Source organism: Accipiter gentilis, chromosome 6 (genome assembly GCF_929443795.1).
Source record: "Accipiter gentilis chromosome 6, bAccGen1.1, whole genome shotgun sequence".
Classification (NCBI taxonomy): domain Eukaryota; kingdom Metazoa; phylum Chordata; class Aves; order Accipitriformes; family Accipitridae; genus Astur; species Astur gentilis.
Genome location: NC_064885.1, coordinates 6619037 through 6729265, shown reverse-complemented (window position 1 = coordinate 6729265; position 110229 = coordinate 6619037). Strand labels below are relative to the sequence as shown.

General features: G+C 41.3%; 3 protein-coding genes across 11 annotated transcripts; all 3 read right to left on the bottom strand.

The window, feature by feature from the left end:
* Positions 1-351: 351 nt before the first annotated feature.
* On the bottom strand, positions 352-58700 carry MYO1C (myosin IC). 6 transcript variants are annotated; one of them, XM_049801782.1, is made up of 33 exons: positions 58618-58658; positions 25056-25115; positions 23734-23889; positions 22997-23112; positions 19431-19629; positions 18443-18523; positions 17480-17659; positions 17176-17274; positions 16825-16938; positions 16211-16282; positions 15795-15914; positions 15490-15572; positions 14690-14795; positions 14242-14322; positions 13769-13860; positions 12520-12614; positions 12256-12302; positions 11895-11975; positions 11601-11706; positions 10970-11087; positions 10632-10745; positions 10374-10450; positions 10114-10182; positions 9623-9707; positions 9245-9404; positions 8355-8438; positions 6519-6612; positions 6356-6411; positions 5752-5887; positions 4098-4168; positions 3573-3670; positions 3195-3294; positions 352-2055 (listed from the first exon to the last, which is right to left on the bottom strand). In XM_049801782.1, exons 3-33 carry the CDS (start codon positions 23857-23859, stop codon positions 2029-2031), a joined length of 3087 nt encoding a protein of 1028 aa, XP_049657739.1. In that variant the 5' UTR covers positions 23860-23889; positions 25056-25115; positions 58618-58658; the 3' UTR covers positions 352-2028. The 6 variants fall into 6 exon arrangements, with proteins under 6 accessions (XP_049657739.1, XP_049657737.1, XP_049657733.1 ...); XM_049801780.1 differs by lacking the exon at positions 58618-58658 and adding an exon at positions 39453-39525; XM_049801776.1 differs by lacking the exon at positions 58618-58658 and adding an exon at positions 33074-33400.
* A 5722-nt stretch (positions 58701-64422) lies between these two features.
* On the bottom strand, positions 64423-82668 carry INPP5K (inositol polyphosphate-5-phosphatase K). Of its 4 annotated transcripts, none has more exons than XM_049801785.1 (13): positions 82494-82668; positions 79817-79924; positions 79024-79132; positions 75961-76077; positions 75448-75620; positions 73828-73939; positions 73147-73256; positions 72527-72553; positions 70604-70796; positions 70218-70355; positions 69594-69677; positions 68223-68327; positions 64423-67145 (listed from the first exon to the last, which is right to left on the bottom strand). In XM_049801785.1, exons 1-13 carry the CDS (start codon positions 82538-82540, stop codon positions 67047-67049), a joined length of 1422 nt encoding a protein of 473 aa, XP_049657742.1. In that variant the 5' UTR covers positions 82541-82668; the 3' UTR covers positions 64423-67046. The 4 variants fall into 4 exon arrangements, with proteins under 4 accessions (XP_049657742.1, XP_049657740.1, XP_049657743.1 ...); XM_049801783.1 differs by lacking the exon at positions 82494-82668 and adding an exon at positions 80139-80519; XM_049801786.1 differs by lacking the exon at positions 72527-72553.
* A 201-nt stretch (positions 82669-82869) lies between these two features.
* PITPNA (phosphatidylinositol transfer protein alpha) lies at positions 82870-109675 on the bottom strand. The gene is made up of 11 exons (XM_049802758.1): positions 109541-109675; positions 104243-104273; positions 97849-97994; positions 97158-97257; positions 92537-92611; positions 92074-92157; positions 90599-90676; positions 89557-89667; positions 87797-87919; positions 86990-87059; positions 82870-85669 (listed from the first exon to the last, which is right to left on the bottom strand). The coding sequence occupies exons 1-10, from the start codon at positions 109558-109560 to the stop codon at positions 87012-87014; spliced, it is 816 nt and encodes a 271-aa protein (XP_049658715.1). The 5' UTR covers positions 109561-109675; the 3' UTR covers positions 82870-85669; positions 86990-87011.
* Between the last annotated feature and the right edge of the window lie 554 nt (positions 109676-110229).

Sequence of the window (110229 nt, the reverse complement as noted above, 5' to 3'; positions counted from 1 at the left end):
GTCAGAAGCTCTTCCACACCATTTATTCAGTATTTCCCTACCTGAATGCACAAAAACCTGTGATCTGGTTGGTGCATTCCTCTCACTTGCCCTTACAGCACTCTGCATCCAGTCCAGTTCTGTGGATGGAGGGAATATCTTAATGTCCATCCTGTTTAGCTGATGTCCTAGGACTGATCTGCTCCTCGTACTAGATGGTAGCGGGGCTACCCTCTGTAGATGTATTGGGCCCCAGAACCAAAGAGATTCAGCAGGGATGTGTGACAAGTGAGGGGAAAAAAAAATCATACCCTCCCTCTCAAAAAAATTAAGAAGTGCGATGAAACAGTTTCTACAAGAAAGACAAGGTGTGGGGTTTTTTTTGTAAAAATTTATTGAGCGTAGTCTTGAAGAGGTTATATAATAGCGTATACAGCATTGTATAGTATATACACTCCAGCATATACAGTGATATGGTGTATATGTACTACAGTGTATACAGCATTCCAGGCCTGGGGCAGTGTTTGATAACTGCATGTCAGAAACCAAAAAGTAGGAGACTGAGCTGATTGTATGTGAGTGGCAACTTGTTTGGTTATATTTTATTCAGGGCTTACTTTAACTGTTGTTGCTACTGCGTCAGGGTAGAGGTGGAACGTGAAGGATTTCTAAGGCAAGTGGAGCGCAAAATGCACTGTTTGACGTCTAGAACTTGGAGACGGAAGCTGGAGCTGTGGTTTGCAGTCAGCAGGTATTTGACACATAGCTGTCCACCCTGTAGCCATTTGGGTTCTTTGTTAAATGAAGGTGCTTAGTATTAACCTCTGTGACGCAGTCTGAGACCAGTTAGCATTCCAAACGTGTCCCTTCTAGCTTTGGGTTAGAATTGAAGTGACGCAGCTTGCTTAGGAAGATGCTTCCATGCAAAGGAGCTGTCAGTCTGTAACGCCGGCAGTGCTGAACTAGCCATCTCTTCCTCTTTAAGGCAGTACTGAGAGGCATTTATATAAACATTGTGGAGCTTTATTGTGGGAACTGAAACTTCCAGTTATCGCTAAAAACAAGAGGAAAAGTAATTTTTTTCTGAAGGTGCTGCTCTGAGCCTGATGAGCTGTGGGGGGCAGTGGTGACTCCCAGACAGGTATGAGGTGGGAGGGGAAAGCTCGTGTACATCCTGTGGCCAAGGACTACAGGTTGCATTTCCAGCCTAGAGCAGCATAGAGAAGTGGTAACCTCAGCAGCTTGTATGACTTAGGTTTTGTTTGGCTGTGTGGATATGAAAAAGTTCCTACGGTATAAAAATATCCCTGTAGAGCAAGAAATGGGACAGGTGACTTCAAAAAAAAGGTGAGTCTTGATCCAGGTCAGTGAAGAAGTTACATGATGGATTTCTCAGATTAATACCTTATAATCATAAACTAAAAACAACAAAAATTCCAAATCTAAAACACAAGAAGTTTCCACGTCAACTCCATTTCTTGTAGTGCATCTCTCATACTCAGCTATAAAGTATTTACAGGGTTTTACTCATTTACACAATATGGCTTTAATATATTGTAACACAAAGCATCAAAACGTCTCAGAGTAAAATTCTTCATAAAACATTCTTTCTGAATATAAAGTTTGGCATTTCATTTATTTGGCTGGCGAAGCAGCAGAGTTGTTTTCTGATTGTGCTTTTTTGATGATGACAAGCACAAATTTTGGTCATTTCCATCAGGGCTTAAACTCTTAATAGAGTCAGAGCTACCTCTCCCTCAAAGCCCAGCTGAATGTGTCATGAGCCACAGTTTCACAGACATTGCATTGGACCCATGCATTTGCCACTAAGGTAAGGAAGAGAAGGCCTTTCTTTTGGAACGTTCATATTAAGACAAAGCAAGATGTATTTTGTGGTGTTTTTCTGAAAGTGCAGGTCTTTGGTAATAATAAACAAAATGAGCAAAGCGAGGAAGGAGCGGGGATTTTGCTGGGAACGATGTCCAGCGAATTCTATAGGGTACAATCAGACTGATGGAGGAAAAGGTCCTGTTGTGGTGGCACGTTTTATCATCGAGAATTCAAACGAGGAGCAACCTGCAGGAGAAGAAGGACAAGCTAGAAAGTGTGATGAAAAAGATGCTGCAACAGTTTTAGCTCCTAAACATCTTTAAAGACATCTTTAAAGCACACCAAAGACTGGCTTGTAGGATGCAGCTGTTATGCCACAGTATGTACAGCTGGCTCTGCTGTGAAGTCCTGAAGTTGCAGTCTCGGCAGGAAATAAAAGCGGATATTGACAATTCGGTAAGTTGGAGGAGTCCACGGTGCTCTTACACCCCAGTGCTCTGTGGTTATATAAAAGACTGCTCCCTAGGCTAGCAGTGCAAGAAGACTTTGCTTTGCTTTGCCAAGGAGGGAGGAACAAAGCTGGAAAAATGTTCTAGGGGTGGTTTGAAAAGGCTTGGGAACAAAATTATAGGATGTGTTTCTTCATAGTCTAAGAAGTTATTTGGTTTACTGTTACTGATGGCAAATAAAGCAGCCTAGCCCTCATTTCAGCATGCTTAGGCAAATTGATCTCTTTTTCTGTGTACAGTCTAAAGGCATTCCATAGAGCAAGGAAGTCTTTTGGCAGTGCTACATGTGTGGCTTTTTATAAGATGGACTGTTTTGGTGAAGAGTGAGTGGAAATGTTGATGGCTGTTCTGAGGCGAGTCAGCCTGCAGTAGGACAGTGGAGGAGCTCGCTCTTTCAGCTCTGCTGGAAGGGGAGTGACTGCAGTCCGAGTATGTTCTGGATTTATTTCTTAACAACCTTTAATCTGACAATGCATAAATTGGTTGCATGACTATATTTGACTAGCAGGAAGACTACAAACAATCTGAGAATGGAGGATGATTTTTTTTTTCTTCCTTCCTGTGTTTCTAAATCTTTCTAAAATTTGATTTGCAACAGAGTATAGCATTAAAGCCTGAATCCTGGGGAGGAAAAAAAAAAAAGTGATTGATAGGACAATCTCTTGATAAGTTTGTGAAAGCCTGGCAGTCTCTCAGGACTGCAGGGCAAGGAGTACAATGCACAGCTCCAACTGGGGAAAAGGCTGGTAGACCAGGGCAGTGCATTCAGCAAGAAAGCCACGTGTCCATCTGCTGCAAATACGGTTTAATGCCAAAACCTGGGTTTGGATCCATTGTGTGAACTACTGTTTCTTACCAACCTCAGCCTGTACTCACCACTGTTAGATGGCCATTCTTGGCTTTGGCTATAAGCAGTTCTGATCCCGATATAAAGTCAATTATGCCTTCTTTGCCTTGCCCAACTGTAAATTTTATGCTGCAAAGAGGTAAGAACAGATTTTATGAGTATTTGTGACCTCTCCCTCTGCTAGCTCAGATTTACCCTTTTCCTGTGTAAGAAAGAGGCTGCTTTGTATTAATGCTTAGCAGCAGTAGATCTGCTTGTTTAAGGAAATGGAGCCTTAGTTAAGATGTATTGGGTACATTCTGGTGGTGTACAGTTATGTTTCTGTAGCCCTTGAATGCTGAAGCAGAGCTTCAGAACCAACCCAAGAAAACCAAGGCAGCTCTGGAGAGGGGCTTGGCTTCACTTACCTGCCCTGGTTGATGTTGACATTATTGACTTTGTCTGCCTGCATGGCTGTTTTTGTTAGTGTTTCAATCACATGGTCACTTTGAAGTACAACATCTCCCTGGGGGGGAAAGATGGACAGTGATTTATGATCATGGCTTTACAGTGTCAGTATACCAAAATGATTATGTTGTAATTAACAGGGGCAGAACTATCTCCATAGGTTAGCATGGAAAAACACTTCTCCAAGCGGACCAGGCTCCCTGGAGATCTCTTGGGCCTCTCAACCCTCTCTGTGCTGTGGGTCACACTGTGGCAGTTACTTTATTTACAAGGTATCAGAGCACCAGTCCTGTTGGTGAACAAGTCAGGGGTGAACCCCATGTGTGAGCACAAGTAATACAAGTAAAATGCTACTTAGAGCTGGCACAAAGTTAGTTACACACATGGCACCATGTATGCTCTCCCCCCCGCTGGATCTTCTGCTCTTTGTGCCTTTAAAACTTTTTCTAGAGGTGTTTGGAGAAATGATGGATGAGTCCCACTACCTTCTGTTTGTTATCCTCACAGTGTACGTGCAGCACAAACAAGTTATCGCTCAGGCTGCTGACGGAGATGCCTGCAAAAGAGAATGGCCATTTGACACCCAACGCAACACTGCTAGGATTCTTGCATGTGTTTCAGAACCTCTCCCAGGAACGCAGCAACTTCTGTTCCCACTCCAAGAAACCTGACAGCTGAGAAGCTGCACAGCAGCACTGTGCTAACATGTCAGCAGAGAGGCTGAAGAGCCTGAAAGGTGACAGACAATCAGCTTGAACTGTGCTCTTTAAGATGGAAAAGAAACTTTCAGATGCCTCTGTCTGTCAGAAGTAGGAAGAATGCCTGTTTACAAATTGTCATGGACTTGACAAAAAGCTGCTTTGGCCAGTGAGGGGACCTATGACCAAAATTTTACTTTTCAGCACCCCCTGGACAGATGCTTCATTCTAGCTCAGTAGGTGGATGAGTGGTGTAATTACTGGGGTACTACAATGGAGAGGGACAATTGGAACAACGTGGTCACTGTTGTCTTCCCCCCACTGCCAACACCGGGTAAGAAAGGGCAAGAGCTGCTCTAGGAGCTTGGCTCCAGAAAGCTGTCATCGCTGCAAATTCCTGGCTTGCTCTGTGGCTAGGCCTGGGGACAGGCTGAACCCACACCCGCTCGCTGGCATATTGGTCCTTGCACATCCAGTCCTGAGCTGCTGCAGGTTCTTATTATGTTGCACTGTGACCAACTTGGCCTCCGAGTTTGGCATTTCTATTCAGCCAGCCAGCAGTGCCTTCTGAGCACACAGTAAGCAAGAGGCTTAGCCTCTGCCATGAGTTGCTCCTGTTTGCCAAATGAAAAAAAATCCTCTCCCTGGGGTAGATGGGTAGGGATTAGTTAAGGAGCACTGTGCTCCTTAGAGTCTGTTTCTTCATAGTTTATTTTTGGACTTTAATATCTTGACACTAGATACAAACTGGATTACCCATTTAAACTGAGCTAGCCCAACCCTAGCAGCGATGAACATAACATCTCTGCCATAGTAGTGTCTTATGGGAATCACAGAACCCCAGATTAGCGTTGCCCTTGGAAACCACTTCAAATGGTGACAGTTACAAATGCAGTAGATGGATAGTTGCATCTGAAACACTGAAATGATTAGCACCAAAATGGGCTATAAAGAGGAATTGTAGCTGAGCTGGGTGCTGGAGCTGAGGCTGTGAAGTGAGAGGTTTCAGACAAAGCCCAGTAATGACTACAATGCACCAGACTCAGCAGTTTTCTCCTTCGGACTGTGTTCCCCCCTCTAGAAGTATCAAGTCCGTGTCAAATATTTAGAGGGCTGAAAGCTGTAGCAGTGTCCCAGGCAGCTGCTGTGTAATAATGGTGCAACTCCCTTGTGGTAGGGACGTGCAATTGGGAAATTACTTAGGAGGGGGCTTGGGGGAGATGAATTGAGTAATTTTTGTGACATTTTATGGAGTTTAATTTTAGAAAAACTCAGTTTCAAGATACTACTGATTTTAAAATGCTTGTCAGTATTGGATAATTCCATTCTCGTCCAGGACAAAGACAAGTTGGTTATTTTATTATTACTTATTTAACTGTAGCCAAGGTGAAGTCTGACTTCAGTGAAGTGAGCCAAACCCCATTTATGTTGCCATTCCTACCTGTGAGATTGGCATAGTCAATGCGTTGTTTGATTTTGGATTCTTCAACTATGACGACTGCACTTTGGGTAAGAAGCAGCTGCCGTGCTCTTGCTTTGTATCCTTTCCGGTCATACTTGATCACAGGAACTGCATACTGAAATAAGTGTTAACAGTGCTAAAAATGCAATTTGTTTAGTTGTCAGCTACTGTCCCTCTAGCCTAGAGAGCTTGCAGCAGGTACTGATAATTCTTTTGGGTCCTATTCTCAGTTCTGCCACAGACTTCCTTGTTGACCTGGAGGAGTTCTGAACAATAACTTCATGACTACAGCTGTCTGACTGTGGGATTGAAAAAGCCAGGTTTATTTTCAGTCTATGTACATTTCTCCTTTCCTCTCTAGCCATGCCAGCTGCAACCCTTTCAATTCTTAACTGACATCATTAAACTTGCCCAAATCTCTAAATCCTGTTTCTGAGCCATCACCTCTTTCCATAGACTGTCTTCTAAGGTATTACAAGCTTAATGTAAAATTCTTGCTGTATTTTCTTCAGAAATCTAATCTGCTGATACTTTGCTGAGTAACTCCAGAAGCTTGACAATAGTGTTAGGACACATATCTCACCTTAATTGCTTCATTTTCTAAAGCCTGAAGGACTTTAGCATTTATCTCTTCATTACCTACATTAAAACCAAAGAGCTGGTGTCAGAAAGACATTTTTAGCAAGAAAAGACTAGATGAATGCCCCCCTTTCTTCTTCCTGTTAAACTTCAAAACACCTACTCACCCAGTCGAGTGTTGATGAAGAGTCTAGGAACGCTCTGAGGGTAATTGTCTTTTTTACCCTTAAAAATTTCACTGGCAATTACTTTTTGTTCCAACTGCAAGGACAAAAGATGTATTCTTGTTTAGTATAAAATTTCTCTTTAATAAAAAGATTAAATTTATATTAAAGGAGATCTTCCCTTTTTGTTTTTTTAGCAGTCATCATTCAGTGCTGACCTCCTGAATTACACTCCAAGATTATTATACATTATATTATATAATTATACAAGATATTCCATACATGCCTTCCTTACCTTTTCAACAGCTCTCCTATCCTTAGGGCAGAAAAAACCCAACTTTCCTTTTCTCTTTTCTCACAAAAGTATGTATTGTATTTCCTGTTTGAATTTATTTGGACATGGCATCTTGTCTGTGGATTTTGATAATACCCATGTTTAAAAAGTCTTAGCATTCTCCCACTGTAGTTTCTCTTAACCTCTTCCTCCTCAAGCTAAACAGTTTGTTCTCCTGCTCTACCCCATATGGCTTTTTTCATGTTTCTGTTTATTTCCTCCCCAGTAGCCTTTCAGCTACTCAACATCTTTATTTGAAGTACTGACAAAGTTATGTTCTTACTACCAACTGTGCTCTACTCAGTATTCTCTATCTTATCCTCTGACAAACAGTAGAATTCAATTAGCTACTGTATGGCCCTGGCAGTTCCTGTTTGGATGATTAGTCACTGCAAACCTTTGGGCCCTTTCACAGTGGCAGTATTCTAGGATAGAGCCACCCCACACAGTAAATATGACCTGTGCTCTTGGCTCCTAACTTGTACTCCTTTGGAGTAAGAACAGAACCAGTGAACAAGAAAAACCAGGAAAGAAAGCCCCTTTGCTTTATTTAGGGCAAATGCATGTTATAGGTGCTATTACCTGAAATGATTTACAGGTAAAAATGGGGATAGAAGATACTCACTATTAGTGAGTCTGGTTTGCTGGGGAAAAGAAAGTGTTCTGCTGAGTTTCCACCTCCAGCTCAGTAATGGCTGGTATTAATCCTGTGTCCTTAATCACAGGCTCAGCCACTAACTAATCTACAGCATTTTATTACATGTGCTTAACAGTTTGCAGGCCTTCATAAGCAGTATGATATACTATGCAATGAAAGAAAACTTAATTTAATGGCAACTATTACTATAATCTCCTAACTCTTACTTCTAAATTGTTTAATGTATACATTTCTTATTATGTCTCCTTACTGGCCCTTTTTTAAAAATATTTAAAAAAATTCCCTCCCCCCACCTTTCCATGACTAAGAGGAATCAAATCTCAGTATCATTTTTATTCTTTTTAGCCAGAACAGCAGCTGTAACTGTTCATGTAACTTCTCTGTTTGGAAAATGATTGGTTTTGTGGCTGCAGAATTCTTGCACTCTACTTTATATGGTACAACCAGAATAATGCAGCTTCTTACATTTTTATCTTCCATGGGAAGAATAACAGGGCCTTTCAGTATATAGTAATTATATAGGGGCATGGATACACAATACTGTTTAAATAATATGTATTGAAATATGTATGTAATGTTTTTTCTTTTATTTTATGCACATTCTGATCTTTTAGGTTTTTGTCTCTAACGTAAAAAAATAATCACAATGTTCTTGTGAAACTGTTAACCAACCAGTGAAGAATGCAGTGATTCAAGAGTTCCTGTCCCCCTCACCACCACTTCTGTGACTCCCTCTGTAGTAGTGTCCTCCCCTCCTTCACTTCTGACCGTAAATAATGCTGAGAACCCCCTCCTGTTCTTGGGAACATCAGCATAGTTTGTGGAATGACATAAAGCTGTCTCGTACCTGCTGCTTCCACTCTGGGCTGATTCTCTTGCAGTAGGTCCAGACCATGTTCTGCATACAGAGCTGTCGCAGGAGCTGGGATGCCTGAGAAGAAACCACACAGTAAATGAAAGTAGCTCAAAATTACTGCCAAACCACTTCAAACAGCGAAGACAGATGAGAAGCAACTGCAGAAAATGCATTGCTGAATTAAAATACTGTTTCATTACTCAGAGTCACTTTTAAAATTAAATAATAGGAAGTTTATTTTCCACCTTTCTAAGAGAGTTTGCCCTGCAACATTCTCCAGCTGCTTTAGAAGGGAGAATGAATACCAGGAGCACTCCACTTTACACAGCTCTGCCCTTCCTCGCTTCCAGCTGTACCTGCAATCCAAACAAACAACGACCCTTGGATAAGATAACTGGGACTTTCTGCACTATTTTGTTTTGATCAGATAAAAACCCAATTCTGCCAGATGCAGAATAATAATGGCAATAGAGGAAGTTTAATATGTTCTTCACAGGCAACTACACTGTCATTGCAGCCAATTTAACTGCCCAGAGGGAACTTAACTTAATTTGTTCAGAGAAAAAGGGAAGAGAACTTCAGCAACAGATGAGAAAAACCATAAGAAAATGGTGTTGCAACAGCACCACACTCCCAAGACCTTTCTATACTTATAGCTCTAGCAATTTTACAGATATGCTAATTACACCTATGTGATGATGTTTGGATTAATTCTACTCGTAGAGATGTTAATGTGACATGGAACTTGAGCAAAAACTTGGTTCATTCTTTGACAGCAGGAAGGTCCCCTCAGGCCTTTGGTGGCCTGTGGTCTTCAATACTGCCATTAGTTTCTTCCACCCTGCGTGTCATTCACCTGACCCTGGTGCACTTGTGCCTACCTCACAGAGTGATGGAGGAGGAGTTGGCCACGATTTGTCCAAAACATTTTTTGGTAAATTACGCTTGAGGTTCATCAGGAAGGAGAAGCGGATGTAATCGAGGAAATACTCATTCTCCGGGCACCGAGGATGGTTCCGGTAAATAAAACCTTTAATGAACCTGAGGAAGAAGAAAATTTTATTAGAAAATTAGAAAAGTGATCAAAATCAGTGATATTTAGAGGTCTCTTCCCATCCAACTGTTTTCTGGGCTTAATGTAATAGTTGTAATTTATTAAAAAAAACCTCTAATACTGTAATGACAAGAAAGTTTATTCTTATCATACTGTTGTTAAGAAATAAGCATCCATTTGACGGTTTGGGTTATTCTTTACGCACCTTCTGATAGTCTCTACTGCCCACTTCTTCTTGGCAGCTTTTCGGCGTCCCAAGGTTCCCCGCCACCAGGACTGGATAGCTATCGCTAAAAATAATACGAAGATTTTGGACTAAGTGAGCTCCTTCATACCAATACCGACTCCATACAAAACTGGGAACAGAGGGCTCTGGAAATAAAGAGCCTTCAATGGGGCATATGGAAAAGAATATAATTTAGTTCTTAACAATATGATACAATGGATAAATGTCAATAAAAAGCACCAGCAGATGGGAACTGCTGTGTGAACATGAGTTAAGTCTGCTTCTCTGGCTCAGAGTCTCACAGACTAAAGGTGGAAGGACTGGGTACACCACACCAACATCTTCCATTCTACTTCCAGCAAAGCTTTGGGAATGTTCCTTCCTGCACATCAAACTCAAGTCATCTCTGACAACAGTGGCCACTTCAAACCACACAGTTACCCAGCGCTGCAGTTTCCTCTCTCTCATACCCGAGTGTTTCATGTGCAGGAATTTCTTTCGACGGTAGAAACCTCTCCACGTGGCCTGCATTTTTGTTGCTGAAATTGCAAGAAAAACAGCAATTTGAAATTGTGACCAAGCAGATTTTGGTAGAAAAAGGGACAACTCTTTAAACAAAAATCCCCCCCCACCAGCGCTAAACAAACAGGCAAAAAAACCCAAAACAACCCCAAACAGAAAACAGACAGCTAAATGTCCATGAAGATACTGCAGTGTGTGTGTGACTCACCCAGACTCTGCTTCCTCACTTCCAGAGCATCTTCCGTTGCAAACAAGGTCTTGGGAAAGCGGATAAAAATCTTTGTTCTAGAAATAGAAATGCAGAATTACGTTTAACATGCCAGAGAAGTTTGCTTCCTGCCTTTAGCATCCCCTTTGGGATCTCTAATCTTTCCCTCACCCATTAGATAGAGAAGCCTTATTTAAAAGCAATGACACGGATGTCTAATGATTCACAATCTCAAATTAAGAAAACAGAAGAACTAACCGTCCCATTTTGTATTCTTCCTGTTTGTAGCCAAGATGCTTCACCAGCACAGCCACCCCATCGTGGGGCCGTCCATCCCATGTAGGCCATGTTTCTGGACAAAGTGATTTGTACCTGTAAATTGACAGCAGAAGAAATCTTGGGAAGAGAAGTCCAATCCAAACAGAGCAATGGGAAAGGGAGAGAAGCCATGCTTCGTGCTCCCTCAAGAAAATAAGTCTGTCGGGTATAAGGGCTGCCTCTTTGCTGTTCAGAACAGCTCCTCAGCCTCAAACATCTGTGGGACCAAAACCAAGAGGAGGGAGCAGCAGAGAGAGAGAAGTCCAAGGTAATCCTACCTCTGCAGGAAAACTTCATATTTTCTTCGATACGCAAACCCAGCTCTGCGCACTCTGAGGTTCTCCATCAACCCTAGGTATTTCACTTGATGTCGGATTAGAACTTCATCGAATCGATCTTGAGAGAACATGAAAATAGAGAAACATCATTAATGTGTAGTTGTCCCTTCATCTGGAGAAGGAGAATGCTTAGTTCTTGGTTATATCCTACACAGTCATCTTTAACCTCTAACCCGTCCTCATGGTGCTAGTCCCACACAACTTCATGTCTCCTGTCTTCCTCCCCCGCCACCACCTTTTAATATACATTCAGTTCCAAAAAGAAGTTCTCCTTTAGGATCTTCTATACATACAGGAGGAAGAAATGAGTATAAAGGTCATTAAAAGGAAATTACATAGGTTAGTAATTCTTCACTTTAAACATGACCCTACTCCACCCAAGACCAGTGCTCCCATTTTGACTGCTGGTACTGCCGCCACGTCCCTACAAGAAGCTCTGGCACAGACCCAAAATGAAAAAATCTTGCAGGACTTCTTCATTTGAGCTCCTTTCTGTGCCTCACTGACTGAAATGTAGTGGTCTATATATAGCTGTCATATAAAAAAAGAGGAAGAGTCACCAGGGTCATACCAGCCTGTTTAGCATCGTTAGGTTTAATGCAGCGAATGTAGGAGGGTTCTTTGGACATCAGAATCTCCATCAGTTTGGAGAGGCTGTTTTTAAACTGAGTTGCTGCCTAGGAGAAAAGAAAAAAAACTATGTATGAAGTGATGACTTATATAGCTGGTACTTGTGACTACAGAACAAACCTCAGTCTCCCAGCTTTAAATGTAAGAGGCTTGCATTCAGATTACCATGTTAGACACGACATGTCTTTTAAAAAGAGGAAGTAGTCACACTTCCATCCAGCTCTTGTGTTCTTACCGTTTCAGGTCTTTTTTTGTCTGTCAGCTCCGTCCTGTCAAAACACTGATTTATGATAGGATTCTCAGAGTTACACATGGTCTGCAGAGAGAGACATTTTCAGAGATAAAGTAGAGTATTCTTCAGAGAACTATTAAAGAAACATGGGACAGAACTGTTTGTTTGAGGTTTTTTGTTTTGTTTTGCTTTTTAATAATAAAATGAACTTTGGGCACCTCAATTTGTCTTTTCATAGTGCAGCCCCATGGACACACATTCTCCAAGTGGAATCTAGCAGAATCTTTTCCCTCAGATGCCACCCCATTCTAAACCCAACTCCTTGTTCTGCTGAGTATTGGAAACATCCTCTATCCACACTCACCTCCTTCAGGTTCCGAAAGAGAAGGTCATTGTTTTTATCTAGAAAACCTGGAAGAAAAAGAAACCGCTCAGGCTGCCACCGCTGTTCCACAGGAACTTCACAACAAGGCAGGAGTTTGAGATGGGAAATTAATCTGGTTAATCAAACAATGTGTGGATGTATTCTATGCCCAGACTTTTCTTTATAGTGAAGCTGTTTTAATTCAAAGGGCAGAGGACGGGAGGAAGAGAAAAGAGAGACAGCAGAGAGGACGCACACACTTACCTGCAACACTGTAGGTGACCTCTCCAGCGTAGTGCAAAAGCCGAAACTCCTCCCGCCCCAGTGACTTGCGAGTCTTCTGGTCAGCGAGCTTGTGCCTGGTGAGAAAGTGAAGAAGCTTCATGAGAAACAAACATTTGTTTCACGGAGGGGATTCACTTCAAAAAGCCCTATGGCATTTGATCCCAGAGTGGGACTATGTGAACAGAGAAGTGGGGGGGGGGGGGGGGGGGGGGGGGAATAAATCTGACTTGCTGATGTTCAAGACCAAAAGTGAATAGAGAGGTATCAACCAGCAAATCATAAAAGTGCCATAAAATGTATTTATGTTTATTTCAAATGGATGAACTTTCAGCTTCCTGGCAAGGTTGCAGAGTGGTCCTGCGTGCACATGAAATTAGAGTAGAGGCAGCAGGCAAGAGGGCAGTGAAGATGTTGGCAGCATGCTGGCATACCCATGAGATGCCATACAGATCCTGATCTGAGCATAAGCAGAACACCCAGTAAGAATAAAAAGACATTTGGAGCTCCAAAACTGAAGTAAACAATTTGAAAGGTGAAACATGGGATTCACACCCATTGAACTGGAGTGGCAGCAATATGGATAGGTTACCAAAGTCAGAGAAGGATATCAATATCGTCTGGGAAGGAGATGGGCACAAAGGTGAGTTAGTGCAATACAAATCTCTCAATTGCAAAAGCACTAACACTTCTTCAATCATTCTAATGCATATACACCTCTGAACACTATCTTTACCAGTAAAATTCTGCCCCATGTCCTAGTTATGCCTAGGCCTGACTTGGGTCATCAACGCTGGGGAATGATCTGGCCTAATATTCCAAACCAGAGAGTTTGCCAGACCCGAAGTATTGGACCAGATCTTGGAAAAGCCAAGAAGCTGCAAGCCTGTAAATTCCTTGGACATTATTAGCAGTAGGATGCCAGAAAGAGATCAGTGAAGGAGCAAGTCAGTAACAAAAGTTTTGTTGCTCCTATTGTATTCTGAAGCATAGTCTTGAGAAAAGCAAGGCAGTTAGTGTTGACGACTTATTCTATATTACCTTAACTCACAATCTAATCTCTTTGCAAAAGAAAACACGATCATCTTTTATGTGGGACTCAGTATACCTAGGATGCTACTGCTGGACACACAATGAGTTATAATGTTATCTAGGAATAATTGAAGCTCTAGGCTCTATCACACACGTGGATCCTACCAGCGTAACTGCCCCCAGCTATGCGAACACTCACGTGAGAAAATGAGGGTGGTTCTTCACAGTTTCCTCCAGTTTCTCCAAGAATGTTGTATCTGTGGCATCCCCAGGTCTCAGACACTCTTCATCCTACAAACACACGCATTCTAGTATTGATTTCTTACTGCGCTTGTCAGCACACAGGCTAGCTCTAATTCTGTCTCACTGAAACACTGCCCCAGTTTGACCCTTTGGCCTTTTAACAGGTAAGCCAGCTCTTAGTTCAACAAATGAAGAATTGTTGAGCCAAAAAGGAAAACACTTTCTTCCTTCCAGAGTGCATGGACTGGAAGCTTCTTTCCCAAGAGTAGAGGGAGGTGATACAATATGACCTTTCGTGGTGTCACTGTTCAGTGTATCGTAGCTCTTCCCACCTGCCCAACTAACCTTAATATAAGCTTAGACCTTTTTCTTCCCCTTGTTTTCCACTACACTGCTCCAAATTTTTAATTTAAAAAGGTGTCAACTCACCAGAATAGAAATGATGCCTTTGAATTTCTCTTCCACCAAATCACAAATTATTTTGTTATTGAAATACTGAACCGGTTCCCACTATAAAGACAAGAAATCATGCTTGGGTCAAAACAATTCTAGACTGCAAAAAACCATGAAAATTTCAGAACATTTCAGACAGCATTGTACTTAAACAATCTTTCTGTCAAAATTGAAACAAAGCTTTTTCACTCATCAAATTTGTTTTCCTAAAAAGCATTTTTTTTTCCTATCAAAGACTGGAATGGCATTACTCACTTCTAGCTGTATCAGAGTTACCGAAGTGTTTGGAAAAGAAAGGAAAAAGGAAAGTTCTTTGATTCATTTACTTTGCAGACCGTTATGAGCAGCTCCTTTTCTAATCTGTCCCCTGGCCTGCAGGAGGTGCTACAAAGGAGATAGTGGAAGTGATGATATTGGCTCTTACCGCTATGCCTTCTGACTCGTATTCCTCTTGCTCTGACTTTAATGTGAGCTCTATGAAGAGCTGCTGCAATTTTTCATTACAATAATTAATACAAAATTGCTCAAAGCTGCAAACAAAAATCAGAAAAATAATCACTAACACTGTACCACGAGTAAAAGAAGCTAGAATTAGTGGGCAGCAGCATGAATACCTCTGTGTAAATGAAGAGAAATAGATTTTGTGAAATATTTATTTACTGAATGTATAGATTTATTAAGTTTATTATTTAGTGGATCTCATTAAAGAGTTCCAGAAGGAGGGAAAAACGGACATCAAGGGTGCAACACAGAGAAACACAAAAACCTTTAGGAAGGGCCCAATAATACTGCAAATTTGAGAGTCTCAGTTCATTGCTATCTGCCAGAATCAGGTTCCAGATTCTGACACAGTCAGAGATTTATAGCTGTGTTTTCCCATTTGCACCACCACGGAAAGATGCCACAACAGCCACCACTGTGCCAGAGAGCTAGACAAAGGCATAGTTCAAGCTATGGCATGTATACGCCCCCAAAAGACAACAGTCTCTTTAAAAATACCAGGAACATTAACAGCTGTAAATGCTAAAGATTAGCTGGATGTCCCAAGTGTTAGAAGCCCTGGGATTATCAGTTATTCAACTCATTTCCTGAAGTTGAAACATCATCTCTCTCTCTTACTAAGAGATCAGAGATGGAATAATATCTTATTTCACAATGGAGAAAAACCACTATAATGAATGAGGTCATGCAGAGTTTACTCAAAAGACACTGACTGAAACAAACCTGTTGTGCTGGAAAACCTCAAAGCCATAGATATCAAGCAACCCTAGAACTGTTGTACTTCTCCAGCCCGGAAACTCTCCTTCCTGCAATAGGGCAAAAAATAAATGTCAATATGTACACAAAGCTACAATCCATCCCTGGATCTTACCCAGTTACAGCATTTACTCCTTACCCTCTTCTTAATGGAAAACAAATTAGAACTCATTGTACAGCATGGAGCTTACCATTTCTCTGCTTTGCAGCTAAAAGATTCAAAACTTCCTTTCACACTTGGTTGGACATCAACAAACAAAAGGTTCATTTACCTTGTAAGCAAGAGACTTGTTAACCTTGTTCACCAGCCAGGAGAAAGTGCGTCCGTATATTGCCTTAGCAAGTGCATCCCTTGCGTAGGCTGCCTGCTCCAGGTTCAGAGGACTGATTAGCTGCATGCAGGAGACAACAGCCGTTCAACAGTCATTCCACTGAGGGATTAAGTTTCCCTAGTTCATTGTTAATAAACACCCACTCAACAGCATCCTGTCTGGGTTCAGCTCACATCACTGTCTCCCAGCTGTACAGGCTGCAAGTCACCATTAGGGTGTGGGACTCCTGCACTGACAACCTCCTTTGACAAGTGAGAAGTGAACTCTTTAGTCCTGATAAGAGAGCTGACGGTGTATCGCTAGCTTGATTTAATTCCGTGTGCCTCCCCAGTGGGGATCCCGCTTCATGTTCTTACCTCTTCCCCTTTTGCTATGATCTTCTTGTGGATCAATGCATCTCGAAGAACAGAGCCTTCAACTGCTAGAAGCTGCAAAGCAGTAGAATATTAAATTATGAAGCAGTACGTTCAATTTACCAGTAGCAGTTTTAAGACATCAGAAAGGCTAGTCCTCAAAAGCACAGTCCAGTGAAACAACCCTTTATTTTCCCATTTGTGCTGCAAGACTTCTTGCGACGTCAATCCTTCCCTTTCCTCCCACAGACCACCTCCTTTCTGGCAGTGATATGACCTAACAAATAAATTGGCTTGATTGTTCTGGCACAAAGAATTGACTCAGCAAAGCCACCAGGGTTCGTTCTTTAAAACTCTTCTCCGGAGTAGGTCTACTCCTACCCCACTGCCTGAAGGTGAAAGCCTCAAGTCTGTGGTGGATCAAGTGATAAATAGAGACGTTGTCAATTAAAGGGTTTTGATGTTAATATTTCCATTTTATTTAAGTCAAATAAAAGTAAGTTTATTAAAACTTCTAAATCATATTCTAAAATGATACGATGGTACCAAGTTCAAAATAAGGAAAAACCTCTCTATTTCATAGTTAATGTAATACATCTCTAACTGGTGATACTCACCCTAGCCAGGTATTTAATCTGATTCTCTGTAGTGACTTGAGCATTTCCTTGCTCATCAGCAGCAAACTGCACGTTCCCCAGATGCAGAACACTAGCCACAATGCTCAGCAAATCCTAGGATGGAAGCAACAGGCAGAAACCAGGATGATGAAATGAACACACAGTGAGAAAAGGCAGTAAGATTTTTGTGTTAATTAACATTTTATGAAAATGTTTTGGGTTGGGTTTTTTGCAGGATTTTTGCAGAGAATACATTCACTCTGAAGGCTGCCTTTGGTCAGAAATAACAAATCAAAGCAGAAAAATTCCTGAAGAGTAGGAAAATCAGCTGTGATGTTAAACATGTCTTACCTCCACCTCATTGTCATTGAAGCCTATAATGGACAGGGCTCTTCGCACAATCTTCCAATCATTTTTATCATTTATGGAACTGACTCTTGCACAGTGACCCTAAAAAGACACGGTTTGATATAAATAAGTAAATAATTGTCAAAGATATATTACTCATGCTCAATACACTTCTGCCATATGTTTCTTTTTATAGCAGTCATCTCACTGTTATTTTTGAAGTGAGAGAAGGAAACTACAAAGTCAACTCAGAATATATCGGTCCTATAATAGAATGATATTGTAAGAATTACTAGTTAATGCACACCTTTACTAAATAGTGATACTGTTGTGGGTTCTTTTCAAGGCCCAGCCTTCGCAGCAAGTCCTCTTCCCCTCCTTCTAGCAGCTGGTAAAAAATGTGGAAGTTCCTCTCTCCATGATTCTGGTGCACAACTCGGGATTTCTCCAGGAGGTAGTTCAAGATGTGGCCCCCAACAGGAGCCCCCTAAATCAAACCAGATACATTGAAATAGTTCATCAACATAGAGGAAAATATTTCTGCTTCTTGGTGGTCTATTCAAAGACAAATAGGATACAAAATGATAGCCTACGAGAACACAGAAAACGATCTGTCATTTTGTATCACATCTCTATTTCAGCTAAAACATAATGGCAATTTGAGTTTTGACATGTACGCAAAATGAGCAATCAAGTGACAATAACATACCATTATACAGATCGTGGCTATAGCACATACTGAATGGGATCTTGACTTGTGTAGAATTCCTTCTAAGGAGGAATTCAACACAATGGAAAAGCAACAAAACTGTTAGTGTGGAGGGATTACATACTGAGACATGTAAATGACTGCAGTATGCCAAGCTACTTGGTTCTTGCACTATGTTAGTCTTCATAGTATGGGACAATTTGGATCAGAATCGAAACAAATGCTACGCAAAGTTACACAGGATAGAAATTTTCTTCAGATCGCAGCTGGCTTATGTGGATTTAGTTTGGGAGCATTCATTTTCATGGTGCACATATACCCTAGAAGTAAGAGGATTTAATCTATCTCCTTATATAGAGAAATGAGGGAAGGAAGAAAGGAAAAAGCGTGTACTATAAAATCCTCTGGAACCAAAGTTTGCTACCACAGACTCTGCTTACGCCATTGGCAAGGGACTGCAAAACAATCACTCCATGCACGCATCAGTACAAGAAAGCACAGGCAACAGAGACTTGCTATGACCAGGAGCAGTTCTGAAGTACAAACCAGATTTTAAGTTACCCTGTAATCAAACTGCACATCCATGTATTTCCCAAATCGGCTGGAGTTGTCATTCCGAAGGGTTTTCGCATTTCCAAAGGCCTGAAATGAAAACGATTAGAGGAAAATAAATAAGTATCAAATCAGATTATTTATAAACACTCTGGTGAAGCTGCCAATTGTTTCTTTACAGCCATTAAAGGCTACGGTTTTCCTTTTTGCAAGGGAAACCAGGAAGGAAACAGATTGCTACCCAAATTCTAATGCTGATCTTTATACCCAGTGCAAGCACTGCAGATGGAGCATGCCTCTGAAAACATTTCCACCCCCCCTACCAAGCTTATTTTAATGCCAGTTCACTGCTGACAACATATGTCATGTCTGACAGTCTTTTCAAAGCTTCCTCTTTCATCACAGCTATTTGCTTACAGTCACCCGCAGCTCCACTGACAGCAGGCACTATCCTAACAGGCCTAGGCCTGCCAGGCTTTCCTCCCTCATGGGGAGCACACCTTTCCCATGCACGCAGCACGCATCTGAGCACAGTGCAGAAATATCAAAGGGAACTACAAAGACAGCGCAGCACTGGACACTAGAGGACACCACAGCACTAGAAAACACACCCACAAATGCATTTAACAAAGCGCGTCTGCTTCTGGCTTTGCAAACTTATGCAGCGCACCACAACCCTTCCCACGCCAAATGCCTCTCTCTCCCTGCAGCCCCGCCACTCCAGAATTGCTCCTGGTGGACTGGAAAGGGCCAAGTGAGTTCAGCAGCAGACGGCCATTTCCTTGGCTTGGAAGCAGACTGGGATTCCCCTGTGTGCAGTGCAAACGATCTGCCCGTGTGCCGTGAACCAGCGTTCCCGGAATACACCATCCGCTCTGCACAGACAGCTCAGTCATGCCCAGTGGGGTCCAGCTGCCCCCACCCCCTCAGCTGGAAAATGTGAGAGCTGCCGGTATGACTCAATGTCAAGTTTCCACGCTGCGGGCTCTAGAGTTACCTCCAGGACGGGATTGGATTGTAACAGGCGGTCCTTCACGGTTTCAACCTGCTGACTGGCTGGACAGGTCACGGCGTAGTACTGCAGGATCTTCTTGGTGGCCTCCGTTTTGCCAGCCCCGCTCTCCCCAGAGATCAGAATACACTGATCCTTCCTCTCCGTGCGCAGGGAGCGGTACGAATTGTCTGCAATAGCGTAGCTAAGGGACAATGATAATCACGCATTAGTTTGTTTCCACAAGTGAAGGGCAGAGACTCCTCAGCTAAGACTATCCCACGGCGTGAGCTCCTAGCAGAGACACTGCAAAAAGACGTATGTGCCCATGGGCTGGAGCATATTGCTTCTCCACACTGGTGACGACACAGGAGACTGTTGACATTTCTATATACATCTTAACCACTGAGCCAAGTTTCTGCAGGGCGATAGCACAAATCTATCAAATTCCCTTAAAAATTGTTCTTTTTACTCTCTGTGATGAGAAGAGTTTCTGTAGAAGATGACTAAATGGTACAGATAAACTTACTTTTCTAAATACGCATGATCTCTCAACATTGGTACCGCAGGACAAAAAAGCTTTACATTCAAAAAACATCTTGTTTTCCATCAATCTTTATTCTAGCTTATCTTTTAAGTGATGACACACTCAGAAGGTCATAACTGCACTTTGCTATCTGGGTGGCTCCAGAGTAGCCCAACCTCTTGCAGCTTCTCTTTGATTCTAGAAAGAATGGGATAAGCCAGCACAGCATCCTGCAGGTTACTTAAGCTACCATCCAACTTAGGCCAAACGCTACCCAAAATACCAGATGGTTCCTCCTGCCTGCGTACAGCCAGAGTTTATTGCTGCTGGCTCTGGAGCCCTGCTTCTGCCTTTGCTGCTTTTTCCTTCTCTTTTCCTCCCTGTGACAGACCAGACAGGATCTTATACCAAGAATCACGCACACACTTTTACACCACCAGAGAGCAGGAGGACGAGCCTGACAATGGTGGCAACTAGCCCAGATAGGTGCAATGGAAGAGGATAAAAGGAGCGTTAGCCCTTCACGGTGCTCTCATGTAAGACCTCCATAACAATATTTTCAGCTGTCTTACGTGTGGTAATCAAGCAGATATCCTATCTTCATATACCTGACAACCTTTCAGTAGCTTTGCTTTTTCTTTTCCCCCCAACTTTCACGCTGTGAAATTAATTAGAAATAATCACACCAAAATAACAGCCGTGGCCTTCTCAAGTCTATTAATACTTGGTGCTAAGGCAACACCAACGAGCTACCTAGCAACACAACTGCACACTTACCCCACTAAAGTCATCAAGCCCTTCTCTTCCCATCTAAATTCTGTCTCTGGAGTATTTTGAAAACAGCTGAATAAATGTAAATTTCATTTAAATTTTAAGAACTACCTCTAGACTGCGTGCCTTTATTGGGTGCTTTTATAGTACTGTAAGTTCAAGCCGAAAGCTAGCAGTCATGCATACCACATACAGAATCACTTTACTTAAAGATGTTTATGGTCCCATTTGTAGTCACCATCTCTGAGCCCCCAGCAGGCTATAAATAGGACAGGATGTGACAGATCACACTGGGAAGTATGCTGTGTTTCAAGCCCATAGGGATAACTTTTCTCCTTTGAATGACTACATGTGACGCGCTTCCCAGAGAACCCACCGCTCAGGCCTAGTCTTAAACTATTTTGACACTGGAATAGCCATCTTGAAGTATTTTGGCTTTCTAGAATCAGTCTAGAATAAGAGAAAGAGGAAAAAAGACACCTGAAACACTGTAAAAGGAGAAGCACAGAGTACTACACTACAGAGCGTTTCAGTGCTCCTCAGAGTATTTTTAAATGCATAAATAATCAAATAATGTAATGTAAATAATCAAATAATGTAATGTTTTTTAATGGAATGATAAAAACAGTTAGCAAAAAATACTGTTTTCCCAGTTGGAGCAACACTGGTATTCGGTACCGCAGTTCTCAAGGGTTTCCTTATGAGCTGCACATTTTGCATTTCCTATGGGACTCGTAAAAACAAGAAAAGAGAACAGCCTAAGAAATAATCAGCTGCTTTGTGATTTAAGTCACTTTGTGTAGCATGTACAGGAATTAAAGCATATCTGCTTAGAGCTTCATGTGATGTGTGAGCATTGCCATCATGCTCAGTCCTGTACCTACTGCACACAAATAAAAAGGTAGCCACAAAGTCCCAACGATTTTCCAGAGAGTCACAAAATTCTCACCTAAGGACAAAGAAGCCCTTAAGAGTGCCCTGATCACAGGCAAAAGTGGCTGCATCGACGCCAGGTCTCCGCCTGGAAGGCAGGACTGAAGGCAACCCATGCGGCAACAACAATTTGCAAGCAAGCGGTGAAGCGGAGTTAAGGCTGGGGGTAAGGCTGGACAGCCTGCGGCCGGAGCTGCGACCCCTGCACCCTCTCAGGTCCCTCGCCACGAACTGCCCGATGCCGATTTAAGCCACTGCCAGTTGCTTCCTTGGGGCAGATCTCGTAGTTGGGGCACACAGACACCACGTACTGACACATCTAGATCAAGGGGCAAACTCAGCAGGTTTGAATGCAGGTTTTTTCAGGTTTAGTTGTTCCCCATATAGGTCCACATAAAAAGCCTGAAACACTATAAAAATCACATTTTTATCGTAACAAGTACAACTTCAAGCGTTCAGACTTTCCCAAGTAATGGTGTTTCTCCCCCTCTCAGTGCTTGCAGCGCATTCTGGTTTGCTTACTCTCCTGGGCTATGTGCCAGTAATAAGAAACAATCCGAGCAGTTCGCTCAATAATATCATTTACTCTTCCAAGACCTCTTTAAAAAAAAAAGCCAAAAACACACACACCACAAAAAAACCTCCAAGAGGTGCTCAGAATTTGGCCCTTGGTCCTGAAAGAAAACATTTTGGAGCCAAATGTCTTGTGCTCTCAGTCATCTTTCTCTTTCTGTCTGATAAAAAAATTCAAATGCTTTCAAAAATAACTTTAAACCTCAAACTTTTTTTTTTAAATGGGAAATTGGGAATGCTCACCAGGCCAGACCATGTAAATAAATACATTCCTTGTTCCAACAGGCTGATGGTATCTTAGCAACAAGGGAAATACCAGATAAATATTGGTCAGGCAGTAACAGCAGAGGTAGGAAAGAAACCACCACACATATAGACGCACTCTTTCCCCTAGCTAGCCTTATGCTGAATGAGCGATGTAGCAGCAGGGGAAACTCACAGCCCGGATACGCAGACCCCAAGTAACCCTGGAACAATGAACTCCTGTCCTGCCAGGGCTGGGTAAGCAGCTCTGTTCCTCCAGCCAGGAAGGAACCAACTCCCTTTCCAAATACTGCTCTTGCAAAGGCAACTCATCCTCTTTGGAGAGAGGAACAGGAATAGAAAGAGCCATACACCACACCCTCCGAAGGATCCTTTATATCCCTATGATTTTTAGCGCTGCATCTGGGACGAGGAAAAGTCCTATTTGCGTGTTTTCACATGTTATTATTGCACACGCCTGTGTGGGAACGGCACAAACTGCACTGTTTACCCACAGGCCACTCACAGGTGAGGAGAAACTTCATAGAAGCTGACACCACGGTATCGCTCCATGTTCTGTTTACTGTAGATTTCCAGTTCCTTGTATGGATTAACAGACACCAGAACTGAGCCAATGTATGTCTGAAAAAGAGAACACAAAGCAGAGAGGTTACAGAAGGTCTGGCAGCAGATTCTCTGAGAGCCCAGACTGCTCTGAAGGCCATATGTTGTTGACAAGGGCTGCCTGCGGCGCTGCACTGGGGATGCTGCTGAGGACGTCCAAAGAGGCCAAGGGTGCTGAAGAAGCAACCTCTTAGTGCAGTGAGAATGACACTGGGGGAGTTACGCTAGACATGTTATCCTTGCTGGATAAACAGCACCTGCAAACAGTTTTCATGCTTCTAACAAGCAAGAATACTGGATTATTTCTGACATAGGTATTTCTGTATATATACCAATTAGGATCAAATTCAAGCCTGGGGTTGCTGAAAGCCCACCACAGAGTGAAATCATGAGATGGAAGAATGTAGCGTGAGCTGGATTTTCAGTGCTGACAAGACCTGTAAATGCCAGCAGACCTCAACTGGAGCACTGCAATGAGTCCCTACATCTCTTAACATGACAGTATCCCAGACTAGTTCTGACACAAGCAACCATGGCCTATTAAAGTTGATACCACCATCTCCAAATCCAATTGCAGAGCAAAGCTATGGCGTGCCTTCTACAGCAAACACCCAAATTCAAGGTCACTGATGAACTCACATAGATCAGATTCTCCTTGAAGCGCTTACGCAGATTTTCAATAAACGCTGCTTCGCTGGTGAAGTTCTCAAGCAGGACAAAATCCTGCACCCCCACACGGTCGCGGGCTGTCAGAGCGCTCTCCATGGTCAGCCGAATACCGTTAGTCCCCGCTCCCTGCAAGGAAAAGCAGAGGAAGGTTGGGATATCTGTCTGTGGTCTTGTATGCAGCTCACTGAGTCCGCAAGAACCGTTAACCACAATTCCCCATGGACAACCTACAAACAGGAGAGGATGTTAGAATAACCCCACTATTGCTGAAAATGCTAGTCAATGTATACTAACCCTTTATCAACTGGCTTATACTAATTGCTTTGATGGAAGACAAGCCAGCATTAGGGAAAGTTAGTGCTAAATTTCCAATAACTTTAAATCAATCAATCAATCAAACAAGCATTTCATAAAGAGAATAAAACTTGGATTTCCTTTCCCAGGCATCCTTTAGCAGGAGTGAGGCTGAAATGTGTTCTCTCTACTTTCCTCTCTCATCATGGGAAGACATTGAGGTAAGGAATCTTTTATGACTAATGATGATTCATCTCGTGAGCAAAGAGCTTCACATTGCTGACCGATTTAAAAGCCTTAGCAAGATACTCAACGGGGAAATTCTGGGAAGATTCAGAACTAATGAGAAATGGGCATTTCTGCATCCCACGCCACTGAATTTAGACTGTGACACTAACCTCCCATGCATCAAGCAACTTCTATTCCCTGACCCTCTTTTAAAGGTTATGTTTTCAATGTGATGTGGTTCAGACTCGACCATCTTTGGAAAACACAGGTCTGCTGACTTCTTCATTCAACCTCACGTACTAAAACAGGGAGAGGAAATGTGCACCAAGTGACTCAGTCGCTACTTGCGGGGAAAATTTCTACACAACAGACAGACAATGTACAAGGCATAGAAGACGAGAGACACTACAGAAATCAGAGACTGGAGATACAATGTATTAAACCATCTGCCTCACATCTGTCTGCATTTCCTTATCATATTCTTAAATCCTTCTTACTTTGCAAAATCCTTACAGCAAGCACCCTTCTAAATCTTCTCCCTAAAGCACTAATGCACTTCAGAGAATCTGTTTTTATATTTTGGGACGTTGCCATCACTGGCACAAACACCACTGGTGCTTGTTCATAAACAGGCTCACGCAGTAACAGCAATAACCAGCCACCCTCTCCTGTAGCACTGTTACAAACCGGGAATGCCGGATCCCTGCTGCAATACTATTGTCCAGCCCCAAAACCCTGCACAATGATGTAGATGATTTTTGCTGACTCACGTTGTCAGGTAGTTCCTTTCTGCTCCTTCTCAAGATATAATAGTGGTCAGAGCACAGGGACTGATGGCGTGCAGGGAAAAAAAATAAAAACAACCTTGGTCAGAAGAAAATTTACCTTAAGTTTTGTTAAGTAGTAATAAAGGCAAGACCCACTTAAGTATAAATTTGGGCCCAAACGGGTGCAAATCCCCTCAATCTGCAGTTGTTTAGAGTTACCAATCATTTACAAATGCAGTTTTGCCTATTTCTGCAAGTTATAATTGACTTCCTTCCCAAAAGCCCAGTGCCTGGGCATAAGTGATTGCATTAAACTAGCAGCTTTCAGAAAGAAAAATTAGTTTCTCCTGGAAATCTCAAATCCAGACCCACTCTAATGGCTCAAACACCACAAAGAAACATAATTTTAATTTCCCTTTTTATTTTTTCCAATTAGTCTCATGGTCTGGAAGGCTTGATTTCTCAGCTTTGAAAGATCCCGTTTTGGAGGAATTCTGCAGGTACCGTCATTAAGTAATCTTTTTAAAATGCCCAAAACTTTCTAAGCCAATTCCTCCACACCTTCAGCAAAGTGCTTTGTTGTCATCTTCTACCCTCCTTGCCAAGGTGAAGAGGAAAGGCATAAGCCCTAGAGAAGGAAGGTAGTGAGATAAAGGACAACACTGGCAAATGAAATAGAGATCAATCACATACAAATAAACTCTGCCTAGAAATTAGAATCCTTCTACCAGAGCTGTGCAATCCTGGAGCAGGTTTTGGACAAGGTAATGGGAACAAAGACAAAACCAAAAGAAAATAACTAGTTTTCAAGTGGGTAAGTTTATGAATACAGTTTTAAAACACAGCTGCCTCAAAAACGACTGAAGAGAACTTACACCCTTGCACAGTTAATCCAAGTTTATATAATCCTAAAGACTTTCACAGAAAACGTCACTTAGCAGTTTCAGCAGCTCTTTCATCAGCCACTCCCTCCAGCTCAGGACAAACTGATCCCAGCTGTACACATCCAGCCTAAGGAAGAAGCAATCTATCCTACTCATAACACAGAAAATGGCACTTTGGCCGCCTCCTCTGGGACAGGCATTTAAGGCTAAGTAGCTTTCAGTTTCCTCCACGCTTTTTTTCTCCTCATTCAATTCCAAGCTCTCTCCGTGAGAGCAAAATAAGTACCTGAAATTTTCAGTCAGTTTACAAAAAAAGCCTAAATGCATCTTTTCAGCAATAATTAAATGTGACCAGGTTACCTAGTCGACGTGATTCTCCAGAATATAAACTTTAATCACAGTGTTGTACCCTCCCCAAGCCTCAGTTCAATGCAAATGTAAACATCAGTCATAAACCACAGCTGAGCAATATGTGCTTCTCTGTGCCAGCATTTGCTCATTTGCTTTATTGCTTATGTCCAAATCTACCACCAACTTAAAATGTCAACATTAACTATTTGACTACCAAGAACGTCAACAGATGCAATGTAAAAGGAGGTGAATGTAAATTCTTTTTGCAAAATGGAAACAGAGTGGTAATGCAGAAGAAAGTGGGGAAAGAAGACACTATTTAGAAGAAAAAATAATCACAATGATGACGATATGTTCCTACTGAATGATGAGTGTTACAGTAAGGCACTGAATAAATTAAAATAACTAAAATGTTGGTTATTTTGTGTTAGCAGGCAGACATCAAATCTGGTGGCTGTAAATTAATGCTAGAAAACCCACTCGGGGAGGGGTAAATATATTACAGTGAAGCTAATTAACCGTTAAAGCAGTTTGCCTATGGACAGGACTGGCTCCCTTAGCATCTTTGCAGAGGATAGATTTATCCCTGCTAAAATGCCTCCGGCTGACATACAGTTCATTTACAACATCCTCTGCTCTGTGCTAACCAAGAGATCAGCTTGGACAACTCTGAAAGCCCTGTGGCAGGGAGTATGTATTCCAGATAATTATAAGTATATAGGCTGTAAGGGTCTGTTTAGACCCTTCCTTGTGAAAATCAGTATTTCTTGAAGCTGTTAAGAGAGCACAGTGGTAGACGAGCTGTTCTGACAGTGAGAACACAGACAAAAGCACCGTCCCACCTGCCCTCTGTGCAGTTGCACCCTTTGGCTTGCACTGGCTCTGGTACTTGTGCAATGAACTAGACTGAAAATCTGACACGGATTAAAACTAACTCCGAATTTTTTTTATTATTTCAATCCAGGTCTTTCTCCCACACATCATCACTCACAATGGGTAACAGATACAGCGGTACAAGATTGGGAACCACAGCGGAGACAGGGAGGAGCAAGCATTTCAGCAGCAGGGCCAGTTCCTGCCATTTTTAAGTGCTTGTGAAACTATCACCTAAAAGGCAAGTCTAAGGTTCAACACCACCAAACGGGAACACATCTCCTCCTTTGGACTTTGTCTCCCTGGCATGTGCTCACACAAGCAATTACCTGTCTCTAGGTTGAACCAATGCAACTCACTAAGCCAGCAAAACAACGACCAGGAAAAAAGAAGCTGGTAGTTTCTGTCAATATAGTGAGCTGAATCACCTTACCATGGGATCAAGGGGAGTGTCAGACCCAGGGCAAGGAGGAAAGGGAGCACAGTGCCCTTCTGACAGCAACAGGTAGTTAGGTTAGCTCCACCATGTGCAACTTCACCCTGCCGATAGGAATCAAAAGGAGGACCAGGCTAAGGATCCCAACCTTTGTAGGATATACTGTGCCAATGCCACCACACCCAGCACAGGCTGCGAACAGGGAATTACAAAAATCTGTGCAAACTCCATCTGATCTTGGTGGTGTGGGTTTAGGAGTGTCTGTGCCCTCTCTCAAACTTGCCTTTCATCCCATACTAAAATCACTGTCTTATTGGTCGCTCCTGCTTAACAGAGTACAAGCTGACTTTTGCCACTCCATTTCTCAAACCCACCCGGCAGTAAAGTTCCAAGGGACTCATTCCCACACTATTTTAACCCACTCTTGGCTTTTAATCTCTTCTCCAGAGCCGTCAGCACAACAGTGGCTCACTGCCAGGAAAGGAAAGGCTGTCACTCCTGAATGGTGGGGACCAAGCCAGTGCAATTACCAAAGCGGTACTACTTCCACATGCCTTTTTCTTCCGTGTGATTAAATTTTGGGAAAGACTTTCAGCTGGTGTAAATTGGTGCTGCTGAACGCAGCCTGCAGAGCCAGGTTTATGTTGGCTGAGGTTCTAGCCTTTCTTTGTGTTCATACAACAGAGTCAACAAGACCAGAAAATACCCTTCACAAACAGCCCCTGGGAGTACAAAAGCATTCAAGACTATACCAAAGAGTTTCCTAAACTGAACTAGTAAGCCTCTGACCTATTATTGTGAAGGTGTAAACAAATATTTTTCTTTTAAATGACGCTAAATGCCAAAGTATGATAAAGACTTTCCTCTGCTTCAGACCTGGAGATCTAATACACCCCAAAAAATGAAAACCAAGACGTTTTGCTCTGCACAACAAAAACCAAAGTACTTGAGTCAGTCAGTCTGAGCACATCGGGGAAATTTTCTTTTGTAATGCAAGATGGAGGGCAACTCTGCCACAAGCACAGGAGTTCAGGGCTGATGTGAACTGAGCAAGAAACTCCCACCACTGCTTTGCCCATCAGCTGATCTGTGGCTATGCAATACCCAGTAGCCCAACATGCATGTAGGGAAGGAGACCTGTACACCAAAATTTCCCAGCCTTGATTTTCCCAGAGGGATACCTGAGCAGTCAGTGTCGGCACAGCAATTCCAGACACACAAGCGCTGCTGCCTGCTGAGAGAACAGGCAGCACCTGGCAGCGCAGGCAACCCTCACTCCTTCCTGGAGCATCCATGAGTGATACATGTGAAAATACCTGGAGCTCTCAAAGTGAATGGTATCATATGGAGCAGGGAACCTTTATAATCATCTGATGTAGAAGAAAAGTCACACAACGTAAACAAGGTTTCTGCTTCTACCTCTAAGATGTATGTTTTAACATTTTTCTCTGACAGTGCATTTTTACAAATTAGCTAGTATCCATTCAGTAAACCAGGAGACTTACGCTAAAACGACCGCAGGAAGCAGGTGCTGTATAGAAAGAAGCAAGCATCTTTATCTCAATATCAAGCAATAGATGATTGATCTGTGGGTTCCAGAAATAGTTACAAAGCCGGGAACGGAAGAACAGGCAAGAACCAAATGTAAGTGGGAAGGGAAATTCAGATTAGATTCTGGAAGACAATGAGAAGTCTAAACCAAGAATGAACTTCTTGTGGGGAGGTGGCAGTTAAAACACATTTGTCTCCTGGATAGCATGACATTCTTCACTGCCATGCCAAAGCTGCAGGAAGGCAAAAAAAATTCCTCTGATTTCTACTCCACTCTACAGCCTGGGAAAGGGTTTGGACACAGCATGGGCTAGACAGCAGAGCAGACAAAAATCAACTATTTTATCCAGGGCCTCAATTCCTGAGGTGCAGAATGGGATAGCTCCTCTTCCCTTTTACACAGAGAAAGCAATAATGAAAACAACTGTGGTGGACCGGGACCAAGGGATCTTAGTCAAGCACTTGCCACCTGCCAGCAAATCCCTGACACGTTGAAGGGCAACCACTTAGGATCCTCCTCCCTTTCGCCACACTGAAAAGTTAGCTGCACTTTTTGGACACAGAAAACTCTTGTCAGTCAACAGCTGGGCTGGAAAGAGGGTTCCCCAAGAGGCAGTTCCATATCTCACGTAAAAATCCTCTGCAGCCAACCACATGGATTTATCTGCACTTTCTGAAGCCATCTGAGCTCAGACAATCATTTATAGGACCCAAACCTCATGTATTGGACTTGTTTAATGAAAAAATGTAACAACTAAATGAAACATTGTATTTTGCTTTTAATTACATAAGCCCAATGAAGAGTGCAGGATTTCCCACAAGGTGATAAGCTGTTCTGAGCAGACAACTTGAGAAAAATCAGAACTGTCAAATTAAATGGTATCAAAACCAGTTAACAACTCTGATGACACAGACTAGTAGAGTTAAAGGCAACAACTTCAACTTGCAAAAAAAGTTACCGTGTCAGCAGCTGCCACTCAAGGACCATTTATAACAGAATAGTTTTTTATTCTTGCTTCTTTTAGAGCAATACATTGCCAACAAAAGAATGTCTAGAGTTGGGGAGCAGTTGCCCATGCTCAGAATCTGGTTCTCCCTCTCTGATACCTCCCTCCTGATGCTAAAACACATGTTAAATGGATTTATCTATAGAACACACTATTAAAAAAAAATACATTAAGGAGAAAGAATTGCCACTTCCTTGACTAATTTCTGTAAACAATTTATTAAGTCTTCCATGATTTAAGTAGAGACAAACTGGAATACATTAATACATAAAATAATCAGAAATATAGGGTAAGCAAGCTTATTCTGCTCTCACAAAGATTTTTATGTCCCCACTAGCAAATTGCCTACAAGTTGAAGTTCGGCCTCCCTTGCTTTCCAAGCTACAAACCATTTAATCTCCCACCCTAAAATACAAAGCAGAATGGGAAACATGAGCAATGTATCACTCCGTGTGCATTATTTTAAGTATCCATTAATGCACGTAGGTTGTGGGGAGTTAGAACTGTGAAAGCAAAATTTTAATCTTTTGAAAAACAATAATGCAGGGTGTGGATGTTGCTGCAACTAATGACGACTCTGTAATATATTATCAATGACATCTGACACTTGCAACATTTAGAACAGTAAGAATCCATTCTAAGGAGCTCAAATCTAAATTAGAAGTACAAATTATGATGGCCCAGAAACCAAAGAAAGCCATGGATTTGCACGGCAAGCAGGTAATGTAATTTGTTCAATGTTTATAACATAATTATATTTTCTAGACTTTACTTTTTTGGGGGGTGGGAGGGTAGTAAGTTAGGGGAAAAAAAAGAGAAGCAATTGGTAGTGAAAAGAAAAAAGTAGTTATAAGAACTGATTTAAGGAGAAGAAAAATGTTTAGCCCTAAGAGGGGATGCAGATATTTCCATCAACAAGCTAAATATAAAACAGCAGTAAGAAAAATGAACTAGGCAAACCAGAAAGATCACCAAGGCTGGAAAAATAAATACACTGAATTTCTATATTTAGGGAGCTGACATTTTTGCTCCTGAGCAGATGACACAAGCTGTTGCTAGTTAAAAGATGTTGCTGATCACAGTATACATAGCAGTACTACTACCTGTGACCTCAGGTCACAGGCTTGTGCATCCCACAGTAGCTTCAGAAGCCAAACAGATGGCATAAAAAGCAAAAACTCAGTTCACTGCCCTTCCAAATAAGTTTTGCCATTGACTTCCAGATCAGATGGAGCAGGTGAGAGGGGAGCAGAAACTCAGACACTGGCCTACAGATAAGAATCACGGCATGCACTTGCTCCTCCTGCCTCCCTGCTTGCAGCAACGGGGTGCTGACCCTGCGCCCTTATTCACTGCTCTTTGATAACTGCTGTTGTATTCCCCTCTAAATGCACACATCCTTCTGCCTCTCTCACTACCAACACTGCAGGTCTCACACTCTTACTCTTGCAGGACTCTGCCCTTCCCCACACCAGATGTTCCCACCTTCTCCACTGGATTCCACACACCCCACACAACCATTTCAGACCATTATGTCTTTCAAAGACAGTAAAACTTTCCAAACAGAACAAGCACTGCAGTGCATTCCCAGGGCACGTGAAGGGCACTTCACACCCACGTGTTCTCTTGGGGAATATCAAGCACCACCCTAGACAACATCACTGCTTATCACACTCTCGTGTATCACATTTAAAAACCTCTCTCTATATCCACTGCTGTACAGAGGTTTGCTGGCCCCACCGTCCTCCATGCCAGTAGAAATCCAAGCACAAGCCTTTCGAGCACTATCATCTCTACCTTCAAATCTGCTGCTGCAGGGAGGGACTAGGCAGGTCCTCCAGAAGCTCTGCGCTTCCCTTCATCACTAAGACCCTTTCTCAGACAGTGGTCAACACTAGACTATTTGGGAAAACACACAAGGATCTCTAGATTGAGCAGGTATGGGATACCCCAAGCCCCATGCTAACTCTTCTTCAACAGTCACAGAATTGCTTCAATCTACATACATAATGTTTTCAATCCTTCTCTTCTGAAACTTGGTAAGTTTACCAATTAAAGCCTTGAACATCCTTATCCAGTCAAAAGCCCACATACACTTTTTTATAATGTTCCCTCATTCCCGACATCCAGATCTTCCAGTGTCAATGTATTCCATGGCCCAATTACACACCATATTAAAATAATCATTGCAGTTCTTTGGCAACTTTTAAGTTAACTGAATGTCCCTCTTCCTATGTTACAACACAGAAAAAGGGAGCTCACAATCTGCCTTCTCTATGGCACTGTTGTATATATTATTTTCAATCCTCCTCTCTTACTCATCTCTTTTTCCAGGTAACAACCCTAGTCCTCTCAATCTTTTGCCACATACTCATTTTTCTAAGCTCCTCGTGGTTGTCCTGCAATGCCGTACAGAGACCCAGGCTTTCTGGTTGTCGCTAAAACGTGGACAATGTTTTGCTAAAGTAAATACACCCCGGAGGAGCCGAGTAGCAGTGAGTCCTTAAGCAGGTATTTCCTGCCATTCCTTAGTATGGTAGTCACAGAAAAAGAAGCCCATGTCCCTGGGAAGGAGACAAGTAGATCCCAGTACCAGTAGGGTACATTCACATCCTCATGCCCCTTCCACCCAAGCAAAAGCTCCATCCTTTCTTCTCCCCTAACACAGAGCATGGCTTTCCCCCTCTCTTCCCACTTTCTCAACTCTCACCTTGGCTTCGTCCTCAAAACATGTATCTCCTGGGTTTTTTATCCTATTTAAACCCTTTTCACATAACTTTCCAATGAAGGGGTCTTTCGCAAAGCAGCCTGAAGCATTTCACTTTCCTGCTGAAACCTTGAAAATTTATCTCCCTTCTTCTCAGACTAGATACACATCTGAAAGCTGCAAAAACACCAGAACAGTTGAATAAATCTTACCGCGCCTCTGAACTTCATTTCTGCCTCCTGCCAGCTCCCGCAGCACTTGCAGAGACTTAGTTTACGCTGCTGCAAAAAGCAGGAATCTGAGGACAAGTTCTCTCTTCTGTCAGTTGCCTTTTTTTTTTTTCCACGACATTTTCGGTGCAGTCAGAACTCTCTCCCTCCCACCAGCTCCTACTGGAGCATCCTGGAGAGGGCGTTTTCCAAGAAGAAGGAGAGGAACTCTCCTCCCCTCCCAAAGAGGAGAGACCGACTGCACAGAGCATGAGAGGCAGTCCAAGAGAAAACAAGTCAGCCGTCCTCTGCCTGCAGCCTGGTGCGGAGTCCCTGCTGCCCAATGACAGGGAAAAACGGAAAGAAAAGTAATAATCACAGGCACTGGAAAACCTGGTGCAGAGCCCAACACGCAAAACCACAGCAAACAGGACAGGAAGCGATATGCTCCATTACAGCAAGTTTTTGCACTGAAACAGCAGCAGCATCAAGAGGGCTCCCCAAACCCACTCCCAACTCACCCCACTACAGCAAAATCTCCTGGGTTTACAATTATACTTGTAATCACTCTCTCAGCAAATCAAAAGACCACAAAGAGTCAAGGGGTAAGACGTAGTTTGCCTTGACTGCCCCTGCAAGGACTTAGCGTATTGGCTCAGCAGGATTTTATTGCAGAAACAGTTTGAGACAGCCACCCTAAAAACACCCACTCTATACGGAGGACCCCAAGGTCCTTATCATAAAATAACCTGCACTACTAAGACCCTTCCTAGTAGGACACAGTCAAGCCACTGCTGCCCTTGGTCTCCAGCCCTAGCAAACAGAAGGAGCATGTTTAGCTGTCTCTGAGGCCATCAGGGTTTGGTCTCACACAAAAAAAAATCAATGGCCATAGCTACACCAAGAGTGTGAAAAACCATCATCACCCAGAGATAAGGGCATTCTGACCAAAATCAAAATGTATATGCAGCCTTTGCTAGCATTAGGTGGAAAGTGAAAGGATGAGAGGCAATGGACACAAGCTGGAAGAAGGGAAATTCCAATGAGAGATTAGGAAATTTTTTTTCACAATGAGTGCTGTGAAATACTGGAACAGGGGCCCCAAGAAGTTGTGAAACTCCATCCTTGGAATTATTCAAGACTCAACCAGACAACGCCTGAGCAACCTGATCTAAATTGGCCCTGCTTGGAAGTGGGGTTGGACCAGAGATCTCCACAGGTCCCTTCCAACCTAAAATTATTCTATGATTCTATTAATTATTTTGGTCCTCAATGGTCTAAGCTATATGTCCATCCTAAAATGAATAACAGATATAGCAAATAAAGCTACAGATCTGTTACAGACAGCACGTTGCCCCGGAACAGGGCCCAGCCAAATACCTTCAGGTATTTCGGGTCACAAGTAGTTCACGTTATGAGCATACAAAGCTGCTGTCTGGCAGCTGCACAGGAGGCCAGGCAGACCCCTGAAGGAGATGAGTTCTGCCCTGAGCCAGAGGACCTGCCATTTCCAAGCATCAGTGACTAAAAAATTAGTCAGCCATTTGATCTGACTCGTAGCAGCTAACGAACACGATCGGTTTCTGTCTGCACGTCTCCCAACACAGATAATCACAATCTGCACAAAGCATATTGCCACCCATTTCTCCTTTATACCACCCTCCTAACGGACTCCTCTCCGAGTGATCTGTAATACGCGACTCTACAATTAACCAAGAGCATGGCAAATGACTACAAACTAGATGCAGGTTTATCCACAGCATACAAGGCCCTGCCTACGCATGCAAGGCAAAACTTGCACCTGCAGTTAGGTGGCCTCAAACTTAGTCTAACACTACAAACTCATCAGCTGAATTTTCAGAGCTCATTTACTCTAAAAGCATGCAGCCACATCTGCACTGAGCAAACATCAGCCTGATCCAAACACTACCTAATTTTCCACAAGAACCTTATAAAAATTAATGGGAACATAATCTTTCCTGCTGTGCAGCATCTTCTGAAAAGAGACTACTGCAGACTCTCTCTTGCATCTGTTCAAATACTTCTGAAATTTAGGTATCACACTGAAGTCTCTATCACACCGAGTGTCAGCTATCGTCAACATTTCACTACCATACGCAGGTGAACAGAGGTGGCAAACTGAATAATGCACTTCTGTCATTATGAAACTCTTTTGGAGGACATCATTTTTCTTCTCCTAAGTAGGGAAGGCTTTTCTCATGATCATAGGATAATAGATGAAAGCAGAAATAAACCAGTTCTCTTTCTCGAAGGGCCAAAGAGCCTTTTTAGGTGTATTAGTCTCAGATCAGATATGACTGCAGGACCCCAGGCAGCATGCAGTGCTACTCTACATATCTGCCCCAAACCAACATTTGCAAGCATCTCAGCTGTTGGAATACATTTAAAGTGGTCCCTCATGACAGTCGTCACCCAAGTTTTGCAACACCAAAAGGCAGGTTCTCTAACCATTGAACACACAGAGCCATTAAATCATTCCCAAGCTCAACGGCTGATATTTCATGACTGGCACTACTTGGAGTGAGCTCTGCTTAAAGAGTGTTGTTGCTTTTTGTATTTTTCTTATCAAAATGCATACTTTCCAAATTCTATCACAGAAAGGGTAAAGTCAAGCTTTAAGGTAAAAAGATTTAAAACAAAAAGCTACTACTTGCTTTACTTTAAAGCTTTTTAAAGTAAAACAAGGCTGTGCATGGCCACTACTCAGACAGGAGGCTATTTAAAACCCAAGAAATGTAGCAGATGTTGTCAGTGGTTCAGTGCAGCACTCCTCTCTAATTAGCTCTGACCCAAGGCATTGATCCCAGAGATCCTGCGCTGTGGTGGGTGTCATTCGTCACAGGAAGAAGGTGCCAGCGGTTACAAGGATTTGTGATGAAGCTTGGATAATGCTTCCGAAGAGAGCTGTGGTGCCACCAGCTCTTCTGCCCTCATTAGATTCCATTTTGAAAAATTATTCATACTGCCTCTCAATTCTTGCACAACTATTTGCCATGATTTTTATTCTCTTCTCATCATCAACCAACTGAGGAGTTAGGTGAATTAATAACGGAGGCAGCCTCAGGACACATTTCAGAGGTGGGTTTAACATTGGTCTATTTCAGAGCATTGAAAGAAAGAGACAATACTCCAAAGCCCTGCTCAGCGCAGGAGCACAGGTAAAATCAAAGGTAATCTAAGTTACATTTCCCAAACTGCGCCTCATTAGCCATTACTAAATCACAACAGCAAGCCCTGAGCCAGGAGTTCTCCAAGTATAATTAGAGCTGTAGCCTGGCAGCACTAATTCTTCAGGAGGAGAATGTCAGTTCTCCATCATAATTTCTCAAATCAGTCTAGTTGTAGCCAAACGACAAAGTCAATAAAACTCATGTTACAATTTCAAGTTATGTTATTAGCACAGAGTTACCTTCACATTTACAACTTTACCTTTCCGCTAGTTTACACCTCCCAACACTTCTCAGAACACATCTCATCACCAAAAATGCCACGTAAGAGAAGAATATACAAGAGCCCAATATTCAGGAGTACATTTTTTACATGTTTCCCTTGGCTTTTTTTATGCAGGAGAACCCTTTTATTTATTTATTCACTGGGAAGACCTTTACTCAAGAAGGTGGTTTTTTTCTGAAGTCAAACTACTGCCCAGCTCTTGTTGGCAAGGAAAACACTCCTGTGTGTGCGTTAGCCTAAACTGGAAGGCAAAATAATTGGAAAGCAGAGATAACCAACATGATTTTGATTTAAAAGATCTCGATCCCGGACTACTAAGGTGATATAAAACCAGGCTGTTCCTTTTCAGCCATAGAGCCCAGCCCTTGTCCGTGATTTCTGCTGAGGATGGCTGGCTAGGTCTGTATCACTACTACAGGCAACTACAGGCAGAGGTATGAATCAAGTTTTCCAGGCCTCACCAGTTAGAAGTGACTCATATAAACCCTGGATTAGAGCACTGGGATTGCTCTGCTCGTTGCTGATAAGCAGCTGATTCCCTGCATACAATTTCACATTCAAAGCAAGGCGACTGGAAACCTTTCCTGTCAGCCCTGCTCCAACAGGCTCAAAGAGCAGTGCGTGACTTGCTAAGCTACACCCGCAAGCACTGGCTCTACTGGAAAAAAAAAAGATTTTGGCCCCATGAAACCGGCATCAGCAAACCAGCCTTCCCCTCTGCTGTGCAGATTCCACTGCACAATATAAATCTGGAGGTAAGAGATGCTGGCTTGGGTTTATGCTATTCAAAAATCAACATGGATCACATCTACATTATTCCAAAAGCAAAAGAGGTCAAGTTCACCTATCAATGCCTATCTTTTTTTCTGGATTTTTATAATATTCATTATTTCTGCCTTGCAAAAGAACTACAGAATAACACACATTCCATAATTAGAAAGCACTTGGCAAAGATACCATGGGAAACAAACCACCCTAAACAGGCCAGGAATCTGAGAGCCCTTCCTTTTGCAGGTCAGAGGAACGTCTTAAACAAAAAATAGAAATTTCTTTAACCTATCACATGTGTCCTGCTGTCCAGACTATACTGATCTAAAACTGATTGAAATGCCTCACATTCCTAAGACACCCTATAGCAGAAAACTGGAGGTTCTGAAGGACATTTGGCCCATTGCTTAGGAAGAAGGCCCTGTTCCAGCAGAGGATGAACATTTGACTGCACGATGACTGGATAATCAATGCCCTGCCACAGAACCAACACTAAATATTGCAACAGGCTTGATAACGAGGCAGAACCTCTTCCCCGTACCATTAGCTCTGCTAAGAATTGTCTGTTTTCTACCCTCTTTTTGTTTCTATTAATGCATCTCCTCTTTCCCCACGCAGAGAGTAGCCAGCTGTCCCCCAAACAAGTAGTTAGGAACAGAAGCTTGGACAGAGGACGTTGGTCCCTGAATACACAACATTCCTGGTCAGTTATGAAACTGCAGACCTATAAAGGTTAAATCAAAAGCCCATTATACTCACTCAAAAAGCGCCTCAAGATGGTAAAGTTCCTTAATTTTACTGCAAACTTCATGACCTCATGAGTTCTCTGAATTCTCTGATTCTGTGTGAATGTGTTTGCACGATTATAGACAAAAGCTTAAAAATATGTTAGGTGTGGCCAAAAGGGTTCAAAAACCAGAAGACAAAGAATATTTAAATTATTATTTTGAATTCTGATTTATGCTTTGTAATGCCTAAAACTGTCAATACTGGTTTTGTTTGTTTCAAGAAAGCTTCAACAGTGAGAACACTAACCTTCTTTTCTTCTCAAGCTCAGTCTTTCACAAATAAACAAGAATATTATAAAAAAATGGAATATTACAAAAAACAAAGATGGAGATGCACACCTCTCCTTGGACTCCTACATTTTCTCTGTAAGTGCTATCACTATTTTGGTACCTCTCACGATAGATGTGTTTGAGAAACAGCAGATTAAAAAGCACACATGCGGCGCTTGTATTTAGTTATGGCTCCTGCACGCACACAATAATTCTGGGTTTATGACGTGAGTGAAAACCGAAACTGGGTTAATCTAACAAATTAAGATAAATTTTCCTTGTTGTTGCTCTCTGCTGAACCAGTGAAACAGTATGGATGACTGGCTTTGACAGTGACCATCAGAACAAAGTCCCACTTTATAATTACCAGATGCCCTTAATATGATGCCAGTTTGTCTCATGCATGTGGCTACTCTCACTCTGTTCCACTCACACGCTGCCCTGTGTTATGGCTCTGTTGGTTGTTTTACAGGACTGCAAGACAGTCGCCTTTTCAGCTCTACCCATTCTGAATCCAACAGTAATTGTTGTACTAACTTCAATAGCAAAGAGTTTAAAAACAACAGTTAATTCAGTTTGATTGCTTTGCCCTTACTTTGATACAATCATTTTAAGCAGCTCCCCTGCAGAGTCTGTGGCAAGAACAAGCAGAGCCGATTTGATGGAGCTGTTAATACAAACAGCCTGACTCATTTCAGCTGATGTGCATTCCTCCCAACTGACTTTCTAAACAGTCACTCCCAGTGGCAGGACCTACATCTTCCTTTTAAGGGGAAAAAATGTTTTCACAGGAAAAATTAAGTGTTTAAAGCCTGTGCCTATCTCTGTGCTTTCAGTGACCAATCTCCCCTTTAGAAACACATTCATGTTGCACGTAAAACAAAACCTTCTCCCTCCTTAATATAAAGTTGTTCCTGTTTTTTATCACAGCCATTAGCTTTCTGTCGATACCCTGGCAGACTCAGGTGAAACATCCTGTCATACTATTTTTCATGCAAGCCAACATGAAAAAGAGAATTGGTTTTCCAAAGCGACTAAATTTGAGAGAAAAACATGGCTGAGAAAGAACAGGCAGAACTTACAGGCTGTAGACAACGCTTTACAGCTCACATTGGTGGCTGACAGTTCCTATTCCTCCAAATTTCTTTTCCTGCATTTCTGAAAAGAGGATTAGTGTTAGAAAGGGATTAAGACTGGAAAGCATATCATAACAAAAACTTCTTGTTCTATCGACACTAGATAAGGAAAGAGTGAGCACTGGTGCTTTGCCTGCATGTTAGATGAAGGAAACAGGATTTCCCCCTGCTACTCCCTGAGCAAGATCCCAAGGAAATGTTTCTAATAATAGGAAATTACTATATAAGGCCAGACCAGCACTAAACTGTTTGCAGTCTGGAAAAGAAGAACATAAAAGAGTACTGAGGAGGGACACAACTGGCAGAGCAGGGCTCTTCACACATCAGTATTCTCTGGGAAGGCAGCATGCAGCAACCTAAGGTTCCCCTCCATAGAGACGGACAGCATTTAACCTCTGACTCTTCTCTCCTGAGCAGAGAGGGGCCTCTCCCACAGCCCAAAATAGAAAACTAAATGTACAAATTAGGGCTGCTATGTCCTTTTTCTATCACGCCCTTGCTTTTCTTCATGGGAGGAGGAAAACGACAGACAGAACAGTCTCAAATCTACCAAATAGTGCCTGCAAAGCAAGGGTGAGCACATCTCTGATACGGAAAGGGAAAGACACAGCCACATCCTAAAGCATGACGTGGCCAGTGCTAATGCAGAAGGAAAGCTGACAGCTCCCCTACCTGACCTTCCTGGGCAGCAGATCCATGGAGCACAACAATTTGCTGCTGCATTTTGTGAACTGGACAGCTCTCTCTTACTCATTTTGTTTTAAACTGTAAAGATGTTGGGCACCTGTGGAAGGAGCCATTTAACTTAATTTCCAAAGTGTTCCCACATAATTGTGTGCATTAATGTCTCACAGGCCAACAGTTTCAGCAGCAAACTGTTAACATATAGCTACAAGCAGCTGTGAACATCTCAGCAAAACCGTCAGACTGACTTCTATCTGGAGCTGTAATTGTAACTCAAATGCACAGTTTTTATATCATTTCAGCAGACACAAAACCTGCAAGCCCGGCTGAAGACAGATTTTCCTTCTTACACAAATGAAAGGGAGTTCCGACAACAACGCTCACAAAGACCTCGTTTGGATAAAACTGGAACATTTCCCTGTGATCCCCAGCGAGGAGTATCTTTCCATCTCTGCTTTGTCTTCGGATAAGGCCAGAAGCTCTCAGCTCCCAGTGCAGAGAAGCTTGCTGAGCAAACACTGTCTGACACAGTCCCATAGCTGCCATGGAAATGAGTACAATATAAATTCCTAGACAGGTTTATCACCCAGACTTTTTTCTGACAGCAGTAGATGTTTGTGACAAAATGTACAAATACTTTTTTATCTGTAGCCTGCTACATCCTATCTCTCTCTGTCTACAAATGCAACCCCTGCAGGGTTGCACAGCTTCTAGAGGAACTTGAGGCCAAATCCCAGCCAAGATTTTCCACGTGTTAGCTGGTAAGACCTCTTTGAGCTGAAACGGTCAGTTTGCCCCAGCAAAGTTAGGCTGAGAGCCTTAAAAAAGGCAAGCTAGGCTACCCTTATGAAAGGCTCATTGATGAGACAGTAAGACAGAGTTTTGACAGCAGAAGCACTCTTCTACATCACAGCACCAGGAACTTCACAGTCCCGATGGGAACATGGCTGAGATTTACAATTCCCTATACTGTTCCAGAGGATTGCTCCAGTGTAACCAGGCTCTCAGGTATGTTCTTCACCAGTTGCTCATACCTCACCCTTGTCCCCATACTACCTGGCTAGAAAAGGGTGTGCCCTCAAGGGTGTGTTAAGCTTTCCAGGGCACATAGCAATTCTGTCCCAAGAGGATGTTTTATATTTGACTTATCTTTAGGGACATCTTGATTTCTGAAGATTTTTAAACTGGCCTTTAATTTTTGTCCATTTAAATACTTCACATTCTTGCCTGCACAGCAAGGGGGAAAACAAGTGCAGGCAACAGGCAGGCATTTTTCAGAACCAGTTAAGATAAGTGGTTACGACTCTTAGAGAAAACCAACTACCAAGAAAGCATTTATATTAAATACCCTTATGCTGCTTTTCTCATGTAATAACTGCTCCATAAAAATTATAAAGCAATTCAGAAAGATGGGCTGTGCTGGTATTGCTTGTGGTCAGTGGTATCTGAAAGTTAATTAATTTTGGAAAAAACAAAGTTTTGGGAACTAGCTCCCTGTGCATTTAAGTCAGTATGAGGTCTCAACTTTAAGCTGGACCCTAATGCTGTTGTCTTCTCTACTTGTTTTTCATGCCAACTCAAAAGATGCAGTCAGTAAGTTGTTTGTTCGGTTTCAAAAAGTCTGCTCCAGGAGAAATAAGATATTTGTTTTGGCTCTAAAAGGTGAGAAGAATCACAGGTATGAGAGTAAGAGTCTGGAAGCAGAGATCAACCATCCCTACTAACGTTACATTGACAGGATCCCAAGTTTCCCCCATGCCACCAATGACAATCATAAAATTCTTCTCTAAATATAGGAATTGTCTGTTTAGAACTGCTGACACCAAAACAATAAGTTTAAGCTGCTTTATTTTCTTTAGTGGGTTAAATCTGAAACCTAGGGAAGACTATCTGAATGACATTCTTAATTGTGTCAACACATATAATTTCACAGAAATCCAAATAACATATTTATCTACTATATCAGACTGCTTTATAGGAAACAACTAAACTTGACTGACTTGTCCTATGCTGTCCTTCTTTTCTTTTAATTCACAACTTTCTTCAATGCAGTTTTGCATTAAAACAACCACACCCAAACCCAGACCATTTGGTACTGTGAAAAATAAGTTTTAAAAGGAAATACCTCCCTCCAAAATAGCCAAATGAAATTGTTTCTTTCAGTTAACGTGAAGCTTTTCCTTTTCGTAAAGCCTGAATAGAGCTATTGTTGAACTCCTAGTTGGCTGTCAAAACCATGAAGTCTTCTACTATGTGGAGACTGGAGCACAGGTAATATCTAGATTATATTAGTATATTCAAGCTTCCAGTGTCAGAAAAATAAAGGTCAAATGGCTAAAACTTTCCTGAAAAGCACAGGAAAGAGGATCACATATGGAATATATTTCCTGAAATTCTGGGGGGTTTTCTATAAAATAGCTTGTACATGAGTGATGCCCCAACAACTACTTCTACTCCCTACTCCTGTTAGCGTAATAACAAAATCCCTAGTATGGAAAGTTTATAGTAGCATAAAGATGTATATATCAGTATAATTTGTACTCTAGAGTTAGGGAAATGCTGCTATGAGCAACATTGTATATTGGTACAATGGCATCTGTCACAGGTTTGTTCCATGTAATGTCTCCAAGTTCCTTAAGAAGAAAAGAACACCACACCAATCTGCAAGTATTCTTGCGACATTTCATTCTGATGCCAGAAGCCAGTGATACCTGGGAGAAACAAGTTCTTATTTTCCTTCTGGGTGTGACTCTTTTTTTAATGCAAACTTAGCAATGCTGTAAGCGAACTACGAACTACCAAGTGGAGGCAAATTCTATAAGCCCAGAAAAAGGGCACATTCAATGCTTTAGACATTCAAATAAGCAGAGTAGTTTTTAATGTGATGATTTATAAGTGTAGACTTTACAGGCACAATTTGTACTTCCACCACTTTTTTTCCTCTGTCCCAAACTGACTTTGTTGGCCCAAGGCAGGCAGTTATTTTGGGACAGTGAAAAGTTATAAATATGTTCTAATAAAACTATTGGGAACACATATGGTACTGAACTTCTTTCAAACCCTTCTTTGTAAGGGAACAAAGAGCATTTTACATTTATTGTGATGGCATAAGTCCCCTATGAAAAGTTTAAGGAAAGAGTTTCAACAACAGTCTGGAGTAAAACTAGATCATGAACCCAAAATAAGAATATCCAACGATCTGCAGAAATTCCAGATTATGCTAAAAGAAATGGCCTAAGCAGTTTCCAAAAAGCAGACGAAAGAAAAGTAGACACGCAGTGCAGACTGGCTATCTGGCAGCGTGTCAGACTTGAGGCCTGGCAACCAACAGGAGCACGTGGGCAGATGATATTGCAGCTGGCTTATGTCTGAACTGCTTCCCTTTACCCTGCCTATTCTGTTGCTTCTGAAAAGAAGGGTAAAAGCCACCAGATGAAGGGTATTGTCTGAGGTAATCTCCTTCTGACCAGTCTGACAGTACCCCAAAGATCCCACAGTGAACAAAGTCTTTAATGTTTTTGTGAACTGCAAACATTTTTACCCTAAAATAGATATATCCTCAGTTAACAGTACACAAGGAATGATGAGTTGCCATCATGCTGGCAAAAGTATTCCAGGATGCCTGGAAAATAGAGACATGATTTCAGAAGGACATCCCACATCCACTGGTATAAGCCAACACTCATCAAATGATCCAGAATATTGTTTTCCAACATTTAAAAAAAATTGATACTCCTGTTGAATCAAAACTACATTAAATCAAGATTTTCTTAAAGTAAAAGAAGTAGTAATCACAATGATGTTTAAAAAAAAAAAAAAAATCATTGGCTTGCAACTTATTAAGCACCCTTTGAAGTGTAAGGAATCTCTCATCTCCAAGACATGGTTTCAACTCCCTGCTCACTCAGGAGAACAATACTACCCTGCTCACCGCATTTTCAAGATTTTCTGCATTACCAGGGACATAGATTTAATCAAAAACAAAAACAAAATACACACTAAAGAATAATCAAGGAGCCCATTCCTTTGTGGTTCTCAGGAATGCATGTTCCACATCTGGATAAACATGGGCCTATGCAGTGAATGGAAACATTCATTCCCCAGCTGTGGCTAGGTCCAAATCCTTTCTTTCTCTCCGATTTTACTTATAGTCCCACATTTGGTGGTTGAAAAACTGCATAAATACTGATGAGGCAGACAAAATAGGTAGTCACAGGCAGGCTCAGCAATCTGCCTACTGACCCTTTACGTGTAACATATAAACAAAAACAACTTTTGGACTGTGATCTCCAGCTCAAGATCCTGAAGGAATTCCCACAGCTCCCGTTAGTTGGGTATAACCAGCTGGTTGTGACAGTTGTGACATTAACAGAAATACCAACAGTCCCACAGCATTGTGTTCTGCATCAGAAGATGAGGACCGGCACCCCTAAGAATAAGAGACAAGGGGAAGCCTCCACTGGTGCTGATGCAGATAATGAGCACATCCTCAAAAAAGTAAAAGGTATCCTTCTGCCTTGAGGCTACCAGTGCATAGGTGGGAGCCCTTTCCACATAAGGCCACATCCTGCTAGAAGTGCATGGATTTGGAGATCTCATGGAAATTGGGTATCTTTTGTTCTGATGCTGTTTGAGCAAACCCCACTGTCCATGGCAGCTAGGACAACAACAGGAACTGTCAGAAGAAGTCTCATCCTACTGGGAAGTAAACACTGTCTTTCCTCTGATTTGTCAGGCATAGATTCTCTAAGTCCCCTTGGCAAAAGTGAGAGATCCAGAGCCATGAGGGAATCTGAGCTCCTCCCTGAAAGAAGGGTCCAAGAGTCTCAAGAATAGCTATCTCCCATAGAAAATCAGTACATAATATCAAAGACTATAATGTAAGAAATACATACAAAATGCAAGCAGCAGCTTTGGTTCTTTCGCTTAAATTTTCTGTTCTAACAGCTCTCAGATACTGCCAGAGCAGCATCATTTGCTATTGTAGCAACAACATGAGCCCAGCCTTAGCCACTCTACAATAATGAGAGGAGACTGCAAAAACATGGGAGCTGATAACAGTGTGCATGGCAAGCCCTAGATTAACTATGCTTCATTGAGGTCAGTGGGAGCTCTGCCATCAGCTTCAGATGTGTTGGAGTACACCAGTGGCAGGAAAAAAAGGTTAAGCTCTTTTAAATCACCTAAAGAATAAGAAAAGCATCACAACTTCAGGGTTTGTTTCAGGAGCTATTGTTTGTATGGCCGAACTAGAAAAACAGAGGGACACAGGGAAGTTCATCACTGTAAATTACTGATCCACTGCTTTCTAGACATTGAAACTGGTAATTAAACAAATGGTAAAAAGATACTTCATCAATTATAGAGGTGTCACTTTAAATTACACTTGCTCCAGGATGAATAAAACACAGAGGTTAAACGCTATGGGTACTTCTTCATGCTGGCTTCTTGTTCAAAACCCTCACTACAACTGATTCCAACTCTCTCATATCGCTGCTTCAGAGCTGCATGCTCTTTGCACGTATTAAGCTAGATAAGGGGAAATGAGTTTTTGTTTCACCAATCTTTTTCACACAATGTCCAGAGAGCACAGTCCCGTGGTATGGAGATAAGATTTGGAACTGAGACTAGTGGGATCCCTTTGCTGCTCAACAGGATTAGTTATATGGCCATAAGTCAAGGCCACAGCCCCTATGAAAACAGCCCTCCCTCAAAAATCAGACCAAAAAAAAAAAGTTTTGTCTACTAACAGTCAGTTGTGAAATCTGTGAAGTACTGGGCAGACATTTGATACTGGTAGGTCTTATGGTTTTTAGAAAATATATACATGTACACACCCTCCACAACCTGAAATAACACTGGCAAGCTGCTCCTGAAGCAATATGATGATGACATCAAAGACACCCTTTTAAGCAGAAATCATGTCACAACCATAATGACTACTCAAATTTGATTTATGGTAAATTTTTCTATCAGGGTGCATGCCTTACTGCATCAAGCTTAAAGTTACCTCAATTTCACACGTTAATATTATATGAATGTAAAAATGTATTTGCTCTAATACTCATTTTGAAATAAGAACAACATCCAAAGAACAGCTTGGCCATCTTGCAATTACTGGCACAGATGCTCTCTAGAACCATTATTACATCTCTCAAATAGGTTTCACTCTGGGAAAGCATTTATTGAAGGCTGGGTTCATCAATTGATTGAGATTGGTCAGGGAGTATAAATACTCTAAGTGAAAGACTGCATATGCAGCATAAGCAGACAGCTTAAAAGCACATGCAAAAAAATCCTAACAGGTGGATGCAGTTGGCATCCTTCACTGAGCAGAAGCAGCAGTGAAGCAATAATGCTAGGAGGCAAGATCAGAGAAACAGAAGTTGCTGGTGGAGCAAGAAGAATCCTAGAAGTCAAACAACTTGTGCTTGCCATGGTAAAATGGAGAAGTGAAGAGATATCCAGGTGGGAGTTCAGTTCAGAGAGGAGAGAGAGGCCAAGGTGATGAACCGCAGGAATACGCTGTGGAGGCTGGAGATGAATGCATCATCAGCGGACGGAAATATTCAAAGTGGGAGATGAAGGCTGGACAGTAGAATTTTTGTGAAGGGAAGAATACCAGCTCTTGGTAGAAGGACAAGATAATCAAAAGGCTGAGCTGACTCTCCCTACTGCTCCCCAAATAATGAGGCTGAAGCACAAGGAGAGCAAGCTCTGCTGTGGGCCTGATGCCAATTGGTCTATGAAGTTTTCCTTGCCTATTCTAAGGAGAGTTACACAATGTAAGGCTTTATTCATAAGTGCCTGATGGCATCCTGTGTATACAACAGCTCCTACCAGCAGAACAGTATTTGTGGGAAATGTTAGGAAGAGTGTCTAAGAGAGATAAAGCCTTTGAGTTGCAGACAAAGCTGCCAGCCCTCATTTCCAGCTTGTCAGAGCAAGTCCTTCTTGAAGTCAGCAGCCTGGAATGAAGAGAATCTGGCATTTGTGCATGTATGTATGGTTCAGACAGTCAGGGCGGAGCGGCTGACTTTAATCATACTTTCCACACTGGGGGAGGGGGAGGAGTGGCAAAGTACAGTGAGTGATGGGCGTTATCTCCTATATATTCACCAATTCCTCTTTGACTTTGTATTTCAAGCCTGACCTCTTTTCCTGCTTCCACTAGCCCCTAGAGGAGGGGGGGAAGAGCGAGAACACAGAACTGGAATTTGAGAGTCCTTCACATTCTTGGGATTCCTGGTGTCTGTGATAGGCAGCACAAAGGCAGCACACACTTGTCTGGTGACCTGACAAATTCCACATTCTGGAGAATTACTGGAACAGCTGATGGGTCACAGGAGTAGCTACATGCAGGTACTACTCTTCCCTGCAAAGCTGAACCCCACTATTCCAAAGTTCACTAATCCAAGTGCTAACCCATTACAGCCTCTGCTGCTCCCACTTACCTGCTGGGTGATAACCTTCATGTTTAGTATTCACATTCTAAAGTTGTTTCTTTAATTGTCTTTTGCCAGAATATCTGTTTCTGGGGGAAAACAAAAATACCAATAGAGCATCTAAAAATATGGGCTTGCACTAGCCACTGCCAAGCTTTTTTAGCTTGCTATGAAGCCTCTTTAACAAGAGTGCTAGTATGGTATCAAAAGCTCCAAAATAGTTTAATACAGCTGCCCACCACAGCGTTAGCAACAATAGCCTAAAGAACTCCAGTTCAAACCACTTCTGGTTGCCTTCTATCCTCACAATGAGGCTACAGTCCACTAAGTCACATGGAGCTTCAATTCCATCTAGAAATAGCCTCTTGAAGTTTCTATTGCAGGATGGCATTCCTAAATTTTGTTTACTTGGGTGCCACTACTGGTGGTGACAGCAATAGCAGCTACAAATTGCAGGAACCTGCGTTTATACACAGAAAGGGCACACATCCAGATCCAACCTCTTGCACAAAAGGTTTTGGCAGCCAAATGAATTCCTTCTCCCTTACCCTTTCTGCCTGTGTCGATCACAACGTCACGCTCAGATACCATAACACAGTAACCTTGCCCTACTACCCCACACATATACCTTAAGAGTCCCACAGGGCCCAAAAGTCCTTTGAGCCTTTACACCTGCTGAAAAGCAGTGCAAAAGTGGGCATCCCTGCATCCTCTGCCGGGCAGGGTGTCCTCCCTCCAGGCCCCCAGTGCACTGGCTCTCCCAACCTCCTTCCACAAACAGCAGTGCTCTGGGAAGCAGCAGAGGTATATCTGCTCCAGAAAAAGCAAAACACACCAGATATCAGTGCTCAACTGGACCCCTCTAACCTGGGCTATGCACCCCACTTTGAACCCTGGCCACTCTGTGTGCTGCTTAGGCAAGAGGCAGAACAGATGCCGGTTTCTCTTGACTCAGTGTCTAAGCGTGTTCACTCTGTCTGTATCAGTATTTATCAGTGCCTCTCTATTCCGGACCTGATACCATGTTAATGGGCAGGGCAGCAGTGCAGGCACTCTATGGGCAGATAGTTACTGTACTGCTTAGGAGCTATAATAAGTGTTATAGCTTGGGAATCCCCATTACAAGAAGTGGAGTGGAGATAGCGTATTCTATTTGTAAATCTTAATAAAGTCAACATTTAGAAGACAACTAATTACCATTTATGTTCCAAACAGCTGGCCTAGCTCCACATCCACAGGATGGGAGGTTTTAATGCCAATCAGCCCACACACCAGGGCACAAAAGTCCCCCAGTATGACTGCAGAACCTTCTAGCAAACTCGAACTTCTCTTCACTACCACTGACTTCAAGGATCAAAAAAGAGCAGCATAAGAATAGAACAGCTACACAAGCCATCATTCCCACAGCATTACATTACAGACACTTCTCCAAGGTAAAAAGAGCACAGAAAGTGTCCTCCGAAGTGCCAAAGTACAGTCCCAGGCTGCTCTAAGTTGACCTAGACAGCTGACATTACTGTGATGCAGCCCATCCTCTCTCCCCAGCTGTGCTTGTCCTGGCCCTCTCCCTCCTCTGTACTGGGACCAAGATCTGTTCAGCTCTGTAATGAGACGGTTCAGGGAAATAAACGAACAGAAAACTTTTTTTTTTCTTCATCATTGTTCTCTAAACTTTGTTTCAACTGATTCACCAAAGGGTCAAATGGATGCTAGTGCAGGTACAGGGAGTGGAGAACTACAGCAAAACCAATTTAAATAGAACTTCATGTCAGTATAAGCTGATCTTAGACACTGGCAGAATATATCTTCCTGGCAGACAAGGAAAGAAAAGGCACTTCATTGACAGTGACGTGGATGAAGCTCTAAGACTCTGACTGCTTGCTTCATCCCCTACCCCTTATACATATAGATGCCTCCAAACATTTAAAACCTTGCAAGGTGATGCACGTATATTATCACCACCAGCAGCCTCCAGGACAAGCCCAGGAATGACACTAGAGGCTACAGACTGTCAGCTGTAGTGTTCCATGATCAGGAAATCAGCAATATAAATTACCTAACCTGACGCATGTGGGTATATATGTCACACCAGATTTGCCAGCAGAAACATGTGGAGCTAATACACTGGTCTGCTATTCAACAAGATTGTGAACAACTGACACTTTTTGGCAGGTGCCTTAGAAATGAGGGCTGATGATGGTGGACTCTGCAAGCACGCAGGAGGGGGGAAGCTCACTTCACACACTCATCACTGTGCCAGTTACTGACCCAAATGAACCTTCCCATTCCCTATCAATCCACAAATCTCAATCCAGCCCACACTAAACACTGATTGATTTTCTACTCTAATGAGCACGGTGTCACATTTGTGTTGACTAACCATCAGTTCAGATAAGTGGTTTGCAATTAAGATAATTTGGTTTGGGGCCAATGTGGCCTGAAAAGCACTTCTGAGAGTTCAGCACAGTGCTAGAGAGATTAACTAGAGAAATTTACTGCTCAAAACAGAAGGCCAGGTACCAAGCTAACAGCTACTTTTAGACCTTTATACCAGAATTTACCTTTCCAGCCTATTCAAAATAAAAAGCAAGATTTGTCGCAACAAAACTTTTCCTTGGAAAGCGATAGCTTGCTTGTACAATGCTTGGAAAAGATTTCTTTCCGGACATGTGCACTCAACCTGCAGCAACACTGATTTTCTTCCACTCCTCATTTCCACTCAGGTGGCAATGTGATCCTTTCACAGACGCTACCTATTTCTGATGACAGACAATTAGTATTTCAATAAAAAAGCATTCAATAACAAACAGTCAACTTAACTGAAGCCTCTAGAAAAAAGTAAACAGTTACATAAGCACAGCTCTCGAGTTCCATGGACTTCAGCCTGGACATAATTCACATTCTCATCCTACACACAGCCACTTTGCGGAATTTTCCTCCCATTGCAAGCTGAACTAGGAAAGTGGTTTGGATAGCAGCAGTTGCCAGGTAAATATATTCAAGGCTTACAGTTGGAAGGAGCTTCCCTATGTCCCCACCTAGACACGGAATCATCAGAGCAGAAACAGACAGTTGGCAACTGGTCAGGTTTCAGTTTAAAGAGAGAGATCAAACATCCCTTTTTCACTCTGCAAGTTTTTTTGCATACAGAACTCCACATCTCTTGCAACACTTCCTCTTCACATGGCACCCTCATGACCAAGCTGACAGAGCAGCACAGAAACTCTTACTCCCAACACTCGCTACCTGCCAGGCTCTCAGCACCAGACATCCCCTGCTCTGGTAGCTCTCACCAGCGCAGCAGACAAAAGTTTCAAGATGGTCACCATCTACAGCAATCTCTGGGAAGAGCAGCTTATCTTTGACTCTTTTTTTCTTTTTTTTTGTTTTGTTCTCCTTTCCTTTATACTTCTTCCTTGTATCAGTACATAATTATCTCAGATTAGTTTATACTTGAGACAAATAATGTCTGAAAGCTTACCCAAATATATAAATGGCCCATAACCATCAACCCATGTATTCTTCAATAGTATCAGGCAAAAAGAAAAGACACTGTGGTCATATCGCTATGTTGTCACATGTTTTTCTTAAACGGTCTAAGGACTCTAACACACCTGTTTTAGAAATACCTCACAAAAGTGCATAAATTATCCCTTCTATTATCCCAAATTGCTCCTAGCATTCTCCAATCCCTGCATAAGCAGTCACGAGAGCACTGTTTCTTCTGTGAATTGAGGAAACATCTTTTTGGTGATTTTAGAGGACAGTATTTTAAGGTAGCCAACATCTAACTGACAGGCAGCACTACTGCTCATCTGTACTTCCGTAACAACCAAGATTTCAAACAATTTAAAGAAATGCTTTCTGCTGAAAACCAAAATTGTAAGTGCGGAAACTAAGCACCAACTGAAATAATGAGAGAGCCAAGACAATAGGCCTTTGTCCCTAAGTTATTTCACAAGGCTGAGCTTTAATTTTCTTCAGCTGAATAGTCTGTGGACCCACTACTTCAGGAGGACGCAGAGACAAAAAGGAGAGCAAAATAAGATTAGTCGGATCTACGATACAGGCTTATTTTGGCCTCCCAACCTCTTCTGCCTCCCACACCTTTTTATCCCCCTCAAACTTTTCCAGCATCCCCTTCTTCTTGGCCTCTACCTTTCTCGCTGACCTCCCACACCATTTTGGTCTCCCACCACTTTTCAGCCTCCACTTTTCTTTCTGGCCTCCCACATGTTTTCAGCCTCTAGTTTTCTTTCAGACTCCCACCCCTTCAGCCAGCACATAAAATTAAAATCCCCTTAAGGTTATGAATATGTAAATTCTCTATCCAATCAACAGTGTCTCACCTTGATATGTGCATTCATATTTTGACTTCTCCTTCTACACCCTAGCTGGCCAGAAACAAGCTAGCTTCCATCCAGACATCCTGCGGTCCTAACAGCACAACTTTATGCCCAAGGAAACATAGTGGCTCTCTCAGCAATTCCAAATCCTGCTGGGACTCTCATAGCCCTGTACAGTTAATTATGTTAACGGAAGTACAAAATAAAAAATGAGAAATTCTGAGATGGTAAAAATCATTTATCATGAGTTTCAGAGCAACGCTTTCATAAGGTTTAGGGGCAATGCAAACCCCCACCAAGCTTATTTAAACAAATAATACATGCGCTAGCTTTGCTAACAGCTCCATAAGGTGCTGCTCCCAGTTCCTATTCACCACCTTTCCAGACAGAAGATCAGCAACATTAAAGTCAGAAATCATCTGCATTCCTACAGAGTGCTACAATCAGGCACGCAAAAACACACTCTGTACTTCTCTGCAGAACTTGTTTTGATCCCCTCCCTCAACTTTAAGAGCAACAAATCCATGCACAAATAAAATGGGGATTTTGGAAGTCACATATTTTGTATTTTCCCTCACTTTCACACAAGACCTTAAGTTTTCCTTTCTCTTTTTCAAACAAAATTGTAGCCAAAAGAGCTTGTGACTTTAGGAGAAATCAAAAATACACATTTTGAAAACACTATTCAAAATGCACTGTTTGGTTTCCTTGAGAAATATGATAGGCACTTTTTTTTTGTTTTCAGAAAGGTGCAACAGATGTAAAAACAGTTCTTCATTATACCTTACTATGATTTTCCAGTAATCATACTACTCTGAATCTTCTCGTCCAAGTTGCAATATTTTTTTAATTATGTGTTACTTAGTAGGTCTGAAGGAAAACGAAAGAGAACTGACCACAAAATTCAGAAATGCATAAATTCAAAAGGAAGATGTGAAATATCTTCAAAAGTTACATTTTAACAGCCCAAACACTCTTCCCACACTGTCCCTTCACACGCAAGTCAGGCACGCTTACCTGCCCCCACTTCATTCCCGCATGAACAAACCAATGGAGAAATCCTATTATATTGCATTGTGTGCACTTGGCACTGTTTGTTTGGCACACCAAAAAACAATCAGGTATACAAACCCTGGTTGTTATTATAATCTTAATAGATGTAAAGGGTGGGTAGGAAAGCTACCTGTAACATCCATGAGAAAACAATGTACTAACACAAAACAGCAGATAAACAGTCAAGAAAAGGCAGAAAACTGCTCCCAACCAAACTTCAGTGCTCAGGTAAAATAAGGCAAAAGAAACATCTGTTTTGCTGTCTAAGTTCCAATTCTGTCAGAGAGAGAATTCCTGGCTTCCTGATGCAAAGGTGTGGCTTTCCCTCCCAAGATGAAGAAGAGGCAATTCTGAACAGACTCCAAAAATCCTAAGAGTATAAGACAACCTGTTATTTAAAACAACAAGATCTGTGGACAGGGAACAAGGCTTTCTGGCCTCTAATTTGGAAGGTTCAATAAAACTCTAGAAAACAACAACAATAATTTTGTGCAATAATCTTCCCTCTTCTCAAAACTGTACCATCGGACAAATCAGCCTTTGCTGCACATCAAAACCTGAACTGCAGAAATACTACTTATAATGCAGCATTGTGTAGTGTTGCAAATATGTATCAGTTTTGGGGTTTTAAAAACGTTGATTATAGTGTGCTGCCTTGTAATGCATGGAACTGCATATTTCGGTTATTAAAGTTAGCAAACAAGTCTGGCTGTTCAAAGTCATTTCCCTGAGTAAACAATGACTCAGTATGGACTGTATAATGTAGAAGTTATTAGTTACTGTTAGCAAGTTTAAAAAACCCAACTTGCAACACTATACAAAGACATACTTCAGAATGGAAAATAGTTTTCCTCCTACTTCTATGGTTCCAGTTATAGTGGTTCAGTGGAATTTAATTTTCTAAAAAGCTAAACAGATCACTATCTCCTTATTATATAACTGGACGTTGACTTAACTGGACCCTTCAGCCATGAACAATAAGCACAGTGAGAGAGCTGAGCCTACCCTCTTCTCTGTTCTCCGTTTGTTGTTACAACTCTGAAGTAAAGATGATTCTTTCTTGGACAGGAATATCCCATCTAGACCAGGCAGCAGGTGGTAATGAGAAGAGACATAAAGACAACCATAAAATATTAAGTATATGGTTATGAAGAAAAAAATGCAATTGTAAGCTCACCAAAATCCTCTGACAAACACTGTTCTCTAGTCGAATTACAGCTCCTTCAATAATCCTCCTCTTCATTAGTAAAATGGACAAATACACCTGGTGATAGTCAGCTGGCATAAGGCACCACTGATCACTCTAACTAATGAAATGCAACCTCAGCTGCTAAGATGCAAAGGTTTCCCTGAAGTCTTAAAACACTACAAAGGCTGTTCTCCAGCTACGAGTATGCACTGTCTCAAAGATTAGGACCACATCTCCATGTTACCTTATGTAAGGATGAAACCTCCGGTCAGATATAAGAATACTACAAGGAAATACAGAGTCAAATATCCATGGTAAACTTTTACTAGAAAAATGTCTCCAAAAGAAATGACTGAAATAATTTTAAAGGCACAGCTTTTTAAAGCAACTACAGCTTATAAGGTCCATTCTGCATCCAAACAGCAGGCTGAATGTCATCATAATTGTGGTTTTGTCCACATGCATCTTTTTGCTTAGCAGCGATTTTAGAAAGCTCTTTTATGGAGAAAGAAAGAAAAAAAAAAAAATCTGTTTAGGACAGTGTGGATGGAGGATTTTTTTTTGTCATTCACAGACTATCCATTTCCTGGCAAAAATCAGAACACATTTTGACACAGCATTCTTTGCCACCAACAATGACACTGCCCATTTGGTAACAAAACTTTCCAATAACTGCAGGCTGCTGTATCTGCCAGCTCCAGGACCTTACCGCCTACAAGGCAAACACTGTAGCACTCCAAAGGTATTGCCAAATGCTAAAAATCTATGTACATTTATTATCAGCTGCTGAATAGAATTACAGGAAGGGCAGCGGCCAAGATGGACGAAGGTCAATGTACCAATTAAAGGGCTGCAAGTGTCCCAGTGAAGAACAGCTAGCTGGTCATTCACATGTGACAAAATGCTGTCCTAAAGAAAAAAGCTGCCAGGGAGAGCTATCCATGCATGCATGAATGTCACACGAGTTCTAAACACTAATCTTTATCACCTTCCACTACAGGAATTTAATATAGGACAGACTACACTGAAGATACATATTAACAGAAAAGGTACTGGCCCTGCTGCTCCTTATTGTATTGGAGAGTATTTAAATAATGCAGAAGAAGGCTCTAAAGAATACTAGACCTTCCACCCCCACAGAACACGACTCAGTTGCAAAAAATGACTTGAGATTTGTCCACTCAGAATCTTCTGTCACAACAAACTTTGTTAGCCTTTCACATTTACTTATACTGCTTTCTTACATCTTTATTAATGCTTTCTGGGAAGAGCTGGCCATCTACCCTACTAATGCATCAACAAGGAGTAAAGTACGCAGAGGAGGGCACAAAATACGTAGCAGAATATTTTCCAGCAGAGAGATCATTCAATTCAGACAGAGGCACAGTAAAAGTGGCTCCCTCCAGGCAGAAAAATAACTGTGTTACTGTCTCACAGAAAGACAACCCCTGCAAACCTCATCCACCAGAAAAGATGACAGAAGGTTAGACGTATGGTTTCCATTGAAGTCAGGGATAGTAATCCTAGTCAATGCCAACCACATCACTTACGAGTCGGTTATAAAGCAGAAAAGCAGTACAGAACACAGTAAAACCCCTGATGGAAGACAAACACATGCTATTATTGCAATCACTTTATGCCAGTACAAGGCATTGCTGCTACCGGTAGAGCCGTCCCCACCTGATCCCAATCATTTCTGCCTGTGCCATCGTATTATTTGTGCAGGCAGAGATGTTCATGTGCTCAAACAATGAGCTGACCGGAGAAACTGCTCCAGACAAATTACCTATTTGTTTCGCCTACTCAGTTTTAACTTGGATCAGTTCTGAAAAGTTAACCACATTTGACTGTGATCAATATAGGTAAGCCAAAGCACAACACAAATGGTTTTCCCCACAGCAACAGTTTGGAAACATACAAATATGCCTTTATAAATGGTTCTTTAGCTTGTATGAAAGGATGAGTGATTTAGTTATATTTGCATCACTTAGAAAGGGCAGTAGGACACACCATCCTTAGGAAAATCCACCCTACTTTTAAGTTCTCTCCACCTCCTTTTCAAGTCATTATTTATTTGAAAGCACCCATTACTCCTTCAAACTGGGAGGCAAAGTGCTCTAGCCCAGTGATCCTCAACATTTTGCATGCTGGAACTATTCAAAACTGCCAGGTAAGAGCACTCGGCCGAGGGAGGGGGGCAACGGACTGAAACACACAGGAGCTATAGTTTATATGTTGCTCTGTGACTGCGGCCAGCTGCTGCAGTTTGTTTCTCCTGCATTTGGTGCAGACTGTCCATTTTGGCAGGGGTAGAGGAATTTGTACAGTTCCTAGAAAGCATGCAGTTCCCAACACAATAAGGCTAGGTCCTATAAGTAACACGACACTACAAACAACAGAAAAAATGGCAAATGTCCGAATACTGCTGGAACAAGACTAAGACTATCTTACCTTTGCATAAAGCCATCCACAGAGTTTGAGCTTATTTGTAGAAAGAAACACCATATTTAATCTGTTATTAAGCATTCTTGGCCCCCAGTTTTTTTACTGGCCTTCCTCCAGTGGACTTAGATCAAATAAAAAAAAAAAAATATGTCTTCTACCTGGCTTGAATAATTTTGTCAGGATCTATGAAAATGCTCTTATAGATATTATAAATTCTGAAGATGTATCATAAATCACAAGTTTCTTTGCTATCAGTTATGCAGAAATTGCATGCTTTGGGTCCTGAGTCACATGTATATGTGTATATTAGTATATTATGATTCAGACTCCTTTTCTTTTTAAAAAAAATCCATCCTTTATGTCATGATAAATTAGGATAGCATGCGTACAGTCTAGCACTCCATTGGTCCCTGCCAGGCAGAATAAAAGACAAGATTTGTATTTACACAGCCCCTCCCTAAAACACAGGATTACATCCCGTATCAAAACTGAAAAGCCTTAAGTGTTATGACAGTGGTTGCCATATCAGGGCCTTCCATAAAAATTAAGAACTCATCAGTTCTGTAAGCCCTAGGCAGTTTTTCTAAGAGGGTTTTGAAAAGGTGCTGACAACTAGTAATTGTCTATTGCTCCAAAAGGAGATGAAAGAAAAATGCCTTTCCTCCCAGTTACTCTAAGATGTGGTTCTGCTTTCACGGCTTGTCCCACCAACCAAGCAAATTTTCTCATTTGTCACTTTCTAAAACTAGGCAGCTGCCATCTACAAGTAGTTCCAGAGAAGCCTTCCACCTCGAGCAACTGTCATAGAAAGAATAAATACCAGAATAATCTCTGTATTGTATCTCGGAATCATTTTTCTTCTGTAATCCTCCCAAACACGAGGATGCAGATCAAGCCAGCTTACTGGGAAAGTTCAAGTTACTAGAATGAGACATTCGTTTAGCACAGTCAGATTCCTTCCATAAATCACTGTCACTTAAAGCAACTAACTCCAGGTGTATTCGAAAAGGGATGAATTGGCATAGAAAGTAGCACAACAGATGGAGACCCTTGAATCTTAGGGGGGGGGGGGGGGGGGGCGGGGGTGCAGACCTGTGGTCTAAGCCGGAGAAGTTACAGTGTTTGACAACATCTCCGCTTACACGAGAGAACTAGAAATACCGAGCTTTCTTCGTGACACGCTTTCAGGCACCTGTACAAGGGAAGACTTATTCCAGCGCAAACATGCTACCCACAGCAGGACGTACACACCGCCAGTAAGCGCAGCAACACACGAGAACGTATAGAACAAGTCAGGCGCGTACAGAAAGCCACTCTCCAGCAGAATAAGGCACACCGGCCGTGGCACGGCCACGTTTCGGCTCAGGAGCAGTCTCTCCCTTGCCCCCACGCCCCGCCACACCCGTTCTCACTCCAGCCCGGCTCTCCCCAAGGCGAGCCTCGGCAGGATTCACCCCGTCCCAGGCAGGAGCCCGGCGGGGAGCTGGCTACAATCAGGGAAGCGTTACCGGAGTGCACTGAGTAACGTTACGGAAGGGGAGGGGAGGGACTCCTCCGGGCTGCCGGGGACACGCCGTGCAGCCGCCAGGATGCCGGCTTCTGCGAAAGGGTCATTTGTTTCCACCGCGGAAATTTTAGGAGTTTCCGGGAAGGTCGCCGACTTCGGGGGAACGGCCGAGCCGAGGCTGTCCGCCCTCCCGGGGGCGCCGGCCGGGTGGCGCCCCCGGTTCCCCTCTGCACCCTCCCGAGCCGGCAGCGTGCTCCCGGCAGCCCGCGGCCATGTGGCCGAGCCCCGGCGCCTTTCGGCGAGCGCGGGGCGGCGGATGGCGGCCGCGGTCACCCCTTCCTTCCCACGGGCACCGGCCGGTCCGGTCCGGTCCGGTCCGGCCCGGCCCTCCCACGGGCACGCCGCTCGTCCCGTCCCGTGTGTCCCCCCCCACCCCGCTCACCTGCGCTCCGCGCCCCCACCCAACCCGGGACGCGCGGTTCGGGGCCCTGCGGCGGCTCCGCCAGCGCCTCGGCGGCGACTGCCCACGGGAGCCCGCGCCGCGCCGCTAGTGAGCATGTCCGAGCGCCGGGCATGCGGAGTGCGGGCGGCGAGGCCGCGGCCCTGCCTCCGCCCTCACCTGCCGCCGTCAGCTCCGCGGGGCGGGCCGCGACCGCCGAGCACCGCCAGCTTCTCCCACCACCACCACCATCATCATCATCATCATCATCATCATCCCCGCTGCTCCATCGCCGCGCAGGGTGGGAGCTGGGGAGAGCTGGGCCCCGCAGCACCCTGACCCCTCCTCGGCCCCTCCGGCCGTCCCGGAGCGCAGGGCGCTGGAAAAAGCAGGAACAGGCTCGCGCTGATTACATTGTTCGGGACAACAGCATCCTGCTGATAAGCTTCTCCGCCAAATCGGTTCGCGTTCCTGTTGCTTAGAATTACAGACGCACCTGTCTCCTCCAGGCGCACAACTGATAAACCTCGGACACTGATGATAATTTTACCATCCCCGACGCCTCTTTGTGGGAATCATCACAAAGCCTATCTTTCCGAGAAGGACCCAGGGTGAAGTTCAACTCTGGAGTGATTCCCCCAAGCCAGAGTGAACTCAGGTAACCAGCCACTCTGTGCAGCGACGTGCATCTTGGTTCATCTCACATACGTGTGAAATACGGGAGGCACTCTAGCCGGGATTCGCAGGAAATTCTGCGTACGATTTAATTCTAACAGACTGAAGCACACTGAGCTGAAAGAGTAAAGCTCTGCGCTTTCCATTCCTGCAGCAGTTTAAAGCATCTTCAACTATACGCTTCTGTTTGTATTCAAGCACAGTACATCAGAAACTACTTTTCTCTGGCCATTCCTGCAGCACCAACAGTACTTGACAAATACAAACTGCTGTTCTCAAAGTAGCAAATTACAGTTTTATGGACTGCTAATGAGTATTTAAAACTTCTGAGAAAGCTGAACTAATAGCTTTCCTCTCTGATGTCTCCCCCAGGATCCTGGCACATGCTATTCGGGATAAGGTTTAAAGGAACAGTTCCCTCTGGGAATGACAATTCAGCCCCACCACTGTCCTCTACTGTCACTACAAATAAGTCAGTAACATTCCTGAACCGTTTACTGGAAACCAAAGAATGCCACAATTGCCACTATCTCATCTTCCAACAAGGCAGAGCTCTCGGGTTTTTCTGAAGTAAAATGACTCTCCCGAACAATTGTGTCACCCACACAGCAAATGTCTTAGCTAATTTTCAGATCGCGTTTCAGATTACTTACTAGAAAGACAATGCTAGGAAACTGGAGCAACACGCACAGATGTGTACTTCAGTACAAGATGGCTCTGCCCAGAGCAATCTGCTCCCAGAACTGAACATGTATTAAACAGTTTATACGTACCTACGACAGAGATATAAATTCACAGTTGCATTTAGGTGTATTTAAACATGAGGAGGATTTTTAAAAAGCTCCTTCTCTTTAAACTCTTTTAATTAGCAAGTATACAAAGCCAGTTAGAAAATATTCTGAAGCAAAACACACAGAATGACCATTCATTCCAAGTACTGAAAACTGAAATTATTCTTAGAGAAGTACTGCGTCTTTTAACTACTTACATCCACCATGTCAGACCGGAAATAATCAGCTCATGGATTTTCCATTTGCTTACATACAAACCCAGAACCTAGGTCAATAAAAGTCACAAGTTAACAGAGTACTCAGTTCCTCCACCTATTAGTAACAGTCCGTTAATATGTTTCTCTACCACTGAATTTCTCATGTGTGAACCTTCCTGTAACATTCAGGGCACGAATCCAGTGACAACATGGACAATCAATATTGAAGAGGATCAAAATACTCTCTTCAAAGCTCCTTCCCTTTCTCTGTAGTTTGAAAGTGCTTCCAGAATTCTGATAGAATGAATATGGTCAGGCTAAACACCAACTGCAAGTCATACTAACTTTGGTATATTGAAGTATTTCTACAGGAAATACACTTTCATCATTTTCTAAACTCCCAATCACTTAATATTAATGTTCACCGTTCTAATTTCATCCTAGCAAGAGAAGACTGTTCACAACACAGCTACAGTCACTCCATTGACCAACCAGCCTTGCAGAAGCCTCCTGTTTTTGCACTAGCATTTCTCAGTTCAGAACAATTGTGACGAAGTTGGCTATCGTTTAACTAACACTATAAGAAGGGAAAAGAGAACAATAAAAAACAGGCTTACGGTCTTGCGTTCTCCATTGCGACTAACAACACGGATGATTTCTCCTGTAGGAATACGTTCAATTTGCAGTTCCATTTTTCCAAGGTAAGTTAGTAAATCTCTCTATTCTTTACGGATAGTTCCAATTTCAAAGCACAGCAGCAGAACTCCCTGAGTAGTCTGGGAGAAGACCTTGACTAACTGCAATCTTTGGTTCAGAGCCCTGTTGTGAGAGGAAGAGATGAACCTCTGTATTTATACTAAGCGTAGGTGTGAGCTGAAACAACAATTAAGTTCAAGACTAGTTTCCACTAGTTACAATGTGTCAAGACAGTTCCAAGAAGCCTAAATTTATGTTCGTGTTTATTGCCGCAAACTTTGTTGATGTTCCATTTTAGTCCCAGCGGACTTAGAAAAGTCAAGTTGCTGCGGATGCCGTTTCATAGGTATTGGCACGAAACAATCACACGCTAGACTTTACAAACCTACCAAGAGATTACATGTAGAAAAGATTCTTCATCTTTGCCTCCAAGATACTTGGTTTAGAGACAGAGCAAGAGAAAATACTGATTGCTCCCATGGTAACTACAGGAAGTTCTTCAAACTGCTGCAGAACAAAATCATTATTAATTGAATCCTTGAGTAGCTAACTAATCATGACAAAGGAAATTAACTTGCACGTTACTGCACAAAAATTCCTATTCCTATGAGAAAAATAATCTGGTGAACACTGGTTTAAGTGGAATGACAGAGCTTTACTATAGTCATGTCATCCATGAAGGCAGTATCTAGACCTATCAGCCCCCAACAGATACAGATATCCTACTTGTGACTGGGGAAAAAAAAAAAAAGATCAGTCTAAACATCAGGTATTTTAAGACTTGCTGTTAGGAGACAATTCCTTCTATCTTCTTGGCATAGCCGAATTTGAATTTTCAACTCTACTACAAACCAATTCCAGATAATACTGCTTGTCAAAACAGCCACCTACTTGTTCAGATTAACAAGCACCTGGCCATTCAAGAGCAGATATGGAAAACACCATTCTGTTCAGTAACTGAAAAGAAATGGCCTGTAACTGTTGTGTGTTTCATATCTGGAATTATTCTCATACTTCCCTCAGCTGTTATATACAAGATTGTTACAGTCCAGCAATTGTTTCCTTGACCACTTAGTTCCCAATATACAGTTCTACTGAGAGATTTTAATCACATTTTAAAAAAACATCACTGTCACTTCCCCAAACAAAACCACCCTACTCTCAGTAATATTGAGTAATACCTGGCCTATCTTATCTATCCTTCCTATATTGAGAAATTACAAAGATCAGTAGTCTGGAACACCAAAGCTGTTTAACTGGAAAGATTTCTGGGACGCAGCTACCAGAATTACGTGCAAAAAACCTACTAGAAATGGCTACAAGTCAGTCAGAAAGGAAAAATAGAAAAGGATAAAGAAAGTAGAAAGAGGCTGAAGGAAAAAAGTATATAAAAAAAGAGAGGACAAAATAGAAGAGGGAAGAGAGGAACATAGTGTGGTCTCTTCCAAGACCAAACAGTACGCTTTAAAACCACAGTTATAGTAAAGCTCTCATGTGATAAACAATGCTGACATTCCCTACTAGGGCTGATGTCTGTATTTGATAAGTGTCAGTTTCAAACAAAGTATGGTTAACAGGTTAAAATGTTTGCCATTATATTTTTCTTCATTTTGCGGTGCCAGTAAATTCTTATTTTCTGAATTTTATCTGCACCTCCGCATTTCCTCTCACCACTCTGCATTCCCAGATCTCATACTTCCCCCGACTTCACTGTTTTCCTGCAGTGATTCTTAGAAACTGTGCTTCAAATGCTCCCACGTAGACTTCTCTTGCTCCTTTTTAGATTGCACATATGAGATATGCTTTTAATTGCAGAAACCTTGTAAGGGGAAGACAACAGTTCCACTGTAATACAGGGAGGTGGGATGTACACAGATACATGATCTTTCTTAAGTTGAAGCAATTGAACTGACAAGTTCAGTATAGTTCCTGAGTAGATCAGTTTCCAGAGTAACTAAATGTGTACTGCATAGGTTCATCAGGTGGTGAGTGCCATTGCCTTGGCTGAACAAAGCAACTACACAAAGAATAGCTTACTCTGCACTACTGTGTACTACACAACTCTCTAATGTTTGAGCTTGCAGCTGAAGAGAGTTACAGATAAAAGAAAGCAACCTGTCCACATAGACAACTGGCCTCAAACACTTCCGTCTTTACACAGAAATCTTTTTCTCTATTCTCTTTCAAGATTGGTGTAAAAAAAAAAGGGGGGGGAGGGGCAAGATTGGTGTTTAAAAAAACCACCAGGTATAGGGAAACTAGGACATTATCTGCTTAATGCATGAGTTATGAAGTTAAATAACATCATACAGTGACGAGTACGAGGAACTTTCTGTGATCTCTGTATCTTGTTATTGTAACAGAAATCGCTTCATTTCCATTACTTTCAAATAGCGAATCCCTATATCCAAGGACAGAAAGGGCCATCGGAAATATTCCTGTTAGCAATGCAGAGTTCTCAAAAAAGGTATCGTTTCCTCTCTCAAGGAAAACCTAATTCAAGCTTTGTTCAACTGGCCTTTCCACTGCAGTATATTAATTAAGACAAGTTCATGTGAGTGTCACTTAGTGTCCAAGAGCAGAGAAGGAAGTAGTGGTAGTAGAAACAATAGTCTTTATCAGAACGTATTTTTAGGGTCTAACAAACACGCAAGACATCTTAGAAATATTTCCTGTTTACACAGAGCTGTACTATCTATGTGCAATGATACACTGCACATCCTGAGGTTAGCTAGGAATCAGAAATATATGTAAGTTAAATAAGGGTATACTGGACAACATTCCTTGGTAGACATATTTCCTATTTTAAAATAAATTCTCTAACAGCAGGGAATTTTTGCCAAGAAAGGTTGGACCAGATGATCCTTGAGGTCCCTTCCAACCTGGTATTCTATAATTCTGTGATTCTATGAATTACAAAAAGTTACCTTTAGATGGAAATTATTCGATAGCAAATTTATATTAAAACATACAAAATTTAAAATACAAAGTATAATGTAGCAGTTCTTTCACAAAGACAAAAAGACATCTCAAATCACACTGTGAAAAATTCACTGTGAAAAAGTGCAATTAGAAGAACCTGTTCTTAAAAAATAATAAAGCAACTTAAGCAGCTTGAGCATTTTTACAATGAAAATATCAAAACCTCCTCAATGGGGGAGGAGGAACAGAAAATACAGAAGAGAAGTCCATTTAATACTGGATCCATTTAAATAGAAAAAAAAATAAATTAATCTGCTTTGTCCAAAGGAAAAATAGTATTTGTCCTTGCCCTTCTTTTGCAGTCCAAAGCCCTACCACATTTTATTCCTGACAGATTTCCATTCTAAAATACTTTTGTATCTGTGCATTAAACACGACCAAAGTTTCCTGGAGAAAGGTTACCATGCACGAATTAATCCTCCCCACCCAAACCAATGTCTTCGTTCTTCAAATTAACAGAGGCCATGTAGAACACTTCACTGCCAGGATTTATTTTAGTGGTACATGAAAAGAAAACACATGAGTATAAAAACATTTCCAGTGATTATAACATCCAATTAAAGGTGTTTTAAGAAAGATAAATTTCATCAGAAATTGCATCATTACATGTCATGGAATAGTTTGAAAAGCTACCATAGGTAACAGTAGTAAACAAAAGTGCCACTGTGTGCATAATACTTAAGAAAGAAGTATACAGTTCTGTGCAGCATCCTACTAACACACAAGCGGATTCAATCACAGCTGCTGTGGGCATTTTCAGTGAAGTCCTGTGGTTCAAAGGATTAGTTTACAAAATGCAGCTTCTGTGTCCAGTGATTGAGAGAGCGCGTTATCAGCTCTCATACAACATTAAGGATCTTGAGTTTCTTGCCCATGTAAAGCAGCTGTATGGCTCCCCCTCTGAGCTGCTCATGAACAGCAGATGCACCCCGATTAGAAGAAACTGGATCTTGGTCCACAATAAATCGCCAGCTGTGGTCTGGAATTCAAAGACCACTATTCTTTGAGCTCTCCACAGAATCTCCTTGCATGGAGTACGGTAATACAGTTACACAAGTAAAATCAGAAGCAGAATACAACTCAAGAACTGCAAAAGTTCTTTGCAATTCAGTAGGGATTTGTCTGATGCCCTAATTGCCATGAAAAGTCACATATCTGAAAGATTTAGTGCAAAACAAATTCTTTTAAGACCAGTACAAATGTGAAAACTGTTTCTATTATTGTTCCAAAGTGTAATAGGAATGTACAAACTGTAAACCTCAAGGGAGTTTTAATCCATGCAATGAACACAGTATCCTCTGAACCTGCCCTCACTACTTAAAACTGGAAAGAGTTCCCAACACCAAGCATTAAGCTGAGATATGACTAAAATTTAAAGGCTAAGTGTTCTTAAATCCCACGCTGAACTACCTAACCAGTTAACCTATGTTACAGTTTCCACAGTATACAAAGACATCCAGACCACAGATTCTCTACAGTGAATGATGTAAGCAAGTAATTGCAAAACAAATGTCATACCAAGGTGTTAACCTTCTATCTCAAAAGAATCCTGAAAAAAACTAAGGCTTTGAGAAAAAGAGCCAAAAAGAATCCATTCAGCTTTGAAGCAATATTCCAACATAAACACACCATCATCCTTTGCTTTGCTCTTCCACTTGAACCAAATTTTCTCTTTTCCACCCATAACCAACAGGACAGTGATTATTAACTAACTTTACTTACCACACAATAGTATGTAGCTCGAAGCTGTGTATCTAGAACACGGGAGACTCACAAGTGCTCTTTTCCAGCACTGCAGTCTGAGATTCTGTGGAATGTTGGTGCCTCTTCCAATCCTTTCCAAATATCTCCATTTCCTCATCAAGAAACAAAACCATTTCTGAAGCTAACTACCTTTCAGGTTTTTAAAGGTACATGATTTTTCTTACTCCATCTTCACCCTCAAGTGCACAGGATCCATTAAGGTTTAAGCACCTCTAGAAAAACAGAAATTTTGCAGACCGATTGCTATAAACTGAAGAGGTTTACAATTTTGGTAGCACAGATTATGCCATAAGAAAGAATTTGTTCCACTGAAATTTCCCATTTATAATCCCATTGTCTCTGTAGTCAGTGTAGCAATTATGTGGCAGGATGGTATCAGGGAAGTACTTAAATATGGCTTTAGCTTTTGAAATTCAGTATGACAACAGAAAACAGTCAGGGTTTAGTACCATGATCTTTGCCTGCAAGTGCTTCGTGAACTATGGTCTGCTCACCTATGCTAAAGCATTTCTCAACTTAAGCAATTTCTTTAAAAAATTGTGGGATCCTGGTTAACTCTGACCCAGGGACTAGTATAACAGTGGGTTTATTTTGCTTTTTTAAATCAGAGGGAGAAACGCAACAGGCAAATTGCTGAATTGTTTCATAAAAGAAGAATTAAAAAAAAAAATCAGGAAAAGTGTATTTTGATAAATGTATCTTGATCTGGAAAATCGTACAGTTATCAGTAAGGCATGAAGAAAAGGGATCTATTACCAAAGGAGAATTTAAACACTCCAAAGATTTTGTTTTCATGTGACTCGTTGCCACACGTGTTTCCCAAAAGGTAATTAGCTTACATTTGAAAGGCAAATAAAATTTTTAAACAAGCTAACTAGCTGTATCTAATAAATAATTTTTTAAATAACTTCATTTAAACTCAAAATTTGGAAATCAATGATTAAGTGGTTACAGCATAGTAAATATTATATCGTAAATAAAGTATCCTCTACAAAAAAGGAGCAAGCCTAAAAATCTATTACAGATCACAACTCACTTAGGTTAAATCATTGTATTAGAAATGTCTATCACCTTAAAACATACAGCATTCATTCAGTGCTATTTTTATGTTTCTCATCCAGTGCAAGAGAGTTACTCTCCCTGTAACAATAAAAATATCTGTTTTCACAATAAATTATCTTCTATGAACTTACAAAGTTTCTGAACAATCCTACCTGTCTTACTTGCACTGTCTTACTCCATCTTCTAAGAGTAAAAGCTTATAATCACTAAGACATAAAGAATCATCTGACTCCTGAATCAGGACCACTAAATGCCCTTTCTGCCTTCAGAACTCATCAAGTGATTCTAGATTGTCAGGTTTCTGCATCCAGCTGTTCTCTTCCTGTGTCAGATCCTTTTCTATTAATGTTCTGTTAGGCTGAATCTAGAAGACAGACAGTAGTTATCAAATTAACACATTTAGAAACACTCTGTTGCTCTGTACTATCAATACATTATTATATAAAGATGTCTTACATACTTTCTAGAAACTGAGAAAATTAACAGTGATGCATCTATGCAGCAATTATGAAATTTAAAAAAAACCCCACCAAACAAAAACTAGTAAAAACCCACTAAACTGATACCAAAACATTGTCATGCAAAAAGAAAGGCACATGGTGTGTTACATCCACATATAACTGACAATCATCCTGCAGAGTTTGTGGGAGATCTTAAGCTCAGAGACAATGAAATACTGGACTCTGCAATGCTTCTCACCAACATTGAAAGAAAAATATGAACAGTATCACTGAGATATACCAGCCAGCCCAGTAACTTTCATTACTGTATCCAACCCTTCATCCAACAACAATGCAGATCTTCCATTTTAAATCATTCTATAACACATTATCACAGCCACAACAGCATGGAAAATTATGCACAAACAAAATGAAAATTATGCACAAGCAAAAAATGCTTGTGTAGAAGAAGCAATGCTTGGTCACCTCATCTAGTCTGTGCAGGTTAAGTTACCCTTTCGGAAATTAAACGAAGCAGCTTGTTAAACAAATAACTTGAGTTCCAGCTGCCCCGTCTTTCCCAAATTCAAGTGACTAAATATACAGGAGGCACTTCCATGCAAATCTACCACAGAATGGAACACAAAGAGTTCACTTAGAATCTGTCAGAAAGTTGGCAGCATTTAAGTTGATTTGAGTTCTCATCTTTACAGAAACTAGGGACCTAACTGAAAGAGCCTGAAGTTCCAAAAATGAAAGCTGAGAGAAAGAAACCTGCCTTATTTCATTACAACGTGTTGCCCTAATAGCTACTCAGAGTCTTTTAGCATATCAGCAAATTCTTTTACGGGATGTTAGACAGCATATATCCTCTTTGCAATTACTTCTGCTGCCACCTCCCCCAGGATTAGTACAGCTGCACACACCTATGTTCAGCTGCATATGAAAGCAAAAGAAATACAAATCACATCAGTGTTAATCAAAGCTTCCAAATATATTACCTGAAAAGGCTGGCTGATACCAACTATTGACTGCAAATTATTGCTATAGTAACAAAGCAAAAATTCTCCTCCCATATCAGGTATTTCTGCAGCACTCATGTAAACCTGTCAACAAGAATAAGAATAGGCAATGGGCAATTTCCACACAGAAAGAAGCTTACAAAAAAGCAGTCTCTGCCATTCAGGACACCATAAAAATCAGTATTTACTATTTAGAAGCAAGTTTTTAAATGTAAGCTGAAAAGGATGAGGACAGAAATAACTCCTGAAACCACCTGAAAACTAAGTCTGGGAGGAAAAACGAATATCCTTCACCATGTTAGCAAGCTGACTTGGTTCAGCAAGAAGGGAGAAGAAACCCAGAGCTGTAAGGGAAGGAGCAAGGCCACACAAGCAGCAAGGAGGGAGATGAACTGCCTCCTGGTGGCAATACATGACACAGCAGAGCAGACTCTCCACCTCGATTTTGTACTATCCTGAAGACCCATGGTTCCTGAACTGCAGCCCACAGTATCCTGCTAAACCAGCGTTCATAGTACTTAGATGTCTAAGCTTAGTGCTGGGAAACCATGATATCTGAGAAATTTTGAGATTTGGAATACTGATACGATACAATTGGGCTCTTGTTGTAAACTTGATGCTAACTTACAAAATCTCTAACAAGAAATAAAAGCTTTCCATTGTTGCCTGGAAAATCTCATCCATCCTTGCACTCACTGTGTCTCAAAATTAAATTTGAATTTCTGTTTGTTCAGATAAATACCTCTGGAAACAGATAATTTGTTCAAAATAAGTTTTGTTTGTTGGTTTGTTTGCTTGAAATCACTTTAGGTAATCACTACTAGAAAGCTATGGAACAGACAGTAGTTTTTAAAGAGGGACCAAAACACTCAAGAGCCAAAATGAAGAAAAGTCTAAGAAACCCTAATCTGTAGCTGTATTAGATACCTGGAACTAATTGTGTTAGTAACGTTAGGTACTTAAACCTGTAACAAAAATCACACAATAAATATTTAGGATACACTGAGCAACTTTGTCAATCGGATGCAAAAATGGCCAGTTACTTATTTCAGTAGCAGAAACTGACCAAAATATAAAATGACAGTAGTTTTTAATACAATGAAAAGTCACTACAGGAATAAATTTCTTTTTCATCAATTCCCTTAAGCAATATGATCACACCTGAGAACATACGCTAGACTACCTGAAAATTAGTAAGAATTAAGAAGAAGGACTTTAAACAATAATATCACTCCCAATTAGCTTTGACTGGGAAGGAGGATACAGAACCCATAAGAGGAAGGGGATATGGAACAAATAGACCTTGAATGCTATGGGAAAGTACATTAGAAAGAAATACAACTGGCTTACTTGTTTACTGTCTTTGTTAGAAGAAATTTCATCATCTTCTACCCAAGCATAAGTAACATAGTCATTCACATGCCTGAAAGCCACCTGCAAAGAAAGAATCAAACCATCAGCCTTATGAAGGAAATAAAAAACATACTACATGGAAAACTCAAAAGTTGTGAGAGAGATGTTTACTACTTCACTGAAGTAATTAAACACTTCACTTGTAAGATCAAAACATTCTGGAGGCATGCACAAATCTTTTGTTTCTGAGATGGTGCAAGTGCTCTGTTCTCTCACCCTTCCACTGACTTTCTTTTATTTTTGTTCTTTCTTTGGTGTACAAATCTTTTGAACTGCAGGCATTAGGGGAGGACAATTCCTTTCCACAGCTTCTGCACCATTTTACTTAAATAAAACACCACATTATCTTAGTAGAGAATTTAAAGGGTGCAAAAGAGCTTGCATGCTATGCAACTAAACTGTCAGCATACAGAAACTAACGGCAATCAAATATACACAACTATTTCAGAGTTTTGCACCAGCAAGAATCACAATGTCCCATGACAGAAGACTATCAACTACCTTTTCCAGTCATATTCACCATCTTCATTGGAGTAAAGAGCCATGATGTGGTAACATTACCTTGAAGAGTCCAATCCAGTCCCAAGCACTGCTTGGGAATTCAGGCACTGCAGAATAGCTGATTAGAACATCATGTTCCGCACTCCACTCACCCTCGGGACTCAGTATGATCAAAGGATCTGATAGAAGAGGCTTCAACTAGACAAAAGAACAGAATTTCAAGTCAGTTAAGTCTGTCACTCTTTCAGTTATTCTTTTCAAGTTATTCTCTGGCACATTTGCTGTGGGACTCTCAACTGAATGGAAATAACCTGAAAGCAATTTCCTGCCTTTACTATAATCAGAATGAAACAGAGATTATGACTTAAAAAGTTTAGAAAACCAACTTCTGTAAGGCAACACTTAGTAAAACAAACTTTTTCTTAACAACATAACTGGGACAGCACCTCAAGCCCAAAAGTTCCTGTAACAGGTTTGTGATCGCTGATGCCATAGCTCATGTGGCTGATATAGTTATTCAAAGTAACAGAAATTGTCTGTTCTTCTTCAGAGAATTCGACTTCTTTTGATGCATGCTGGCAGAGATTTTTTACTCTCCAAAGAATCCTATCGGTCCACGCTGGCTTTCTTTTCTTCTCACTGCAAAAGTGTAAGATAAAAATGAAATGAGAAGAAAAACAGTTGCCAAAAGCTGAGACTACTGTGCAAAATCTACTCAAAGTTAAAAGACTGTCAGATACATATTAATAAAAGAAGGCAATCACATCCAAGCTTCATTTTACAGCTCTGTTCAGTATGCTTTACAACCAAGGTTTCCTTAATTTGAGCTCAACTCCATTTACCACAAATAAGTTTCATAGGTTTCCAAAAGAGGAGTAAAATGAAGGGGAGAAGGGCATTTCAATGGGTTAGTCGGCTTCATACAGGAAATGATACTTTCTCCTAAAACACTCCATAAAAACATGCAAGAACATGGAGATAATACAGCAACTGCCCCAAGCTTCAAATGTATAGTTATTCTGAGAAAAGGGGCATAAACTTAAGGAAGATGCAGGAAGAGTCTGAATGACGTTTGATATTATTCAAAACATTTGAGAACAAGTTTCTTTTAACAACAAAAAATGGACAAACAGGTATCTTATACTAATCACAGGTGACACAGCAATGCTTTATTTAAAGTTCCTCTAAATTGTACTAGCCTGCTTTTCAAGTTTGCAAGCTATTTGCTGTCTTGTAACAAACGGCTTTAAAAATTCCATAATCAAGAAAGTTGTGCCTGCAACCTGCAACTGTGCTATACATCAAACTGTAATCATAATTCAGAGTTTCCTTTTATACCATATCAATAACAACAGAAGACATGAGCGTTTCGTGGTTCTCTCTGTAGTGGGAAGAAGACTTAACAGCAACTCTCTGTATGGATGTATCACTTCAAATTGAAATGGAGAAAAGATCATACCCTATGGAAGAGGAATTAGAATGGACTGGATTGAATTATAAACGTTAATGAGCAGGATGTGTAAGGAAAACTGTCAGTTTAATAACTTTGAATATCAAGATCATCATAAACTGGAAATGCCATTTAGTTCCATATTCAACATACTTTTGTTTTACCCCTTCCCATTACAAGTCTGACTCACCTTTAGTAAGGTGAAAAGATTTTAAATGACTAAGGGGCCATATCCCACTTACTCCGGTAATTATATAAACCGACAGAAATCTTATGAGCTGCATATGTCTGCTCTGCTGTGCAAGAAAATATCAGAAGAACAGCTTAAGTTAATACACTCACTATTTTAGAGAAAACGGCATATTAGATGGGAAACAAAACCTGAAAATCCACATTGAAAAAGTATCAAAGATAACAAAATACTGTGTGCTTCATATAAAGCACACTTTCCAAGGGTGCTTGCCTTGAGGTCTACTGATCACCCCCCATATGACCATAATACCTCTGCTAGCTTTAACAACAGCAGAATGCACACAGTATGCGTAAGCATACTTCTTGTTCTTTAAATGAGCCAATACAAACTATTAGGCTATGAATCATTCTTAGAATGCCTAGGTTTGGATTATTACAAGTATTTTTTGTTAAATGGATTTAGTGCTGGTCCCATTATATCTCTTCATGCTCAATTAGGGAGCAAAATGTCTTTGGATCCAAATGAATAAACTTGCAATATTAAGTGCAACAGCAGAGTAGATAACACTACAGCTTTCAGACAGGTTCAGAAAAATCCCTGAAGAAAATCAGCTGTCATCTGATTTTCAAATATTTCACAAAAATCAAATCAAAAGCTCGGGAAGGAGCATTGTTTTGATTCTGAAATATTTACAAATCTATGAAATCCAGAAAGTTCTCTTCTTACTTAAACCAAAACAGGGACTTCTGCTCTCTGGAAGTAAAGAAAAAGATCAGTACAAAACCCCTGTTTGGACAGGAACTTATCCTTCTGTTGAAACACAAGACTAATACTTAACAACAAACTTTAGTGTCAGAGAAAAACTTTGGAAACTTAAACTACTCCATTTCCAACTTAAAATTAATTCATAAAGACACATTTACATTTACTTTCAAATACCAGCAGTATCAAATGAAATGTTTAAACAGAGAATGAAAATTAAAATTGTAGACAATTACTCTTTTCCTGTTGCTTATTTCTGACAACCAATGGGCACTTTTAGTATTAAAGAACAAAAAAGAAGTGGCTTAAACAAGCACTGGTTTATTCTGTTAAACTAGTCTTTCCAAAAAGAAAGCTGGGTTATTTCACTACTTCCCTCCTTCAATCAGCTGACTCAGGCTTCCTCAGCCAGAAATATTCATTTATTCAGGTCTGACCACTGAATGAGCCTAACAGAATAGCCCAATAGCCCCAGTTAACCAGTACATCCAGGAAATTCAGATTTGCTTACTGAAGTGATATTTAGTCAAGCACCACACTCACTCTAATATTCCATGTCTAAACTCATCTTATTACGCTTTTACCTTGTATCATATACATCCGAATAAAGGTCAAACTTGTAGGTGGGTTTAAACTGCAGAGGACCCTCTATGAATTCCTGAAGAAATGCTTCCTTCTTTTTTGCCATATTTAACTGCAGAAATAAAAAGTAACTTTTAAAGATTATGTTTAAAAAAACAGAGCTTAAAGGACAATTGGGAAAGGAGACAAGAAAGCATGTTCCAAGAAGGATTCAACATCTGTCAGTACAATGTATTCGGAAGGATAAATTCAGAAGTTCCTCTTTGTTACTGCCAGAACTCTTGACAGGATCGGTTTAAAAGTTTTGTGGCAGTTTGACTCAAAACAAATTCTAGAATAAGCTTCTCTTAAAAATAATGCTTGGAAGAAGAAAAAAGGAGGAGAAATAAAGGTGAGGAACAATTCACAAGCCATAAAGTTCAAAGAAAGCTTCAGTCAAACATGAGCATTGGAAATGAGTAAAAAACTAAACAAAAGCAGAAAAATTCTGCAATTATTTTGGGGTTATGACTGAGAAGTGAGAGAGAGAACAGCTAGGTCTGTTCCACCTCATGACTACTCTGAATTTGTGTTCTTTAATAGAAATTAAAAACTCAAGAGGTAGTAATGTTAACGACTGTGTTGTGTTTGTATGCATTAAAAACAAAACAAACAAAACCCCCAAACAGATTAAGACAACATACCTGGTCCTTTTCCCACAGCAGATTGTAACGCTTGTTATTTATTGATTCTCGGACAAAATGTATGCCATAATCTGCTATCCGGAAGTTCAGATCTCCAAACCAGAAGAGAACACTTAAAAAAAACGGAAAAGCAAAAACCCAAGGAAGATTTATAGGAATCCATTAACACAAGGGAAGAATTCAATAGAATATAAGCCATTATGCTAATTAGTGCTCTAATCACTTATATTACTTAATCTAAACAGCTTAAACACAAACATGAAGTCGTTATAGATAAGCTTACACAGGGATAACCTGCTGCTAAACAAAAAATTTAAAGGAATTGAAATAGTAAATTAAGTCCCTTGCATTCTTGCCAGTTGCTCATTACTGCCTGGGTATTAACTACTCCCGAGTCTCCTAATGACTTACATCTCTATTAGAGACAGATTTAGAATTAAATTTTAAAAGTAGGTAAAACAATTCACAAAATTCATGACCGATACACAAGCTGGTTATGTTAATCCACTAACTCAGAGCTCTGGTTTAGCGCCTTGGGAAAGCAGGGATACATAGTAGGTGTTCTATAGTTATTAGGAAAGAAAGTTATTATTACGAAGCAGTGCAGCGTATGTTTTAAACAATAGGAAAGCTGTTTCTTCAACTAAATTAATTTCTCCTTGAAAATCCTTACTTTCAATGTTTTGTTCAGGCGTTGATACCCCAAACTTGATCTTATGAAAACAAAATTTTTATTTCAATTTGTAATTTCTTCTTAGAAGACAACAGTAGGTGATTTAGTACATGCCCATGTACATAATCAAGAAAATGAAACACATTAAATTGAAACACATGAAATATCAAACACTTATACTAAGGCAGGAAAAGTAGTAATTTTGAAAGTCGTGTGTCATACATTTTTATCTAATTCTAATGAACTCATTAAGAATTAAAGTGATCTATTCCGGATTTATCTGTCCTGGCAGTTTTAAGGAGATATATATATATATATTTATATATATAAAAAAAATTACCAAACTAAAATGTTTTTCTCAACCCTGTTTTAAATGATTCTATTACCATATTTAGACTCTAGCACATGAAAACAAAGGAACATACAAATAATTCCTGCAGAATTAAGGAACAAGAGCTCAATTAGTGGTGCAAATCAGGTTTATTTTGGTGTTTGGGGGGGGGTTTTGTGAGACACCTGAGGGAAGTGTGATTCATATAGCTACAGAAATCATCAATCAAGGTTTTAAAGGCTGAATATTCCTATTTCAATAGGAATAAAACCAATCCAAAACATAACACAAATCTCCTAAAAAAAATGGAGGAAGATAAACATTTAATAGTGATCTAAAGGGTTTTTGGTATAAACGGGCTTTAGCTTCTAAAGCTCTCCAGCACATGACACATGCAGTACATTTAATGTCATTCAAGACTGGAAGAGAACAGTCTTGCAAAATAGAAGTCCATCTTCCAGGTTATCTTTTCCTCCCAGGATTCAGGGTCAGGGCTGAAAAAACATTTAAAATAAAAATAATGGATGAAAACTCCAAAACCAAAATGCTCTAGTGTACAAGTTTACCCTGTAACAGATAAAAACAACACAGACAGAATAGGGTCTCAACAACTCACTCATGATCCAAAGTACTTGGAATATTCTCTCCTTCAAACTGCATTTCCAGAATTTTCTCAAAGTCATCCAATCGCTGCTCTGTATTCTCCATGTGAGCTGGCAAGTGGCAGTTCATGAAACAAATTGTATGACCATAGAGGGACATGCGGACAGTGACTCCTCCTTTGTTCCCCTGGTATGGAAGATGAATAACGATCTCTGAAACTATAGTCAACACCTGCAAATGTAACTATTAACAACACCTATAGATTTTTAAATCTTGCTATTTGGATTTAAATTAATACAATTTTTTCCAACATAAGTTGTTGTATATCAGCTAATAAACCCGTAAAATTATGTTCTGTGCTGCACGCTTGCATACAAGGTTCAAACAAGTGAGTCTCACTGCTTGTCAGTTTATTAATTTTTAAGTAAACCATAAAACCACTCTCTCCCACCATGAAACCATTCAGAGGCACACACCACCGTAAGCATAAGTAACCAAGGCAATCAAGTCTCAGATACTTCCTTACCCAGTATCCATACAGGCCTGTGCGTGTGTAGTGGGTATGAATGTCTCGTATGAAAGGAAGGTGGACATGCTTCACAAAGACCAGAAGTAGTAATCCCTGCATGCGAACGGAGGAGAGCTGGAAGAGATACAAAAGAGGGAATGGTCACTTCCACGAAGGTATTTGGAATTCCTTGGGTCTACTTCATAGGAGCTTTTAGGCGAAGAATGCCATAGCAGAAGTCATGCAATTCCCATGCCAAGCCAGGCTTCAGTACTATGACACAATAAATGCAGATGCATTTCAGCGCTGTAAAGAATACATTCTTACAGTAGACTTGCTTATAAACAATTTTGATGAATCTCTCAACTAATTAACATTAGTTGTAACAGTATATTACAAATCTGAAGTTGACCTCAAAACATGTATTTGCCCAAACATCTTTAAAGACCTTTCTTCTGCCTCACCAGCCTCTTGTGAGCTTTAAGGAACCTGTTCATGAAGAACCAAATCCTTGATTTTTCACCTATAATCTTAATAGTGCATACCTGGAAGTCCTCCAACAGGAGCAAGTTTTTCAAATTGAAACATCCTTCAGCAGATAACTAATCATTCTAAATGCCATTAAAATGCCTAAAAAGCACAGCAGTTAATTCTAGGCATTTGCAAAAACAATGAACTGCAAGTAGCAGTAACTCTTGCCTGCAATGCCTGTAAAAACTGATTTACCAAACATTTCCAAAGCAAAGATGCTTAGGGAGCACCTAAGACACTGTTTAAGCTTTAAGATACTGGGCATTTTTTGTGGTTTGTGGGGGTTTTTTTGTGTGTGTGGAAATAGTCTAACAAAGATGTTCTTCATTAAAAATCTATGAACTTTACAATGTTGCTGGCATGAGACACAAAATTCATTTTAAGCGTTTGTTTTAGTGATAATGATTCAATTTAAAATACAGCCATTGAAATAAACTAATTATAGTTCAATTTTATGCTGGATGAACTTAGAGAAGGACTACATTAGAAAACCTGATATTAAGAATAACACTGACTATACAACTGCTGTAGAAGTACACAAGCACAGCCCAAAATTTAAAACAGAACTCCTCCTTTCTTTGCCTCCACATCCACATAATTAAATGATTACAGAATATATGCTAATGTTTTCATTGTCCTTGAACCCAACAAAATACTAAACAGGATATTGAACTGATGGATCACAATTACTAGATAAAGCATAAATATTTGTATTTTATCAGACATTCGGTGTAACCAGTATTCTCCTTTCTGTAATTATGTCCATGTGATACCAAGATCTTTCAGTTCCCTTTATTATTTGCTACATTTCATTCTGCTGTGGGCCAGTCCCCAGAATTTCTTAAGATCCATATGAAAACTCTTCTCTCTGTAGTCTTGAATGTCAAAACACAATGGATCCCTCCTCTGCTGGAACTAGCACTAGTCCCACCAGTATGTAATGCCAAATCAAGCAAAGACCTTTCATAGTGGGGACGTGATTCTCTTTATGGTGAAAGAATTGTCTGACTCCAACCAACTTAACACTGAAAATGGACCCAGTTATTCAAGGGACAAGGATGTGTGGGACATGCCCCAAGGACAACAACTACCCCTCTACACCCAACCTTGTCACAAGTCAGCAAAGAAGGGGTAACTGTTCCTCTCCTCAGCCAACTTCCCAGATAAGTCCTAGCATAAGGTGTCCTCACTGCCTGTTTTGATTTTGACCTGGCCTGACAGTGCTCTTATTATTAGCGCTAACCAAGTCCTGCTGAAAACCATTAGGTGGCAGCATCCATTCATTAGTGCATCCAAAGTGTCACATTTATAAATTAGAATTCAAAATCAACCATGCGTACCACTAGGAATTCTTTTTAACTGTCTGTATATAGGGCCTGAATGTCAGCCCACAGCCAGATTTTGAATCTTTATCAGCAATGACTAACACTGGAATGAACAATGGGGTTTTTTTTTTCCTTTTTATAATTCCCAATGGGTCCTTTGTTTTGTTTAATTACAGTTAAAAGAATGGCACAACTACTGAGTCTGATTAGCATGCAGATAATACAATCATCTCAGCAAAATCACCCTGAAATAATGCTTGACTTGGAAAACCAATACAACATTCAAAAGGCTTTTAATATCTTTTTATTAAAGAAATTCAGGATATCCTCCTATGTTTATTGTTTGCATTTTTAAAATAGCTAGTACTTTAGCCGATCTTATGCCCCAGATATTACAAAAAATCTTGTCATTTAAACTACCATACAATGTTCTAGGTCTTCAATCAAAAATAAAGTCCTCAGAAAAATATATATACCCACTAAAATCCTGTTTTACATATATGCAATTTATTTTCACCTGCAAACAAGTTGGAAAAAAAAAGAAAAAGAAACCTTACCAATCTTAACGAAAATCACTGCCATTGCTTGGGATATTTATAGGGAAAGCAGGTACTTAAGCAGACTACATTAGAAGCATCACAATACAGTTCCCCAATATTTCACAGAGCAAAAAAATTTTCTACAAACAAGAGAGAGATAGAGATATTGTGGCCACAAGAAACATGCTATTGAGTGTAAGTTTACATCACATTTAATTTTAAATAACCTTCATTACTCTGTTCCTTGAGAATGCACTTTTACTATGACAGGAGTATTTTTATATTCATCACACAATTCTGCAGCAGTTATACTGGCAATGGTCTGTATATCTGAACAACTTCTTGCTGTTTGTCATCTCAGCTGCAAAAGCATCAAAACTGCCCAATTATTCCAAATGAGAAATGAAAAAAAGTATGTCCAATTTTTACAGCTAAAATTAAGGACATCATTATTAACAGAGAAAATTAAAATTGCCTTTATCAACAAACCAGGAAAACACAAGCATGATGAAGAATCACTTCTAACATATGTGTATCTATGGAAGTGACTGACACCTGCAAAAAACATCATCAACTAACTTATCTTTTATGGAGAGTTTGAGGGGAAAAAAAAAAGTCTGAATGGGGAATGTCTGGGGAAGACATTTTCCTTCATGCTGTGACACTTAAGAAATGTAAACAATTACCTTGATATATCCCAATGGAGACAATACAGTCATGAAAAAGATGCTCCATGGATCATCAAATGCCAAGTCAGACAGAAAATTTGTGATTCTTGAGTTCACCTCCTGTAAGCTGAATACATCAAGATTACTCACACTGTATCATTTGGTTTTGACAGAATTCATATAACCTTTCCAGAACACAGACCACAACATCCTAACAGACCTCTCTCAGATAAGTCAACATTCTTGCTGTTCAGTTTCTCATATACAAGCAGTTTAACCGATCCACAGGTCTAACACATCTAACACTGACAAAAGCAAAGTTAAAGGAGCTTATATACACCTGAAAGCAGAGTTTAGGACAATGTTAGACTCAAGATATGTAATGACAAATAACCTGGCTGTCAGGTCTTTAAAATTTCCAGGAAATTTGGAAAACATGATGGCAGATTGTGCCTAATAAGCTTGCAGTAATTTCTTTAAAACAAGCTGAATTTTGGATAACTTTCACATCAAAATGAGTATGTCTCTACATGCCAGCAAAGAAAACAGCAGCCAAAACCTTTTTGTGTGTTTAGAAAAAAGATATTCTGTATTTTGTCACAAAACAACAGCAGAAAGGAGAAGACTCTCTTGCTATAAATCACCTCTGTTTTAAGTCACTAACTCTAGTCTTTACCTTCTGTTAGCAATAATGTTAAACCGTCTCCTAGGCATTGATTCACATTGCACAGTCCTTCCAAAACAGACAGTAAGCTGTTGAGACTTAGCAGTTTTGCAATAAACAAAAGCAAGTTCTTTAATATATACTTACCCTATAACGTACATATCCATAGTTGGGCCCAGTGAATTGAGCTGAAGTAAACTAGTGACATCAGGAGGTGGAGAAGCTGTGCCCACATTCCAAGTAACTAAGTGTAGTCTACAAACAAACAGACAAAAATCACAAAAAAACAATGCTAAAACTGAAACACAAACAGGTAACCAACCCTAAGAGCGTCTAATTTCCCCACAGAATTTCCATCTACAGAAAACAAAGATCTTCTGTCACTTTTCTTCAATCAGAAGTCTATTTATTAGCTAGCATTAAAAAACCCACCACCATCACAAAAACAATCAGCTAGAGGGAACAAAACCTGAACTCTTGCCACTTATCCTTCAGCTTTTTCCCCCAGATAAGGAAAGCTTCATCTAGAGTGCGAGACACTTCTTCATGAATGTCATCATCCGAGCTGATGTCCTCTACACAAGCCATAAGCTGGGCTACTCGTTGACGGAGCTGCAAACGGCCACTAGACCCTGTGCTGCTGAAACTCGCAGACCGGCTGCGGAAGTTGTGCAGGCTTTCTAAGTCATTTAGGGAGAGGGCTGCTGAATCTTGAAATGCATCTTCACTACTGAAGGATGCCATTTGCTCAAAAGAAAAGAGTAACTATACTCTGAAGGACTAGTCCATTAAAATCCTAAGTATAAAAGAAACAGATGGCTAAGGGTCTTCCAGATCAAGTTTCCACTCATGTGAAATTCAGCATTGCTTCTCAGGCAAAAGGACAAATGTAGATGCAGCAACACTGAAAAAAACTGTAGCATTACCACCACACTCAATGGGTTGTTACAAAAGCTGCAATCACATCCTACCTCCCACAGTGAATTGTTTCTTCATAATAGATTTAATGTGGTTAATTCCATAAGCTCAAGATTGAAAAGAATTTATTGTTGATTTGAATCAATCATGTGCCTCCATCTGCAGGCTAGTAGAAATATAATCTCCAACTCCCAAACATACAAATACACAGTTCTGACCAAAACCAAAGTTACTGCTCCTCCTGAGCACTGTCAGAAGTATTTGCACATCATAGGACTTGTCTGTTGTTTTTTGCAAGATGGTAATTTCAGTATCAGAGCTTCTAAAAAGGGATTCACTTTACCATCAGTCTTGTTACATGTCAGACAGGCTTAAAAAATAACAAGCTGTTAATTTTCCATCCAGCTTAGGGTCCTAGAAGGACCTTATAAACACTGATAGTTAAACAGTGAATCCCACCAATACATCCATTATTAGGTCCATATTTTTATCCCTCAATCAACTGCCTGCTCAAGGTGACACACAATGTATGTGGAAGGGCTGGAAAGTGACCTTGCATACCAGACTAAAATGATCCATAATTTCTCTCACCAATAGTTTCCCTTTGCAGGGCTACACTGAAGTCAGCCAAAACCTATTCTAAAACAGATTTTTTTTGGGGGGAAGGCTGCCGATCTAATTCTGCCATCAGAGATGTATCACTTGGGAACAGTCTCCAGTTACTATTTTATAAGACAATTGTCCGATTAAACAAAACTGAAGTGATATTGAAGTCATCCGTTATTAGTGACAGAAATTAAATTCCTCAAAGTGCCCAGTATCCACACTACTGATAAGAACACAGGAAAGGCTACAGTGCTAGAATGTACACCAAAAGAAAAAATCCTTGTAAAAATTTCAAGAACATCCTTAATTATTCAGTGTCACTGCAGGTTACGACTATGTCTGCAGGAAAAACTTAATAGTGAGGAAGGTGCATGCATCTGCACAGCAAATAACCTACAGCATTATGCTGTCCCAAAGGTCTACTGATGCTCCCAACTACTTCACAAGGCCGTACAAGTACTACCCACAGTAAAGAGGAGAGACTAGAGTGATACCAATTTTCATCCGATGACACAAAACCAGCCTTTACTAAAGGGAAGACAATACTGCTCAAACTATTCTGGAAGCACTCAGTCCCACTAGAGTACAGCCTCAAATATGCCTTCTGCAAACACATTCCTAAATATGAGCAAACTACTGAATATATTATTTAGTATCACTGACTCCTGAAATGATTTAATAGCAGAGAATTTTTTAGGGTCATAGTGTTTGTAATACTGCGTTAAGATGACTTTTAAGATCTTTGAGCAAGCGTTAGTGTTTGCTGGTTGTCTTTGTGTTTGTTTTTTTTTTTAGTTTTCGTGTTATAGACAACCACTCAACTACTCTTTAAGTAGATTTCTCTAGCGAACCAAGCCCACAGTGAGAGACACAGCGTGAAGACACAACGTAAAAACACCGTAAAAGCAGACGCCAAAGATTTAAGCTCCTTCCTCCTCACGAAAAGCAACAGATTTGAGACACTAGATAGATTAACAGCAAGCGCAGTAGATCTTGCCCTCATTAAACGTAAGTAGGTCTCTGCAAAGTCCTGAGGACCCAAACAACACTCAGTAAGCCTCCCTGAAACGACTCCAGTACCGACGCCTCCAAATCAGAAAATCAGCTTTTCTTCTCTATTTCCAATGACTACGCAACATCGCCAATTAGCATAACTCCCTGCTAATAAGCAGAAACACAAGTTTCGCTAATTCCGAGCTAACTGCGTAACGACTTAGCTACTTTTCTCCCGTCCTCGCAAAAGCCGCCCTCAAGCCCCGCGCCCTCACGCCGAGCCGCCCCTCCGCCCCCGACCGCTCACCTCAGCTCCCTGACGGCGCCGCGCCCCTCCGAGCCCGCAGGCTCCATTCCCCCAGGACTTCCAGTCAGGAAGCGATTGCGAAGGGGACAGCAAAGGCCCCGGCCTCCCCCACACGGGCTCGGCCCGGCCCGGCCCGCGGCCTCCTCGTTCCCCTCAGCGGCGACGCGCCCGCGGCCGGCAGCGCGCGGCGCCCATTGGCCCGCGTGACGGAGGGCGGGACGGGGCTGCGGAACGACGGCGGCGCCGCCCGGCGCGCGGGAGGACCGCGGCGGCGCGTGCAGGCGCCCAGGCGGCTTTCGCACCCTTGGGGCTGCACCGCGATCGCCCCCCCCCCCCCCCCCCAACACCCAACACAAAAGGAGGCGGAGGCGTAAAGCTCTGTCTAGTATTTTATTAGATTTCGTTTCCAATATGCCTGTATTGGAAGATTTAGGAGACAAAAAAGGCACAAACTCACATTTAAAGAAACAACGAGATAACCTAACCCATTCTACAAAGTGTGTGTTGCCAAAGGAAAGAGCACGATGAACCCATCAGAACGTGTCGGGGAGGCCCAGCAGGATGAACCCAGCCGGGTGCAGAGCAGGGGTGCGGGGCAAGCGACCCCGCCAGCAAGCCGGCCCGACCCAGGCAGCGGCGAGGCGTCTGCCTCAGGACCCCCGAACCCACCCAGCGTGGGTGGGAGAGAGGGTCGCGGCACAACCGCCGCCCTAGAACAGACAAACAGCCCAGCGATAATCCCTCCGGGAGCCGGCAGGTTGAGGGGTTCTTGCCAAAGCCCACGAGAGACACAGCACGGTAATGCTGTGTGATCTTCGCTATGCTCGCTAGCAGGAACCAAGCATCGAGACTCAAAGATCATTATAGGGTTTGTCTATCCCAAGGCTGAGGGATGCTTCACTTTGGATTAAATTGGGAGGAAAGAAAGCAGGGGGCAGGGAGGGGGGGGGGAAGTATTCAGGCTGGAGTTCCTGCGGGGGTTTTTTCCCCCAGTTTTTCCACTAATCAGGAAAGCTTTGTGTAAAAGCTCTTACTCTGAAATCAGAGGATCAAAAAAGGATTGCATGGTGGAATGTTACAATCTGCTTCCATAGCGATTAGTGTCATCGGACAGAAAGCCTCTTGGATAACACAAATTGAAAGAACAAGAGTGCTATGTGTATTCTCAGTTTGCCCTCAAGTGTAAGAATCCCTCACAATGTAACCAACAAACATGTGAACAGAAGTCAGTGCATAAATTCTCAGTTAAAAATACTTTAAACTGAAAGAACTGTAACTGGGGCCTACACTCCTAGAATACTTCTTGGAACAGCTACAGAAGATGCCACGAAACATCCTGGTCCCAAATAGCCTTACAGATTAAAATTTAGTTTCTTCACCTATTTTACAATAAATTTGATTTACTTCTGCCTGGTGAGATTGCTAAAAATCCCTCAAACCCCACCCCCACCCCGCAAAACCGTCTGAGGTCACTGAGAAGAGCCTGCCAGAGTTACTGGTACAATTCAGAGCTTATTGCACTTAGACATGAGTAAGGCAAAATAACAAACTAAAAATAAAGGGATAAACTGCCCCCTCCCCAGAAACCAAACGCCATCCTCTTCCTCCAGAGCACGCCTCATCTTCCCTCGCACTGAAAACAGTTCAGATCCCAGCACATGCTTGTTCAGCGTGGCATGGGATCATTTCAGGATCTCCTGCTTGCAGGAATGCGAAGGGCTGAAGGAGTCGGATGTGTTACAGAATGCCAAGAAGACTCCTCAAAAGTGGTAATACACCCACGACTGTGTTGGCATTCAGTATTTCGTGTTAGTGCCACCAAACACAGAAGTGGAACATAGAGTGATTACTACTAGGAAAAAAAAAAAAAAAAGAAAAATCAAACATTGGGCCTTAGGCATAAGCAAAGAAATTGGTTTTTTTCTCATATGTATTTAATAAAGCAGCAGTTCTTTGATTCTGTTCTGCTTATTTGATTGTCTAAAGCTGATACCAACATAAGGATAGTTACAGTAAGTATTTGAGTTCATTAAATAACCAGAGCTCTTTACATTGTTTAACAGTATCCTTTGTGATCTGTAACTGACGGATATCCTAGAAAACAACTGCAGTTTTTTATAAGTTGCTTTTTTATAGCACGAAAGGAGATATTTTAGTCAGTCTTGCAATGGGAAGAATATTATTGCTGAGCAGAACCACGACCCAGGCACCTGGAGGTAATCAGATACCAAGACTTCACTTGTACACCAGCTTTTGCTACATCCCAATTTGTCCAGGGAGAATCTCATTATTATTAGTCAAAATAATTTTAGCTTTGTAAGTTATGGGAAGTCTTAGTAAATAAAGAACCAGGAAGTTGCAACATATGTCAAGCAACTTTTCATAATGGTTTTGTAAGACTGACACACACAGCTGAAGGACAACATAGCTACATGGGCCAAAGGGACCATGTACCACTAAATTGAAACTCAATAGTTACGTGCTGAAGGCCCTAGTGTGGGGACACTGAATGCAGCTTCTGTGCAGTCTTTAATTCATGTATACTAAGACAAAATGAAGTAATGCTGTGCAGAAGCCACATATCACGATTCATCGCAGACCAAGAACTATATCTGGCTACTCATGATTATGTATTCAGATTACATGCCATTAAATTTCTTACCCTGGGAGCAAGGGTCAGAGCATAGAATTTTGTGGAATAGTTTTGCACTCTAAAATACTGACAGTTTCCCTCTCCAAATAGACATTCAAAGAATGGTGAAGGGCTGGGCAGGAACAAAGGTGGCAGTTTATCCCACTTGGAAAAAAATTAAAAAAGAAAAAAAAATTCTAAGTCACCACATCACAAGACTATTTTAGCTAAAAATGCCACTTGGAAATCAAACAGGGCCACATGGAAATTGGTCTGAACACAATGAAAAAAAGGAGGGAGGAGTCGTAAATACAGCGATCTCTAAGTCACACGTTTCCAAGGAGCTACCTCCTTTGTATACGTGCTAACATTGGAGTGCTTAGTACCAGACGGTCTATTTGCTCACAATATTAAGGGGCATCTAGAATTAGCTATGGGAGATTTAAAATCGCCTGCCGATTGGATATAGAAAGGCTTGATCCAGAGATGGTCCGTCAGTCAAGAGTGTGGATTCCCCGGGCCTTCCTGACGACTGTCTTGCAAACTAAAATAAACAGACAACAGGAAAACATTTTAGAACGACCTTGGAAGAGCAGTGTGCCAAAAGAAGCGTCAGACTGAACCTTCAGAACACAAATGTGAGAGACACTGTCACCAGTGCAGACAATGGCAATACACCACTGCATCATTACATTTCAGCACTAATCCAGAGCAGAATTTCCAACACAGCCCAAGAATGACAAACAGAAATTGCCATTTAAACAATCTAACAAGTCCAGAGGCTACAATTGAGAAGACCACCAACTCATTTCTCTTCAAAACTAGAGTAAAAGTGAATGAAGAGGAAACTAAAAAGGTTTAACTTGCATTAAAGAATTAAAATATATCTATCAGAAGATACCCCTTCAGACACTCCCTCACCTTATGTTCCCCACTTACCACCAAACAACCAGCAGGTAACAGAGGACAAGCAGAGGTAAACAGTCCTTGAGAAGGCTGTCGTTCTGCCCCACCCCATTCTTTCCAAGGATAGCTAGGATGGCATTTTACTGCCCTAGAAAAGTTGTGGCTAGTAACTTGGACTTCTCTACATTAATGGACAATCTCTTCTTTCTCCTTGCCTTCTTACTTCCTTAATACTATACCACATTTTTGTACAGTGTGTAAGAAAAATTCACCAAAACCAAACCCCAAATTGATTACACAATTTAACAGAATAAGGTTCAACATTCTCAGCACTGTTTATAAGTTATCATCCAGCATGCTGTCTAGAACACAGCTTAGGGATTTGGCCAACAAAGACAAATTCATATATGCTGTCCAGTATGATAGTCCCTCCTCTGCCAAGTTAGCATACTCATAGTGAAAGAGATGAAAACCAAGTCAACAGCTTTAAAATTGTCATTGCTGTTTCTCCTGCAATGTGCAAGTATTGGTCCAGACCTTGGTCCATTAGTAAATACTGTTAACAAACAACGTGAGAAATATATTCCAGTCATATTTGCAAGGAATTTTCAATTTCCAAATGCATTCTAAGTATTTGCAAGTCCAACCTATTCTTTCAGGACTGACAAAAGTTTCTCTGCAAGTCATGGAAAGTAACACATGCATTGCAGAAATAAGAATAGCCGTAAAGTCTACAAAATGTTCTAACACATTTTTCTTAGACTTTTCACTCAGACATTTCTTTAGAATAGTTCTGAAACAAGACACTAAACTCACTTTTCAGCCTGTCAGTGAAACAGGTTCACTTTAAAAACAATTAATACCACAGATTTGCCTGCCAGAAGCTATGAACAAGATAATTTCTTACCCAAATGTATTTTTTCTCCTAAATAGAGCAATACAGAGTTTTGATACCTACAGTGCACAAGGAAGAGGTCATGTTAGTCATCTGCAGCCGTCATTCCTTTCACTGGATCTTTTTCTCTCATCTGAAAAAGGAAACACTATTCAAGTACTGATTCTCACATGATGTCATCTCAAAATTTATTGGTATGGAACACATTAAGCTACCTCCTTTATGCAAGACGCTGATTACACCTGAGCATCCCAAATCAGTGTTTGTGAATATGCACATGCAGGCACCATTTTTGGTTAAGCTGCAGGTCTGCTAGAGATCTGGAACCATTATCCAAAGGGCAGAGTGTACAAGAAACTATAATGAAATATCCTGAGGCATGAAGGAAGAGAAGGGTGCAGTGCAGGACACAAATCATAGAACAATATACTCATTATTACCAAATTTGTGTTTCTAACAGTAAGAACCCTGTTACATATCCCCACTACCTGCTTATAATACTTAGAGGTAAAAATCCTTTTACTGAACTGGTTTTTGGTAACCAACGAGGACAAAAATTCAGCTTCAGGTAAAAGCTAATAGAAGATATTAAAGCAGTAAATGAATCATTGCCACTCATACCCTCATTACCTGTGGTTCAATACATTTATTGGCTCAACAACAAACAGAAGGAGAAGTCCATAATGATTAGGAGGAGATGCCAGCACCACAGAGTCATAGCCAATCATTCAAACCACAAGCAGCATGACCTAAATAGCAGGAGGACAATACACACAATGCTATGACAATGCAGCAGTCTTTCCTCTCTCTACTGTACTGGATAGAAACAGTTCCTCGCATAACCTACACCTGCCCTGCTTTTCCACTGACCTCATCCAGCTGTCTCTTGGTCTCATCCTCCATCCTACGAATGTCCTCCATAGTCAGATCAACCCACTTATCAAGCCAGCAAAAGAGCTGCCGATGGAAGTTTGTGAAGAGACGCTTTTCTTGCTGCAAAAGGAGGAGGAATAAAACATACAAGCAAGCTTACTCATAGGGCAATTAATATGGATCTAACTGGATCATAACAATTTTCAGAGATGTGTACACTGAAGAACCAGCTCCCTCACCCACCTTTCTATATAGCTGCCACAATTGGAAACTGGAGCTAGCTAATTTTTATTCTTCTAACAGAATATCTAGAGCCTTGAATCCCCAGAGAAATGCATTTTTTTTTTCCAAGCCTAGACAGCAGCCTGCACAGAGCATTGAAAGAATTAGTGAATGCTTTAGTAATTTCCTTTGACTTGACAGTATTGTTCTGACTGAATAAAATGCTCCAGGTTGCGTTTACTTAGAGCACGATAGTTGGCCTGAAGGTGCAGAAAAAAGGAGAAACAGAATAAAAGTATTTTAAAAATAATCCTTGACTTGCTAAAAACTGGAGGTTAGCAAGTGTAAAGGGTTGACATGCACCTATCTTGCTTTTTTCTTTTGCAGTGACCTAAAAAAAGCCTAAACTTATTTTCCACAGTTTTTCAGCAGAGGTAACTAATGTGCACAAGCTGCTTCAAGTTAGGAGCAATTTATTTCCATTTTATAGGAGATAAGCTAGACAAAATCATTGTATAAGACAGGGATATACAATGCCTCTTGGAAAGTTCTCATTAAGGAAGGACACTTCAATTTTACCAATTATGATTTCACATCTGATAACTTACTCTCATCAAAAGCAGCTCGACTACTTTGACGCAAATGTGTAGCTGAAGAGACACTCATAAAGAGAAAGGGATTCAAGACACTGCTTTGTTCAGGGCTTTTGTTACAGGTATTTGAAATCCTGCAGCAGCATGGTCATTGCCCCCTAGAGTTCTTTTTAGATTATATCACCAGAGAATTGGTTTTGCAGAAGCAGCACTGTAGTTTATCAATATTAACCACTGAGAAGTCTCCATGATCTGAAGTCATAGGCATTTTACGAACATGGCATTGCCTGGAAAATTGCACGTACTGATTCCCAGGTCTAGCATCCTGCTGCAGTTCAGGGGTATGAACTCTGCCACAGAAAAAGCTCTTTTCGGGATACCGATGACTCATGTTTTAAGTTAATAAAGTTTCCCACCATCTGCTTATTTTTTAACACAGGTTTTTCAAGCATCAGACTAGGAGAAGAAAACATGACTAGAGCTCTACGACTTGCCAGAAAGATCCTCAGCTGATTAGGATCAGATAACTGAAGCTGTAGCTATCTCCCCACAAAAACATGTCTTGCCCTTGACCAAAATAACCCTAGCATACATGCATCATCCCATCATTCACAAATCAACTACCAAATGACCACAATTCTTAGGCTGATCTATTAAACAACACAAAACAGCTAGTTTACTTTTATACATTAGAGTGAAAGTGGTTCAATAGCCAATTCACAGATTAGCCAGCCATGCCCTTGGATTAGCAGCAAATTAAATCCAACTTTAACTGATTGCAGTATATCAGGCAGAGGCCTTGACTGTATTGCCTGAGGTGACATGACTGGACTTAATATCTCCAGGCAGCATACACTATTAGAAGAAGCTGAGGTGCTAAAGCAGATGGGAGATGAAACATGTCTCATTTCCACATCTTTCCCCATCAAAGAGCTCACTTACCTTCTGTATAAAGTTCTCAACTTTATTTTGCAGGCCCCACCACTTGAACTTGACTGTTACCAGTTTGTAAGCACACATGTATGGACAATCTGTCTGTTTCCCCAGCTCCTTCTGCAAAGACACAAAGATATTCACATCAGGACTCAGATCAAATGTCTCCAGGAAAGCAGCTCCTTCAGTTGTAACTGTGAAGTCTTTCCACAATTCCTCACAAACACCTTGCACCATTACACCTTGCCTTTTATTGACAAGTTTTGTCACATCTTTGCTCACCCCTTTTCCAGGATTTTAAAGCACATGATGAAAACAGACTCTAGTTTCCTCCACAGGTGGCCTTCCCTCCATTTTGAGGATGGACCATTCCTTCCTCTCCTCTGTTCTCCATTTTTCTTCCATTAAATTTATGTCTTTCAGTATCTTCACTGTTATGTCATGGCTACTTAGCTTCCTTAAAAGTTTTTTGACAAAGTCCCTATCTAAAACATTTTGGAAATAGATTACATCATCCGACTCATCCACAAAATTATCAAGCCTTAAAGAAAACTCCACAGGGTTTGTAAGGCAGACTTTCCTACTTCCTTTTACAGGCGCCATATCCACTCTTCCCAAATGAATCATATCAATCTCAGCTTCTACTAAATTTGCCTGCTAGACCTCAGATTTGCACACCCCAGATCCCACTCAGGGTCCATTTTAAAGACTGGTATCACATTTGCACTTCTAGAGTCTTCAGATTCCAAGGATTTAAGTGAAAGGTTAAACACTGCTGCTCATAGCTCAGCTATTTCATCCTTCAGTTCTCTTGGCTGAACCCTTGGGCTGAACACCAGACAGCTCTGGTGATTACTTGGAACTCATTCTATCTACGTCTACCAAACTCTTCCATTTCCTTTAACTTCAGAACAGATCACCAGCTGAGTTCTGCGTTTCCTTCTACAGAAACGAATCCAGTGTTTTACATAAGTATCTTTGGCTCCAAACCCCAGTATCTATACTTCAGTCACACAAGCTGATACAGTTCCTGAATTTGTGCAATACATACCTTCCAGTTGGGACCCAGAGGTCCACGTCCAGTCTTGACAGATTTAAATTTTGCTGGATCTTCTTCTGCCTTGTAATCCTATTGGACAGACACACAAGATTAAACACAAATTATCCTACTGCTACCCAGCTGCTCACTGTCACAAAGGATTTATTTTTCTGGTGGGCAAAGACTAACCTCTAACTGCCTTCTCAAGAGCTACTGTTTTCAGACTTCAACATTAGGTCAGGCACTCTTCAAGGAAACATATTTCTCCCCCCTGTGCTGTGTCCTAGACCTATGTGAAGAAGTGGTAACAAACTGATATGACCTTTGTAAGGACCCCTTTGGGGTAAGACTATCAGAAGATCTGTAAACCCCCAGGATAGGTTTCCTGTAACCACTCATTCTTTGGGAGCTAAACACTGCTGCTGCAGAAAATAGCTATGCTCTCTGGAGCTGCCATATCTAGTATTTTTCACAGCACTGTATCAGTATGATGCTCACATATTGCACACTATAGAAGACAAGTACAGTCAAAGTCACAGTACCACCAAAAAGAAAGAGGCATCAGTTTTGCCCCCTATTATACAGGAAATAATTTGCAGCACTCCCCTCCTGCATCTTGGATTAAGACTGGGGTGTGTGCTCTACTCCTACCCCCAATTCAATTAAAATGAAAACAAACTCAAATCATCATCAGTTTAGTGCTAAAAGTGATCAGCTGGTAGCATCTTCTTTGGGAGTCTTCTGCTCCAGGTGAATTTTCCTTGCTCTCTGACAGCATTTAATTCAGAGTTGTTTGTATTTGCAGATACAGCTTAGTAACTGCCTAACCTATCAGAATCAGATGCTACTTGTGTTCTAGCAATTAATCTTTACTGGAAAGAAAAGGTAAAATAAGTACTACTTCTAGTTTAATACCCAAGGCCAAGTTTGAGAGCAGGTAAATTAGCCATATTTGAATGGTATCAGAGATACTAAGTGGGCAAACTCAAACAACATTCCATTTTTATATATTTGGGGTTTTTTCCAGTACAGTACAGAAACATCGCTTAGTTTCTTACTAGAAACTGTAACTGAAACTACATCAACTGTAGTGATTCTTAGAACAAAGTATTAGCTACTTGATTTCAAGATATGCTTGTGAAGGCATGGGTCAGTTTCAAAGAGGAGGCAGTTTAAGTAAGATCCTGTATGGAAGGGGCAGTGTCATTTCTTCCTATTCAAGCATTATAATCAGCTGCAGTGCTGTAGAACTACATATATGCACTGTAAGGCTAAGCAACACATTTTACAGACAGTATTGACATAGCTTTTAAAAAAGAGCTCTTCCTCTAGCTTGCTTAAGCACTTTTAAGGAATGCCTTTCCTCCTCTTTCAATCCTCTCATTTTTCCTGTTATCTGCAACTATCCCTGGGAACACAGTTTGTACATTATCCCTCTTCTAGCACAAGGCCTCCCACACTAGAGAGCTCTTACCCACCTACCATACCTTGGGAAGTACTTGACTCCGATCAGCAATGTCTATATAAATAGCTTCTACATTCTTCCATACATCTGGCTCCAGTTTATGAACCTGCAGTGAAAGTACAAGACTAATGTAACTGATTCAACTACAGAACACTCCCATTCTAAGTTTGTAAAAAAAACGGATGGAGATGCAGACACCCAGTATTCCCCTTCCACGTACAGAGAGGACACCATGGTAAACACACAATACCAGACCTTCTAAAGAAGCAAAGGTGCTCACACAGAACAGGTGTCTAGGGGGACAATTTTATTGAGCATATATGAGAAGCCAACAGGAGAGAGTCTCTGCCTTGCTAGTGCAATAAGCATTTCAAATCCAGGAACACAGTGAATAGACAGTTCCACAAAGCAATTCTCTAATCTAGCATGGAAAGCAGCATTGTGACATTAAAGTGATGAATAAAATCCATGACACAAGTACTTACATTCTCTTGTGTTCCAAGATCTGATTTATGCCAGGTTTCAATTTTGATCAGGAAGTCATCCTTCATATACTCATTCTGTCATCAAAATAAAGCTTCTTATTATTCTTTGGATATACAACTTGTCTTCTTATTAGCTAGATAAGCATTAGGAAAGTCAACTCAAAGAATTATAAATAAACCACAAGTTGTTCACTGAAAAAACAAATTCCATTGTTTTAATGAAACATTTGGAGTTTATAAATAGCTTTTTCTTTAAATGACAATATCTGCCACTCTATTTAGAGTTTAGAAGGAGTAACATAAGTTAACCAGGCAGAAATTGTCTTTTCAAAGAGATTATTGATCTAGCACTGAGTACATATTTGGATGCAACTCTTCAAATGAAGAACAATATTAAACTGATGTTTTGAGAGCTTTTGACACATGAAAGGGAAGAGACAAGAAGCACAGTACTGCCAAGTAGGCATAAAACTTTCCATTTCTCATTATTACAGTGAGTAGAAAAGGACTTCCAAAGGTAACCCTATCCTCCCTCAAGGGAGTAGCAACAAAAGCACAAGCCAGTGCAACACTCAGCATGTAAAAAGGAAATATCAAATTCAGAAGACAGATTACTCAAAGGGACATAATGGTATGAGCTAACTTCCTTTTAATCAGTTTATCTAGGCAATGGTACATTCCCATTTGCAAAGCTGAGCATTGTTGCAGTAAAGAAAGATCTCTATCCCTAGTTGCAAAGTGTGTGTGGATATGCCACAGTTGGTAAGGGGGTTTAATCCACATGATCTTACGATTACAAAGGCTAAAGTGCCTTTAGCTCAGGCTAAAGAGCTGCTTATACCCAGAATGCTTCATTTCAGACATTACACATGCTTCCATAGATCATCAGTAAAAACCATACTTACTGTAATAACTGGTCCAAGAAATCAACACATGAAAAGAAAGAGATACAGTACTTTAGTGAAAAAAGAATGTACAGCAACCATCGCCCTCCTCCCACTATCAGCAAAACAAGGACAACTTCAGCTTCCCAGGGGGCTGCTGATACTACTGAGGAAAAAACCCTAGAAGTCCACAAAAAACAGCTGACTTCACCCCCTTCTCCTCTGGAAATTCCCAGACTTGGAGAAATGCAGAGGAGCAGCTATTAATTATGTACTGCCACTTCTGCTCTCTGGACTCCAGCCAGCTGGATGAGAAGATGGAATAAGCATGTTCAGCTGACAGCATTTTACCAATCCTTTCTCAGCTTGCAGATAAGAAACCTCTCCATAGTTCTGAAGCAAACACATGCTGGATTTCAAGCCGGTGCAGACCTCATTGCTCCTGCCCACAGTAACCAGACCCTCTGCATCTCTACTGCTCATGGTAACTAAACTCCCTGGGTAGTAAGACTCAATTATTCAAGACAGAAAAGCAATTAAAGATCCTGTAACAGTCAGCATCTGTTCTACCTGAGCCATCAAGAGTATGTTAGCAATTCTACTCAAAAATAAGGATGTTTGAAGCTACAGTTGAACTTTGTTGGTTTGTTCTGAAGTTTACCATGAGGGCTTTAATAATAAGCAATTTTGTTTTAAAGGTACTATTACAGTTTGTGAGTTTCCAAGCCAACATCCTGTAGACAGTACCATCCCATATCACCTATCATGCACATCCAGCTACCCTAATTGCCTACTGCTGGGCTTTGGACTGTTCTAAACCCCTAACAATTTGAAAATTGCTTTTTACAGCAATTTACAGAAGGCTAATTATTTAGACTGACATGTTGGGGTGGAGGGAGAGAACAAGCAAGCAGAGCTGAGGCTAATTTTTTAAAGGCTGAACTTCATCTCAAAGAACATTTCATTATTTCTGCAAGAAGGAGTTTTTTTCCTGCTAGTCCAAACAAAATGCTGAATAAACCAGCAGTAATTATAAACCAGAGCCTTCCCACCTTCCAATGACTATACACCATGACTATGCAGCTGCCTTAAAACAGGTTCCTTCACCTTCCTAGTTTCTTCTCTGTGGGCAAGACTCCTCATTTGTAAAGCAAACAAATTAATCTCTTTAGAAATGTCCATTAAAACTTAGATGCTCAGCTTGAGGTGTTACAGCATCAACTCCTACACATTTCAGTTGCAGTTACAACTTCTCAATTTCTTGACATTTGGCCACAGGCCATGCTGACACTCAGAAGAGTGGAACGCACATCGAATTGCTTTTCTAAAAACATTTAAGCAGCATTAAGTCAGACTGCAGAAAAGAACCAAGAACATTGTTCTCCCTAGCACCAGCCCATAGTTATAACTATTAGGCAATCCTCACTTCATTTTTACTGTAGAAGTTGTAAATGCATACAAGAGCAGTCTCATTTACAGTTCATACTCTCAAAGGAGCAAAGCACGGCTTCAATTCAAAGTACATAAAACCAACATATTACAGCACAAATAAGTATGCAGAATTGCAGAAAGGTATAAGCTAGGCATTTAAATTCTCTCAATCTGCAGTACTACTTTGTATATAATATGCATATTAAAGTAATAATTGAGCTTTTCAGAGGAGATATAGGGAAATGTAAGAAGGATGATCTCATATAATCAAAAAAATACCATGAGGCACAATTAACTAAAAGTACTGCTTTATTCAAATTTAAAAGGCTCTGTGTAGTAGCTGATGTGCAAGTAAGCAGTGCTGCAGAGAGCAGCATGCCAATATCACCTTGGTACAGGAGGGCACAAGCAGAAGTACCACTAACTCCTAAAGAGTGAAACCAGGTTTAGTTGTTACTATGTCCCTGGCTCTTAAATTTCAAATTCTAGTGAGAGGGCTTAAGCCAGCATGGCTTTTTATGTTGCACAAAGATTCACGAGGCCATCCAAGTGTTCTCATGCATGACCAAAATACCTGAGTATGTCCCAAAGTAGAATGATTATGCACAAGCCAGTCTGCACTACACACACGGGTTTTTCTCTGCCGCCCAATACTAACAAAAGAAGGTTTCAGCAACTTTTCTGAGCTTTTCTTGATTCATGTCAGGCTGGCAGATTCTCTAAACAGATTTGTCAACCTCCGCATAAAAACTGCCTTCTGCTCCAACCCCCACAACAAACCACTTTCTAACTCACATTATATTGGTGTTTATTACAGTTGAGAATTTTTTTTTTGTTATGTTATCATTTCTAGCATACCAAAATCTGAAATTTCTTCAACTGTGTTGTAAAGTCTTGTACTTGATTTTAGCATCATATTTTTTCCACTTAAGTAGAATTTTAGCAGTGTGTAACTGAAGGATAAGCAGCTAAGAGTGACAAAACAAGCTAACTCCATACCTTTGTTTCAGAAATTGGTAGAGAAGAAAAAGATGATGAGGAGGATATAGCTAGGCATTATGTCTAACAAAAACTACTGGAGTCAACTTAGACCCGTTTCCACAATCTAAAGAATTAATGAAATAACTGTCTGCATTTAAACCAGTTCAGTGTACTTAACATGGAAATAAACTAGACATTTACTAGCTAATTTAAGTAACATGCAGCAAGAAAACTGCATAAAAATGAGAAAAATAGGTTGTAAATAACTGTTTCAGCATCTTGAATTATGTGACACATTGAAAACTTATTCTGCAGCTGATGACAGTATCTGAATTTTGTATTTGAAATACCCATTCCACTAGAGTGCTGCATGTAATTTCACATACTGAAGTAATGTTATCCTCCCCTACTGCAAAGCTTTTTTCTTCTTTTAAAACACTTCATTTAAAATTCTCTTAAGTAAATTGTTGTATTTTCTGTATTGAATTTCAAGAACAGTTGGAATTTTTAAGTTTACAGTTCCCATAGTAACTGTACCACTACCAAATAGCAGAAAATGTATCCTTCAAAGATACAAACAGCATAAAACAGTCAAAATACTACGTAAGTTTGGAGGCAAAGTCAAATTTGTAGTTCCTACAGCAACAAAGACCAGAAAACCAGTAGTGGTTAAACATTGTGGCTGATAACTTCAGTGAGTAAATGCAGAAAATGAGTTTGACGTTATTTCACCACTTTGCATAGCTTCCAGAGCCTTACCCCAGACTTTACAAATGGATTCACTTTATGCTTGTTGGATGAGATTTGGATATCTGTGTCAAGCTCCCAACCCAGAAGCAACTGTAGCATTACCTGTTCAACCTTCACTAACCTCAGATCCTGCAATTGAGCAAATACCTATTGCATAACACTTGCTCCCATCAAACTGCACTAAGCAAGAGGCAACCAAAATCTTTCCTGTTCCCCTCTTGCATTTTACATTTTTTTTCCCACCAGTCTATGCTGCGCTTGAGTACATAAAATCATCCCTCTTATATTCATTTCACTAGTGTTACACATCTGTTCCTTTAGTAGGATTAACATCCGTTTCTTGGTCTGTTCTTTTCCACTGTCATTCATTAGCAGTACATCAGACAAGGGCATTTTTTTAAACTCCGCAGCACTGTATTTTGCTTTTCTGACCACAGAAAGAGCCTAGATAACAAAAATCTAAGATTTAAGAGCTGAAACAGCTTCCTTACTGGTTGCCTCCTTCCTTATTCCCTCCTACCCTTCCCCCCGCCCCCAAGAAACCAAAAAGCCAGCAATCCACAGTCCTTCCACACACACTCACCAGTTCTGCAGTAGGGATAGGCATTCCATGCTTTTTCATGTATATTCAGAGCTCCTTCAGGAGCCAGCATTCTCACAAACGTTGGCACTTTGCTGCAGAATTTGAAAATAGGAAGAAAGGCATCAATAAGGACTACATGTAATGAGAGCTATGGCCCACTCTGAGACAGGCAGAACATCACCTGAAAGGCAGATACTAGAGACTTGCACATGTGCACACTGGTGAAATTGGTGGGGTTCTCCCCACCCCCAGTATGATGATTTCCAGAGACTGCTGAATTGGACAGGTTAATCTGAACCTTCTTTACATAATGAAAGGAAAGAAAAAAAGAAGGGGGAAAAAAAAGGACGCCGAAAACAGGTTGAAATCTAGGAGGCATTTTGCTCTTTAGCCAAATTGAAGTATGAAAATACTGGGTAACAGGATCATATGTGCTTTGAAAAGCTCAGAGCCAGATTTTCTTGGGACAACAGCAATGCTTACAGGAGTGGATAGGTGTACCAGTGATGCTCACTTCCAGCTGTACTATGTGCCAGCTGCTGTTATACTCCTGTCTTACATCCATGTCTTTCAGCCTTTACACAATCTGTGATTTACACAGTCATGCAACCCTGTTGCATCTTCCTCCAGTTCCTCTTGGCCGACGAACCTCCCCAGCTCCAGGAATAAAATGTTTCACATACCTCTGTAAGTGGTAGATCTTGTGTGTGTACTGCCCACGCTCTCCATCTCTTTCGTAGGGTTCGTTTACCAGGACCTCCACTCCTTCTCCTCCACCAGTTTCATTTTTACTGGCTTCTGCCACAGAATACAGCTGTCCCACTTGATACTAAAGAAGTTAAAGACACATTATGATGATAGCTATAATTTAGCAGAAGTAATAACTTTACCAGAAGCAGCCATGGATAAATTTATTATCTGGGGAGAAGGCAGAGAAAAGGACATCCACTTGTGTGTCCAGATAAGCAGCTCTTTTAATGTCATTTTGATATAGAAAGCTTGAGTGGTAGTCAGGGGGAAAGCACTGCCAATAGGATAGTTACCTTTAACCCTTAAATCTTGAGCTCCAAACCAACACAAATTCAGGAGAAAGTAAAACAGATTAAAGGACCATCAGGGCAACATTTAAAGAAAACGCCAATGACCTCAGGCATACTGTAGCAAAATCCATTGGTTTTCCACTCTTTTTGGCCCACGGGTATCCCAATTGCTCAGGTCTAATGGAGAATAATGCACTGCTGTCCTAAATTAATAAGCATACATTACTTTATCCAAAAGAGTCCCAAAGAACTTCACATGAAGGTTTTTTACAAAGTTGAGGGTAGGAGGGAAGGGAGTGAAGAACTGCAGAAGGGAGACAGAAGATAAAGGGTACTTGCATGACCTAATTTAAGTGCTCTGAGAAACATACTTGTTAGATGTGCACAGCTTACCAGCCCATCAGAATCAAAGATGAGCATCCCCCTAGTGCAGTTCAAGAGTCAAAGATGAGCATCCCCCTAGTGCAGTTCAAGACAACTAAATAAGAAACTTGAAGTAAAGAGGGTATTTGCACCCGTGGGCTTTCCAGTGAAATGCTGCTACCTCTTAAGGCTGAATATACTGAAATTATCCTTTTTGGTCTTTATGACAAGGCCTACTAAGGTACTAACATGCTTAAACCTCTCTTGCCAAAATTGACACTATGATCAGATCGGGTTGTTTCTCGTCAGTGAACACCCCTTTCGCTCCTGAACCTACTTCAAAACTCTGTTCTGTCAGGTCCTCTACAACCAAGCCTTTTCTTTCTTCTCAACTATCTTTATCCAACTCCAAATGATGTTTTACCTCCACATAAATAAATCCATTCTGAAAACTTTATCTAATGAAATAACTGAAACAACTAGTGTACCAGATGACCAGTTGATCCATGCTGTCACTGGTCCCCCTATTATTTTTCCTACTACCTTCGTCTTGGGTTGGGTTTTTTCCTGTGTCACACTTCCTCTTAGCCACGAGCATTAAACCACTAACAGGGAGAGTACAGAATATCAACAAACAGTAAAATTCTTACATTAAGATAATTTTTCAGTCACTTGCAGACACTAACTTGGCAGCATTATTTCCCAGGAAATCACTCAAACTACTTGATACTATACAATCTCTTTCATAACAAGCGTGCCCAAACGTTTCACAGGGAACAGCAGAGGAAAAAATCAAGAATACAAGCAAAAGAGAACATTCTTCTCTGCAAAAGATGTAAACACTAATACACTCTTGCCTCTGGTAGCTAAAAAAAGGGGATGCAGAGCTCAGAAGAAACATGATCAAATGAAGAAAATTTACGCAGGTCTCTGAGGCGAAGTTAGGTGAGCAGACAAGGTTTGAGGATGAAGAAGCTAAAGCTTAAAGGAAGTGTTCAAGCTCAACAGAGTTAACTTTTCAGAATAGAAAGCAAGCAAAACAGCAACTGTTGCCAAAGGCAGTAGAGAGAGGCAGCCTGAAAGGGTAATCCACAAAGTGTTAGGCAACAGACGCGCAATGATTCAAAAAATAAAAGTCAAAACCCAAAAAAACTCCAAAAAATAACTACAAAGCAACGGAACACTGTTTAGGCCTTCCTCCTTTTCCCCAGCATAGCACTGTGCATCAGAATCAGGAATAGTGCTTACCACTCCCTACACTGAAACCCAGGCTGGAGAAGTGGATTACTGCTCTCAGCTGACAACCCAGAAATACTTCACTGGGCTGGTACATCTTCAGCAATGAAGGAAGATTTCTACAGTGGTTAAATTCTGTTGTCAGAGCATCCAAAATAAAAACAATACCCAAGCTCCATGGTGTTTTGTACCACCTGGTGCTAACAAAGACCAAGAAAACATTTATTCCTATTGGAAGAGTAGTAGATGGTAAGCCAAAGTAATAAGGCTAGATGTCCTGGCCCCCGTTAATCTGGGGCAGGGCAAAAAGCATACCAGACCACTTTCAAGCTAAGAGCAACAGCTCTGCTAGATCTCTCCAGAAGGTACTGGCCCAGGTTATACAAGCACCCCTCATTTGGCTGGACAGTTCCTGCACTGTCACCAGCAGATTGGGTTTCAGTCTGGATTTTGGGCTGCAGTACAACTCTCTGCCTTCTGACATTTCACACACTACATTGCTTTCCTTATGACTCCCTACAGATGACCCATACAAAACAAAATACTCACCTCCCTCCAGAAGAGCAAAACATGAGAGTTGCGAAATCTTAGAAGCAAGTTGATTTAGTAGAGTAAGAGCCACACGTACACGCATAGAGAAGAGAACTTATCATGAGTTTGGCAACTACAGCATTAGAGGGGAGGACCGAATGGCTTTGACTGCTTTGCAGCAAGTCTCAGGACAGGTCTCCAGGGGCACAAACTAATTCCTCTTAGTAACAGTCTCTCATTCATTCCTTCTCCCTTTTAAATACATGGGTCAAAGTTCAGACACTAAGAAGATAAGCCCTTTGGTTTGGCATCTTCACCATTTAATCTCCCCTGTTATTTCTGATCCTTTAATCACATTGATAAAAGAGGAAAAGGCCCAAATAAAACTCTCCCAACGAACAAATCCCACAGCATCTGCCTGCAAAAGTTAACAGAAAAACAGATTCTGGCTCCATGAAGCCCTAAGTGTCAGACAGATGCACCCTTGCAGACCTGAGAGCTCCAAAAAACCTTCTTCTCTTCTGCAAGAAGTCACTCTCTTGATCTGTGTCACAACACCTCTTATACAGCTGACAGTATATCTTCATTACACCAAATTTCTTTCAGAAGGCCTGATCTCAATACAGCCATCTTCAAGAACAGTTATTTTCCTGAAAGCCGCTTTGAACACAATTAATAAATAAGAGTTCTTTGTGTTTGGCAAGCTCCTTCCCATGTGAGACGAACAAAGAGGCAGCACAGAATGTGTACACACAGCTCTAATCCATACCAGCATTTCAAAGTGGCAGCTGGCAAGACACCCACACAGCCGCTCAAGTCCACGTTCTCAAAGTTGGCACTGTGCAACGCGACGTTGGTCGGAGTACAAGAGTAAAGGTTAGCACCCAAGATACAACAAGTTTTTTTCTTTTTGCTCCCTGCAGTGCGACAATGTATAAAACAACACAGGAGTGCAGCTTGGAGCCTGCACTTAAGCAGGATCACATTTTGGCAGAGTTTCCTAGTAGAAGACAGTCTGCTACAGTCTAACTCCTACATTCCAGCCTTCAAGTTTTAGTCATCACCACGGCTTCTCTTCCACTGTTTTGTTCCCATCTTAGCAGTTACTTGACTAACTATTCAGCATTGATCTCTATTAAGTCACATCTCCCCAGTGCCTTCCTGATCACTGGTGTTCTCTTGAATTCCTTACTATTCGTTAAGCTCTGCCTGCCAGGTGTGAGGGGACTGAATACAGAATCCCTGGCATATCACAGAATGACACAGAAGACTCCCTCAGCCCTACTACAATGCCTCAAAGTCATAATTAATTTAATTCCCTATCTTACACATTGGATCAGACTTTTGGCAACAATTTGCACGAAGGCATGAACTCTTAAGTCTTTTGAGCAAAAATTGTCCTTATTAAAGTGAAATCAGAAGTGCTCTTGCTAGCCAGAGATGCTTAATAAGCAGCTACACAGTCAAGAGCCACAACAAGTCTCCAGAGCCCTATTTAAGGGTTTTGTGCATAAGGAAACCCTTGAAAGCAATGAAGTTTAACAGCTGTTTTATAGTACTGACAGCAGTGTAGTGACCAAATGATGCACAGATCTGTCAGCATCTTTCCACACAGGAAGGGGGATGAAGCAATACACAAACCCAAAGCAGTAGTCATCCTTTGAGTTAATACTGGAAATAGCCTTTCTTCTTAAGCATACCTTTAGAACTACCATATCATGTAAGTACATATGCAAAGCTAAGCAAACTTTAGAACTCTTTCCACTTAGGGTTCCTGAAATCTGGCCTGTCACATGAGAACCACCAGACCTTCAAAAGGGGCATCACTCGGGGGACATGGTGACAATATGCAAGTTTGGGGAGAAATTAAGCTTGGTCAAGTTGGCGGTCTATCTACAATCCAAGCACATTAAGGTGTTCTCTCTAGTATTTTCATTCCTTCTCTTCTAATGATGTTTATTTGCTCTTTACTTTATCGACTTTTCAGCAGATTACTCAACTCCCTGGAACTCCTCCGATCCAGAGGAGAGGAATACACCTTCTGAAAGAGATGACCCCAGGGCATCCTCAGACGAGGAAGTTGCTGGAGACCAACAGATTTACATACCGCCCAAAACCTCAATTTTCCACACAGGCAGCCTACACACAAGGCTCAAACATGCCCAGCACTGAACAGCCAGCCAGGGAAGGAAAAGAGCATAGTGAGGGACTCGCTTTAACTGGATGAAGGTTAATCCCAGTATCAGAGAACTGATAAAAACCCTGTCCTGGGTTCCATCCAGTCTAACCCCCTCAAAGAAACAATCTGTATACTGATGCTTTGACTTTCCCTTTACATGGCTTGATACCTAGGAGGCATAACACTATGAGACAGGGATCCTGTTATTCAGACTAAGGTCTTCCGTTTATTGGGCTCTGGAGTGTCTTACCATTTACCCATAGCTTTCTCTAACTTGTAAGTTTGCATCCTTTGCTTACTTGATAAAGTTTACCATGTTAGTCCTTTCTTTGTCAAGGACGACCCCATACAAGTAGCACTCAGGCACAATAAAAGATCCAAACATCCCTACTCTAATACTTTAGTTGGACTTCTATTAAAACTGCTTGAAACAGATTCATGCAGAAAGCATATAAGCTACAGGTAAGGAGTAAGCAACAGACAGACTTTGGGCATTAACAGCCTCATTCTTGCACCAGCATAGAAGATAGACCTAAACCCACTTTCTGATCAGAGGTCTAGGCTTTTGGTCAGCATGTGATGCCTGTCACAGCAGACTGATCCACAGGAACAAGGAACTCAGCTTAGATGTTGCTTTTCTTTTACTAGCCAGCCTCATGGCTGCAGGAACACACTACATCAAGTTCTAAACTGTGTTCTGTCAAAAGAGTAGAGAGTTATAAAAGGGATATGCTTAAAACAGTGCTGCCATGATCCAGCTCACCACTGTCTATGCCACAGTAGCTGCTATATTCAGGGGAAATAAAGAAGAGTAAGAGTGCTATTATCGCAGCTCTCGCTAAGAGTTAGAACAAGCCCTTGACCAGAGCTCACAAACCAAAGGCTTACAGCCAAGGATCACAAGAGAAAAAAAAAAAAAAAAAGGTAAGAAGAAATCTACTACAGAAGTGCTATAGACTCAGTGACCCAGTCATTTCAATTTCTCATCTACCTTGCTAGCATGAACATTAAAAAATTGAAAACATTTATATGGTCAGATTCTCTGCAAGAGTGGTGTTCAATGCATAAGGGAGGAAAGGCAAGTTGCAGCTCTCAGAGAAAACAGCAGGGAATCGGCCACAGACTCTGCACAGCTATGCCATGGCCAGTCTGGTGATCAAAATCACCATGTCCGTTATAAACTAGACTTCTTCTCTCAATGAGAGCTTTACCTAAACAAAAAAAAAGTTTTCTTTCTGTAAGAGCTAGAGAAGGCAGGTCTTACAGAGTCCTATGAAAGATATACACAATGTTTCTTTTGCTATACCAGCCTCACAAATCAGAAGAAATTGTTGATCTTTGTCTCAGAGTTTAAAACAAAAGAGTTCCAGCAAAACACAGTTTAAAGGCTAATTTGAATTTGTACTAAAGCTTCCTCTTCAAGTTAAAAAAATAGAAAAAAGAACAATAGTATTAATCAAAAGGAAACTGCACTTCAGAACAGCCTGACAAGTCAAGATTTGTAATCAACATATCTGAAAGTACTTTATAAGAGAGATAATCAGTACCCTCAGGCTTAAAGAAATTCAATTATTTGGTCAAAATGATGGTGAATGAGTAACAGCTCACAGGGGTCTCGAAGACAACTATATCCTTCTCTTGCATTTCCAGTTTTTGCTCATACAAACTGCTTTGATCACAAGTTTATTTACAGTCCTAAAGAAAGGAAGCAAGAAGAAAAGGACTTACCTCCTCCACAGACACAGGCAGGATAACACGGCTGAAAAGGGAATACAGAAACAGAAAGTTAACAAATATCTCCACAGTGGCAAAATTTACAGGACACATTCCTCACTGCAATTGCTACACAGCTCTCCTCTCCCTCCAGTATTCCAGCATCCACCTAGTGCTAGCATCTCTAGGGCTTACTCTTTAGTCCCAAGACTATTTATATAATAGCCTCAAAGAGAATCAATACATGATAGAGCATAATTGCAATCCCGTACTAAAACTATAATTCTCATTGACCCTTACTGGTAATACCTTACCAGCCTACAAATGTACACAGTATCAAAACACTTTCATGTTCCTTCTCACTACATCCTTTCAACAGTCACATCTTATTTCTCGTCAAGTTGTTGTAGAGTGTTGTTATGTACTTCAACAATTTTGCAGAGGTCTGTGATAGTCACAAGCCATTGCACAATTTGCTTCTATGTCCTATCCAGTAGGAAACAACACTAAATAGAGAGCTATACAGAAGGCTTTCTCAGAGCTGACTGCAAAGGAAGGTGTTGCCATTTCTGTACATGAGTCACCTTTTTTCTCATTGTGGTTTCCTGAATTCCTCTTAGAATTAACTGGCTGGACTACAGAGCAAAAACTGCCAGAAGTCACGCTGAGATTTTTTGAAAAAGACAAGAATAAAACTAAATTGAAAGCTGATAAAAATGCATGCATGTTAAGGCCTTTAAAAATATTATATCTATCTCCAAAACTAGATTTGTATTTGACTTCTGCTTTCAGTAAGGATGATGTTGAAACAAGGAAACAAAGCCAGATACAGATATGAAATGGATATGGCTACCATGGGTGGAAGAATTCCCAATTCTTTGGGAATTAGTCTCAAAGAAATTAGGATCTAATGGGATGAGGAAAAAGTCCTCTTTATCAAAAAACTGATTTTTAAAAAGCAATACTGGTGAAAATCTTTTTTTTTTTTTTCCCTACACTAGAGGAATGTTACCAGCAAGACACCACAAGAACAAACTGTAAGAGTGGCAAAAGTTTACAGATTATGCAAGATTACTTCTGACAGCAACACTTTATGCTGGCTGCAAAGTACTGCAGAAAGAGCTACTGAGAACTACAGGTGAAGTTCAGTGTCAATAAAAGCAGAATAATGCACTATAGGCACTCGTTTTTCCCAAACACATGGCATTAACGAGCCTCAAGTTAGCTATCACCAACAAATACTTGTGTTCTTAGGGAAAAGCATGGGAAACATCAGCTCAGCAGCAGTTCAAAAGTAAACACAACACACATACACACAAAAAAAGACAGTTATGCCGCTACAATCTTTCATGCATCAACATCTTGAATATTGCGTATAGTTCTGATCACCTCATCTCAAAGATGATACAGAACAAGCGAAGGAAGGTAAAAAAGATGATTGGAGATGGGAAAGAGAAGAAAGTAGTCAGACCAGGCTTTGCAGCTTGGAAGAAAAAACAGCTAAAGGTTTAAGATATGGTAGAGCATTAGAGAGTCATGAATGGTGTGAAAAAGTGAATGGAGAAGGAACAAGTACTATGTCTTATAATAGAACAACTCAGGAAAGAATAAAAATCATTAGGCAACAAATGACCAATCAAGTGTACTTCTTTACATCATGCATACTTAAGTTATGGGATTCCTTGCCAAACACAAGAAGTATAAGCAATTTTAAAATGGGATTTGATCAATTCATGGAAGTCCATATGCCACTTACCGGTAGGATATACTGAACAACCATCATCACCATTTATATATTGTTTCCTAAAAATACCTGCTAGAAGGCAAGATGGAAGAGGACCTTTTGTCCAATTCAGTATGGTATTCATTACATAAGGGAGAACAAAAAAAAGAAAATTGATTTCCACAGGTAGACATTAGGTTAGTTAACTGGATAAAATGATAAAATGGTAACAATGAAAAGAGGGGTAGGACGATAAGAAAAGGCCAAAGACCAAGAAATGGAAGAAACAAGGGCTTTGGAATGGAGTTCAAATATTTTTCTTTAGAAAACCTGGCGTAAAAAGATTGATGTAAGCTAATGAAATTCCATTTAGGAAACTGGAAGACACTAGATCTGAGTATTATCTTGAGTTGAATGTTCATGAACAGAGAAACAGAAACACAAAGAAGTTAAATAGTTTACAATTCATTTAGCTCAGCAAACCAAGAATGCAGGGGGTGACTAACACTTATAGGTAGTCAAGTGATAAAGAAGGAGGAGGGAAGACTACTCAAGAGGATCCAGAGCAAAAGCTTTGCAGGAGCAGCAGTGAGAACAAAGACTCCTAACTTTGTGACAGAACTTGATCAACTTAGGAGAAATTAAACGACATGGTTGCCTGCCATATCAAAGGCTTGAAAATGATGAAGAACATTTAAGATCCCTCCTAGATTAAAATCTGCTTCAAATGACAGCAAAGGGAAGTACAGCTGCAGAGAAGGTCAGTGTCATCATCACTTCACAGGAAAGGGAAGTGAGTCTCTATACTCTGATTCTCCTCAAGGTCTTCCGATGCAGTTTAAATCAAAATAAAGAGAGCAAGCAAGACCTCAACAAGCATGTACAAACCCTGAAACAAAAAAAAAATACAATCAAACAAATGAACAAAACCCATGCAGCTTATCTGTAGCATGGATGGGTAGAAATGAAAGATAAGTCTGAAAGACTGATAGGACATCAAATAAAAACATTAAAGCTATCCCTGCATAACCACCAGTACAAGAAGCTGTAAAGATTATACAGATTGTCTGACAATAAAAGATGTGACATCAGGTTTTTGTTATATTGTTCTATTTCTGTAACATCTCCTAAAATACCCATGGAGCACATAACAATACCCATTTGATTTAGTAGGGTGGATCACAAGGGGTCACAGAGATGGAAGAATAATCTGCTTAGATGACATGCAGTTACAGCGCACTTATATTTTTACCACCGACACTAGATAGGCAGTAAGGTACTTGTATGCAGTGTTGGGGCAACCAGAACTAATCAAACAATAGCAGCAAAGTACTTCAAATACCCAGGTCACACCAAAACAAGTAGTTTCTATATGCCTTAAACAACTGCTTCCTAGAACATGAGATTTAGTCAAAAAACATCTCAAATAGCATGTAAAATGGGCAACTTTCACAAACGACATCAAGGAAGATTTATACCAGAACCAATAGTGACGCAACTCGGAATGTGCAACTGTTAGAACTAGTTGGGAATCCCAAGAAGTCAACAAAAAATGCTCATTTCTAAAGTACAGTAGCAACCTTGACTGTCCTTACAGCCACACATGTCTTAATAAAGACACAAAGAAGGGAAGAAAAGAAACAGGACAACATAGCTGATGATAAGACTTTAAAAGTTTGGTGTCCTTTCTAAAAATAGAAAGGGAAGCCTGTAAAAAGAAACAAGTTTAGTAATTCTTTTAACCTTTAGTCTTAACATTTACACTTCATGTTTTGTTTCTGAAACAGGCAGTATGAAAGACCAGTAGGTATGTTGATCTGGTGAGGTAAATTTTAATACCAAGTAAAATGACTTTTGGAAGCGATGCTCATCAAAATGAACTTTTCATAGTCTCAGAAATCTGAAAATTCAACGTACATATGTTCCTATCTTTACAAGATGCCCTGTAGGTATCATAGCTCACTGGCAAGCGAGCTTTACTGCAGTACAGGGCAAGAGATTGTAAGCAGAAGCATGAAAAAGATATATGAACGTGAATAGAAATAAACTAGAGATGCTATAAGAGGAAAAGTACATTAACCAAATTCATAGGAAAATATCAACCGAACAGATGTCGTCAAAGAAGTTAATTATCTTTTCATGCACCTGAAACTAAGCACTTAGCCCAGGTTTCTGCCTGCTATCCCGTTTAACACTACAGAAGGAACGGTGTCTCTTAAATTCTACACCCCTATTGTGGGACAAAAATAGCAGGAGTTTAAGGATTGGTGAAAAAAAAAAAAAAGTTAATCAAGTTTAAAGACAACTACAAGGATCAGTACAACCCTCAACATAGTCTTAATATTTAAATCCACACCATGGTCCATGATCTGGCAAAGTAACTGCTATAAAGAGGACACTGTCATGTAGGTAAACGTGTCTAAGAGAAGACCTGAAAACCCACTTTATCACTGGGATCACAGCTACCTTCTACAAAGGCGGGGGGTGGGGGGTGAGAGGGGTGGGGGGGAGGTGGGTGGAACAAGAAGTCTCTTCCATCAAAAGAAGTTTAAAAGCATAGAATGGACTTAACTTTGGAATGCACTTAAGTTAACCTTAAGAACTCAGGAAAGTGCAGTAGTACGCAGAGCTTGAAGACGCCTAGCCAAAGTGCACCAGTCCAAAAGAGCACACCACATTAGCAAGCATAAAGGAGCTGAACGAAAGACTACGAAAAGAAAAGCGACATGACTAATAGTTACACACACTCATGACAGATCGTCCAGCCTGTTTTCCACCCCTTTTCTCCCATCATGGGGCAGGACAACCGTGGCAGCCTCAGGGACAGCAAAGAACTCCAAGGTGAGGTTTCCACGTCAAAAAATATTTCGGAGCTATCTTATTTCTGGCACATTCACTCTTGTTGGGAGTCACTAGCTCGAAATTACACGGCTAAAGGAGAGGAGGGGGATCAAAACCAGGCTCGCCACTTAGCTCTCTTACAACGAGAAGGGGCCAAGATGCCACTGTCGCCGTCGTCCCCCCCCCGAAACCACCGCGCATTGACCCCGACTCCGGCAAGGCCCTTGGTACCATCAGTCCCGTCCCCCCCTCCGGGGCCACTGGGAACGTCCTCCCCCCATCCAGTGCGGCGCCGGCGGCGAGAACAAGGGCCCGGGGAGGCCGGGGGGGGGTAGGAAGCAACCGGGCCGCCCGCCGTAGGGCTCCCCGAGCCGCCCGGCCGGGCACCGGAGAGCCGCAGCGTCGTTCCACAGAGGGAGGGGGACAGCGGGAGGCCGGTGGCCGCCGGTTAGCCCAAGCGGAGGGTGCCGCTGGCAGCCACCGGCTACCCGGGGCGTCCCCCCCGCTCCCCGCCGCCACCGTGACCTTCACTCCCGCCCCCACCGGCACCGCGGCCCTCACACAGCGCTCCCCCCCCCCTCCGCGGCCCCACGACGGCCGCACTGCAGGGCAAGGCCGGGCTCCCCCCCACCCCACCCCGCGGCTAGTCACCGCGCCAGGCCCGGACGAGCGCCGCCGGGAGCGAATGGGGATGACCGGGACACCGGTCGGGTGAAGGGGGTGGGGGCCGGGAAGCTCCCCGCACTCACTATTCCTTGATGAGCACCATGGCGGCGCCGCCGCGCGCCTGCCTGCTTCCCGCCCGGGACGGCCCCGCTGAAGGTGACAGACGCCTCCCGGCCGCTCCGCTGAACCGCGCCGCACCGGGACGGGGAGGGGAGGGGGGGAAAAGGGAGGGGGAGGGAGGCCGGGGCGGCGGGAGCAGGGGCGGGGCGTTTCTGCGGCAACGGCTGCGTCACGGCGCCACGCAAGCGTCTTTACCTCACAGCAGCAGCAGCAGCAGCAGCGGGGCGCGCGCGCGGACGTTGCCCGCCGGGTGAGGGGTGGGTGGGTGGCCGGGAAGCAGGCGCGAGACCTTCCCGCCTTCCCCGCCGGGTCGGGCGCGAGCGTTTACCTTAGGGCGCTCCCACCGCTCTCCGCTCCCTCACCCCCCCGCCTCCTCCGCCACAGCCCGGCGTGAGGGAGACACGTTCCTCAGCGCTAACACTCGCTCCTCGGGGTTTGCGGCACGTTTGGTCGGTGACTAAAAGCCCCCCTCATTTTGAAAGGTGGGGAGGAGGGCTGGCAGAGGCAGGGTTGACGAGGGCAACAAAGTTGGTGAGGGGCCTGGAGCACAAGTCTTCCTGAGAAACGGCTGAGGGAACTGGGGTTATTTAGTCTGGAGAAAAGGCTGAGGGGAGACCTTCTCGCTCTCTACAACTAACTGAAGGGGGGTTGT

Coding starts and splice junctions, on each gene's coding strand:
- MYO1C (XM_049801776.1), bottom strand. Junction 16,939..17,175: donor TCAATGACAATGAGGTGGAG/GTAAGACATGTT, acceptor CTTCCATCCTAG/GATTTGCTGAGCATTGTGGC. Junction 10,183..10,373: donor AGTGAGGAAGCAGAGTCTGG/GTGAGTCACACA, acceptor TTGCAATTTCAG/CAACAAAAATGCAGGCCACG.
- INPP5K (XM_049801783.1), bottom strand. CDS start 80,413: ATGGCATCCTTCAGTAGTGAAGATGCATTTCAAGATTCAGCAGCCCTC. Junction 76,078..79,023: donor CTCCATTGGGATATATCAAG/GTAATTGTTTAC, acceptor TATCTCTTCCAG/CTCTCCTCCGTTCGCATGCA. Junction 67,146..68,222: donor GTATCAGCCAGCCTTTTCAG/GTAATATATTTG, acceptor TCTGTCTTCTAG/ATTCAGCCTAACAGAACATT.
- PITPNA (XM_049802758.1), bottom strand. CDS start 109,560: ATGGTGCTCATCAAGGAATA. Junction 97,995..104,242: donor TGCCTGTGTCTGTGGAGGAG/GTAAGTCCTTTT, acceptor TAACTTCTTTAG/TATCAAGTGGGACAGCTGTA. Junction 87,060..87,796: donor CCAAGAGACAGCTGGATGAG/GTCAGTGGAAAA, acceptor TTCCTTTTTCAG/ATGAGAGAAAAAGATCCAGT.